Here is a 144,179-nt window from a genome sequence, read left to right as displayed (position 1 = left end):
GTAAACACACAGGTAACGCAGAGATACCTGACTAAGAATCTGAGCTTTATTTCTTCCCCTTTCTTTAAAATACTCCACAGCTTTATGGAAAGCATGAGTTAAAAACACATAACTGACGTCAGGGATTACAGGACTGTTATGTGAGTTGAAAACAGCCAAATCAAATCCTCTCTAAAGGTGTTAAAGGAAGTGTCAAGTTAATTACTATCTTAAATAATGAGTACGTTTTGTGTATGTCTTACACACACACACAGTGTGTTGAAACTCTCCTGTAAGATCCTGTGAGGGATGTGAGGGAGAGTCAGAGGAGGAGGAGGCGGTGACAGTGCCATTTGCCTGCAGGGCGCTCATAAACTCGCAGAGGCAGAGAGAGTGCATCATTCCTCACAGGTGACTGTACCATGTGACTTCAAGAGCTTTAAAAGCAGGCGGACCTGTCCTGCTCAGGTACAAGTAATCACAAGGCAGCAGAGGAGTCAGAGGAGGAGAATACCTGGGCTGTCGGCACAGCAGCAAACACCGACAGCCCCTTGAAACGACTCAAGGAGTGCGTGGCTGGTCACTGAACAAGTCTACAAAAGCTGTGTTCTTCAAAAAGATTCTTCACTACAGCGACAACACGTTTGATGGGCACAGGAAGCTCAGCATTCTTCATCAAGAGTCTTCACTGCAGCAACAAAACAAGTTAAAACTTTCAAATTGGCTCGTTCAGCATCCACTTTATATCCAGGATGAGCTGCAGCAGTGTTACAGGATCAGAGTTCTCAGAGGAGGAGCTAGATCTTGGTGTGCTGGATCAGGGAGACGACGATAGCAGTCCAAAGGCATCTTTTCAGGACAGTGAGAGCTCCAATAGCCCGAGTGACCCAGAGGAAGGCCAGACAAAGAAACGCAACCGGCCCGTCCGCTCAAAAGCCAGAAGAATGGCCGCTAATGTCCGTGAGCGAAAACGCATCCTGGACTACAACCAAGCTTTCAACGCCCTGCGAGTGACTCTGAACCATGACCTGAGTGGCAAACGGCTATCCAAGATCGCCACCCTGCAGAGAGCCATCAACCGGATCTCTGCTCTCTCTGTGTTCCTGAGCACCAACCCCCCAAACAAGCCATGCACCCACCGGGAGTGCAACAGGTCGTCTGTGGGTCCAGCTGGGATGGGAGCCTCTCGACTCGAGCAGAGCAGGGTGACAATCCCTCGCCTTGAGCATCAGAGCTACGTCCCCTGGCATGCTTCCATCTCGCACCAGATGCAGCCACAACAAGGAGCCCACATGCATCGACTACCAGCTGAGACTCACCTCTACATGGACAACCCTGTGTCCTCCTGTCCTCCATCACCTCACTACCCCTGTTACCCCCCTGAGGGACAGATTTATGCCTCACACGGACACTGCAGCAGCCCCCATGACCACCCGCCTAGCCCTCTCAGGTACCCACAGGTGGGTGAGGGATTGGGGTACCAGCCAGGGATGTGGGCCTCCTGCACTCAAAGGTACATGGACACGTTTGTGGAGCCTTCTCAAGCTCTGGGGCTCCCCTGGCAGGTAAACTACCTGCAGGAGCCAGAGCACAACCTCCCCCTGTGTGCAGACATACTGTGACATCTAACACTGTAAGCCTTGAAGACACACAGAGGACTGTTTCAGGATCTCAGGAAGACTACAACTTTTATGTCTCTGCTGTGTCAGTCAACTCAGTATTACACTTTCAGAGCAGAGTCATTGTTGTGTAGTCATCACATATGTATCTAAATGCACCAGCAATCCAGACTACAGAATGTTGTTTATATCAAGAAGTTTATTTTGCATTTCAAAAGAATGTTTCAAATGATTGTGCTCTATTTGTTAATCTGTCAAATGTCTGCAAAAGCTGAATGATCAGGCAAAATGAGACAACATGAATTGTGTGACAATAAGAGATAGACAGGCAATGCTTCAGTTGTTCTTTCATCCTATCTTGAGGAAATGTGAACAAAGATTTGAACCAAAGTGTATCATTTTGTTAATGTATTTATTGTTTATATTTTGTAAGACCTCAGTTGAGTTTGTAAAGTTGTAAAAGTTTGTACATTATTTTCTAAAATACAAAATTAAATGTTAAAATGATGTGAAATCTGTCATGCTTCTTGTGTCATAACACACATGTAGCTGTAATTGGTTCTCAGGGATTGCACAACAACTACAGCACTTAGCTTTACACATGTTTAAGTGTGTTCATGCACATCCAAGTGTGCATACATGTCTTTAGGTGTGCATGTGTATGTTTGTGTGTGTGTGTGTGTGTGTGTGTGTGTGTGTGTGTGTGTGTGTGTGTGCATGCGTTTGATTATAGCCTGAGGTCGTAGCCTCCACTGCTCTGACTCTGAGATGACAGAGGTCCTTCACTTGGTTGAAAAATGTCCTCACAAGTCCATTCTTGTCATTTTTCTGGGAGAGGAGAAGCCAAGGTGCCGTGTTTGACACACTGCATGATAAAAACTGACAAGGAGGACATCATCCAAAGTGTTGTGTGAGCCTAACATTTAATATCAAATGCAAATAAATAAAAAGAGCATTTCCTGAACCTTATGAAAGACGTTTTTCTTGACTTTCACCGTTGGAGTTTTTTGCACAAATAGTGAGGAAAAAATGGAAGCAACACAATAAAACTTTTTTATTCAAGAAATCCTTTTCTGCACAGAAGCACTCCACAGATAAAGCTACCACTCTGCAACAACAGCAGGTGAGATCATCATTAGTAACTATCAGAAGGTCAGTTAGTCGAGAGGAAACTCTGACCCCAGTTTTTCCTCCAGGGCTGCCCCAACTCGTCTCAGTCGACAACAACTTTCCCTCCCCTGCAGAGCAGCATGTCATGGAAAACAAGTTTAATATTAGACTATAGGACGAAGAACACGACAGATTTATGTGGGCTCAGGAAGGAAGACAGCGCCCCGTCATCAGCGCGGTGAAATCCCCTGTCGGGCTGCACGGACCCGCAGGTGGAGGAGGGTGTGTGAGAGTGTTTTGAACATCCTGGAGGTCTTCCAGCCAGGGCCCTGAGACGCTGAGGCCTGAGGAGAAGAACACAGGCTCAAAGGAGGAATAAAGAGTGTGGTAGGACAACAATTAGCAGACAGGAAGGAGAGGAAGAAAGGCATGAATGGCAAGGGGGAGTGGAATAATAGGAAGAGGTGGTGAGAAAAAGGAGAAGAGTGTATCTTCGTTCAGCTTCTGTTCAGACGTGAATCATAGAAAACTTTGAGTCATCAGAGACGAGTGCAGCGCACTGACGGCATGTCTCTCCCTCCTCCCGTTTTGGCACAGACGCAGATCTCTGCTCACTTCAGCGGCAGTTTATTTTCTCACTTGGGTTCTCAAGAGACTCCAGACTGAAACCTGGCAGACAGCAAAAGGCGACTGAGACTTTTTTCTTTTGCTCGTCCCTGGTTTATTTTACTCCACATCTGGTAAAAGAGTGTCAAATCATGCAGCATGTGCTTCTGCAAACAATGGTGGTACACAGTTTGAGAGCATTCAAATGATTGTCATATTTGCACAACACTTTATCTGGATATATAATTCCTAACATGTTAAATGTTATTTTTCCTCATTGGAATTGAGCTTTACACATTTTATTCTCCCATTATTTTTTATGTCTCCAAAATATCTCATACAATCCATTCATTGTTTTTAATGTTGGTATTATCTTTGGTTTTATCAACTGTCTGACTTTATTCAGGGTTCCCACTCTTTTCTAATGATTGTTTTCCATGACTTCCTTAGGAAACTTTCACTGACAACCCAGTCAATATGACAGGGAATTTTGTTCCCTTAATGGAGCAATTTGGGCTCTTTGCCCAAATACCCATGTAAATATATATGTATATATATATATATATATATATATATATATATATATATATATATATATATATATATATATATATATATATATATATATATATATATATATATATATCATTAATTTATAACTCCAATCCCCTTTTTCTCTTGTGAATAATACTTTCAATGTCTGCCTTAAAATCAAAAAGTAGATAGCATTAAAAGTTTAAAACCAACCAACAGGGATGTAACTTGTCAGTCACAGATGCTGAGAGGAAAACCAGTCAGGGCTGCAGCTATCAGTTATTTTACTGATTCAGTTCTGCTGATTAATTCTGTCAATTCATCAGAAATAAATACAGTCTGGTGCCTTGAGCTTCAGAGTAAAAAGCAAAAGCAAAAGTTAGAGTCTAAAGTTAGAGTTGAATTTGCTCAGGGTATTGAGGGCCACTGCATCTTTTCAGTTTATCTCACTTTAACCCCTTTACTAGCACTCTTCAGTGGAGTCTGTAACAATGCTTTGAGAGACAGCTACAACATCCCACATAGCAGATAGGTCTGGGCCAGATCTGGCAACAAGCCTGCACTGTTGGCTGACTGCTGGCATGGCAAGTGGTAAGTCAACCGGATGTGGCCCAGGTCTGTCAATGATGGCATTGTATATAGATGGCATGCCACATCTGGCCTGATTGTGGCTTGGTTTATGTGGCCCAGATCTGTCCATGCCGCATCTTGGCTGATTAAGGTTGAGCTTGTGATTAAGCTGGCCCATGTGTGGGCCGTCTCTGGCAAACTATATCTTGGCCACTTAAGGGCCGTCATTCTTTGTGTTATGTTGGCCGAGTCTAAGGGTATTGTGGGCCAGACCAATTTTGCTATGTGGGATGTCATGACAATCAATCAATCAATCAATCAATCAATCAATCAATCAATCAATCAATCAATCAATCAATCAATCAATCAATCAATCAATCAATCAATCAATCAATCTTTATATATATAGCAATGATCTCAAGACATTTTAAAAATAGAGGTTTTTGTTTACATTCTGGTCCGTTTTGCCAGCACAGAGCAAAAAATAAAAGCTACATTTCACCAGAATTTAGCTTGTGCTTGACTTGCTCAAATTGGGCTGCCATGCATAGTTTTAGCCACGGCCTCCCATACCAAACTCTCTACCATGTTGCTTGTCCTTACACATAAGAAACCAAACCAACCAAACCAAACAGGCTCCTCCTGAAACTCCTCACAGGAGCTTTAGAACCAGAGGAGATGAAGCTTTCAGAATCAGTGAGTTCTTTAAGATCAGGTCTTAAAACACATCTTGTAAACCTGATATTAAGAGATGTCTTCTCTGCCTTTTTATTTATTTTGTCTTTTACTTCACTTGCTTTCAAAGTATCCCAATAAAATGTTTAAATGGAAACAACTAAATCTCAGTTAGATAAGTGCTGGAAGGCAGGCCTGTGGTGATGTGGCAGGTGCTGAGGGCTTTTAGTGATATAGTTTAGGGTTCAAATCCTGGACAGAGACCGATTTGGTGATTAACATGAAATGTTTTCAGCTGTGCTTTTGAAGTACCGTTAAGACATAAATGAAAAGACCTAAAGATACAAGCAGAGGCAAAATTGGACAGGGCTGCTGCCTTTCAATGCAAGGGTTCTGCGTTTGAATTCAGGCAGTGAAATACTTTCCCCGCAGTATAGTTTGAACTATGTTTTTAAATTACAATATCCAAATGGTGGAATGAAAAGACCTACAAAAGAAAGCTCATTGCTGCAGTCCTGTGTGTTGAGGATAGGCCTGCTACCTTTCAATCTGATGGTTCTGGGTTCAAATCCCACTATGGGCTTCCAATGGGAGATGGAAATGCAACACTTTCCTCAAAATGTGATTGAATTGTTCTATTAACCCTCCTGTTATGTTCGTTTCTTAGGGACAGCAATAATGTTTGTGGGTCAACTTGACCCAGGAACCGTTCGGCTCTTTTCAGAGAGCCGGCTCTTTTGACTCGGCTCCCGGAAGACTCCCGAACGGCTCTTAATTTAGGATCTTTTGAAGCCGCATGTTAGCCTTGCAAAAGATAATGGTTTGTCTGTTGAAAACCCTTTTACATAGACTGCTTTTAAGAGAAGCCTTAGAATTGCCAAATGTTGTGAATTTATTCTGTTACAAAACCATTCTTACTTTTGTTTAGTATTTTAATCAAACGTTTTTAATGCACAAAGTAACAAAAAACTGCAAAGCCGTCTCTCTCTCGATGCAAGCCGGCTCTTCTGATTCACTATAAAAACATTGGCTCTCCGCAGAGCCGCAGCTTTTGATCATGGAACATCACTAAGGGTTAGGATTAGGGTTAGGGTTATGATTACGGTTAGGGTTAGGGTTATGATTAGGGTTAGGGTTAGGGTTATTATAAGGGTAAAGGTTATGATTAGGGTTAGGGTCAGGGTTAGGGTTAAGATTAGGATTAGGGTTATGATAAGGGTAAGGTTTAGGGTTATGATTAGGGGTTAGGATTATGATTAGGGTTAAGGTTATGATTAGGGTAAAGGTCATGATTAGGGTTAGGGTCAGGATTCGGGTTAGGATTAGGGTTATGATAATGGTTATGATTAGGGTTAGGGTTATGATTAGGGTTATAATTAGGGTAAGGGTCAGTTGACCAGTTTTCCAGTACTGGAAAACACCTGGAAAATGGGAGAAAAAGTAAAATGTCCTGGAAAAGCACATATAGTCCTGGAAAATTATTCCAACATGGCTGCATGCGACCTGACCCTATTAACAAAACACATCCCCATGCATTGAAAGTTGAGTGCACGCTGTGCTGGAAAAGACAGCAACACTGCACAACTTTTTTCACATCTTTTCTCACATCTTTTGTCCTTCACTTCATAATCATGCATTCACAGAAAATGGGGGTATATTGTTTATGTTTTATGGTACATTAACCTTGTAGAGTGCTCTTTTGATTCAAAGAGTCTTATATTTAAGTTATAGTGTGACCAGTGGAGTCGGGCAGAGAGCTTGGGGGTCTGTGCCTCACAACTTTCTCTGCAGGCTGAGAGCTCAATTACCGTACTGTAGCTCAGTTGTTCTCAAAGTGGGGTCATGGGACCCCTGGGGGTCCGTGAACCATAGCGTGGGGGTCCGTGAAATAATTTGAATACATTTCTAATAAATTATAAAATTGTGCTGTGTCATTACAAAACAGCATATACACCATTGTTATGATACCATTTGGTGGCTCGAAGGGATATGTGAGTCTTGTTACTGTTAATTTTCTGAAAGCGTTTAAGATCAATTACTTGAAAAGTATAAATGCTGTCATGTTGAGTCCACAAGGAATGAAATGACCCTCTGTTTTAAAGTATACAAGTGGTATTTACTTGATTCAAATTGAAGTGTTATCTGTTTATCACTATGGTACAGGTCTGAAGTATTTACATTAATACGTTTTACAATACAAATAGTTCCAAGGGCAACTAAGAGTGCAAATGGTAGTACGCATGTGTTTTAGTGATGGGAACTTCGGCTCTTTTCAGAGAGCCGTCTCTTTTAACTCAGCTCCCAAAGAAGAGCCGGCTCTTTCGACTCCCGAACGGCTCTTAATTTAGGATCTTTTGTTGCCGTATATTTTAGCTTAACTTTGAAAAAACTAATGGTTTGTGTTGAAAACCCTTTTAAGTACAGTGTTTTTATGAGCAGCCTTATAATTGCCCAATTTTGTGCATTTCTGTTACAAAACCATTCTCACCCTGATCCTAGGGTTAGGGTTGTAATTAGGGTTAGGGTTAGGGTTGGGATTAGGGTTAGGGTTGTGATAAGGGTTAGGGTTAGGGTTAGGGTTCAGATTAGGGTTAGGGTTAGGGTTAGGGTTCAGATTAGGGTTAGGGTTAGGGTTAGGATTAGGGTTAGGGTTCAGATTAGGGTTAGGGTTAGGATTAGGGTTAGGGTTCAGATTAGGGTTAGGGTTCAGATTAGGGTTAGGGTTAGGATTAGGGTTAGGATTAGGGTTAGGGTTAGGGTTCAGATTAGGGTTAGGGTTCAGATTAGGGTTAGGGTTAGGATTAGGGTTAGGGTTGTGATTAGGTTTAGGGTTGTGATTAGGGTTAGGGTTGTGATTAGGGTTAGGGTTCAGATTAGGGTTAGGGTTAGGGTTCAGATTAGGGTTAGGGTTAGGGTTAGGGTTCAGATTAGGGTTAGGGTTCAGATTAGGGTTAGGGTTAGGGTTAGGGTTCAGATTAGGGTTAGGATTAGGGTTAGGATTAGGGTTAGGGTTAGGGTTCAGAATAGGGTTAGGGTTAGGGTTCAGAATAGGGTTAGGGTTAGGATTAGGGTTAGGATTAGGGTTTGGATTAGGGTTGGGGTTAGGATTAGGGTTAGGGTTCAGATTAGGGTTAGGGTTCAGATTAGGGTTAGGGTTAGGGTTCAGATTAGGGTTAGGGTTAGGATTAGGGTTAGGGTTCAGATTAGGGTTAGGGTTAGGGTTAGGGTTAGGGTTAGGGTTCAGATTAGGGTTAGGGTTCAGATTAGGGTTAGGGTTAGGATTAGGGTTAGGGTTAGGGTTAGGGTTCAGATTAGGGTTAGGGTTCAGATTAGGGTTAGGGTTCGGATTAGGGTTAGGGTTAGGGTTCAGATTAGGGTTAGGGTTCAGATTAGGGTTAGGGTTAGGATTAGGGTTAGGGTTGTGATTAGGGTTAGGGTTGTGATTAGGGTTAGGGTTAGAATTAGGGTTAGGGTTGTGATTAGGGTTAGGGTTCAGATTAGGGTTAGGGTTAGGGTTCAGATTAGGGTTAGGGTTAGGATTAGGGTTAGGGTTGTGATTAGGGTTAGGGTTGTGATTAGGGTTAGGGTTAGAATTAGGGTTAGGGTTGTGATTAGGGTTAGGGTTCAGATTAGGGTTAGGGTTAGGGTTCAGATTAGGGTTAGGGTTAGGGTTCAGATTAGGGTTAGGGTTAGGGTTAGGGTTAGGGTTCAGATTAGGGTTAGGGTTAGGGTTAGGATTAGGGTTAGGGTTAGGGTTCAGATTAGGGTTAGGGTTAGGGTTCAGATTAGGGTTAGGATTAGGGTTAGGGTTCGGATTAGGGTTGGGGTTAGGATTAGCGTTAGGGTTCAGATTAGGGTTAGGGTTCAGATTAGGGTTAGGGTTAGGGTTAGGGATCAGATTAGGGTTAGGGTTAGGATTAGGGTTAGGGTTCAGATTAGGGTTAGGGTTAGGATTAGGGTTAGGGTTAGGGTTAGGGTTAGGGTTCAGATTAGGGTTAGGGTTCAGATTAGGGTTAGGGTTAGGATTAGGGTTAGGGTTAGGGTTAGGGTTAGGGTTCAGATTAGGTTTAGGGTTAGGGTTCAGATTAGGGTTAGGGTTAGGATTAGGGTTAGGGTTAGGATTAGGGTTAGGGTTCGGATTAGGGTTGGGGTTAGGGTTAGGGTTCGGATTAGGGTTAGGGTTTGGGTTAGGGTTCGGATTAGGGTTAGGGTTAGAACCAGAACTAAACTTAAGTAAACAGAACCAGAACCAAAGTCATGCAAACAGAACCAGAACCAAAGTCAAGCAAACACAACCAGAACCGAACCAGACCGGAGCCAGAACGTACCAGAACTGAACCAGAACCGAAGCGAACCGAACCAGAACCGTGCCAGAACCAAACCAGAACCGAACCAAACTCAGCCAGAACCGAACCAGAACTAAACTAGAACCGAACCTGAACCGAACCGAACCAGAACTGTGCCAGAACCGCACCAGAACCGAACCAGAATCGAACCCGAACTGAACCAGAACTGAACCCGAACCAGAACCGAACCAGAACCGCACCGAACCAGAACCGTGCCAGAACCGTACAAGAACCGAACCAGAACCGAACCAGAACCGAACCAGAACTGAACCAGAACCGAACCAGAACCGTGCCAGAACCGTGCCAGAACCGAACCAAACTCAGCCAGAACCGAACCCGACCTAAACCAGAACCGAACCAGAACCGAACCGAACCAGAACTGTGCCAGAACCGCACAAGAACCGAACCAGAACCGAACCAGAACCGAACCAGAACCGAACCAGAATCGAACCAGAACTGAACCAGAACTGAACCCGAACCAGAACTGAACCAGAACCGCACCGAACCAGAACCGTGCCAGAACCGCACAAGAACCGAACCAGAACCGAACCAGAACCGACCCAGAACTTAACCAGGACTTAACCAGAACCAAACAAGAACCGAACCAGAACCGTGCCAGAACCGTACAAGAACTGAACCAGAACCGAACCAGAACTGAACTAGAACCGAACCAGAACCGAACCAGAACCAGAACCGAACTCAAGCAAACAGAACCAGAACCAAACTCAAGCAAACATTATTAATATCCTCAGGTTGGCATTGAGAAAAATCCGATGCCTCAGCTTGGATGGGCTGATCGGATTTCTCCTCTCAGTGAGTATTTGCCCGGTCTTCAAGAAGACTCTCTCTGAAGGAACAGATGAAGCCACAATACAGAGCCTCCCCTCCATCACCTGTATCCTATATCCTCACATGTGATTGGCCGCATGGCTGCCAAGCTGACCAATCAACACAAAGTTCTGCTGTGAGCAGAGCTGGGGCTGAGCACTGTGAGAAAAAAACGAAAGGAAAAAACTGGGAGCCAGCTCTCTCGATGCGAGCCGGGTCTTCTGATTCACTATAAAGCATCGGCTCTCAGAGCCGCAGCTTTTGATCATGACACATCACTAATGTGCTTAATCTGTGTTACTATTATGAGGGGGTCCATGGACAATTTTCTCACCTGTAAGGGGTCCCTGGCTCCAAAAAGTTTGAGAACCCCTGCTCTAGCTAGTGGAGTGCAAACTCCCGATAGTGAAAACAAACGGAACAAAAAGAGTGACACAGCTGCACAGAAACTCCTAGACTCCTAGACTACATGTCTTTCAATGTAGACTTCCACTGAGAGGAACATATAAGCCTATTTAGGAACTAAATTAGGAACTAAATTTAGACTGTCATACCAGCTTGATCATCAATGAAAATGTCCTGGAAATGTCCTGGAAATGTCCTTGAAAATGATCTCTGGAAAAGAGTGGGAACCCTGATTATTGTGTATGTTGATTAAGCTAATTTAGGCATGTAGAAGAAGTTTCATACCGAAACAACACTATTAACATCTTTTTTTTTTTTGAACTTTGAAAAGGGTCAGTCTGACCTTGAACATAACAGGGTTAAACAACTACAACAAAATAGTGAAATAAAAAGACCTAAAGAGACAAGTACTGACAACCAGCTCCATGGCATGGTGTTCAGGCCTGCTGCCTTTCAATCCAAGATTTCTCAGTTAGAATCCTTTATCTATAACTGTGCTTTTGTACAATATCGAGATGGTATAATGAAAAGACATAAAAAAGAAAGCTCATCAAAGCAGCCCTGTGGTGTTGAGGATAGGTTTGTTACCTTTCAATGGTTATGGGTTAAAATCCCACTAAGGGCTTCCAATGTGAGATAGAAATGAAACACTTTCCCCACAATGTGCACGTTCTTTTAAACTACTACAAAGGAATTCTGAAATGAAAAGACCTAAACAGACTAGCATTGCAAAGTTGCCCTGTGGTGTGGTGGACAGGGCTACTGCCTTTCAATGCAAGGGTCCTTGGTTTGAATCCTGGTGCAGATTGTCTGTGGGTGATGAATATGGAAAGCTTTCCTCACACTGTAGTTTGAACTGTGCTTTTGAAGTACAAAATCTAAATTGTGGAATGAAAACGCCTACAAAAGTTGTTGTTTGTTAAATGTTGTCTTCAGGGCCACCGTAGTTTTCATTGTGAGTATTCACAATATAAACAAATTCTTGCATCAACCTTTTTTCTATTATGTACTATTATGTACATTTATCACCTTCTCGTTGTGTGACTCATTCTCAAAGAGACTCAGTTTTTGACTCATCTGTGGACAGAGGTGTTCGTCGTGTCTCTCTTGAGAGAACTACTCACTGTGAAGCAAAACATGTGAATGAAAGCAGCAGAAACAAACATGACACTTTGATTTATAGAAAACGTATGACTGCTTTTGAAGTTCATATCGAGGGATCAATATTAAGATAAACTTGTCTTATGAGCAGTCAAAAGTCATCACGACTGGTTTCACTCTGAATTTTGTTTTGCTTTCAGCCTCATAGTTTTTTAATATATGTTGTTTCATTGCTGTATGAGTCTCCTACTTATTTCTTTGTCTACCAAAGCACTTTCTTTCAAACTCTGCTACATGAATCCAGTGATTTTGTCATTACTAAAGGAACCTAAATATTGTCTTTGGTCATGAGAGATAATCCAACATGGAGGAGAAAACCACTGCTTTTTGCAGAAAAGTGCTTTCACAGGTCAACTTTCCTCTGTGACTGTGACTCACCTGAGTATTTACCTCACTTCTCCGACATGTGAGCCTGTCCTGTCAGTGATGCATCTTCTTTTCAGACTGCTCCGCCTCCTGGACACCCTCCGCTGCCAAGCTGATGGAAAAGAAAACAAGCAAACAGGGGAGAAATGGTGCCAAGACAGCGGGTGTGTTAGCGTGATCTATGAGGATGAGTCAGACGCAGGAGGGAAGATGTTGATGTGCTTCTTACGGTGCCCACCCCCTTCTGCACACACACATGCATAAACACATACACATACACAAATAAACACTTTGCTGCTCTGACATCATAGGTGAAGGTGAAGGAAGTGAAGGTGCCAGAGGACATGATGGGACACAGTTTTTTCCCATGACATGCACAAACAAACACGTTACATCTAAATTATTGACGTCTGATATTCAACTTTATGATTTCTGATAAAGTTTCCCTGTGCATGTTTAGTTTTAATTTAACTATTTATTTTTTTCTTGTATTTTTATATAAATATTTCTTCTTTTCTACTTGTATGTTTTTTTTCTCTTTTACTTTTACATGTTCAAAATCAAATCAAAATCAAATTTACATAACAATTTTATAACCCAGAAATATTAGTTCAAAAATAGGTATAATGTCTACAAAATTCCCATAATATCATGTGTTGTCCTTGCAGCCATAGCTCACACATGCAACTAGAACAGAGAGTATGCACATGACGTCACGCTTAAAGGAGTCACTGCAGTAATGAGTGGAGGACAGCCAATACGATGTAGTGCTGAAAGCATAGTCAGGTTTTAGCCTGAATTTAGACAAAACACAAAGAATCCTCTAAATAGAAGGCTGGCAGGTTTTAAAGTCAGTTTTCAATGTGACAAAGCTGGCTGGATCACCATGCTCATTCACTATAACCTGCTCAGAGTATGTTCAGTCTGCTTGAAAAGCTCAGTCCTTACACTGATTATGACATGACGATGTTCTCTGTGATCAGATTAGATTCTCAGCTAAATTGAATAGAGGAATATTTTAGATTTTTTGTGCTTGAAAGTATTTATTTCGAACATGTCAAAAAATAAATACAAACAAACAAAAAGACATACCCCCCCCCAAAAAGCATTACAAAACAATGCCAAAAAGAAATCAATACAAAGCTGTTTCATCACTAATATGAATTATGTAACATGTCCTAAAAGTAGTGGGAAGAAGTTACATTTATCAAATCCCACCCGTCCTCCGAAAATTAATTAGTAATTAATAATCAAGTAAGCTTCCCTTTATATACAAACATATCCAATATTAATCTACTTTTAAAGATTGTCTATACTTCTTCTTTTTTTTTTTTTATACCTATACATACATACATACATACATACATACATACATACATACATACATACATACATACATACATACATACATACATACATACATACATACATACATACATACATACATACATACATACATACATACACAATAATAATAATATGAAGTGAGGAGCACACTGAGAGCTGTCAAGACTGTGCAGGCCAGCTCACCAGGACCCATCCCTGTCTCAGTCTGTAATCCTGCCCTGCCTCAAATCTGTTATCCCACTGCTGAAAAATATGACACTAACCAGCCTGAACGATAACTGACAGGTGGCACTGACACCTGCCATCACAAAGTGTCTCAAGAAACTGGTCAGATGTCACATCATGGCCAGACTCCTATCTACTGTTGACCCACACCAGTTTGCATACAGAGAAAATAGATCTACACAGCTCTCCACACAGCACTTGCCAGGCTACTTGTCATAGATTTTAGCCCTGCATTCATATATTGTCTTATATATTGTCTTATATGAGCTTCTCTAGATGCGTGTTACAACATTTCTTGGAGAAAAGTAAGAACTTAAGCATTTTAAATTTGAAACAGTGTGTTTTCCAAAATGGACTCTGCTTCTTCAGATTGAAAGTTGAAAGATTACTGATTTTAAATGCTCTGATTAATCCACGCTAAACATTTAGAAATGAGTCCTATCTTTAGTTAACTTCTATACAAGTTACATCACCTCCATGTCTTTGACTATTACATGAACCTCTCCTTCTTTGTCGGATCTGTATCCTTGTTAGAAAAGAACAGCTCCAACTTCACTCATTCATGAAGGGTTATTCCCGCTCTTTCCACTGACAAACCAGACATGATGCTGCTTGTTTTATGGACCTGATGGATTCACAGAGCAGTTTCACTTCTGAACACTAGATGGAGGCAACACAACGAACCTCTAACTGAGACAGTGAGACATCACAGGCTTTAGATCCACTGAAACTCAGCCGGCACAGGTGACAAGAAGGAACATGTGGCTTTTCAGTTAAGAAGAGTATCAGGGGGAAGAAAATCACATGCCATCAAAACATATGAGTGCTTTTAAGATGATTTTATGGACCTTTAGCCTTTAAGATGGAGAGGACAGCTTGAGAGAAAGACAGGAAGAAAAAGGAGAGTGGGGATCAATCCTACAGCCATTGCAAAAAGGACTCTGCACACTCTCCAGACGGAGGCGTAATTACTCAAAGGAACAGGATGCATGAACATAGCATCAGTTACCTCTTCATGTAGACTTTTAAGGACTGTTTTTAGAATGTATCTGAAGTTACAGGAGCATTTCTGAGCAGGTGACCAAACAGCAGCATTTTATTTGATTTTGTTTCGTTTCTGAAATTCTGAAGGTTTTATTATTCCTGTGGTGACAAGTTATGTCACAATATCGAACAAGTAACATATTGTTCCTAGACCAATCTCTCTCTGTGAAAAAGTGAAAACTCTTTGTTTGAATGTTCTGCTGTGGCTCGACGACAAGAACAAATCATGTCAGATGAGGAGGGACATATTTGCATGCAAAGACAGCAAAATAACACTCTGTAACGCTGACAAATCCATCTGTTTACCAACATAATGCTACAAATAAAATGATTGTTTATTGAACTGGGAGAAGGGACATAGGAAAAAGAGATGTTGGACGTTTCTCTGCAGATCTTCTGATTTTCAGACGGCAGAACAAACAGAAGTGTCACAGAGGCTGAGAGCGGCAACTCAGGTTCAGTCCCCACCCTCACATCATCCCCCACGCTCTCTCCCGTGCTTCTGACTCCATCCACTGACCTGTCCTCTCATGAAGGCATGAAAAGTCCACAAAATAAAGTCAATTTTCTGCTGAAGTAATGCTCAAGGTGGAAGTGTGAAGAGTGTTTATTGAAGTCTTTGTGAAAATGGCCAAAAGAGTGAGAAACCTTTCGATGTACCAGCTCTTTCTTCAAACAAACTGAGAAATGAGCTGATGCATTTACCACAGGCCTCAAAAGGATGTTTTAATAAAAGGACAGAGGGTTAAATCCAGGATCATATTCAGAAAAATAAGACCAGATACTCAATCATAGATGGGTCCTGTTTGTCCTCGACCTACACTTCTGTAAGAGGGACAGACAATGCCATGCAACACTCTAAACCTTTTATATAGCTATCTATCCAGAGCAGGAGAAAACACATGGACGAGTTCTCCCTGCATATTTCTCCTCTGCATTTACCACAATACATCCATCAATCCTGGTTGACAGACTTAAAGAACAGTTGAGACTGGACCCTAAACTAATTACATGGATTATAGATTTTGTTATGGAGAGACATCAAAGTGTGAGGGTGGATTACACCCATCAGATGTGACATTTACTTCTGTTGGCACACCACAGGGCAGTGTGCTGTCACCTCTGCTTTATATATTTCATATTTATTTTCTTAAAAACTCTACTTTGTAACACTGAGAAGAAAACTTTGACTTCATTTTATAAATATTTTTTATCTAGAGTATCCGTGGTTTGTATCGTATGCTGGTATAGATAGTCGGACACCATTCATTAAAATAAATTGGGAAAACCCCAGGCTGGGTGTGAGGGCAGACAAAGTTTGGATGGATACGTCTTATACACCTTCAATGGAGTTTCAGCACTGCTCTCTAATCAGAGGTAAAAAAATAGACTAATTTATTCCCATGGCAATAACTCAATTATACAAGTTATTGGTAGCCACACGGAGTCAGGAGATATAAGTGAACTAAGTACGGTGGCTCTGAAGTGCAAATCACAACGGCAATTCTGAAAACATTATGGCAATTTAGAAAACACTACAGCAAATCAGAAAACACTGCGGCAAATCAGAAAACACTACAGCAAATCAGAAAACACTCAGAATTCATGATACATACTTCTTCTGGTTTGGTTAATGTTGTAGTTTTTTCTGAATTGCCGTAGTGTTTTCTACGGTGGCCCTGAAGGACAAAACAAATTTACAAAAGATTAAACACTTTTACAAAGTTGGAGACAAATTTACATATTGGAAAATATTTTGCTGTAGCTTTGCTGTAGTGTTTTCTGAATTGCCGTTGTGTTTTCTGAATTGCCGTTGTGTTTTCTGAATTGCCGTTGTGTTTTCTGAATTGCCGTTGTGGTTTGCACTTCTTGGCCACCGTAACTAAGGGATGTATGCTGGTACAAGGGGATGTGCAGTACACCCAGTGCTTTTTATTTATATATTAGGCCTGAGAAACATTTGTATTTTTTAAATTGCAACCTATCACAGAAATTCCATAGTTAAGCAAGATTAATGTTATATTTAATTGCATTCTATACATTTTTATATCAGCAACATTTTGTCCATGTTAATAAAGTAGGCACTTCTTACCAGTGTCTTGATCAGGGCATAAAATGATCTTGGTTACAGTGGTGGCTCTAGAAAGCAAATCATCCATGTAGTTGCTGGATATGATTCTAATTATTTCCAGCAGACCCTCCTCATCCTCCACAATGTGCCTGCAAGCTGTAGCCACTCATTTATCTGTCTCTGTTGAAAGTTTTTACTTTTAGAGTTGTCCAGGCGTCTCCATTGCAAACTGTCCAGCATGGCCTGCCTTTGGAGAGGAGGAGGGCTCTCTGCATCAGCTGTGTGCTCGGCTTCAAATGGTATTTGAGACTCAACGTACTCTGATGGTAACTCAGCTCACATCAACTGTGAAAATAAATAACTATGGTCTTGTTGAGAGAACCATCTGGCAGGGCTTTGCAGCTGAACTTGCCGTTCAAAGGACTCGTTTCTTTCTTCATTTCTGCTCACTTAGACTTAGAAAACTTCCTCAGAGGGAATTTGTGGCACAGCACACAAACATTTACAGCACATCAGACACACAACAGAGATCCAAATAATCCAGAGCAGTTGTTCTCAGTATTGCAATAAGACCACATCATCTAACAAGATAAATATGCACAAGGATCAAGGAGGCCTGCTGTCCTATGGGACAGGCTAAGGGTCATAAACGGGACGTGCATGTGTTAAATGCGCTTCAAAAAAACTAGTGGCATTAGAATGAATTGGCTTCAATGCGCTGTTATTGCGTTAACTTGGACAGGTGTATTATTTTTACCAAAGTTGTTGGTATCGTGGAATTTTCATAATCTACACTATACACTATTGACATGCATATCAAATGTTGCCCAGACTGAGAGGATATTGATAACAGCTGCTATTGATTATTTTGTATGCTTGTCCTTTATTTGTTTGATGCGTTTCTAATATGTTTTTTATTTCTTCCCTGCACCACAAATTGCCTCTTTGAGGACATTAAAATTTTTCCAAGTTGAAGTTTTCAGTCCAAGTCTAAGACAACTACTCTTCAGCAAAGGCGTCAGGAAGCACAAAAAAGAAAAGAGATAACCTTTTGACCAATAAAGCCTCAAACACCAGTTATGACTGCTGCAGCTGAGTTTCAGCAGACTGTGTCAGAGAGCACCAAGGTGACACATCTTTCAATCCAGCGAGGATAACTTGCTTTGCTGACACCGAGGTTACAGACACACAGGGATAATCTGAGAATAGAGGGTGGCAGATGGAGCGCTGAGATCAGCGGGGCTGAACCACAGGCTGTATGAATAGACAGATGATACGGCTGCACCCCAAAAGTGAAGTCAAAACATCTCAAACACTCCAGCTGCAGAATAGATCATGAAGCTTGTCTCTTCCATGTTGACAGACAGTACATGGGTTGATCTTTCAAATCAAAATACATGTCAAATCAATGTTTCCCAAACATGTATCCTGTCTTTACAGTAGTTTAATCAGGATAAATCTACTTACATGTGGTGGTGGACAAAGTACAGAGCTTCATTACTTAAGTCAAAGTACAGATACTCCATGTCAAATATTACTCCAATACAAGTGAAAGTTGCTCTGTCAAATTATTACTTAAGTTAAAGTACTGAAGTACTTCCTTTTAAAAATACTTAAGTATTCAAAGTACTGCTTAAAATATCTCAAAACGTTGTATTTTCACAATTCATAAATGCAGTCAAGAATACACAGGAGTACATTCGGTTAGAAACCATTACTTGAAATCTCTAAAAACTATACCATGGAATAACAACAGAAACTAAGTTACTCCAAGCACAGACAACTTAGTTTGAAATGTTCATCTGGAATGAAACAAATGTTATGTAGCTCAACACGCTTTCTCAGGTTGGACTGTGAATGTTTTATGTTTGGGCAGAGTGGGAAACAGGGAGAACATTTCAAACGATACGTATCATTCTTCATTTCAAAAACCTCTAACACGGGCTGAAGATATGGCCATGGGTGCTCAGGTGGAGAATTAAAGCTATCATAACCACCTCTAAATAAACTGCCTGATCTGAGTGAAATTTTCTCTGTGTTTGCTCCACGTTCAACCATCGAGACTCACAATATACAGGTATAACTAAACCACAGAGACAAACAGAACTACACAAACACATTTTACTGTCTTAGGGATCAGATTTCAGAAAAGAGAAGGAAATTCATGAGCTGACTTCAAAGCAAAAGTAGTGAGTAACCAGAGCATTGATATAAATGTAGTGGAGTAAAAGTAATAAGTACCCCCAAAAAATAATTCTGAAGTAAAGTACAGATACTCAAAAAATTTACTTAAGTACTGTACTCAAGTAAATTTACTTTGTTACTGTCCACCACTGCTTACATGTGAACAATAATGTATTTATAAGTGAAAAAAAGACGATGTGCAGTGTCTTTGTGATTAGACCCCACTGAGACATCTTCATGTATTCAAAGGTGTAAATGAGGCCCTCGTCACCAATGGCTGACATCACTGAGACTGAATTTGTGTTATAAATAGTGCACAAGGTGTCAGGGCTGGCAGTATCATGGCATCACTTTTGCTCAAAGCGAGGAGGTTGAGATGTGTCATACACAGTCAACAGGCTGAACTCAGAGCGGGGAGTTGGTTTTTTAATTTGTGAGACAATCCTAACATTGTTTCTAGTCCCAATTTTTGTCTCATTGCCCCAAAAACCTGCATCACCATCTTTTCATCAAACTCAGGCTGACTTCATTAGTTGCAACATGCTGTTTATCTGCTTTGAAATGGAGAAAAAATATTGTGCTTTCCGTTGATATGCAGGAAATAGCAGGAAATAGCCAGGAGCTGTGAAATTTGATGGCATTCAATATTCTAGTTTGTCAACACAGATACACACACACACACACACACAGACACACACACACACACAGACACACACACACAGAGAGAGAGAGAGAGAGAGAGAGAGAGAGAGAGAGAGAGAGAGAGAGAGAGAGAGAGAGAGAGAGAGAGAGAGAGAGAGAGAAGCACTGTGTCATGTTCGCTCAATTTTCTCAGTGCTGGTTTTATATTTTTGATATGGTATGAAAACAACTTTTTTTTTTCATATATTGTCATCCACTCCCTCTTTGTGTCTGTCTGTGCCTTCAGCGTGTCCGTTGATTCCTCTTCAAACTCGGCTCTGAGGACAGCCTGTTCCAATTAAGGCTGAATCACAGTCTGAAAACATCTGTGGTGTCTTTCAAAATGTCTGCCTGCAGACTGGAGCTCCTCAGATCTCTGCGTCGAGGCTCTCAGCAGAAGTGATGACTGCCTGTGCGATATGTTATTCAGAACTGTCAGCAGTAATGGGCACGGTGAAATGTTGGCGTGTGAAATATTCAGTAATCCAACACAATACAACAGCAGCCCTGAGACCCGAATGCAGCGTAAACATGCAAATGAAGAAAACAACTTCACCAATTTGACAACACGTGAGCAGGATAATGGAATAAGGAGCTGAAAATACAGAGACAAGTCTACAAATACTTAAATGTGCTGCAACTCAGGCTACACAACATGTTTTTTTTTTTTTTTACAGTCCCCTGGAAGTTTCAGTCACTCTCTTTGTTTATCCAGACTTTCAGTGTTTGTTTTTGTTTACTTCACCCCCTGAGTTTCTACATTATCAGCATGTTTCTGGGTTTTGTTATGTTGTCTTATCATAAGTTTAGGATACTCTTTTCTGGCTGGTAAGTTACAGCACCCTGCTATTAATCATAATGCATATATATGAGAAGGCTGCTATGGACACATTCTGGAGGATAACATTCATTACCTCCATCTGTGGTCCAGTATCTCCAGTGTCAGCTTGTTTACTAAGGCCAAAGAGGACATGAAAGAAAAGGTGGAGAGAGAGAGAGAGAGAGAGAGAGAGAGAGAGAGAGAGAGAGAGAGAGAGAGAGAGAGAGAGAGAGAGAGAGAGAGAGAGAAAGAGAGAGAGAGAGAGACGAAACTGAAGAAGATTCATGATCCTAAACCTAAATGTAACATGGTGGGTTTTGTTAGAATTTAAGACACCAACGTTCAGAAGTCCCCATTTTTGTTGTTGTGCACTACTACTTGTCGAATATTGCACACTACTTTTTAAAAGACGAAGCAAAATCTTGTTTTTTTGTTGTCAAATTATTAAGATTTGATTTGCTAATTATGTACAACCCTATTTCCAAAATCATTTGCCTGTTGTGTCACAGCTCTGAGGAGGCTTCCATAATTTCCAAACAGGGTTTCAAATTTTGACCTATCAGACCAGAGGACAGTTTTCCACTTTACCTTGGTCAATCTCAAACGGGCCCAGAGAAGGCAGCAGTGATTTTCGATCATGTTTACACATAGACTGTATAAAATATTGACGTAGTATCCGTGACGTCACCCATCTGTTTCTGAAGCGCTGTTTTGAGGCCAATCGTCGTCAGCAGCCATATTGCTGCTGTCGAGCGAGTGTGACGTAAAGAGGCGGGCTTTGAGCCTCCTAGCCAACAGCTACAGTGTTCCCACCTGTCAATCAAGGCAGCTGTGCCTCTCATTGGAAGACATGTTATCTCAATATCTTCAAAATTGCCACGTTAGAAAAAGATTCACCCCCCGTACAGTGTGAGCCGATCGAGACTTGAGCTACCCAGACTACACTAGTCTTTTGTACCAGCCTGTAAACATGTTTATTTCTGCTGTAAAGATCGGCTTTTTTGAATTGGTGTGTATCTGGTTTCCAGTACTTCTGGAGCCAGCCTCAAGCAGATCCTCGATGAACTGCAGTTTTTAGCACTTCCACATTGGACTCATATTTTTAGACTGGAGGTTGCAGCTTGTGATTACACAGGGTTTCCTCTTTGCATGGTACAGTTTAAGCTTGCTTTTGTTGATGCAGAGATGAACTGTGTTCACAGACAGTGGTCTTTAGAAGGGATTTTGAGCCAATGAAGTGATTTCCTCGACAGAGTCATGTCTGTTTTTAATGCAGTGCCTCCTGAGGGTCTGTAGATCACAACCATCCAGTGTTGGGTTTTTGTTCTTGTTCTCTTTGTATAGAGATTCCTCAAGATTTGGTTGTTGGCATCAAATTCAAAATGGGAATAATTTTCAAAATGCATTTTTATTTCTCAGTTGCAACATTAGATAAGTTGTTTTTAAACAGTTTTAGTTAAATATTAGGTTTCAACGTTTTGCAAATCATCACACTATTTAAATAGAAGAAACTTTAATCACAGTCTATGGACTTTTTTTGGGTAACATTTAAGAAGAGAGACCAGTCTAGCAGCAACGACTCGCACTCACAGTTCTACATTGAATGGCATCAAGTCTTAGATTGAAATTTACAGTTTTCTATCAAACAAACAAACAAACAAACAAACAAACAAACAAACAAACAAACAAACAAACAAACAAACAAACAAACAAACAAACAAACAGAGTAAAAAAAAGACTGATGGTGTCACTCTCTCACAGTATACCCAGATAATAACTGGAAAGCCATGACTTGTTCTAACAGTGGAAGCATTTGAGCAAACTTGAACAGAAACACAGTTAGCTGTGGACGAAATACACACTGAGTAAACTTCCCTCAGTTCACAGTAACTAGAGACAAAATTAACCCCCACATGTCTGACCTGGGTTGCTTGGCTCTCGTTGGCATCACGCTGTGGTTTGTCCGTGTTGGCCTGGACTGCGCTCATTAGTCTTTGATTTGTCTGTTTGTCCCGGCTGCTCTGAGCTGGTCTGAGCTCTGATCTCTAGTCGTCCATTGGAGTTAATACAGAGGATCTGCTCGGCTGCTGACTGAGCTTCAGAGACTGTGCCATTGTTGTTTTGACCCACAGTACATATGTGGTGCTCCAATCAACTATTATATTCATTAAATATACATTTTTATTATTATTATTGTATTCCATGTTCATCTGTGTCATGGTGAGGCTGACCTGATTGTACAGTACCTTTACTGAATATTTCAAACAACAAAGGTGCCAGAGTTATCTCAAATAAAGACAAAAATCAAAATGTGTCGAACAATTTTGATGATCAAATAAACAACAAAACTTTCATCTGTCTGCAATACATTTTCCTTACCCTTGGTAGATCATTATTGGTGGTCGAGTCTTGGCTAGATTGTTTAACTTAAGATATAATACAAGAACAACTATTAAAAGAGTGACTGTTTCAGATTTGAAAACTTAGAACAACATTTAATACAATATTTAAGACTAAAATGTGACTAAAATGAACAGGCATTTTCTTCTAAAAGACTAAGTAAATTTAAAAGAGCTGCCAAAATAAACACTGCTGTGGAGCCAAAATATTTAGCTGCCCCTACTGGCTGGCTGCAGCAGTGGTCATAATCCCTGCCTCTTCGCTGCCGAGGAACATATTTTTCAAATATGATTTTGGTTTTCTCATAGTTCATATTATGCTGATTTATTTTCAAGTGATTATTTTTCTGAGAAGTTTAGTTTAGTTTTCAGACAAGAGTCACTAAAGTTTCCACACCTGGGCTTTTGAACCAGCCTCAGGTGAACACTCAAGCTAACTCACTCGGTTAGAACCTTGCCTAGCACTGCATTTATGTAACGTAAGGTAGAAGAATATTTGATCAAGAAAGTCGTAACTTTTACTTTTCCAATTTAAAGTTTAATGATTTATTGCTGAGGGTGAGACATTTTTCCAATATGTCCACTTTACGGTAGATTCATTGGCATGCTGTGAGGCCCTGTGGTCTTAACAAGGCAGGGAGGCTACCGAGGCTTGATCACTTAAAGTTTGTAATTTAGTTAATAGAGTGGGTCTAAATAATTGTGAAAAGTAAATTGGTCTTTTAAAAGGTTATCTGTAGCCTGACGTAGAAGCTGCCTCTGAGGAATATAAAACGACACCTTGTTAAGTGATTGGACAGGCTCATTTCAGCAGCTGCTCTCGCCGCTGCTGCCTTAATTATTTAATTCTCTCTTCTTCTTGGAACCCACCTATAATGGATTGATTTTTTTCCAGGGAAATTAGTTTATAAAACCTGTGTTAGAGTGGAGCGTGGCAGGGAAATGTCAGGAGGAGTCGAGGCTTTGGAGATAAGTGTAAGTGACAACACGAGACACTGAGGAAAACATGGTAAATAACTGACATCATGTTTGTGCTAAGACAAGCTTTCTAACAAAGTGACCATTTGTCAAATATGCATTTTTCCTGCTGAAACAGTGTAAGCTAATGTCTTCGCTAGCCAAAGCAATTACTAGTTTGGAGTTCATTTGCTGTGGTAATGTTGGTTAGGAATGTATTTCCCTGCTGTGCAAAATGCAGTAAATTTGTTGCCTGGCACTTTTCGAAGAATGCTCTGACTCTCCTGGAGCTCATTGGAAAAAGCTAACTTTCTTTTCGGCATGACAGCCATTGGGGATGTTTTTCTAGTAGTGAAAACTAACAGCCTAGGCAACAACATTGATTTACATATTTACAGACAAATCAGTCTTGCTAGCATGGTGCATTTCTTGGGTCATCCTAACTATGGCAGTGACGTGAGGTTCATGGCTGGTGAGGCACTGACATTGGAGTCAGATTTACAAATTTATGAGCCAAACAGCTCGGTTTGAAAGGAGTGGGTTATTTTCTGACCTAAAGTTTGAAGCAGATCTCTAAGCTCCAGCGTCGGTTTTCCTTTATTAATTATATCCCGTTTCGACTTGGATCCAGTTTTGAGAAATTGTTAAGGTTAGATATAATATCTTCCATGTTTGGCTTTCAATTAGAGCAAAAAATGATAGAATGAACGTACTGCAGCTGCACACTTCATTTTTCAAATTGCAGCGCTATGTCTCTGCGTAGAAGAACGGCAGCAACGTGAACCTGTGTGCTCTCATAGGCCACCTTCAGTGAGGCAGAGTACTGTCTGCCTCACCTCGCGCTTTTTTATCTGTGGCTTAATGAGCAGATAAATCAACAAAACAAAAAATGTAACACACAAATATTAAATACATTAGCCTGACTATGAAAAATAGAGTCCATATTAAAAGTGTCCGAAAACATTATATTGGAAATGTGAAGAGAGACAGAAACAGGCACTTGACAATTACAAGCCTCAACCCAGTCAGTGAGGGATTGCGCAATCTGAGGTGAGGCTAGGCTGCTCGGTACCGCACTTCGCGTCTCGCTCATGTATTAGAGCGGGAAATAAGAAAATTCAGCCATTTTGAGTATGAAATCATGGACATTATTGAATTTAAAAAGATGGTTTGCGTCGATTTTGGTGCTCCCTGTGGACAAAGTGAACCTCTAATGACCTCTAATGGCTTTGCTGATTTTGTCCTGTAACTGTCTTTTAACTATCAAACCCATCACAAACACATCAAAATCTTTGCTTTGAAAAAGGCCCGTTTCTGAAGCATGCTGATAATCACTCTGTATGACACATTTGAAAAAATTCACCGTCATGCCAATGGTCTGGTTTGCTTATGTAGGTCACAGAGGGGCATCAGTATATTCAGTCTGTTTTACGGCCAAATGAGAACTCCTCATGGGAAATTTGAGTTTAGAATTTACTGATTTGCTGGGATAATTTTAGCTAGATATTACTTTCCTTACTTATTTTAATGTCTTTTAAATCATTAAATGTAAGCTAGGAATTTATTTATTTGCTATGGTTAAGTTGGCAAAGCTATATTTTCCTCAGGGGCGTATTTGATGTGGGGTACCTGGGGTATGAGTCCCCAGCAGCTGCTGCATCTGTCCTCTATGTCCCCCGCACTTTTCAATATCAAGTTTGGCAGCCGTTCAATTCATGTCAACAAGTCTGAGCTCGTTTTTCCAAGTTGTCCTGAAGGCACCATGAGTGGGCGGAAACTGTGCACACTTAAAGCCTCTTTTTTTATCAGAGCAGAAACGCATGCTCCATCTGTTTGCATTGAGGATGTGCTATAAGTTCACACTAAAATGTGCATCAATCAAGCCACCAAGAGGCAGCAGACCTTGCACTTATTCTTTATATCAAACAACATTAGTTTAGATACGGTTTGGAGTTTTGATCAGTTAGTTTGAGGGTTAAAAGGAATATTATACAAGCAAATTATTATGTGGCTCACTAGATGGCTTCATGCAAGTATTCGACCAGCTCTTGCCAATTTGTCCACAGCTGTCAGGGATCAAGGCAAGGAGCTGGCAGGAGCAGCATCTCTGACAATCAGGTGGCTTCAGGTATAGAGAAATGTCAAGTGGCTAAAGAAATACTGAGAGGATAAGAGTGAATTTTAAATGCATTGCTCTATCAAGGATGACAAAAAAGCTGAGTCTTGTTTCCACTGTGCTCCTCTGATGTCGAAGGAAAGAAGCAAGACAGGGACATAGAAGATGCTGAGAGGGCAGGTTTGGTGTTCAGGCTATACTATACTTACATATTTTATATATTATAAAAGAATAATAATCTGGGGCACTGGCCAAGAAGTTTCAGAACCCTATGGATAGAAGCTATGGTCCTTGCTGCAGTTGGTTCGACTCTCTTGCTGCATGTCTTTCCCCGCTCTCTACTCCTCATGTTACCTGTCCTTCTTCAGCTGTCCGATTAATTGGGGTATAAATGCCTAAAAACACAACTTTAAAAGAAAGAATAATTTAAACAAAAAATAAAAATACAATTTGGTGCTCAAATTTTAACAACCTTAAAAAATGCCCTCCCTCTTCTCTGAAATGATAGCTACCCCACTGATTTTCCTTGCTAGTGCAATGTTGACTTTGAATTTACTTGTCTTTCTTATAATTGCAAGAAATTAATCTTCTGGTAAGTTTAATATTGGCTTGTGATCCGTAAGCTGAACATTTATTAACGTGCATCAATTAGAACTTGATCCATTTTATATTTTTATGCTTGCTAGGAATTTATTTTTGTAATGTCACCATTGGTTTCTTTTTCTAATAAGTGAATATTAGCTCAAAATTGTAATGTTTTCTACGCTAATAGTTTATACCTCGTGCAAAGTAAGCTTTTACTTAAATTTCTTGCTTATCTTGAAGCTCCTGTAAGGAGTTTTTCCAGGTTCACGAAACAGACTGGAAGTAATTCTGTTGACTCTATTTGGCTTTAAAAAATGACATAAATGACATGATCTGTAATTTCCACAAAGTTGTTCTAGCCCTGCCGTGGGGAAGGTGTCAGACAAGGCATGCTACTGAAACAGGTTGTTGGTTTTTTACATTTTCCCCAGAAAAGAATTACAGTGAATGATATGTTTATTTGTGCAGAAAGCAGGATGAGATTCTTCGGTAAAAAAACACTACTTACAACCATCCAGGACAAAACTGGTTAGATATAGGATGAGCTGCTTTGTCATCAGGGATCGCCAAATCAACACAAACCAAAAGTTTCTTGCAGGAGCTTTAAGTTAGCTTTGAATCTATTTATTCATTATGGTAATGTCATCGAGGAACTGTCATTCATTACCAATGTCATGTTAGATAGTAATTGGTTAGATTAAGTCATTTGAATCTCTCACCTTGATTGTGAAGCTAATGTGGTGTGAATATTGGGAATTACAGCCCCTTGTTTACACCAAACTTGTGACAAATGAATATCTCTGATTGAATGGCTCAGTTCTGAATAAATATCAGACCTGAGCTGATGTCTAACATGAAAACACTTTTCTATCCACATGATATGTTCTTCTTAAAATAACCTGTTGGAGCAATAGCAGAGTGATACGCTGCATTGAGAACACTGGAGAGGCCATGTCATTAGTCAGAGATAAAGATACATTATACTCCACGCTTACTTAGCCTCAGGGGCTCTACTGTAGTTTTCTTTAACTGAGGTTTTCTTTTTTCTCTCAATGCCGTTGAGACTCACATTTTAATCAATTCCCTTTTCTGAGCCGAGAAAAATCAAGAAAAGGCAATTTACTGCAGCTGAAAATATGATAAGGGTGAAAAATTGAACCTGGGCTGTCAGAAGAAGATGGATTATTTTTTGTTCGGTGAGGTAAGTCAAACAAGGTCTATTTACTGTGTGGTTAAAGAAAATGAAACCCAAACATCATAACCTGAAGGGTTGACTTACCTTCATAGACCTGTACCAGACAGGAATTTAATCGGTGAAATATTTTAATAGTACTGTTGGGTGATCAGTAAACTTAATAATGTAATGTAAACTTAAACTCAAAGCCACATCTTGATAACAATAGAATTCAGTCCTGATCATAGGTGACAGCAGATTATCAATTTTTATTCAGATAATTGAATTTTGTTTTATTTATTAACCAGAACCCAGTTGTTCAACAAGTTATTAATCCAGATCAAAGTGTTTTTGGAAAGGACGCAGGCTTGATCTGACAGTTAAGTTGTGGACTGCTTAGAAGCTTGGGTTTTTCCTTTGGACTTTGTGTGATTTCCCTCAGTTGGACTTGGTTGATTTTTTAATTGGATTGTGTTAGACATTCACAGTGAGCCTCTTTTTTCCCCCTTGATTTTGTTAAATAAATAGCTTTAGTTGTCTGCATGTGGGTCTTCCTCCTTGTTTTTTTTTATCACGCATGAAAAGATAAGCCTTTAAACTAAAAGGAAAGGTCAACTCTAAAGGGGGTCATAAATCCTGACTGGATGCTAAACATGACATTTTCCAAATTTGCATGGTAAGGATTTAAAGATCACATGTAGCCACTTCCTTAAGTATGCCCTGCGTTATTGTTTAATATAAACAGGACAATTATTTATACAAGGAATACCATGCTGCGCTGAAAAAGACCTGAAACTATGGATGCAGAACATGTTAGAAAACAGTTTCCAGGTTATTAATCCAACAAAGTCCTTAACCATGAGACTTCTATTTGCAACCAGTGAAGAATCTGCATTGGCTTCACTTTCCCCTCCCCGAGGCAACCTCTGCTTCTTATATAATAGAGGGCTCTCATGCGTAATTACAACCTACTCTAATAACTGTGTGAAACTGTTGCTTTAACAAACTCAGATAAGTGGCTCAAAAACATGAAGACTATGCTTTTACAAAGTATAATATAAGTAAAAAAAAAACACACAACAGAGAGAAACAAACTGAGAAACTGTTAAAGATAAGTGGATAACAACCCCAACTTCTCTTTACAAGTGAGTAGATTTTTCAAAAGCACAAATTATTTCAATAAGTGAACTTTTATTCCTGGCTGTAACAGTTTGATTTTATAACAGTCATCAATACTGTCTGAGGATAACAGCTGGAGCTCACAGCAGAGTTATTGATGATGTTGATAGTACTCAGGATTCAGAGTAAGAAAAAATGAAATATTACATCAGGCTTACAAGACAGTGTGCAGCTTTTTCACAGATAAGGCAAAAAGAGAGAGAGAAGAAAAGAAAAGAGAAAATGAAGAAAAATAGACTCAGGATCGTGCACTTAGTCACTGTTTATTTATCACTTAAAACTGTATTTTTTCCTGCTGTGATATGTTTTTTGAAATGTCTACAGGTAAAAAAAAAAAAACAATCGTTAAGCTTATGTTCCCTGATACACTAAATCTAAAGTGTCCGACAACCATGCTGCTGCAGCGTAAACAATTTCCAGTCGAGGGAACAGACTGCAAACTCAGTAACAGTGGGTAATGTTAACACAGCCAGGAGATTTACAGCTGGTCTGTGAGGGTTCTGACACCAGGGATGATGTAGACGTGTGGGGATGGGAGAAGAGAGAGAGCAAAGTCGGCCAGTTTGTTTTTAAGTTAGCTTTTTTTTTTTTTTACAGAGACTGAGAAGCTAACCCAACATCAGTGTGTTTATCATCCAACCTCTCACACCTAGCGCCCCTACAGGTCCGGGGCAATTATGTGGTGATGACAGGACCTACAGCAGTTTTTCTTCTTATGTTTTCTGTAAGTGTCCTTGTGATTTATTTGAATTCATTCATGCATGTTGTTACAGCTTTTTTGCAGCGCACTTTTTCATATGCATCCCATTTTTGTTCTTGCATGTTTTTGGTTAAATTTTTCTTTTGAAAATTGCTTGGGCTGTTGCTGCATTATTGCATTAGTCATCCACTGTAAAAACTAAACCCGCTTAATGTTAGGCAGTCTTTAGCCCAGAACACACAGAAGTGTACGCATCTGTAAGCTTCTTGTTCAATGCATCATTGGTGTCTGTGTGTTAACCTTTTTCACAGCTGCAAACAAACAGACGATTTCCTTTCAGGTGATCCAATTTCATCGAGCAGTAATGTACATGTAAACTGAGCAAAGACATTAGTAATGCTCTTAATGACTTTTGTGTTTTCCTTGCTATAATTGAAAATGTAAGCTGGCAGACAGTCACATGAGATGTTTGTTATTTTCTATTAACGTCTTGAAGTTTGCATTATTATTATTCAATCACAGTCTTTACTTTGTAACAAAGCTCGACTGTCTCATGTCTTTGAACAGTCGAGCTTCACAAACACTAAACGCTCTTCATTTAACATTTTAAAAAGGAAAATAACTCCTGCTTCATCACTTTGCTGTTTCCCTCTGTTGTTCTGTGACTGCCTTTTAAAAAGTACACGTCGCAGAGCTAATGTGCTGTGCCTGCTTGATTCTACTGAAATGTCAAATTGTTTTCTTGAGAAGAGTATGCCTGCTGGTCAATGATCCTAAAAGACAACTCAGATGAATTGTTCAGTGAAAGCTTCAGGCTTTCTCTTTGAAAAGAGGATTTGAGTCAGTGAAAAAATCCTGGGTGCCCCTCCCCCTCAATACAAGGTTAATTTTATTTCAAGCTCCTGTTCTGAGTTTTTATCTGGTTATGAAAAAGAATGAAATGAATGTGGTGTTGGTGTATGTTGACAAATGACAGTTGTGGTCTTGAATGTCACTTGTAGTTGATGCATACTGTGAAGGTATGCTGAATGGTTATGGACCAATGGGATGAGGCCAAGGGGGTCATGTGATGTAGATGGGGAAACCTTACAGTTGTTCAATAAAGGATGTTAACACGTTAGCTCACAGTTTGTCCCGCGCGAATCTTTATTAAAACATAAAGACACGACATGGTGTCAGAAGTGCTGTGCAGCTCCAACGTGACTTAACGCGGGGTCTACCGCTGCGGAGAGAGAAGAGGGACGCTCTGCGGATACGTGTATGGCGAGTGACGGCGAAGACGAGCAGAACGGAGCAGCAGTTAGCATGGCGGCTAGCGCGCCCAGTGCTACGTTTAGCATCCAGCCACCGGAGCCCTTTGATTTCTCCAAGACGCACGAGTGGACGAAATGGATCCGGAGATTTGAGAGATTCCGACAGGCAAGCAATCTATCCACAAGCTCTGAAGAAAATCAAGTGAATACTTTAATTTATTGCATGGGAGACGAAGCAGATGACGTCTTGAGAGGCTTAAAGCTCAGCGATGCAGACCAGCATGAATATGCAAAAGTTAAGGATGGCTTTCAGAACTTTTTCGTTGTCAAAAAGAATGTTGTGTATGAGCGCGCACGGTTTAATATGCGCAAACAGGAAACAACTGAGACTGTTGATGCGTTCGTTACTGCCCTACATGCATTAGCGGAACACTGCAATTATGGACAACTGCAGGATGAGCTGATAAGAGACAGGTTAGTAGTGGGGCTGGCTGACACAAGACTTTCAGAACGCATGCAAATGGAGAAAAATTTAGACCTGGAAAAAGCCATAAACATGGCAAGACAATCAGAGGAGATTAAAAAGCAACAAAACACACTGAGGAATGAAACTAGTGCTGTAATGCAGATGGATGTCAGCTCTGTGGACAGAGTTTTTAAGAGCAGGCAGCAGAAGGAAAGGCCCATTGACAACAAATACACAAACAGTGGAGCTAAGCCTCGCTTTAACAACAGATATAAAAATCCACAGAGCTCCCAGTGCTACAAGTGTGGAGGCCCACCTCACCCCAAACATGAGTGCCCTGCCAACGATGCCAAGTGCCACTCCTGTGGAAAAAAGGGTCACTTTCAGCGTGTTTGTCGTACAGACAAGACTGTTCAAAGTTTTGAGGAAGTGGAGGAGAAAAGTTTCTTCCTGGGCTCTGTGTCTTCTGATAATGCTGCATGGACTGCCGATATAGAAGTTATGGACAAAACAATCGCATTCAAACTTGACACTGGAGCAGATGTGACTGCGGTATCACAGACTTGTTTTAACAGCATGTTTTCTGGTGCACTGCAGCCTGTTCTCCAGAAACCCGAGAGACCTTTGTTCGGTCCAGGACGGATCCCGCTGGACGTGTCGGGTTTCACCAGACTGCAGCTCAAGTATGGAGCCAAAGAGACCATGGATAAGGTGTATGTGGTCAAAAACTTAAGCACGCCTTTGCTTGGGTTGCCAGCCATTATATCCCTTGGCTTAATCAAGCGGGTTGACAGTATGACTATGGACACTCTCAAGGCAGACTACCCCAAACTGTGTAGTGGGCTGGGCAATGTGCAACGGGCTTACCACATAAAGCTTAAACCTGATGCTGTTCCGTTCTCACTGAAAACCCCCAGGAGAATTCCCCTGCCGTTGATGGGGAAAGTGAAAGAGGAGCTCCTACGCATGGAAAAGTTGGGCGTCATCAGTCGTGTAGAGGGACCAACAGAGTGGTGTGCGGGCATGGTGGTCGTACCCAAGAAAAACAGTCCAAAACTGCGTCTATGTGTGGACTTTACTGGACTGAATGAGTATGTGTGCCGGGAAAAGTACATTCTGCCATCTGTGGAACAGAGTCTTGGGATGCTTGCTGGGGCCAAAGTGTTCAGCAAATTGGACGCCAACATGGGGTTCTGGCAGGTTCCCCTAACTGAAGAATCATCCAAGTACACCACATTCATAACACCCTTTGGGCGGTTCCACTTCAACCGTCTTCCCTTCGGCATCAACTCAGCACCTGAGCACTTCCAGTGCACAATGGCCGAAGTCATAGAGGGGCTAGCAGGTGTGGTTTGCCACATCGATGACCTGCTGGTGTGGGGTCAGGACCAAGAGGAGCATGACGCTCGTCTCCTCACCGTGCTTCAGAAAGTGGAAGAGGCAGGCATCACTTTAAATCTGGAAAAGTGTGAACTCTCCAAGAGCAAGGTGGCCTTCTTGGGACACGTCATCTCAGCCTCAGGCATCAGCCCTGACCCAAGCAAGACTGAGGCCATCACAGAGATGAAGGAGCCAACAAATGTGGGTGAGTTGAGGAGTTTTCTTGGCATGGTCAACCAAATGGGGAAATTCATTCCCCAGCTGGCAGAGAAGGATAAAGCGCTCCGTGACCTCCTCTCGAAAAAGAACTGTTGGCTATGGGGCGTGGACCAGGATAAAGCATTCAAAGAGCTAAAGGAAGCTTTGTCCTCTCCTCCAGTGCTGGCCATGTACGATCCGAACAGAGAGACTAAAGTATCAGCCGATGCATCATCATATGGCCTGGGAGGAGTTCTTCTTCAGAGATGGGAGGAGGACTGGCGGCCTGTGATTTATGCATCAAGGTCACTCTCTCCAACTGAACAACGCTACGCTCAAGTTGAAAAGGAGGCTCTGGGCCTCACATGGGCATGCGAGCGGTTCCGGGATTTCCTATTGGGGAAACATTTTTGTTTGGAGACTGACCATAAACCCCTTCTTTCTCTACTTGGAGCACAAGCACTGGATCTTTTGCCACCGAGAATTCAGCGCTTCAGAATGCGGCTAATGCGCTACTCGTATTCAATAGTGCATGTGCCAGGAAAGTTACTCTGGACGGCAGACACACTGTCGCGCTCGCCAGTGAGAGTGCACTCGACTTCGGAGGAACAAGAGTTGATGGAGAGCACTAACATATATGTGGACAGTATTATTGAAAACCTACCAGTCAGTCAGTCATATGTGGAAAACCTCAAAGAGCAGCTGAAGGCTGACAGTGTCTGTTCACGTGTCATGAAACTGTGCACGGAGGGATGGCCAGCACATGCAAAACAGGAACTGCTGCTGAAAAACTATTGGACTGAGAGAGCCACACTCACAGTGCAGGATGGTTTGTTGCTGAAAGGCACACGGCTCGTTATACCTGCAGCAATGCGCAACGACGTGCTAGCCAAACTTCACGAAGGACATCAAGGTGTTGTGAAATGCAAAGCACGTGCTCGCCAGTCTGTGTGGTGGCCAGGACTCAGCCAACAAGTGAATGAAATGGTACTGAATTGCAGAACATGTCTACAAGAGCGTCTCAACCCCATGGAGCCACTCATTCCATCGGACTTTCCAGACCGACCATGGCAGAAGTTGGGTGCGGACCTCTTTCAACTAGGAAGTAAAATGTACCTGCTTGTTGTTGACTATTTCTCCAGGTATGTTGAGATTGCACTCTTATCTCACACCAGGTCTGCTGATGTCATCACACATCTAAAATCGATCTTCGCTCGCCATGGCATCCCAGAGGTCATGATGTCAGATAACGGACCTCAGTTCTCTGGACAAGTTTTTGCTTCCTTTGCGGCCTTATATGGTTTCAAACACGTTACCAGTAGCCCTAGGTTCCCACAGAGTAATGGCGAAGCTGAACGTGCTGTCCAGACGGTGAAAAGTCTTCTGAAGAAAGCAGCTGATCCCTACCTGGCTCTACTCGCTTATAGAGCCACTCCTCTTCAGAATGGCTACAGCCCGGCTCAGCTCCTCATGGGCCGGCGTCTACGCACCACAGTGCCATCTCTTTCCTCTCAGCTGGACCCTGCACTGCCTGACGGCTGCACGCTGGTTCGGCAGGAAAGGGAGAAGAGGATGCTTGATGCTGAAAATTACAATAGGCGTCACCGTACAAAGACTCTCAGGGATCTGACACCAGGAGAACACGTATGGGTCACTGACGTAAAATCATCTGGAACTGTGATCAAGAACCACTCCACTCCGAGATCTTACCTCGTGGACTTACCCCAGGGTGTGGTGAGACGCAACCGCCTACACCTGATACCTGAACAGACACCTACACAGGACAAGTCTGCACCACAGCAACAGGTGCCAGGGCCAGTTCCAGAGCAGGCTCCCATGTCGCCCGCGGTGGCATCTCCAGTCTCCCCTACAGAGACTAACACTCTCAGAACTAGGTCTGGGAGAGCTGTAGTTAAGCCGACTAGGCTTAACCTGTGAAATACAATCCTGTGTTATGATGGTATGGTTACATGAAAGATATGTTGCAGGAGAGGGAGTTTAGTTTGAGCACTTTATAGCAACAAGTTAAAAATTCGGGAACTTTTGGTTGCATAGTTGATGTGTTCGTTTCAGTGTATATATGATTATCACTAAACCGTCTAACCTTGTTAATCCTTGCAGGGTTTGTATGTTTTCTAATGGAAGTGAAACAGTTTACACTTCGTTCCCTTAAAAGGGGAGATGTGGTGTTGGTGTATGTTGACAAATGACAGTTGTGGTCTTGAATGTCACTTGTAGTTGATGCATACTGTGAAGGTATGCTGAATGGTTATGGACCAATGGGATGAGGCCAAGGGGGTCATGTGATGTAGATGGGGAAACCTTACAGTTGTTCAATAAAGGATGTTAACACGTTAGCTCACAGTTTGTCCCGCGCGAATCTTTATTAAAACATAAAGACACGACAATGAATACTGATGTATTTTTATGATCTACAGAAGAAAACTGGACTATGACAGAAATGTATTACTTCTGTGTGTTGTTACATTGTAAATGCTTCGTACCCTCTCAAGGCCGGGCATAAACACCTGGTGTTGTGAGCAGGCCCTGGGAGGCAGCATTCAACAGTATCAGACAGTATCTTATGATGACTCACGTCTCGTGCAAGTAAATATAAAAGAAAGCCTGGCTGCCAATTATTAAGTAGGCCACTTGTTTTGGCTGCTGGATCACCTGGCTGTATTTGGTACCGGGTGTGACTTGGCACATGACCCCTCAGAGTCCTGCCCACCCTGTCAGAATTTGTATCCGCTGTAACCACTATTCATTATCCATTATGTAATGGTATGCTTCTTATGTCGTGTTCACACCAAACGGGAATTAAATCCTTTGCGCAAGTAATTTACATGTAGAGTCAATGAAAAGACGTGAGTTCTTGTCAGGCAACACAAATGACGCAATTTGGGCAATGGGAATGGAGCATCGCGTCGAAAGGAGTCAGCTGAGGTGGTTCGGGCATCTGATAAGGATGCCTCCCGGACGCCTCCCTTTAGAGGTGTTCCGGGCACGTCCAACTGGGAGAAGGCCCCGGGGTAGACCCAGAACGCGGTGGAGGTATTATATCTCCCGCCTGGTCTGGGAACGCCTCGGGATTCCCCAGGAGGAGCTGGAAAGTGTCTAAAGTAGGTAAATTATTTTATTTGCATCTGATGTGAACACGACATAAACGGCGATATCTGTTAGCCGACTATAGTAAGCTGGATGTGCTAATAAATGCTGCTCACAGTAGAGCAGATATAAACAGTATCTTAACATGTTTTTTTTTACTGTTTCCAAGGATATGATTTGAAAATGAAAGTTACATTTTTAAATGTAGTTTGGAATTGAATGAACAGTTTTAAGAGTTCAAATCAACATCTTAAGTAACACAAGAGCGTGTTTTCTGAGGAGAAATGAAATCCAACTAAAGTGGAAAAAGGATGTCTAAGAAAGTTCCTGCATCACCTCTGATTTCAGACTGTTTGTATGTTCAGTCTGAATAATGCTACACAAAGCACAACTCACTAATGAGGATGCTGAAACCGCTCCAGATAATAGATTGTTCATGACAATATAATGCATATCTGGCTCATTAAGACGAGGGTAATTTACTGTGTTATCAGCCTCTGCAAGCTTCATCTGCTTTAAAACAGCACATTAACTCATGTCAGCAGAATGACACACTTTGATTAATGTCTAAAAAGAGAGCAAGCCAACAAATCTGCAAGACGGGAGAGAGAGGGAGTGTCAACAGATTATCAGCTGCATGTATTGAAGAACCTGTCAAACTATAGTACTGCAAACAAGATGTGAGAAGGATTTGTGAACATATTGATCTATAACCCAGATGATTTAGAGCATCAGAGCTGGACAGAGGCCCAGGAGTGTGTCAGATATTATACAGGTCATGTCTGTGGGCTTTAAAGTGCTGTTTGGCTGTTGTCGAGAGACACAAACTTTCATTCAGGTGATAAAAAAATGAGTCAAGTAAGAATTTAATGTAAGGTAACACTATATCTCAGAATGGTGGCAACAAAGCAGAGTGTCAGGATATCTTGTTACACAGCGGCTGCATATCTCTGATGTCAGTCTCAGTGAGTGAATCTCAGAAGCTTTTAAAATGTTGTACTGTTGTTTTATAAGCTGTGGGTCATACATATTTTCGGAGGACACATTTTTATTATTTCACCACTTCCTAAGGTTGTGTGGAATTGAACAAGTCACCCTTCTTTTTAGAGGGGATGATCATGACAAATGGCTGAAACAGCGTGAAGCCTTTTTCATTCATACTATCCAAACACTGGCTCCAAAGGACTGAATGATGAGCTGGTTCTCAATGTTTTTCAACCATTCATGTTAAAATTAGTATTTTTTTTAAGGCAGGGGCGATTCTAGGATCAGATGTTTAGGGGTGCTGAGCCGGGCAAGATAAATTGAACTGTTTGGTACATTTTAATACAATTTCATTCCCACATTTGTGAAAGAAAAGGAGAACACTTGTTGGGAAAGTCTGTGACTAAACCATCAAATCTGATAAAGGTTATTTAAATGTTGAGCCACAGCAAAAGAGAAATGGATTGGAATCATAAAAGAAACATATGGTAACCCTCATTTCTGGGGAAGGCAAATCATTTTGATACAGCAGCTCCTCAACATACACATAAACAGTATGTATGTGTCTGGAGTAAATCAGCGCCCTATAGTGAGTACCAAAAATACCAAAAATTGACATTGGAGTTATTTTTTGGACTTTCATTTAAGTTGCAATGCACAACATGTAAAACGCAGTGAAGCTACTGTATTTTTATTGTTAAAATATTAAGTTTCAACCAAGTACTGTATGGTTTTGAAACTTTTCTAGCTTGTTAAAAAGGACCTACAGTAAAAATATAAATTATAAAATCTCTCAAATTTTAGGGGTGCTGGGATTCAATTTGGAGGTGCTTCAGCACCCCTAAACATGGGCTAGAAACGCCTCTATGTTTCAATGTATCTTTGTTTTTGTTTTTGTTGCTAAACCATAAGTGAGTGTGGACCTTTTTTCCAAACCCAGTGACATATTAAGTCAATGAATTAAAGCTGGGGTCGGTAGTCAGATTTAGATTCACTTTGTTATACTGGTTAAAAATGATCTCTATGTCCCGTGTGGCACCTTTCGCCCGCCATAGCTCCTATTTATAGTGCGGAAATGAAACGCTCTATTTCCTCATTTCAAACAGAAGCGGGCTGCAGTGGAGCGCAGATTTAACGCACCCTAGCAGGTAAGCGAACCCTATCGTGTATACATGTATGCTTAAGACAATAGTAGTGGAATACAAGAGTTGTTACCGGGTGGAATGAGTAACTGAGAGGCAAAGTTTGGTGTGAATGTGTGCGTCGGTGTGTGTATGTGTGTCCTTGCGCGCACTGCCCGCAGTCAGTGACGATGACGATGCCGCTCCGTCTCAAAGGCGTAATGATCCAACAAAGGGGAAGCATATAAACTAAATACACACAGGGTAAGGAGCAACAGGTGTGGTGAAACTGATGAGGTTAATCAATGGGCGCTGATGAGGCTGATTCCTAGGCTTTTGTAGCCCCCCTCATGTAGAACCTTTAATATACTTCATATTGACAAGTACCTTGTACCAGCCCACTTCAAAAAACAACTCTGTAAATCTGGTATGTGTTTGTATGATTGTGAAGTATTTCCTATTGACAGAGACTTAAAAAAAATCTTATAAACATCATGAAAAAAATGAAGAAAGGGATTTTTTTTTTGTCATTATTTGAAGTCATTTAAAAGAGTCTATCTCCCTGTAGTTTATTACTCGTGTGACATACAACTGTGGTCACATAAAGTTCCTGTTACAGCAGGAGTGAGAGAAGTTCATCCCCAAGCTTGTTGCTGTATCTGATTCCTCCTCTTTGATGAAAGGTGCTTCATTCAGCCGTGAGTGACTTCAAACAGAATTCACTCCCTGAGTGTGAGTAAGGAGGGTCTAGTTTGAGACAGGCCCTACCTTACCTCCAACTCTTCAACCACACAAAGAGCTGTACAGACCCGTGAGAAAGTAACCCAGACAGTATTCTGAACAATAGTGAGTAAGCCAATAGAGAAAACTGTCGTCATGAGAGCATTTGTCTTTTTCTCTTCTCTTTTAGCTTTTTGATGTCCTGAATGTACCTCCTCTCATTTTCTGGCTGCGGCAGAACAAAGCTGCCCTGTGCCACTTAGAAGTGATTAACCATGTGGTTAGTCCAATAAATGAAATGTCAGGTATCAAGTACGTGTTGCTGTTAATGAGTGATTATCCTGATGAGAAAGGAGATCACACCAGTGAGAGCTGCTGTGAAGGTACTCAAAGAGAAGGCAATGAGGACTTTCTTTTTGAACAATTAAACGCTCAGTTCAAAACAAATTTCAATAAAAACACGTCTCACAGTAATTTGGTAGGTGTTAGAGTTGATGTCATTGAATGGCAGGGAGGCCTGGGGCCCATTTCTACAACATAATGATGAAATTGGGGGGAAAATTATAAAATAAAGCTTCATGCAAAGTTAAAACATAATCCATAAATCCAACAACAACTCCACTTTTATGGCGGAGCAAGCAGGGCTGAAGCACAAAATGGTGATTTATTGTTGTGTATATGGAGGATAAAGAGTTGGAGGGTTTTCAGGTTTTCATATTTCTTAGGATGAGAAAAACATGTCAATACAGGTTTCAGCTGCTGAAAAGTGAGGATTCAGTGCAAAACACCATCCAGATTTTTGACTGGATGGTTTTTCAAATTAACCACCTAAAGCTTTTATATCAATAAGCCACAGAAATTTGAAAGAAAAACAAGATGTTTTAGTTTATGTAGGTACTGCTCAAGGGTTGATGATTGTATGTACTTTGGACGAACATGGTGAGGTTTTTCATTTGATTTTGTTTGTCGAAGACCTGAACCAAGCTTCACAATCATGGCTGAAAATGAACACAGACAAAAAACGTTTAGTCAGGAGCACTCTCATAAAAATAATTATGTTTGCATGCTAAAAGTTATATTTGGCAGTATGGCTCTGTTCTTGAAGCTCCCTACTCTTCCACATGCTCACATGGAATGTCAAAGCCTGAGGAGGGGAGAGCACACCTCCCCTTTCTTCAGTGTGCATACTTGAAAAACCATGGCAGGGAGAGCAGCAGCAAAGACCATGGGTACAGAACAGAGCGGGCATCAGTGACAATACATATAACATTGGTAAAATCAGACACAGCAGTAAAGGAGGTGCTGGGATGGAGGTGGGTTGCGAAGCAGTTTGCAGGGGAAGTAGCAAGAGCAGACAGGCTATTGAGGTGATGATATTTCCTAATTGGATGCGTAGATGTAATCAGCTGAGCTGTCAGCTTATAGGAGCTGGTGTTAAGAGCATTTGATGTTCTGTGGGAAGCGCTCCCCGCTATGCTCAATTATAGTACAACACAAACAAGGACCTTATGTGGTCCAAAGAAAGAGTATACTGAGGCAGACTATTCACCGCAGTAAGTGTAAGACCCTGAGAAATACAGAGACAGTGAACAGACTGAGTGATCACAGTCGCAGAATAAAGCCAGACTGCGGCTGTGCCGTCTTTGTGATGAGGGAGCTGTGCAGGCAGAATTATACTTCAAACAGAATGTCAAAAATACAGAGACATCAGGGAGGAAATGTTCCCAAAATCTGAAAAATATTACACCCAAATCCTGAGGTTTGACAGAGAGGGAGAAATAATCCCTGAATCTGGAGAACACGGAGACTTGACAGTGTTTGTGTCGTTTTCTGCCACAAAAAAAGAGAGACAACCCGTGGGACAGAAATTTAAAATGATAAACTCTGGTATTTTTTATAAATATTCTACTCACTTACCTCCATCTCCTTTTGCTTGCATCTTCACTAATATTGTAATCATCATTTTAATGGTACATTTTATTCCTCAGTGCTGCTCTATGTTTGGTCAACTTGTGTAAAATGTCATAGAAATAACATTTTTTGTATCAAACTGGAGTTGAATGCAACAGAAAATTAATTAGAACTGCAAGCAATAATAAACAACCAGTCAATATTACAAAGCATCAATTAGTCTCCGCTACAGTTATAATAACAGCAGTATTTAATGTGACCAATTTCATCAGGTGTTTGTTTTGAATCTTATCCTCTGCTGAGTCTATAATTTTAAAGCTCTTACCTAAAATGAGCATGAACAGGACCTGATTCAGGAATTTACTTCTTGTCATCATAGCTGTTTGGCTGTCTTTAAGCAGAATCAAACCATAATGTTTGTAAGTAGTGATTTATATGCAGTACGTTTACAATCCCTATCTTGCACCTTTTGAATTGGCCGAACAAAATGATTAATTTTCACAATACCACAATACTCTCAGTTTGTTACTACAGTTTGTTGTAAGAACTTATTTCTGGCTGTAGAGCTTTTTAAATCAACAGTTTATCCAATGAATGCCTTTGCATGTGTAGTGACAAGTGTTAAAACATTGAGTCACTTTATTTTTTCCTCAGTCTGCTCACTCAGTTGTCTTGTTGTTTTTCAGTATTTAACAGTACTCTGTTTGGCATCTTAACTGTTTGGTTCAGACTGACAGCATCGCTTTCAGCTGCTTCTCAAACAAATACACACACTGGCAAGATCTGGCAACACAAATATCTTTTGTCTCGTATCAGGTAGAACAGATTTCTTTGTTTTGGAGCTGAAACACAGTGCTGCATTCTTTTTTGTTTCCAACCAACTATTTAAATAAAGTTTGTGGTTCTTTTGGGTGTTAAAATGCTATTTTGTTATTTAAAATTTAACTCTAACTGCTTTCATGGGGAAAGGAAAAAAAGCCTAACAAATACCCTGATCAGGACCGGGCTACAGTCATCTGTAAGCCTGGTAAATTAAATGATGATGTATAGTGAGTGGGTGGTCATGGGAGAAATAATCTGGACAGGGCAAGACAAGATCCTAGTGTGAAGTATTATCCTGCTTATTACCAAGCTATTTAAAGATGATTTATTTATGCAGCTGAAACACAGATTCAATGGTTGGTAGCACTTCCATGGCAACAACATTCTTATCAGGCTACTTGTGGGTCTTATAATGATTATTACAACAATACTATTACTACCACTTCTACTACTAATACTACAAGAACAACTACTACTAACACTACGACTAAAAATAACTTAATTCATATAGCACCTTTTAAAAAAGGGTTTACAAAGTGCTTTGACAGAAAAGCAAAAGTATCACATAAAAAAACAAAAAAAATTAAATAATCCAACAACGCAAGAATCCAACAACAGAAAAGACCTCAAACGACACGAACATCCAGCCAACAGGATTAACACAGACAGCATCAGAACCCAATAAATCAAGAGCCTGGCAACACGAATTGAGACCAAGAGGACCAAAAATGTAAAATGCTGTAGAAAATTAAAATAGAGGAAATCAGATATAAGCACTAAGAACAATAGAATAAATAAAGATGGTGAAATAAATTAAAGCCATAGAAGCATGAAATGATATAAGAACAGCGAAGCAGATATAAGCATCAAAACATATAAGAATACATTAAGTTACAACAGCTTATAGGGGCATCTTCCCTCTAACTTTTTTGTTGGTTTTCTCATCACGCAGCCAGTCCTGTAACTCTACAAAAGCTTGTACTATAGTTGTGGTTTGTGGTTGCCTCATGTCAGTCTATTTCAATTTGTGTAGGTCTCTTTCATACAGCTCCTTGTGTGTTTTAATATCCCTTGCAAGCTTCTGCATGGTTTTTCTCCCCTTGTCTTATTTCCTCTGCTCTCAAATTTAAATTAAATTGAGAGTAACATTCAAAAAATTTCCATGTTGTTAGCCAAAGATATCCGATAGCCACATTTTGCCACAGTGTCAGCAGGCAGAGGTGAAATCATAAACTTTATAAATGTGCCAGTTCTCTTATACGATGATTAATTTGATATGACTTGTGTAGTGTGGGGGCGGCAGTAGCTCAGTCCATAGGAACTTGGCTTGGGAACTGAAGGGTCGCTGGTCCGAGTCCCAGTATGGACAAAGTTTGGCAAGTGGACTGGTGGCTGGAGAGGTGCTGGTTCACTTACCTGGGCACTGCTAGGGTGCCCTTGAGCAAGGCACCGAACCCCCAACTGCTTGGGGTGTGCTGGTTGCTGGCAGTATCCTCACTCTGACATCTCTCCCAAAGTGCATGTCCACTGAATGTGTGTGCATTGTATGTATATACCAAAAAACTGTGCGGGTAGCATGACCGAAAAACAACACGAGTGAAAATATTGAATTTCCCCCCTGGGGATTAATAAGGTACGTTTCTTCTTTCTTTCTTCTTCTTCTGGTCAGGTTGTCACTCTTGCTATTCAGAATTAATCAATGACCAATCAGAATCAAGCATTTAACACAGACGGGTGATAAGTAAGAAAACGGGCAATAACTGGGGTAGCTGAACTGATAAACTTGCTGTACAATACACCATTTTAGTATTTTGCCTCTAAAGTCTATTAGGAGAAAAATATATGTATATGTATATATGCTTTGGTGCAAACACTTTAAGCCCTCAGGTAATTTTTGAAGCTATGCACCACACGCATGACAAATTACAGGCTATTAGAGGTCAATATGCCTTTGTTTATCCTATAAAGCATTAGTCTTTACTAAAGTTTGATCAAATTACTTTCTAACTCCTAAAAAATGCACCACAGACTCATAATTCAAGGCCTTAACAGCTCCACAAGCACATTAATATGAGCTAAAGCCAACAATAGCTTTCAGTTCTTTCATTCATAATGCAGAGTCTGAGGTGAAGCAGAAATAATGTGTTTTGATTCAACAATTATGTCCTTTTCCTTCTTTCCCTCAGACGACAATTAACTATTACTATTAATAAATAATTAGACATCTTATTTGTAAAAGGGGCATTAGCTCTGAAAGTCTGAGAGCTGCAGTTCTAGCTTCAGCTCCCCACAGCCCTGTGAGCGTGCTGTCTGCAGACTAAGTGTCCATCCTTCAAGTTGGACCCCCGAGGAGCCGTCCCCTTTTCAAGGATGTTATCCAGAGCGGCACAGACAGCACCCATAGGGGACAAAGGGAGGAAGTTGCTGTCATTTCAGGCAGCTAAGAGTCAGCCTTCCAGCAAAGAAAGTATACAAGTCTGAACAGCAGCCAGAGGGGGAAGCTGGCCTCCATCAGCCCCCCTCCATCGACTCTGCAGCAGTGGAGTCTGTGTGTGACAGCAGAGAAGCTGATCGGAGCAGAATGACAGCAGGGACGAGGATCCGTGCTCCTTCAGAGATGAATGGAGCACCCAAAGGCCTGTCATTACCAGAAGGACTCCTTAGCTCCATACTGCTGCTTGATATGCAGACAGAAAAACTGCAGGCTGATGTGCCACATGGCAATGGGAAAGAAGTCAGACTCAAACATCACTACGGTGAGCGGGGCCTGAGGGGGAAGGTCGGGAAGGGACAATGGCCCCTTCCTGCTTAAATACTTGCTCACTGTGCTCTAAAGGTAAAACAAACAAATCTGGTCTATTGCATTGACATAGCATGCTCCCTAAAGTGATGATTCTATGATTATGATTTTCAATCTACAATTAAACAAGGAAAAAGTAGGATGCTATTGCAAGAAAAGCCTAATTCAACAACAGAAAGTTACAGGGTTCCCACGCGTCCTGGAAAACCTGGAAAACAGTTGATCAGTTTTCCAGTACTGGAAAACACCTGGAAAATGTGAGGAAAAAGTCAAATGTCCTGGAAACTCACATGTAGTCCTGGAAAATGATTCCAACATGGCTGTGTGCGACCTGACCCGATTAACAAAACACATCCCCATTCATTGAAAGTTGAGTGCACGCTGTGCTGGAAAAACAGCGACACTGCAACTTTTTTCACATCTTTTCTCCTTTACTTCATAATCATGCATTCACAGAAAACGGGGGTATATTGTCTAGTTTTATGGTACATTAACCTTGTAGAGTGCTCTTTTGATTCAAAGAGTCTTATATTTATATTTAAGTTATAGTGTGACCAGTGGAGTCGGGCAGAGAGCTTGGGGGTCTGTGCCTCACAACTTTCTCTGCAGGCTGAGAGCTCAATTACCGTACTCTAGCTCAGTTGTTTTCAAAGTGGGGTCCTTGGACCCCTGGCAGTCCGCGAACCATAGCATGGGGGTCCGTGAAATAATTTGAATAAATTTCTAATAAATAATAAAACTGTGCTGTGTCATTACAAAACAGCATATACACCATTGTTATGATACCATTTGGTGGCTCGCAGGGATATGTAAGTCTTGTTACTGTTAATTTTCTGAAAGCGTTTAAGATCAATTACTTGAAAAGTATAAATGCTGTCATGTTGAGTCCACAAGGAATGAAATGACCCTCTGTTTTAAAGTATACAAGTGGTATTTACTTGATTCAAATTGAAGTGTTATCTGTTTATCACTATGGTCTGAAGTATTTACATTGATACGTTTTACAATACAAATAGTTCCAAGGGCATCTAAGAGTGCAAATGGTAGTAAGCATGTGCTTTAGTGATGGGAAGTTCGGCTCTTTTCAGAGAGCCGGCTCTTTTAACTTGGCTCCCAAAGAAGAGCCGGCTCTTTCGACTCCCGAGCGGCTCCTTATTTAGGATCTTTTGTAGCCGTATATTTTACCTTAACTTTGAAAAAACTAATGGTTTGTGTTGAAAACCCTTTTACGTACAGTGTTTTTATGAGAAGGCTTATAATTGACCAATTTGGTGCATTTATTCTGTTACAAAACCATAGGATTAGGGTTAGGGTTAGGGTTGTGATTAGTGTTAGGGTTAGGGTTGTGATTAGGGTTAGGGTTAGGGTTAGGATTAGGGTTAGGGTTAGGGTTAGGGTTTATGAAGTTATGTATTGTGGACATCCCCAAATTCTCTGCAAATGTATGTGATTCCGATCTTCACTTCTTAGAGACTCAGTCTCTGAAATGCCTTTGCCTTTGGAAAACTTTGATTAGCTTTCTAAACAGGATCATTTTGGCTTGTTAACAATATCTTTTTTATGATATCATTCTAGAACATGAATTCTTCAGAGGTGTTTAACCTTAGTTTCAGATTGGCAGTAACCTTTTCTCCACATCAGGTTTTTTTTTCTGCATCGACTCAACGCTTAGTGCAGCAGCTCTGATTGCACTGAGCAGTGTGACAGCGTGTTATCACAGGAGGTCGAGCTACATAATTAGAACAAGTGTGGAGGCTGAGTGAGTCTTAACAAGCTCATGTTGTAAATTATAAAGAAAGTTAGTCACAGACTTGACACTGGAGGTTTTTAAGGGATAGCCTGTTAAATCAGTTAAATACTCATAAATCTTTTCAGCACCAGCATTAATTAATGCGTTTTGTAAATGACTCATCATCTTTACTGTTCAACTTTCATCTCTTTTATTTGTGAGATTTGAAGATGATTTAGGATGTGAAGAGTTTGATTTTGTTACTTTAGAAATGTAAAATGTCAAATGTGTTAGAGCCAATAGCTCACTGAGTGAACTGACTTATATTTAAGATTTGTATTGAGCTCCAGAGTAAATATTTTTCAGATGTAGAAACATTGAAAAGACAAACTTGTTTTCACCAATTATATGTCGATGATTTCAGCAAGTAACCTGTCTGTCACAAGATTAATCACAGATTCACACATATTATTTGTGATTTCAAGTTGCATGTTGTTTTTAGATCGCATAATGTATTACAGGGCATCACAGTCAGAAATTAAGAACTCAGGGAGTATCACGACTGTGCATTGCAGCCATCATTGACCACTGAGCTCTTACAGACAAAACCATCTGTAAGGTATCAATCAGCCATGTCAGCATTCAGGGACCCTTTACCTCTGTTGTCAGAGCTTCACAGATGAAATATCAGCACATGAGCATTCTTCTATTTCTCCTTCTGTGGGGCAGTTTAAATTGCTCCCTTTGAGGGCGTCTCTGAACATTCTTATTAATTCACACAGCATGTGAAGCATGAAGCCTTGCATCTGATTTATGTATGAAAAATAAAGTGCCCTAAAATGATGTCTTTGAGTAGTTGGGATTGTAAAATAACTTTGGAGAAATATTAGCTATCCTGTTCTCCTTTCACCCAAAAATGAAAAGTTATCAAATCATAAAACAAAAATATGTTTTCTGAATGTTGATGTTGTAGTGGTTTTTCAGCCTGTTGAAGAAATGTTTAAATAATGCTTTGGATGTTCAGATTATAGAGTGCATAAATCATGGATGTAGAGAAAATATTCAGACCAAAACTGTATTTTGATCCAGGCTGTAAACCTGTTCATTTTTGCTGAAAATATCGTCTTTTAGATTTGATTAGGTGCAGCCAGCCTCAAGCAGACACTTGAGAAACTCAAGGAAGTTGACACTTCCACAATGGCTTCAAAATTTAAGACTGGTTGTCGCTTGTACCAGACCTGACTTAAAGGTTACATATTATGCAAAATCGACTTTTTAATGCTTCTCTACCTGAAATATGTGTCCCTGGCATGTCTACATACCCTTCGAAAATGAAAAAAATCCATTCTGCCCCTGTTCTGATTTCTACACCTTTCTGTAAATGTGTGTGAAACGAGCCGTTTCAGTTTTCAGTGTTTTTCATACGTCACAACGACATTCAGTCTGTAACAGAAGTCAGAGCTTGGAGCTTGTTCAGTCCATAGACTGTATAAAACACAACTCAACCCCTCCTCCGTTTCTCATTCCCTGCACACGTGTGCTAACAAGGAGCTTATGAGGGAGGCATGCTAGTTGTAGGCTGTCTTAATAAACACAAAGGTCGGTTTTACTCCCCACGTCTGCAGATTTGAAGATTTAGTGGATCCTTTTTATTTTTCATGGAAAAGTGCTAGCGCTAGTTAGCGCAGCCACATAGCTACATGTTCGTAGCTGTGTACCAAGACACACGTCGACATACTGACAAATAAAACAACAAGAAACACAAAATCTGTGACCAATCGTTCAGAAAGGTCCTGCTGCAGGCGCCTCTCCGGTCAGATTCTGGATCAAATTCAGAGGGTTGAAGTGACGCGGGTCTGTGAGCAGCCATGTCTATGCATCCAACATGTAAACATTAGATCAACGTGCTGGACAGCCGAGGCCACATCCACTTCCTGAGGGGGCGTGGTCAGAGAGCTCATTCTCATTTAAAGGCACAGACAGAAAACAGCCTGTTCTGAGCAGGGCTGAAAAGGAGGGGTTTACAGGCATGCCAAAATCTGATTTCAAAGTGTTTTTTGAGCAATTAACTATAAAGACATTTTTTGGGGACCTCTTAGACCAATATATGTTGATGAAAAAGAGCATAATATGTCACCTTTAACCTTGTTTTCAACCTGGTTGACCATTGATCCCACTGCTCCAGCTAGTACTGAAGTTACCTTGTTACACTGTCTTCATTTCCTCTCACTATTGAAATACACAGAGACGTGTTATTCTGCTGATTTTTTTGAGCAAACCTGACAGCCTAATGTCATTGAAGTCCTCTTGCTTTCTCTACACCAACATGTCGATTAGTAAATGTGATGTGTGGCGTTTAGGGGGAGCAAAATGTTGTTTTATATACAGTATATATATATTTTGGGGCATTTTTGCCTTTATTGATAGGACAGCGGAAGAGAGACAGGAAATGTTGGGAGTAGCGAGCAGGGGAAAATACTGTACATGCAGCAAAGGGTTGTGACAGGAGTCGAACCAGCGACTGCTGCTATGAGGACTGCAGTCTCTGTACACTAGGCGTGCTTAAAGCTGGGGTTGGTAGTCACAGAAAACTAGCATGAATTTGAATGTAGCATTTCCTCATGACTCCGTCTAACCCCTCCCCTCCTCACCTCGGAGCTCCTCCAAAACGACGCCCCCCCGCTCACATACACGAGCGCCGCTGATTTGCGACCATATGATTGTGACTGATTATAAAAAACAGTCCTCACCAAAACATTATCATAGTGAAAGTTAAAAACACAAACAAACATGGCTGCTGTTAGTACTCACAACTGTCATGCTAGCATTATCCAGTTGTACCGGTGACACGATATCAGGAGAAAAGTTATAACACATGTAATACTGTAACAGCTCTACTGTTTGTTAAACGTGTTCAGTGTAGATGTTCTTAATTCCTACAGTGTTGACAGTCAGTGAAGGCAACAGGAGAGGTGTAGAGTGTGCGAGCCGGAGAGAGGAGAGACAAGAGGAGAAGTTTTTCATTCATTCAAACATTGTTGCTTTGTTGGTTGGTGTGTTCATGGCCGACAGTGACCAGTTATTAAAGATCAACGTGTTCACGAATCGGCTCGTCATCCCTACAGCGTCCGGACGGATGCTACAGTACATCTACATTTTCTGTAGGACTTACTGAATGTCATTAATTCTTTTGCTTGTCAGAGCCCCGTGGTGAGAGCTTTTTAGACTCTGATCCGGACTACAGTCCTGCGCAAAGTACCTCATCGGGTCAGAGGGGACAGGACCGAGGTTGAGCGAGAGGGGCAGTCAGTAGAGTCAGGGGAAGCAGAGGCAGGGGACGGGGAGTGCACGCTGGGGAAATGTACGCACAGGAGGCGGGCAGAACGGCAGGACAGGATTTGATTGGTTTAAAATTTTTGGACCGAAAAACGGTGATTGGTTGGTGTTTTCCCAGGTTTACTCCGGCTGTAGATAGCAGCTTCTTTTTCACTCTTTTTTTAGGAACACATCATGTATTGATTGCCATCAGGACATAAAGATCATTTTAACCAGTATGATAAAAAGTGTATCTAAATCTGACTACCAACCCCAGCTTTAAACTACCAGCACAAATATAGTAGTTATTTCAATTGGCATTTTTTCCCCACATTTTTGCCATTGATATCTTTCTCTGCTGGACAGCTGAATGTGAAACCAGTGCAAAGCCGATAGATAGATACTGCCTATTGTGTACTCATTGGCTCCCTTTGGGATAAGCAGTTTGTTTTACTGTGATTGCACGGCTCTGGTTGGTGGGTTCACTAACCTAATGTTACACTGCAGTAGTTTTTATACAGAACCTATTCACTCAGCTGAGCATCTGTTTGCTATGCTGGCTTTAGGTTCAACAAATTTTGTCATCCCTGTTAAACTTTGACTGCTCCTCTCCTGTCTGTCGGTGTCTCTGCAAATGCATTAAGATAATGAGCAGCTGGTGGTCTTACTTTGTATGGTGGTAAGGAATTACTGCGGTGCCTGCAAAGAAAGACATTTATCACAAATACAGTACATGTGCTGTTTCCTTGCACCTTTTTCATGTAGACATTCCCTCCAGCAGCATTTCTGTGGGGATTGTTTGACTTTGTGTTTGAATTAAAAGTGACCAATTAGAGCAGCAACATTAACAAGATTAATTTGTTGTTCTCGATCCAGGAACCAAATCAAAATGGCAGAGAAAAAAAGACCAAGCAGCATTCATCCGTATAATTAAAGCCATTGATCACATGGTGCAAAAATATCTGTGATTGATTTCTTGCAGGAAGAAATGGAGGGTGTTGCTTAGAGACAGGACGGTTAATTAACGGCAGGCACAAACACACAAAGGTTGTTTTCTGTGTGCAGAATAATGCAAGAGGAGAAGGAGGGAGATTTTCTGAATGTTTCCTGCATTCTCACTGATGAACAGGAGGGGATTATCCATTGCAGGAGTGTTAGGGGTTATCTTTTTACATCAGTTAAAGTCAAACAAGAAGAACAAAATGGTCAGACTCATTTTCAGAGTCTTTGTTTGCACAGAAATGACTGTTGTGTCTAGAAAACGACAGCTATGAGCATCTCTTTGTGTCTTGTATGAAGCTTGTGTTTCCTATTTTCCGATAAACAGCGGGTAGATATTTAAAAAGTATCAGTGTTTGTCATCCATACAAAGCTAGCTTTTCATTGACTCTCACAAAGCTCTTATTGATTCTTCACAGACGTGTTTTCTCGTCTTTTATCACCATGTGCTTGTCAAATGAATTTACTGTGGAGCTTTATTGGAGGCTTCAGTTTCTCACAACATAGAGAGTGTATCAGACACAATCACCACAGGTTACACTTATTATATAGACGTGGATTTCTTACTTGTCCTCCATTCTTATTGAGAGATGGTGGAGCAACAGCATTTGTGGACCTTTTGAAATTAAGCTATATTTACAGACCAGGGAGGAGAAATGGCAGCTGTCAGACACCCTGGATGAGGTTATATGTCAAATTCACACAGCGCATATATGGAAGAAATACAATATTAATAAACTCTCCATCCAATATAACCAGATGTGTTCTATTAAAAACCTCCTGGGATCTTTGGAGGATATTTACGAGTGAGTGAGGACATTAAAACGAAATAGACTTTGTGTGCAGACATGGCTCTGCTCTGCACTGCCTGCATCTATACTTACCCTGATGAGACGGCTCAGACACACAGATGACTGTGGGCCAATGGAGATTGCTGTCTGAGAGCATATCCATTAGTTGACATTTACTTCAGCCGAACAATAACCCTCATTAGAAGATGGGTTTGCTCTCTTTTGTTACAGGATGTACTGATTCTTATCACATAAAAAGAGCACATGCAGGGAACTTAGCTTGCAGCTAATCTACTTAATTTAATGCTAATGCACGTAATGAGCAATGCACTTATGCTTCCACTGGCACAGAGCAACAGACATGGACAACTTTCATAAGAGTAGTGATAGGGTTTTCTTTAGGGTTTTGCCGACAAAATGTAAGCATGATTCAAAGTCATGAACTGTATATAAAGAGTGTCATGACCAAACCTATTGTTGAATAATAAGCTAATACAGAAGTGCAACTAACTGCAATTCCTCAAGTGTCCACTTGAGGCTTGTCAAAATTAAACATGTTAAACATTATACATTTACAGCCTGGTAGTTGCCTTAAAACCCGGGGGGACTGAGTCTTTGCAGCAGCTGCCCCTGCTGGCCTGCCACTCCAATTAAGATTGGCTCTCACTGTTGAGTGTTTTAAATCTTTGTTGAAGAAACATCTCTTCTCTTTGGCCTTCTCCTCGTGAAGAAGACAGTAATATCCTGATATGTTGTGTTGTTTATTGTTGTCTTCATGTACTTTTTACTTTTTACCATGTAAAGCACTTTGGCCAAAACTGTTTGTTTTTAAATGTGCTATATAAATGAAGTTGACTTGACTTGGTTTAAAGAACGGTTTCAGCCTAAATAGGGTTCTCTCTATTAGTACAAACAGGTCATTTAAAAAAAATAATGCATAGATATTATTAAGGATAAGAGTTATACATAAATTAACACAATAAGAGGCATGGCTGAGTTACTGCCCTGGTGCATTTTTTTTGTTTGCAAGGATGCTTAAGGCTAGCCTAAGCTCCACCTCTTTTCCTGTTTCATAGTTGGTTGAAAGTTAGGAGTCCGCATTTACTGAGACGATTTCTATAACCTTGCTCAAAGGCCATGACAAATACAGAAAAAAACCTGAGAGTTAACTGCCAAATATATTATTTGTTATGAAAATAATAAACAACCAAAGACTTAAATTCAAATATGGAGTGTCAACCAGTAAAGTCAATGATGAAAGTGTGGCATGTGTGACAGAATGAAGTGTGGGGTGTTGTGAAGCAAAGCAAACAGACAAAGATGTGCAGATGATTAGCATAAGGAATCTTAATCATTCAATATCTGCAGATTAAAAAGGGAGATGCAGGGACAGGCTGGTCGAGCTCATCACAAGAGTTGATGTCATTGTGAAGTCATCTTCAAGATGTGCAATGCAGCCAGAGGTGAGGATGTGGTGACAAGTAGAGCTTAGTTATCAGTGAGTACTAGTGTTCACTGTCAAGGTGCATCCTGTCAGGGTGACGATATAACTAAAGGTGGGCTAACTGTATAAGGTGGATGTGTTCACTGTGATGCCATCAGTTGGTTTGGAAAATGGAGCGCCGCCTGCAAGCTGGTTCAGACCATAGACTGTATAAAATATGGACGTAGTATCCGTGACGTCACCCATCTGTTCCCGAGAGCTGTTTTGAAGCAAATCGACGGCGCAGCCATATTGGAAATGTGGAACTCAACCAGGCAGAGTGTGACGTAGTGTGAGCCTCTTAGCCAATGGCTGTGTGTTCCCGACCGGGAGTCACGTCAGTCATGTCCTTATTTGGGCAAAACTCGTAATCTTAATATCTTCTGAACCGCCATGTTAGAAAAAAAATCACCCCCCGTACAGTGTTTGCCATTAGAGAGATTAGCTTCATAGGGCCAAGCCGTTTTTTGAACCAGGCTGTAAACATGTTTATTAATGCTGCAAGTATTGTCTTTTTCCCATTCATATCAATGTGGTTTCCGGTGTTTCTGCAGCCAGCCTCAAGCGGATTTTCGATTTATTGCAGTTTATAACACTTCCACATGGGCTTCATCGTTTGAGACCGGAGGTTGCCGCTTGGTTCATACAGACAACTCGAGCTGCGCTCATTCATACTGACACATCATCATCCTCCCTATCAGCTGATCTCAACATCCTCATTTGGCGATCTATTCAAGCTGCAAGTCTCCCTGTCTCTGCCTCTGCTTTGCAAGTGCTCCTGCTGTCCTGCTCAGTGCTGTGTGCAAACTTCATACCCACCTCCTCCCCGGCATCCACCTGCGGGCTCCGAGGGGGTTAGTCCTATATCATTACTCCTAAATGTCTGCATTTAAATAATCTACGAGGAGTAATGAGGTTCAGAGCCCATACTCAAAACACAATACTGTATGCTGCAATAAACTTTATCTTAATTAAACGTGAGTTGTCTGACTGAACTCAGGTTTTTAAGTCTCTGAAGAGTACAACATTTTAAATAGTGGCCAAGTTTGGACGTGACGAGTTGGAGAGGAGTGAAGAGTTAGTAAATACAAAGTTATAAAGTTTACTGTAGAGATAGCTTGTTTAGAAGGTGCATATGCAATATGATAGCTAGGATATAATTTTGAATGCTTATTTTGATAAGTGATTAGCGTTGCTTTTGTTGTTGATGATTCATCTTTGTGATTATGGAGTTTTGACCAATCAAGATCAAGTATTTTAAAAAGCCTGGAAATAAGGGAGAAGCTGAGTAATAATGCTCCTTAAGCTGGTTGTTACCTGTTGTTAAATGTTGCATTTCAGAAACTTTAAACAAGAAAAATGCCTTTATCTATTTTTAAAGGCTAACTGTGCAGAGTCCATTTTAAGATTCTTTTATTTGTTTTTAAATCTTTAAATGGTCTGGCCCTGCCTTACCTCTCTGGGCTCCTTCACCCCTACGATCCTGCTCAGTGCCTCAGGTCAGCTGATCTGCTGCTCCTGGAGGTACCAAGGTCAAAAAGGAAGCTCAGAGGAGATAGAGCTTTTTCTGTTGCTGCTCCTAAATTATGGAATGAGCTTCCAAACCACATTAGACAAGCCTCCTCACTGTCCATTTTTAAAACTTGTCAAAAAAAAAAAAAATTTATTCCTTGGCTTTCAACCCTGCATGAGACTCTGGTCCTGTTTTAGTGTTTTATGGTTTGTTTTTATTTATTTTTCTATTGTTTTATTATCCTGTGTTTTAATTGTTTTATGCCTGCGTTGTTTGCCTATTTATGTACAGCACTCTGTTCCGGCTGTGGTCGTTTTAAAGTGCTTTATAAATAAAGTTGAGTTGAGTAAGGTAGACACACCTATGCATCCCTATCTTTATCATCTAGTTTACTCTGGTGACCTTAATTAATAAAAAGAATACTATGCTGTATTGAAAAATACTTGAAACAACTAGAAGAGTCACGCTTAGGTGGCCATCAGAAAAAATGTACGCTCAAGGCAGAGCCAAATTTTTTCACTTTTATAGAGGCTATGTGGATGACTTGCATTCAGTGTTGGTCCAAGCTATAAAATTCTGTAACTGAATATGAGTCATGTTTCTATCTCTTTGTTCGATTTTTCAAATAAATGTCATATATCTGTCTCTATCTTGGCCGTTTGACTCGGATCAATTCAATCCATACTATTCACGGAGGCTGTGACACGGACTGATTGTGTTTATTAGTTTAAAAAGCTCTGGTGCACAGGTGTTTGTTAGTTTAATATCCATGATTTCATCTCAATAAATAAGAAAACAGCTGAGCCTGCTGTGCTGTCTCTTAACTAGTCTGGATAAAATTAATGGCTGAAGCACTAGTGCTGCAACTGACAATTACTTTTATCATCAAATCATTGAACATAACTCTACATAACCCTGCTCAGTTCACACTGAAATGTTGTAGAAAGAAGAGGAAAACCTCTTACAGAAAACACTTCCTTCATGTGAAATGCTTAAATCATTTATTCTAAAAACAGACATATATGACTCTGTTGGACACAGATTATTAATGAATCATTAGATGGTTGCAGCTCTGAACATCATTAATACAAAAATTAAGGTTGACAACACATAAATGATTAGCTCATTGTTGTGTCATTAAATTGTAAGAAATGTATTTATACCACAGATTTTATTTGTTATCCATAAACAGCATGATGTTGATTTTTCTCCTTGTGTCTTTGTGACAGAAATCAGAAACACACGACTCAAGGCTGTTTGTCATATTTCTGTAAACACTGCTAACTGACAAATCTGACAACAAATCCATTACAATAATTAACATGTTTTTCTAGCTCACAGAAAATGATCTTGAAATTGTACGACTGCCAGATGCACAGATCCGCTCTGTGAAATTTGTTGGCTGCAGTTGAGAAAAGGTTATGAAGTGTATTGGAAACAAATGCAAATTGTTTCCTGTTTTCTGTGCACGGAAAGTAGAAAATGATCAAGAAACTTAAACCCCTGATGCTCTCTGAGCTTAATCTTTGAAATACCCATCATTAAAAACAAAACAGATGAATCTGTCTCTTTATAAATCAGGCCTGGGGTTGTGAGAACAGTCTGACCTCGCACACAGACAGTTGAATCATCAGAAAACAATAGAAATCATTATTTGATGTGTTTATGGAGCTAATGACTCAGCATGCTGTGTGAGCTATGAGATGAATAGAGATTGCTGGTGAATACTTTCATCTGTCATTGAGACACTTTGGATGTTTTATCTTCATGAAAGCTCTGAAGGGCGGCTGATTTTAAGGACAATGGCGGAACAACACAGTTGATGTTAGAAGTGAAAAACAGACGCCTGTAGCTTCATGCTTTGAAAATACTTCTGGATGTAAGTTTATGATTGCCATGGAGTTATTACATCCTACAAGTCTGTGTAAAGTGAAGAAAATTTGTATACTGAAGTTGTGATACAAAGGACAAATGTATTTTTGACCACCCAGGCAAATTTCAATGATAAAAAATGACCAAGTATATAAAATTTGGTTTCAAAACCATGACAAAAGTAGCAGTGATCTCTGCTCTAGGATGCTGCAGGCGTGTCAGCTGAGTGCGTGAAAGCCACACCCATCAGTGGCTCTCATGTGTCAATCATCTCTCAAGTTTAGCCTGAAAGATGGACGATGGACTGACCCTGGACTGTTTCCCATTCAATCACGAGAAGTGTAGAAACTGTTTCAAATTTAAATCTCTATTGTTATATATGTACTGTATTATCACATCCCTGCACTTTGGCTATTTGTCCACGGCGGTAGCTGCACTCTGCTTGCTTAGTGCCTTACATTTCAAAGCACAAGAAAAGCAGATGTGAAAATAATAGAAACATTTTGATTTCACCTTGAGTGGGACTTTTTTCCATCCATTTAAACATTATCTTTACCACTTATCCCATTCGAGGTCATGCATCCTATCCCAGCTGTCATTGGGCACAGGTCACCAGCCTATCACAGGCTGACTTGTAGAGACAAACAACCATTCACGTACATACTCCCACCTATATATTTGTATTCTGCAAATTCAGAGTCACCAAACAACCTGGTGAGTATGTTTTTGGACTGTGGAATGAAACCGGAGACCCCGAAGAGAACCAATGCATGCAAGCAGTATACATGCAAACTCCACATAGAAAAGCACCTGCCCACATAGGGATTCAAAACACTCGAACAGCTTAACCACTGCACCGACATGCAGCCGGATTAATTTTTTGTTTTCACAAATTGGAAGCACCACCTGTTTTATCTGCATAGCAAGTGCAGGCTAAAGAATGTCAATTTCTATAGTTGCACAATATCCTTTGTCGTGAAACTGGGAACCAGAGGAGAAGCTAGGCGGGTCTGCAGGCTTAGAGCCAAAAATACAACTGAACTTGAATGTGAGTGATTGTGACAGCGACACTGACATGTCGTTTACTGTTGACACAAGAGGACACTTTTATGAACTGGAGTTTACTGAGGAAGAATGAGAAATAAAGGCGAGAGAGGAAAAACTTTAGTGCGAACTGCGGAGCATAAAAGATCCCCACTGGACACTCAGGGTGGATCATAGCTAATGGGTTACTAAATATGTTGTTCTGATTTTAGATCTGGTCAAACATTCCCTTCCTTTTAATAGTTACTCATACATCAATAAAACATTAAATCTATTGTCAGATTTAGGCTAAAATGTCCAACCTTTTAAAAAACTTTACAAAACATTACATCAGAAATTGAAAGGATGTAGAAGAAATGGTCGCTTTGTAAATTGTGTGTGTGGGAAATGAAACACTGTGCATGTACTCTTTCAAATAGAGATCCTTGTACACCTTAAAGTTTGGTTTGATATGACTTACTTTTTCCAGTCTAACAATACAGAGCAGGACTCAAAGCTTTTTTTTTTTCCTGTACAAGAGGAACATCAGTAAATTCATTCTGTCTGATCTCATCTCTTTGTTTTATGGAGAAATGTTCAGCGACAGTCTTTCTTTCCCTTTTGTTCCACGTTGTTGCAGAACGCCATTACAGAAAAAGCTGAGGCCACTTCATAGAAAAAGCTCCAGGAGTGTTTGCATCCCCATGGATTGTAGTCACTTAGCTCACCATTTATCACTTCAGAAATTAGCCTGGCCTGCTGTCATTACATTGAACTCCTGAAAGGTAATCAATCTGTAGACGATGCCTGAGGAGAAGGAGAGCTGAGTGATTGATGCAGAAATGAAACAAGACATTACAGAAAGGTGGAACTGGAGGAAAGCAAATAAACATGTGAGCCAGAGACGGTTTTTGTGTGGGAGGCTGGAAGGCAAGACAAGGGCTGAATGTACTGGTTCATAGTGTGGAAGAAACGTTATATTTCTCATCTACAGATCATACTTAAGAACAAAGAGATTACAGTGCATATAGAGCGTGGCTGTCATGAAGGGCAGAACAGACGGCAGAATGATACTGTGATCTGGCTCAAACATTTGTGCATACGGTCTGGGCGATTCCTTCTCCAAACCGCTCCGCTGAGACCACAGACTCATCTTAGAAGCTGGTAGGAGGAACTGAAGCTTCAGCAGCCTGATGTTGCATTCACTGCCATCTCCACAAGACAGGAATTATCAGTGTTGATGTAGGCGAGCAAGGAAATAAATGTCAAAACAAGTAAGGGTTTTGTATGGAAGCAGTAATGTTTCATAAAGCCTCAGAAGTGGGTGGTCATTGAGTGACGTTTCTATGCTAAAAAACTGTTGAGCAGCCACACTCTCCATTATGCATCACGAGCAGTCAACCTCCAAATTGCCTGCCCCCAGGACCTTCTGTTAGCACAGGCAAGGAGGCTTTGCTTCCCCACATCAAAACATCAATAACTGTACACTGGAAAAATTACATCCTGGAAAGAATGACCCTGAAAATGAAAAGAAAACGACACATATATGTTCATTGAACCAGTGTTTTTGTGTGGCCTCTGTTTATTCGTTCTGCTCATACAATGCTCTTTTTTTTGTAATGGTAGGATTTAACCAGAGATTTGCATGATTCAAAGTTAAAAAGCTAAAATAAAAATCCTTTCATACGTATGCAGCCACTCAGGTCAGTCAGTCTAAATTGCTGCAATAAATCCTCTCTCTATGAAAGACCACCTCCACAAATGCTAACTCACTCTGATTCAATAGAATCTCAGTCATGTCAGCATATGGTCATGAAACGTGATCGCTAGAAGCGCGATCGCTAGAAGCATGATCTTTTAATAACCTATACCTCACCATAATGTGATGGATTCAGAATTCAAAACTCCTGAAAACTTTCTTACATTTTCAGGATGGTCAGGAATGGTGATGTTGTTTATATCATTTATATCACTGGTGCAAACCCTGTAGAATGATGAGCAACAGGATGAATAAAAACATCTAATTTGAAAGATGAGAATTATTTTCAAGGAGTGATCTGTGAAAGAGGTTAAAGTGTGTCTTTGTACATCACTGATCTGATGCGGATGTGGACTTAGAATTGAGCATTGACTGCATTCAGTCTCAGAGGTTGGAGAGGGGGAGGACTCATTCATTCATTCATAAAGAGTGTTTTATTGTGTTATTATTTTTTTTTTGTATAAGCCCCTGATAATGAATTCAGTTGCAGCTGCCACATGCTTGCATGCTTGTTCATGTGCCATCTTGTTCATTAACAGTTCCTGCCTAGATGCTTAAGGAGACGCCACAGTTTGAGAGTTTTGTTGTCAAAAGATTTTAAAGTAAATATAAACAAGAGTAGAGAAACATATTCAATATGTAAAAGTACCGTTGAGGAGAAGGCCTGGAACAGAATTTAACTTTAAAAGACATCTGTCTGGGATGCACCCAGAAAAGTGAGATGTTAAGTTTGCCTACTTTGACCATTGATTCAGTTTCTGTTAACAAGTTAACCTTATTGTTAGCAACTACAGCGACTCAACCACTGAGTCCAATATGTTTGGTTTTCTAAAATCCTGATTAATGGCGGTTGGGCTGCAGGTATTTTTGAGTTAATTACACGCCTGCAGTGAATCCTACTTTGAATCAATGAGTGTGCCTCCAAATTTAGACAGCTGCTGTGTGCATTTAGACCCGACACACAGCACAGGTACTTCATTGATAATTTAAATCTCCAGACACGCAGACACAACTTTGAAATACTAAAATCATGTGGTAAAACTCTACCAATAAACTTTAAGGGTAATAAGGAAGACTCTACTCAGTCCACTTCGCTAATGGGAACTCAACCCAGATTCAACAAGTATTCTTCTTTAGTGACTTGGACTTGTCACCAGTTCTCACCAGTTTGAAATCACGGAAATGAGGTCTCCTGTTTGTTTAATGTGGTTTTGACAAAGATGGAGTTCATCCTGTTAGATGCATCAGACACACAACACTTATGTTGATGTGTGACACTGTGCTTACGGGCAGGGGCTCCGCCAGGGATTTGGGGCCCCATGAAAAAGTATCACATTGGGCCCCATCACCAAAGGCCACAAGAACCCTGTGCAACTGCTGTAACCACATCTCCAGGATCCAATCGACCCAGTCAAAGCTTTACATAACTCTACCTTTTCAGCTGTCTTGCCTCTTGGAGTCAAATATTTACTGTATGACTGGCAAAAATGAAGGATTCCTTGCACACAAGGTGACTGATTTGCCCCTTCTTTTATAATGTTTTCATGGCTTAGCTATAGCTTTGTTTTTAGAGGCTTTTGTAATAGTACAGATATAGAGAGAAAAAACAGATTCCCACAGACCCCCTTCAATAATGCTAATTGACATGATACGTTGCTCACCTTCTTGTTCATTGGGTTGGGGGGAGACAGTGCACATGCTGACATATCAGCTGCTGAGTCTGGTAGGGAGGGCGGGGAAACCCATTTAGTATAATTAGCTAAAACGTAGTTCATGTCATTGTGGACATCAAACTAGCAAACAGGTTGACTTTAACCACTCAAAGACTATACCAACCTTTCCTGGAGAAAAACTGGGTGACATACTGTCGCCCTTTCTTCTCTCGCTCCTCTCTCTCCTTTCTTTCCCTCCTTTTCTGGGACCCAGACTTTGTCTTTCCAGACCTTTTAGCTGCCTTTAGCGCACTCTGTGCACTGTGCAACTTTTGTTGGACTGCAAGGCACAGCTGATTGGGCTGGGCTGTACCATTTCATGCCAATAGGAGGGGGCGGATTAATATGAATTTGCCCAAATAAAGTAGAGATCTCTGTCCTATTGTCTTCATAAAATGTATATCAATTTTTTATTACCTTATTCTGAATAAAATATTAATTATGTTTATTTTTTATTATTATTATTATTTTCGGGCCCCCTGTCAGTCATGGGCCCTTAGAATCATCCTAACTTTTCCCCCCTATACGGCGCCACTGCTTAAGGGCAGTCTGGACAGGTAACGGTGGCAGCACACACATCGGCTTGAAACTTTGAACCTGAAGTTGGAAACAAATTGGTATCTAACTTCCTCACAGAGTAAGAAGCATTTTGTAACTGCTGTGCCTGGAGCAGATGACAGTGAAGAAATTCTTAAATGAAAAACCTCATAATCAAGGCAGTCTAAAGCCTGAGCTTGTGAAGCCTAAGGATTATATTTACTTATGTTCACATTATTGTTTGAAGCATGTTTAATGTGAGCACCTGACACTCATTTTTTCTACTGAGGCTGGACATGGATATTTGGAGCTTTTTTTGGATTGTCATTTGTGGTTATTTTTTCCTGAATAGCGGCACACGGTAGGCAGAAGCAGTAAGTGACAAAATGTTCCTGCCCAGTGAAATATCTGTTTAAAATACACCTAAGAGAGTAGATGAGATAAGCTTTCCTGCAGTCTTTGTGCTTTGATGAGAGTATGACGGCGGTGAAGGGATGACCTTTGATGATGCCAGGAGGAGCACTGGATGGTGAGTCATTAAACCTGTGAATAACAAGTAATGCACAGCGTTAGCATGGGATGATTAAGCCCAAGGTTGAAGAAAAAGCTGCATGTGAAGATGAAAAGACTGAGAAATACAGTGAGGCCTTTCTGAAGGTTGAGCCTATAGTATGTATCAGAGTGTCTCCAGAGTGATTTCAAATTCAATTCTTCAGCCTCCATTTTGACTCTAAATGAATGGTGCATCTGCTCTAATGTAATCATTGTCTGTAACAGCACAACAAACCTGCAGCAGGTGGCTCTTCAGTAACACACAGTTTGTCTTGTATACTCTGAAACTGGGATGGAGAAAGTGCTTAAATAGCGAGCACCTCCCTCTGCTGGAGCGCCAGAGCCTGACTGATTAATTGAAATGTCTATTGGAGTAAAAAGCTGCTGTAGCCAGAGATCATAGGCTGATTTAGCAACAGCTATAAAATCCAGCCTGAGCCATAAAAATAGACGGGAGAAAAATAGACTTTTGTGTTCTCTGCTCCTACTCATTGCCTTCCCTCCTCCTCATAGTAGTTTCTGTTCCTCTCCCTCCTTGGTGTATCATTTCTTTTGGTTCTTCAAAGAAGAAAACCTGAAAAGAGCATTTTAAGGGTCCTTTGGTGTGAAAATGAAAGAAGAGAAACATGCTGTGAGGCAACCCGCTCTCTGAGGTGGTGATGAAAAGATTTCACTTCATTTAAAGGAAGCCTCTTTCACACATGCACTGCACTCTTCAATATTTCCCAACATTGTCTAGGTGGGCTGCATGTGACAGAAGAAGTAGAAGAAGCAGTAAAATGGGTGATGTCGAGTACACTGGGCAGGCTTCTCTGCTTTATGCACTTTAGTGCTCTAAGTTGGGCCCGTACACTCCGGTATGCAGTACTGCCACTTCTTAATTTCACCCCTCGGCATACTGGGTATTTTCCAGTGTACAGTGACTTCTTACCCGCTGCAGGTATCCTTTCCTGTATTCTCAATTAACTGTTTCATAATAGTACCTAAAATTAAAGGTGACATATTACGCTTTTTTCATCGATATATATTGGTCAAAGAGGTCCCCAAAACATGTCTTTAAAGTTTGTGCTCAATAAAACACTTTGAAATCAGATTTTGGCATGCCTGAAAAACACTCTTCTTCAGCCCTGTTCAGAACGGTCTGTTTTCCCTCTGACCACGCCCCCTCAGGAAGTGGATGTGGCCTCGGCTCTCCAGCACATTGATCTAATGTTTACATGCTTACAGACCGCGTTACTTCAACGCTCTGAATTTGATCCAGAATCTGATCCTGACGGAGAGGCGCCTGCAGCAGGACCTTTCTGAAGGATTGGTCACAGATTTAGTGTTTCTTGTTTTATTTGTCAGTATGTCGATGTGTGTCTTGGTACACAGCTACCAACATGTAGCTATGTGGCTATGCTAACTTGCACTAGCACTTATCCATGATAAATAAAAAGCATCCACTAGATCTTCAAATCTGCAGACGTGGGGAGTAAAACCGACCTCTGCCAGAGAGGCAGCAGGACCTTTCTGAAGGATTGGTCACAGATTTAGTGTTTCTTGTTGTTTTATTTGTCAGTATGTAGACGTGTGTCTTGGTACACAGCTACGAACATGTAGCTATGTGGCTATGCTAACTAGCACTAGCACTTTTCCATGAAATCATCCACTAGATCTTCAACTCTGCAGACATGGGGGGTAAAACCGACCTTTGTGTTTATTAAGACAGCCTACAACTAGCATGCCTCCCTCCTAAGCTCCTTGTTAGCACACATGTGTGCAGGGAATGAAAAAAGGAGGAGTTGAGTTTTATTTTATTCAGCCTATGGGCTGAACAAGCTCCGAGCTCTGACTCCGTGACAGACTGGATGTCGTTGTGACGTAACAAAAACACGGAAGTCTGAAACGGCTCGTTTCACACACATTTACAGAAAGGTGGAGAAATCAGAACAGGGGCAGAATGGATTTTTTTCAATCTCGGGGGGGTTGTAGACATGCCAGGGAAACATATTTCAGGTAGAGAACCATTAAAAAGTCGATTTTGCATGATATGTCATCTTTAAATACTCATGATACCTTAGATCAGGTGGTCCCAAATGTTTCAGCCTGCAACCCCCAAAATAAAGGTGCCATAGACTCACAACCCCCACGGTCTCTTGTGTAGATTAAATGTTTCTTCATTACTTATTTGGCTGGTCTGCAGAAAATTAATCGCCTACATGCACATGTGGCTGTGAATTGAGCTGCTGCTGCTGATGCTTTTGTTAGTTAATTGCTAGAGTCGTCTGGCAACAAAGGAAAAGAAAACAAATGAAACATATTGTGTTAATATTTTTTACAATAATTGGTAAAATATGAAACTTTAGATGACTTGGGGAAAAAAAAGCATTCTGGAAGCCATCACATGACCCCCCATCAGTGTCTTGCTACCCCCCAAGGCAACCCAACCTCCACTTTAGGAACAACTGTGCTAGGTGATATTCACATTGTTTTGTGGGCAGTACATGGTTATACACACATTTAACCAGGCACAGCCTACACACAACTTTATCTCCATTTTCGGGATCAAAATACTCACATTCTGTGCAGCGCTACAAGATGTCATCTGTCATTTGTGCTTGTTTACATCAGACCTTTACAGCGTCATAGAATGATGACAGAAGCCATTAGCTACAGTTTAGACCCAATATGACCAGCATTTCAGGCCTACATTTATAGAAATATTAATAACTTGTGTAGCCGACTAGTAATTCTGTTGACAGTGTTACGACATTTGAGTACACAAACACAATAGAGGGGGTTGAGGCCCAGTTATATAGGACCCAAACATTTTGCAGATCAAAGGCAGAATTGCAGAATTAACTTCATTGTGTGTTTGGATGTATGAGCAGAAATAAGACTTTCACCAATCTGCAATTTTCCTCTGATGATTCATTCAATCTGCTTTGTATCATCACAGTGTTTTGACCCGAGGCATGATTCAGACCTCTTATTTAAAAGACCTCAATAAACCTCCCCCATGCAGGCAGCAGCTCCATCAGGTAAATCATCTGGTATTCATGACAGGAAACAGTGCGGATAAAAATAGCCATGCTCATATCACACATGAGCACCACGCACAGGTGTGAAAGTGCTCTGCGTGAGGCAAATAATGACAAACTGATGAAAGCAACCAAAAATGGAACACGTTTGGAGCCCAGCGTCTTAAAACACGTCGAGGGAATTCAGTGTGTGGTTTTTATAGGTGCTATATTACAAGACTATCATCAGATTCAGTACAGAGGGGATAAAATGACTACATGTGCAGGAAATGAGACACAAGTACATGTCTCCAGATTTGTGCATACACTGCTTGACACCACTTCTCTAGTTTCAAATTATTAAGTTCAAACCCAGTCTTTGCTGCTTTTAGGATGAAACTCAGAGCAGACAATGCACCTATCAGGTGTTGGTCAGGCACATTTTGAACCTTTGATTATGTCGGCTGTCTTTGTTTGACCATTAGCCTATTAGAGCAGGTTAATAACGTGTTGGGGAGGAGGAGGTCAACTTAGCTTTCATTTGTTACTCACTGTGATGACACTGTCAGCTACTTTGATGCCTGTCTAATTAGCTGACACTGATGATGTATATCAGGATCTGTACTTCCTCATTAGCTCAATAACAGCATCCCTGACCTCAGTATCACTCAAACTGAGCCTCATTTGTATTTCTCTTTGAGAGAAAAATTGTCCCAAAAGAGATTTACAACAACACAATAAGCCTCCAACAATGGACACTTGATGCATTTGGTTTATCAATGTGAACCTCAAATTCAGCCTGCATGCTGAAACCATCTCTGTAATAAAAACATGTTTTGGCTCTGTGCTTCTCATCCAAACCACTTATCATGATAATTATTAAATAACACAACATTTGGGAGTTGAAGAATGATGCTTCCTGCAGAGCATCACTAATTTTTCCATCAGAAGTCTCATTAAGCTCTCAGCGAGAGAGATTGTGATTAATCACTGGGTTTCTGTGACAAACAAACATGTTGGATGGAACACATATGGTTCAAATATACAGCGTGACAGGAAGGATGAAAGGAAGGAAGGATGAAAGGAAGGATGGATGGATGGAAGGAAGGATGGATGGATGAATGGGTGGGTGGGTGGATGGTTAGTTTCCATCAAGCTGCCTGGTTCAGTATGGTATGTAATTATTTGAGTTTACATTGTTTCATCCGTCAGAGCAAGGATGTTGCACAGGCTCAATAAAGGAGACCATAACATACAAAGAGAACAGAAGGGACGCCACACAAAGATGCCAATCAAAACCAAAGCTTTATTTTTCAGCCAAATCCCCTCCCAAATTAAAGAACCAGTGAAATCAAAATAAATCAGGGAAATGATTAGGGGCTGGAGACCCCGGCCAAAAGGAACAAAAGATGGGGAGGTGCTGGGCCAGCCGCGCAATGGATCGTCACTCCCAGCACCTAACCCTAAACTAACCTGGAAATTACAAGACACTAAACCCTAAAGAAAAAGAAAACCGATAACTAAACTACTGAAAATCTGCAGCCCAAATTAACAGAACAAACAAACATAAACTCCCTCAAAACTACCCATATTTGTAACCACCAAAAACAACCCGCTTCGTACAACAAACAAACGAAGGACAAAGGAAAAAACAACCCAAACCTTTCCTTGTTCACGAGCCCTCCGCTGTGAGCAGCAGCCTCTTCCACTTTTTTCATACCTCTCCCCCTACCTGCGCGCTATTTGCACCCAGGTGCACAGTCGGCAGAGAGAGAGAGGCGTGGCCAGAGAGTCAGAAGCCGTACATAACAATTTTCAAAACTAGTAAAGGGTACCAAAATAAGCAATCCGAGCATTCCTACTTGTGGCACCTCTCTGTTGGGGTACCAAGCATACTCATCTGATCCTTAAAGGCTGTAGCTGGACACACTAAAATCTGTTCATTGAGAGAGAGCAAGAGGAAGGAGAGATCATGCTGGTTTACGTTTCTCCCAACCTGATGTTATTTTATTCATATCAGGAGATGTATTCGGTTACTATGCAGATGTTGAGGTTGGTCTGATCAGGAAATAATCTTGTTATAAATTGGGGGCTTAGCATAGACACTAGCTGAGCAGAGAGAGAGTCACAGAGCTGGATGCCAAGGGAGAGGAAGATTGCACAAGAACACATTTTCCCTGTAACCTGATGTTATTTAATAATTAACAGTGCTTACATTCATGACAACTTTTGTTGTTTGTTTTTCTGTCAATGAAAGTTCACAGTAAAGCAAATAAAGCACTCTGTAAGTGACTTCTTATACCAAATGAATGTCCTGTACACATCTCCAAATAAAAGCAAAATGTGAAAACAAGAGGAGTCTCTCCAAAAAAAAAATAAAAAGAATCAGGCTTTTGCTTTGAAAAGCATTCCTGAAGTGCTTTCATTCGTGCTTTTGACATACATCAAAACAAGAGTATATGCACAGACGTCTTCAGGAAAGAGCTTCAACTGTCGGATCCCTGACATCAAGCTGAACCAGAGGCAATGTTGGAAGTTTCTTACCTGGGCTAAGGAGAAAAAGATCTGGACTATTCCTGAGTGAACAAAAGCCCTCTTCTGCATTTCATTTGGAAATCAAGGTCCTAGAGTCTGGAGGAAGACTGGACCAGCTGACCAGTATCCATCTTGCTAGTAACTAATGACATGTAACTCATATACCCCACTTAGACAATACAGAAATATCCCTTTAATGCATATTTTGCTGGGGCCTTTTTCGTACAAAACCAGAGCAGTTCATCGTTTTCAGTGCTCTGTCTTAAGTGTAAAAACACCCTCGGTTTTGCTCTTCTGTTTTTTTGTCTACGCTCACAGCGCTCTCTGTTGAAAATGGTTCAACCTCTGGAACACCATCTTGTAAATGTACATGATAGAAAATCCAGCATTTTAGCTTTATTTTTCATTTTTGGTGTAGGTAACTTGTCTTCGCCTTGATGTACAAAGACTCTGTTTATAATCTGAACATAATGAACAAAGCTGAATGCAGTATTTTTGCCTAAAGCAATTTTCCTCTTGAGGAATATAAAATATACTTTATCTTATTTTTCCATTTCCTCACACATACAACTGAATCAGAATGGTTTATCTGAACATAATGGACTACAGATCTACTGGCCTTGTTGGGTATTTATCAGCAGTAAAGTCTAAAAAAAGAAAGAAAGTTGTCCTTGAGTCAGCAGATTCAAGCTGATGTGTGGGCCTAACGTGGCTGTGTAGTACATCTGAATCCCACTGGACGTGTTTATTTGAAACGTGCTTCATTTTACATCAAACTCACACTTATAGTGTACTTTCAGTGCGACTACATTTGACACAGTGTCTCTGGCAAGAATCATACCGAGTGTTACAGTATGATTTTCTTTTTTACATTTTGGAGCTTCAATGAGCCAAATCTCCCAAAGAGGGGTCACAGTGAGATATATCTTTGTAAAAACACGTGAAACAAGCTTTCACAGCTGAAAGTAGCAACATGAATCAGAGATAAATATATGCTAATTGTGGCTGTAAGTAAGGCAAGACTTTCCTTCCAGTTGTTGAAACAATTTCAATCCATTACACCAGCAAGATCCCCAAAGATATGCCCACTCACAGAGGAATAATCCAACACTTTCCTTTCCATATCTCACTAAATGGATCACTGTGAACTGAAATCACATGAGGGATGGGGAAAAGCTACTATTTTTTATTTAAGTTTGCCCAGAAAGATCAGAAAGAAAACACTATTATGAGTTATTGATAAGAGAGAGGATCTTTATCACCCTTATGGAGAAAGAATTCTGCACTGCTCAGAAGTCTAAACAAAATGCTGACAGGTTTGTGACAATACCCTCTGCTTATATCCTAACATGTTTTTATCATTTAAGGAAGTATAGATGGCTTAATTTGCCTGAGGGAAAGTAAAATGTATGAGTATAAACAGCTTCAATAATATTAGCTGGATGATAAATTATAAGAAGGAACACAACAGAGTCAGACTGTACCTCCTCTTCATGATACTTGGAGCTAAATGCAACATCCACATGCTAATATGTTCATAATGACATTACACCCACTAAATGTTTGGTATCAGCTGTGTTAACCATCATAGTTTTAGAAAATCATCATTCCAACATGCAGGGGTGTGTCCAGAACGTTTTGACCGGGGTGGCCCAACTGAGGCTCTCACATAGGCAGGGGTGGCCAGTGCATTTAAAATTAAAAAAACATTTACCCTTTCTTTCTTCACAACCTACTTTCATTAAAGTATTAAACAGTTGTTATATTTTTTTTGATTTAAAAAAAAAAAGAAACATGACAAAGTGGCATAAATTAGTGATGTGTCGGTCGCGAACGATCCGGCTTTAAGAGCCGGCTCTTTGAAGTGAACGACGGGAGCCGGCTCCTGACTGGGAGCCGTTTTTCTTTTTTTTTCCTCGTCTTTTTCTGTTAAAGCCTCACGTGATTGGTCAAGACCATAGACTGTAAGGTCAAGACATGGTGGCGTCTTGACCAATCACGTGTCTACATTGAGCAGAACGGGGAGGGGAGGGGTTACAGACACACACAGCACAGTGAGCAGCAACAGGAGGGAGACGAGAGGGAGAACGTGCGCGACAGAGAGAGAACACTGGAAAGGTGAGAAAACGAGTGACTGCAGAAAACTTTAGACACATTTAAAAGGCATAGACTGTTCAATGGTAGAGGGAAGACTGTGCAAGGTGAAAGTGTCATCAATCAGGCTCCACAAAAAACCTGCAAAGGCACATTAGAAGTGTCTGTGAAGGTTCTCAGTCCTCCAGGTCATGGACATTAGAACTGTTTATCCATCAGTGCAATAAGTGAAGAATAAAGACAGTCAAGGTAACCTGCTGATAATGAAAGTGTTTAAAAGTTTATAAATAATATACAGACAATCAGAGATTGGACCTTTTTGCCTAATTGAGATGAGTCTTGTTTTTGCACTTTATAATTTAATTTCTGTAGAAATTTGCTCCATGTTGAGTATGTAAATAAAGACTTTTAAATGATGCACATTTCATATAATGTATGTTTTTTACATTAGTTTTATATTTTACAATTCATTTTACATATAATTTAACATTATTTTAGGTAATACAGTCATTCAAACAAGAAAAAATCTGAAGAGCCACTTGGGAGCCGAAAGAGCCGGCTCTTTGTAGTGAGCTGAGCCAAAAGAACCGGCTCTCTAAAAAGAGCCGAAATTCCCATCACTAGCATAAATCTTCTAATTCTTTAAGGACTTACAAAATATGTTTTTTCAAAGTCACATTTGAGGGCACTAATAAAGAAATCTACTGTCAGCCTTTTAACTCATCCCAAATTATAGCTTTTAATAGAAACCCCACCTCTGACAAGGCAAACAGCCAATCATAGTTCAGGATTTTGGGGTGGCCCCGGGGGTGGCCAATTGGATTTTAAGGCTTGCTAGTGCCACCCTTGGCCACCCCTCTGGACACACCACTGCCAACATGGACTTGAAGCACATCTGATGCTAAATTTCAGAAGTGAAAAGCCATAAATCTAATTGTTGGGCTAACTAGAGTTTTGATTTCTATGATGTTGTTGCTTAAAATGTCTCATCGGCATTGGCATCCACTGTTGTACAAACACTACACGATCTCCCAACTTCCTTCTGCAAAAATAATCTGCACATCATGTATCTTGTTCTGTTCATTTGTAGTTGTATACTGTTAGACCACTGATGTGCTAAAAGAAGATTATTACCTCTTGTTAAAAACACTCTTTGATATAAGTGCTGACTCACTTCCGTAACAGAGTTCCTGATTTGTGTAAAGTTCAGCACACAGCCTCTGACTGGTCAAAAGACTACGGAGGGCGTCAGGAAGAGGCTAAGTGGACAGCTACATCCCATAAACATAAACATCCCCACAATGTAAAAAACGTCTGAGCTGCCTTCACATTGATCACATTGTGCCAACTGTGCTGCATAATCTTGTGTCTCACTCTTATTTTTGGCAGCTAAGAAACATCGCTAAACTTAGGCTCAGATGGAAACGATCATTTGTGTATTCATTACCTCATAGTTGGACTACTTTGATTCACTTTCCACTTGTCTTTGTAAAACATCCCTCAATCCATCACAAATACAACACAACACTGCAGCCAGACTTCAAACCAAATCCTCCAAAAAGTCTAATACATCACCTGTTAATTTTATCTCTACACTGGCTTTCCATAAACATCAGTGTTGAATACATATTTAATGATGCTACATACTTCAGTCATGACTGCATGACTGTCGCTTTCGGCCAGGAGAAGATGTCTTCAGGTGGTGTCCAACCTTCACTGGGCGTTTCGACCCTAAACCACAACGCCCTCCAGTTGGCTGGTCAGGTAGTGATGGCAAGTCACTGCCCATTGTCTCCTGGCCCCCAGCTCAACTCCTATTCCAGAGCCAACAAGATGCTCTTTCCGCTGCCTCCCCCAACCTACGGACAGCAGCCTTCCTCTCCCTTCCTGCCACTCCCAGCGCTATGAGTGTCTTCCACACAGACAGTGCCGGGAAACCCCTGCACCCGACCTCAACTGGAAATAGCCAGGCCTGCCATCCCTTGTCATCCCTTCCTCTCATACGCCTCCTCGCAACCATCTTCCCAAGGGACCATCAGACCCCTCTGACCATAAGACCAAGTCGGGCCTCAGCGATGTTTGCACAAACTGGGGGAAGACTAGTCTCCTTCCCAGGTCCACTCTCATCTTCCATGATTGTGCTGCTTGGAAAAGGCCCTTCTTGGTCTTCTTGGGGGCTGGTGGTTTCTGTTCTTCCCTGATGAACTGCATGGATGGAATAGGTCTCTCGTTGGTCTGCCGCTTTTTCAGTCTCTCCCGCTCCAAGGTGTCGGCCAGTGCACAGAGGACCTTGTCGTGACGCCATCTGTATCTTCCCTGGCAAAGAGCAGTTTTGCATCCTGCCAGTATGTGCGCCATGGTTTCTCTCCCTCCACATAGCCTGCACAGTGGGTTCTCTCTCATTCCCCATCTGTGGAGGTTTGTTGGTGATGGAAGGGTGTCATACACTGCACAGAGCAGGAATGAGATGCGAAAGGGCTCCAGCCTCCAGAGTTCAGGCCAGGTGATCTTCCGTTTTGGCAGGTCCCACTTTGAGGCTCCTTGTGATAAGAAGAAGAAAAGAAGAATTAAATCCAATATTTTTTCGCTGTACTCCAAAGGCAAGGGGCTTCTTTCAGCCGACTTTAATTTTCATTAAACCTAATATTTTAATTCTCAGTAAAGTCTAAACATATGGTTTTCTTTTTGTTGGTAGATGCGCAAAATAAAAGCAGCACCTGTATAAGGTTCTCTTCTCCATAACCCCTCCTGGCATTTTCTTTTCACTCAACCAGTCTTTGTTGTAGCAGATGCATGGACAAAAACAACACAGAGGCTGAATGTGTGTCTCTAGGTCCTGTTTATTGACAGAAGACAGAAACTGCTTGAGAGAATAGTATTGCTCAACATATCCTCTCATGCACACAATCTCTTGAGAACATCATCTGGACTTTTTTTTTCACAGCTGCGTGATTAGTAAGAAAGCTGGGTAATAAAGTCACAGTGAACCATATTTTCACGTTTTGTAATTTTAGACCTATAAGGGAATAAATGTTTTGAACATTTAAGAAGTGAGTTTGGTCATGCACATGATTCACCTGTGGGGTAAGTAGGTGAATGGTCAAATAAACGGACAAGATGTGGAAGTGAACTACAATCATGTGCAGGGATACGTTACATTTGTGACATTTCGTGATTACAAAAAAGCTACTCCCTAGACTGAGCTTTGGCGAAAGTATGGCTAATGAGTAGGGCAGTCAAATTATTGTTATCTTATGGTATGTGTTTTTTTTTATAGTATTCTCATATCTGTAGTTTAATGTTACCGCTGCATCCCCCGGGGGAACAATAAAGTAATATCTTATCTTATCATTTACGCTTCATATGTAAAAGCTCAACCAGGGAGAAGAGTTGAAAGTAAGCAAAATATATAGCAGCATATCCCTGCCAAATCTTGTGAGAACAAATGAGACTGATGTGCAAGCCTTTGAGATTTACGCCAGAGGATGTTGAAGAGCTGTGCACGTGAATCAAGCAGCCATGAACAGGTTATCTTTGTGAGTGCTTTCACAGTAGTCACGTGAAACATTTCTCTGCTCTTGTGTGAAACTTTGCAGCCTGTAAGCTGCAAACTACATTTGAGTGCATGCAGAAACCAACTGAGCTTGTGCTTGTTTTACTCTGTTCTCAATGCTCTCCTGCATGTGAGACTCTGACCTGCTCTTTCGTGAGTAGTTTCTCTGTTTTGTCAGTCAGTGGGCGCGCACCAGTTGCAGTGGTATCCCTGAATATGGCTGGCTACAGTGTTGCTGTCCTTCTGTTTTATCTCTTGTACTTTCTTGCTCTCCAAGATGACCACACCCCCACTCCCAAACTTGTGATGTCATTGCTCACCATCAAGCATGAAGATAATGCAGCCTTTAGGCTCTCACTCTTCCATAAATAAGCCATTATTTTTAAGAATACAAAATAAAAGCATTAAAAATAAATAAACATTTATGCAGTTTAGAGAAGATAAACCTTCAAAATCAAGTGCTGCAGCGTATTTAATAGCCGTATCCAAACTCTGTCTGACGATGAAGTTTATCTATTTTCTCCCATCATAAAAGAGCACACAAACAAATGTATATACGACAATAAAGGGCAGAGTGTTATGTGGCTACCCAGAGGGTCTTTCCATCCTTCTCACTCCCGGAGGCTCCCAGGTTTGACTGAACGCAGTGTGAACGTGTGTGCGTGCTGAAGATGAAAAGGTTAGAGAAGACACAGCAGCTGAAGTGATACAGACGGCAGAGAGCTCGGCTCACGCAGTGGGAGTCCCACAGATGAATAAAGAGCAGACTCTTCATGTATAAGTCATGCAGTATGACGAGTAAACACTGGAGGCTACCGCTGCAGCTCTGGAGAGCAGCGAGAGATGGGCTGAGGAGCTGAGAGAGGAGGGGATGAAAGAGCAAAGGCCTCACAGAGAGAAATGTAACCTCATGCTTCAAAACATGTCCTTCAGCATTCATCCGGAGAGGTCAACGCATGACTCTGAAAACCAAACAGGTCGCACTGCCATCACTCTGAGAGACCGAGCCTCTCTGATGGTCTCTGTGGAATAATATGTGCCTTAAAGAAATGTATCCTATATTAGATTAATATTATATTATTTCAGTTTTACTTATAAACTCAAATCTCCTGGTAGTTAAATAAATCCACATACCCGAATATCTGTATGACTTTTCCATGCGTATCTTCCTTACAGTATAACTATTTAACTAAAATAAAACTGCTGTGCTTCACTGAGGCGCACACACTCACTGGTTATTTTCACCCTGGGATTGTTTAATGGATTGTGGGAAGATTAAAAACCTGAGATTAGTTTGGTGTCTCCCATAATAATATCAATATTGCACTTTGAGCCTGTGATACATCAGACCCTTGTTACATTTTTTTCCCTGAAATGAAAACTTATTACTTTTTTTATTTGAGTTAATGGATCTGGAAACCAGCACAGCAACAACAAAAAAGATAAGGATGGACGGACATACTAAATCTTTAAGTCATACATTAATATCCTCTCTTGCATCTTTCTACCTTAAACAAGTACTTTTTCTTTCAGTAACTGTTCTTTGTTAAGGTGAAAAAGTAAAACTGCAAGGTTTAGTTCAGGTGAAGTCGTAAATAATTTTGTGCTGGTTTTGGCGCCCCCTGCGGACAAAGCAGTACTACCTCTTTGCTTATTCTTTCCTGTACATGTGTGTGGTAATCTCATAAGAACAATCCTTTTCTTCACACTGTGTATCCTAATGCTTATTGATATATCTGCACTAAATGATGAGAAATAAGACGTCTTTTGCAAATTCAAACTGTGTTTTTGTCTGATCTCTCAGTTCTTCTTTTATGTTTCAAACACAGCTGTGTTGATGTTAGTCTGGATGATGTGTTTAACTTCTTCATATTTTTCTAATATCAGTGCAGTATTTGAAAAATATGTCGATGTGCTGACGCCAGACTGTCTGTGTATGTATTGGGTCATGTTGCATTCTCCACCCTGTTCATGTGAACACGCTCAGGGTACCTCCAGATCGACTCAACTTGTTGAAAATCAAATTCGTGGGACAGATTAGCGTGATCTCTTTTGTTAGATTCAGCAAAGCCGGATAAGATAATTTTATTGATTTAAAATTGATTTGCTTATAGAGGTGAAAAAAAAATGGTCCTCCAAATTACATGGTTTGTAACGCTTCTATGGCAACAAAGTCCTAGCTTCCTCCGTGTTAGATTAATCAACATTAAAGGTGACATATCACGCTTTTTTCATCAATATATATTGGTCTAAGAGGTCCCCAAAACATGTCTTTAAAGTTTATGCTCAAAAAAACACTTTGAAATCAGATTTTGGTCTGCCTGAAAATCCCTCTTCTTCAGTCCTCCTCAGAACACTCTGTTTTCTCTCTGACCACGCCCCCACAGGAAGTGGATGTACCTTGGCTCTCCAGCACGTTGATCTAATGTTTACATGTTGGCTGAATATGCACGGCTGCACATAGATCGCGTTTCTTCAACCCTCTGAATCTGATCCAGAATCTGATCCTGATGGAGAGGCGCCTGTAGCAGTCGAGGTGTGTCTTGGTACACAGCTACGAGCATGTAGCTATGTGGCTATGCTAACTAGCGCTAGCACTTATCCATGACAAATAAAAATCATCCACTATATCTTCAAATCTGCAGACGTGGGGAGTAAAACCGACCTTTGTGTTTATTAAGACAGCCTACAACTAGCATGCCTCCCTCCTAAGCTCCTTGTTAGCACACATTTGTGCAGGGAATGAAAAACGGAGAAGTTGAGTTTTATTTTATACAGTCTATGGGCTGAACAAGCTCCGAGCTCTGACTCCGTGACAGACCTGACATATTTCAGGTAGAGAACCATTAAAAAGTCAATTTTGCATGATATGTCACCTTTAAGCTGAACGTTTAAATTCATGGTCAAATAAAAACATTGGCTTGCTTATTTGTTCTAATTCACATTAAACTGAACATTTCCATTGAAGGTGACATTAGACAAGGTGAACTAGACTTCATCAGGAATATTCATGTTGACATGTCCTCATTCAGCTCTTCTTCTTCTCAGGGCTTTGCAAATGACACACATTTAAACATAATTAAGCACAACATTTAACACTGTTGCTATCATCACTACTGCTAAGGTTTAAGTTACTTTCTAATAATGGACTGGACGTGATTTGTCCCTGATCTTGCAGGAAGAGGATCTGGGATCTCCCAGACTTGGACCAGCACCTATTTGATTGTCACCTCAGTTCACTATCAAAATCATTACTTTTACTTTTCAACATTGGATGGGACTCTAACTTGGTTATGCAATGGCTGTAGAGGCGATGCTGTCTTAACAGGTAGAAGTAATGGAGACAGTTTAACCAATGTATATTAAGAGTCTGGGTTTAAGGGGTTTTCATGTTTGGTAACACAAGAGGGCTCTAATGCATAACTTTTGTTTGTTAGTAACGCAGGAATGTAACACTGTACTATTTAATGGCAGTAATATTGTTACTTAATGAGTAACCTAGATATACTTTGAATGTCATGAAAATGTGACAGTTATGTTCTGATTATTTTAATTTTGCATACAGTTTGAATATACGTGAATATAGCTGTTAATCATAACCACAAGTTGAACACTACTATTTCTCAAGGAACAAAAATGTTATTAAGGACACATCAAGTTCTCCAGGGACCCAATCAAATAACCCCCCCAGGGTCCGGAGAACTCACTACTTTGACAAGCTAGCAACATCACAGAGTGACATATTGTTTTGGTTATCTTGGTACAACTAAGAAATGTAACTGTGGTCAGGATGTTTGGAGTGTTTTAACAAAGGTTTGGATGTTATAAAAACATTGGTACTGAGACCAGTGACTTTCCGGTCTTATTCTGCATCCAGAGCTTTATGGTAGCCATGTGTCTGTTTGTCTGCATACTAGTGCAGGTGGTCTCCGCTGTGAGTCTAAACGTGTTTGACATGAACAGTGCCAGTTTAACAGTTGTAAGCAACAGAGGGAAAAAAATGAGTCATCACTGAGCAGAAATGTTTCTGCAGCACACACACATACACATACACACATGCAGACTCACACACACAAGGACAGATGAATGAGCCACAGGGGCGTCCTGAGGTTCTCTGAGTGTGCCTCTGCAGATTTATTTTTTTTACGACTGGTTTATTCTTGGTGGGAAAACCAAGTGGGTTGACCCTCGGGAATCTTTCGAGCTAATTACATTTGGACTACTTTGTCGAGCTTCAGTCATATCAGGCCATGAAAGATGCTCTACATGTCAAACAGAATGGACGTACACATTGAAACAGCATGCAGACTGAAGATTGAATTCTTTACAGGCTCAACATGTCAAGATGTATCATTGTGACCCTTTTTTTAGATAGAAGGGCTGCACTTCAGAGGTAGCTAGTTTGAGGCTGAGTTTTTTTAAGTAGTGAGAAGAATAGATGGAGATGTCCAACACTGTGCAATAATTAGATTTTAATACTGGTTTCCTGTTATTGGGATTTACTGACCTTCTAGGTTTGTGGGGTATGAAGCAGTTGAAGATACTCTAGAAACAGACTTCAAAATAAACAAAAATACAGATGCATACACTGGTGGACCACTTTGCAGAGTTCAAAGGAGCCACTGGAGAGTCAGATGTGCTTTATCCTTCATGCAACATTTACAGAGCGCAGAGAAAACAAGGCTTTGAGCGTAATGGTAACTTAGAAAGTAGCACCTTTAATATTGATGCCTTCTGACTGTCACATCTGGGGTGTTGCTTTTCTTGCTATTAAGATTTAATGTTCATATCTACTGAGAATCATTATGAAGACTGAGCAGAAGAGATGTGAATCCTCACACATGCAGCTTATAAGAGAGATATCACAGGGATCATATCTCATGCTGTCGTCTCTCTGTCTGATTTGCAAAACGTACGGGGAATTCCATTCGTCCATGATCACTCCTGGATGATTGAAAGAGGCAGGGCATGTAGAGACATGCTGATTGTGTTTGCCATCTCTAAAGCTTTAACTGCTCGGCCCTACAAGTACCTTAATCCAGTTTATCCCTCTGAGGCAGAAACAGCGAGCCCGCTCATAGTCAATCTCCTGATTGTTCACTGACCTTGAGCAAGCAAATAACAAGAGTGCTCGGTTAGCACAGGCCATCGTTTGGCAGGGCTATGTCACAGAGATGGACACCTGAGGGAAAAACGAGCCCTTCATTAAAACTAAAACCTGCAGATTAAATCAAAAGAGAGGCGGAGAGGAGAGGGAGCCTACGTCTGTGCACCATCTGAAAGCAGGACGGAAGAAAACACATGAAACTGAGACACATGAGACTCTAAATTGGAACATCATTTACAAAATAGACATTATGCGTTACTGAAGACAACTTCATACAAGAGACTGACGCTCAAAACTCATCAGGAAAGGAGGCAATATTTCTTCAGTCCGCTATGTAACATTTGAACCAAAATCATTCAGATTAAAGATATCGGTTCAAATGTTTACATGGCATATGAGTTATTCAGGTCTGGTGTTTAAAAAGCACCTACAAATTTAGTCAGAACAGCTGGGTAACGTGCAAAAGAGTTGTTTTTCCGCCTCACACCCCTGTCCTCTGCTAGTTCCAAGAGCAATGAGTAGATGCTATTTTGCTGCTCTCACTCTTTCTGTCTTAAGAGCTTACTGTTTGCATGCTAGCATGATGTGAAAAACATGCTTCATATCATTAAACATTAACTCAAAGAATAGCAAAACCTTTATGATGCACAGTAATTGATTGATGCACATAAAACCACAGTCATGACGTTGTACTTCAGTAGCAATGTTTTACATTTTTATATTCAAATAATAATGTTTCACACGTTTTTGTTCAGAGTGGGACACCAAGCAGAACTTATGGGCAAGTCTGGTCTTCTGGTCACCAGAGTTCATGGTCCCTAGAGGATGACCCTTGTGTCTTTTGATCACTTGAGCTTACCTCTAGCACTACTATGAGGCTGAAATTTGGTTTTGAAGGAAACAATCAGCTATCGCATGGATTGCCTTTACCGCGGGTCATTTTTAAATTTTTAGTGCCATCATAGAGTCAAACTTTCAATCCGTGCAAAACTTTTTGTAAACCTAGCGTAGCACAAGCATTCTCAGTATTAAAATGTAAGCATGGCCAATGTAATGATTTTAAAGGTACTGCTAAAAGCCTCACGGTTTTCTTGCAAGGTAGTAGTCTCTTAGTTTCCTTGACAATATAGAACACTCAGGACCTTAAGACAAAAGTATTGTGTAGCTTTGTGCTTGTTAACCTGTGCAAATGAATCAAAAGGACAATTGTCGCGCATGGATTTACTTGATGGTTTAATTGCGCGCCCATATAGCAGCTTTATCAATTGTCCTCTCCTCTCTAATAAAGGTGTAAAAGCCCCAAAAATATAACTTTTACAAAAAGACATTTGTCTTATTTACAAAGCCTGCACAAAGGGTTAAATGTGCCACAGACTGTGCTACACAGCCAACATTTTCACTGTTTGCCCGAGTTGTTTGAATACATTTATGAGCCATCATTCAACCATTTAGGCCCAAAGAAATTAGGCTCACTGCAAAAAACACCTAATTCAGAAACACTGGAGGTAACATACCGCACAGAGTGGGTGGCAAATGCACTGCAGTATCTATAAGCGTTGTCATACTCAAGCATCTCAATGATAAGACCTTCAAAATGATATGACTATAACTTCAGTCTGTTTGTATTACTTTGACATTTCTACAGTGATAATAATCAGGAGTTAAATCCGTCTGAGGCTGTGTGAACTGTCTTGTGTTTTACATGATTTTAAAATGACATCTGCCAGTAGCTGTCCAGATCTCCTCTTTGTTGGCAGAATGGTAACCACCGATGTCCAGCACTCAGCATTCAACGTTTTTACCCTCTTGAAGACACCATCTGGTTACTGAGAGCTTACTGTGTTCTTCCAATATTATCAATAATATGCATGCACATATTCACTGCTGAAATCAGAATAAGTACAGAATAATGGACAAAATCATATAGTCAAACTTTGTTAATGCATTTGAGACCGATTTTGAACATGGAGCCACCTCCGATAATGAGACATCAAATAATATATTGACTCAAAGTAAGCTTTCAACACTTTATGAGAAAGCCACCTGTAATGTTTGTTTGTGTCCATTGAGACAATGTTTGCCAGTTTTTTAAAGTAAATGGTGAGAAAAACAAAAAGCATCCTTTCTTCAATGACTCACTCTCAGTTGCAGAAAAGAAAGAGCTCTTGGCAGAATTAATAACACAGTGAACAGTGGAAAGATGGAGGAACCATCTGCAGAAAGAACTTGCCAAAGCTGGTTTAGCTCTGCAGAGTCTCATTCTGCACATAAACAGGAATGCCAAAGCGAGTTGTAGCGAGGAGGCTGAAACGAGCTCCTGGCACAGTAAATAGGAGGGAACATAAATGCAGTGTTACTGCAAAGTGTTTCATCTCTTCTGTTTATTGTTCTGCTCTCTGATAGGAGCTGTGTGCTTGTCTTTTCTGTTAAGCAAATACTGCATACTGTGAGAGTATTGATTTGATGTAAAGTACCATCTAGACACAAGCTAACAGAGGCTAGCTTTATGATGAGTTTATGAAAAGATGCAGCCTGAGTCAATTTTTATAATTTGATATTTTTCTTCAGATCTATTTTACCTCAGCTAAGAGAGCTTATTCACCAGCTTAAGTGCTGCTGAGGGATGATTATTCTCAAATTAGTCTTGAGCTATAAAAACAAGCCTGTTAACGTTTCATTCTCTGTTGTGGTTTCAAGTTTCACTGCCCCTCTGGGTCCTCTGTAGTCTGATGCCTCCTAATGGGGGGAGGGGGGATCATGGGGGGCAGGATTCCTCTCCATCCAACCACAACCCCATGGAGACCCTGCCACACAATATATTCAATCAGTAAACACTCCGGCTTCAGCATACAGTGAGTTTGCCACCACTGAATTATTCCCTAAGCAAGTTTTAATATGTTGGGAGCTGAAAGGGAGGGGGATTTGCTTCTGTAAATAATACAACCCCAATTCTAGAAAAGGTGGGACACTGTAAATGTTGATAAAATAAATTGTAATGTTTTGCAAATCGTTTAAACCCTGTATTTAATAGGAAATAGTGCACAGACAAAATATCACACCTTGAAACTGGGAAACTTTATTGTTATATGAAATATATATGCTCATCTTAAATTTGATACCAGTGACGCATTCAAGAAAAGTATGGACAGGGGCACATCTACCATTGTGATGCATCAACTCTTCTTTTAGGAACACCTAGTATTTTGTCATATTTTTTGTTTCATATTGCACCAATTTGTCCAATGGGTGCTTCAGTGGGTTTGCAGGCAGATTTTCTGCAACTGGACAATTTGACTACAGAGTCATGTTGTTGTAATATGTGCAGAATGTGGTTTTTCATTGTCTTGCTGAAATATGTAAGGTCATCCCTGAAAAAGGCATTGTCTGGATAGAAGCAAGTGTTGCTTTAACGCCTGTACACATTGTTCAGTATTAATACCTGGCTGTCTTACTGATCTTCCGGTTGTGGAAGATGCTTGATTCTGATTGGTTAAAACCCCTTGACAACCTCTTGCCAAAGGTGATTAACTTTCACTAACATGAGCAACTCCAGAGGCAAACTGATCACACGTCATGTCAAATCAATCCGCAGAAAAGAGTTCCGGCACATTTAGCTGCTGCTTGTTGACACCATAGACCTCGAGGTGAGGTAAAACCGTTGGCTTCCGTTAGCATCATATTGGTAAACAATGTGGCTAAAAGGTTAGCTTCGGTTAGCATGCTAAATCGGCAGCCAATAGACGTTTACATATTGGATCCTGTCCAGCAATATTAGCAACGGCAGCGGAGCAGGTGAGAGCCACTTACATTACCGGTTCCTACAAAGAAACTTAAACCATGAGCAGCGGTGATGATAGCAGCAGGGTTCAAAGTTGTGACATTTGCCTCGTTTATTTTTAAAGGTGTGTGAACCGCAGAGCTCAGAGAAGGAGAGCTGGATGAGGACAGTTTCATGTTAAATCGACAGAAACCCACATAGCAAAATTGGTCTGATAGATTTGGGCCAGATCTGACAACAAGCCAGCACTGCTGGCATGGCAAGTGGTATGTCAACCGGCTGTGGACCAGGTCTGGCAATGATAGCATTGTATATATGATGGCATGCCACATCTGGCAAGATTGTGGGTTGGTTTATGTGGTCCAGATCTGTCCATGCCACTTCTGGGCCGATTAAGGTTGAGCTTGTGATTAAGCTGGCCCATGTGTGGGCCGTCTCTGGCAAACTAAATCTGGGCCACTTAAGGGCCGTCATTCTTTGCGGTATGTTGGCCGAGTCTAAGGGCCCGATCTACTAAAGGTTTGCATGTATAAAAACACGTGCAAACTTGATAGCATGCGCAAAGCTGACGTACTAACCGGGTGCACCGAGGATTGCGTCTTTCAAATGAGCAAAATAGCACTCGCAAATCATTTAGCGTCTTCAGTATACTTTTAATGTAGTCAAATTTTTACTCAGTAATGTACTACAGTACATTCAGTAATGTACTACAGTATATTACTTTTTAGAATGTAAAGTACTCCTATTGTTGTTATATTTGGAGGATCGGTCACACCTCATCATAACAACATTAAAAAATAATAATAACAACATTAAAAAATAATAATAATATCTTTAGGGAATTTGATCCTTAAATCACCCACCTTTACCCTCATCCTTGTGATTCCTGTACAAGGTCGAACATCGGTTATGTCCCCCCTCCCTCGACTGTGGTACTGTGCAGTCTCTTTGCTGGACGACTGCACCTGTCTTCTTCTGTGCCCATTGCTCCTGCACCTTTTTTATGCTCAAATCAAAGAATGAAGAAAAGGAGATGTGCTAGAAAATGTGAACAATTTTTTCAATTACAGACTGAAGTTAAGAGCACATTCAAAACTAATTTATCCATCAGATGAGCATCCACCTAACTGTCAGGTGAGAAAAAAAAGAGCCATGCATAAATCTTAACTGTGTTGGCTTACAAATCACTGAACACAGTTATATTCTGTGCCATAATCCATGCCTTCTGATCTGCAATCTTTGTGCACGATTTCATAATCCATTGGGACTGATTTGCAAACCTTGGTCTCGGTTTACCATGGGAACAGATCTGTAAACCGTAACCACATTTCTCCAACGTAAAACCAAGGCTGCATGAGATAGCGTCAGATAAAGTTATGTTCCTGAACCACAAAGGTAAATGTACACACTGCCTCTTTCTCGTTGGAAGATACTACTGAGCGTTTCTCATGTTTTGGGAGTGCTTCGGCAGCTAAAGCCAGGGTGCATTTTTCAGTTTAAAAGACGTTGAAACTGTTAACAAAGAGAACGTTTCTCACTGACTGGTAAAGAACTTTGCTTATATGTTAATGTTTAGACCAGATTTCACCAGGAAATCTGATTTTGCTTCCTAAAACAACCATTTTCAAGATGCAGTTTACTTTTATGACTGGAAGTAAGCTGCACATTACGGTTACTAACAAAAACGTCACTCCATCATGAGTGGAATTGGGATTGATCTCTGAAAAAATGTGTCTAAGTCTGGCAATCATCAATATTTTTCTGAGCTAGTTACGAGATCAGGATCTTGTAATTCTGCATGGTTGACAAATGCGTGCCCACAGTTTACAGATCCAGTGTTTCTGTGTTTGAGCTGACGGATGGTTTCATTTACTCTGCAGCTTCCCTTGATACACACAGACACATATAAAACCTTGTATTTTCCCTCTATAGTTTAACAGAAAGACGTCTATATTGTGAGTCATTTATGAATCATTTTAGATTTCATCAGATCAAATTTTAATTATTATGGATCACTTGACCTGACAAAATATGTCTAAATGAATAATGTGTACAGCCTCTGACTTAGCCTTGGTGTTTATGTTGCAACTATTTCCCCCACATACTTCATCTTGCCGTTGGCTGGAGTCTGATTCAGCATAACAGTTGTCTTGTAGGGTTTGCTGCTGACTGTATTGGCAGGTCAATAATTGATTCGATATCCAGCCAAGCAGTTAAAACTTGAACTGCTGCTGTGTTTTCTGCTGAGCTCGTTGCTGTCTGGATCTTTTGAAAAGTTAAAACCCACTAAACTGGGATCAGTGGAATTAAACATGAGGGATATTTAGACTGTTCGTTCTGATTAAGAAATGTAAGACCGCAAGCAATTAGAGAAAATCAGGATTTAACTCTGTCTTTGTTTCCTATTAGCACGCCCCCAGGTAATTATTACATACTCAGACCTCACCTACTGTTGTTGCCTCACTGGAATCCATGAGAAACAAGATAGCTGTTTTGATCAGTGTGACCGACATCTTTGTATGACAGAGATAGTTTACAGTTCTCCTGTTACTCCTCGGGTTTGACAGTTCTGACAGGATGCTGTTAATGTCTTTATCTAACACCTACCCAGCAGTGTCTACAGCTGGGGTGATCTTAGGATCAGGTCTCTGGGGAGGCTAGGACCCTAAAGAGATTCTGTTACGATTATATTGGCTGGGTGGAGGCCAAATTAAAACCGCGTCTCCTGTCATTTATACAAACTGTTATATGGAATAACACACCACAGTTCTTTTGTGATATACTCAAATATTCTAGTTTTAATCACAGGTATACAACACGTCATGTGAGCACTGGTTATCTGCTACCACCAAGTCCTAGAACTAACTGCATGATGAGATCTGTTCTTTTCAGAGGTTCTTCTGCATGGAATCAACTCCCCACCAACATGAGAATGATCAAAAATAGATTTTCTTTTAAAAAGTCACTTAAACAAATGCTGATGATTCCTCATATACATTCTAATCACTGTTTTGAAAGTCTTACTTTTATAAATTTTTGGTGCCATGTGTTTGTGACAATTTTGTTTTTGTTTCCATTATTTCTTAGTTTAATATTACTCATCGTTTATTTGCTCAGATACTTAGATTATTTTTCATTTTCATTCTCGATTTTTATAATTGGCTGCTATTGCATCTTTGTTTTATGGATAATGTGTGATTTTTAATAGTTTTTATTTTGTTTTCTTGTGTGGACCCCAGGAAGACTAGCAACCACAATATGGAAGCTAATGGGATCCTAATAAATAAAGACATAAAGAAATAAAGAAATACGGAGAGTTGATGCAAGTGTTCATTCCCACCACAATTTTTTTTTATTTCAATGAACAACAAAAGTGTTTTCCTACCTATGAAATTTTTATTCTTAACTGTAATACTCAATAACTAATAATTTTTGCAATAACAACATATTTTTTTAAGAAAATTAAATATGGATTAAGCTGTTTTTGCAGGATTATTAAATTCAAACAGGTATTATTGATATTACAGGTAGGTTACTATTTTACAGGTAAGATGAGGAGCGGGAGAGTCCACATTTTAAATCATTGATTTACAATCTAATAAATCAATGATGTTAATAAAATAATATGATACATATCATTCACTTAATTAGAAGTCCTACTTTTTCTTATTTAACTGACCAAGGTCCTTTCCTCACCACTTAAACAACACCTCTGTTCAGTAAAAGAGCCGACATCTCAATATTATCTCACTAAAAATAATCTATCTCTTACAGTTTTAACCTCTGTTTCTTCTGAAGGCAGAGACTTTCCTCTGCATTCTGACATCTCATTTAGATTTTAGCGATTAGCTTCCTGTTGCCTGTGGTATTTTTGTCATTAGTTTTCAGCCCACTCACTCTGTTGTGAGATTCGTGCAGCTCTGAGCTGTGTTCATTAATATCAGGATGCTACATTATAACGAATCCTAACTAATGTTAGCAAGCCAGAGGATTAAATCACCTGAATGAGTGGAGGCTAATATCCTCTCTTTGAGCTGAAGAATGTATAACATTTATCTTTTCAACCCACTGTCCCATCACTTCCATGTATCTGACAGACTTTTGGATGAAACTAACTGTAAGAGGCAGTGTTGTAGTGATACATCAAGTCAAAGTCCTCAGTGTTGAAGTCCGAGTCAAGTCCCATAGTTCTGAGTAGAGTTGCTTAATAAGAATCAAAGTGGAGTACAAGTTAAGACCCCATTACCCGAGTCCAAGTCTGAATCAAATCTACATTGTAATTATTGTTTTTACAAAGCCATCCACTTTTTGACTGCAAACTGCTGACTGTATGAACCTGCACTGACTGTGTGAGACCTCTTGGATGTGTGTTTTTAGCTAGATTCTGATCCTGTGAGTGTGTTCGGGAATTTAGATGATAAAAACAGTCACTGTGCTGTGTCGTGTTATTCCATCCATTGATTCTGTTGCAGTGAGGTGTCTAATAAACAAAAAAGTATCTGCAACCCACCTGCCATTAACGAGCATTTTAACTCACTAAACATTTTGGACCCAGTGGTACTGTAAAATGTTGAGAAGCAAATACATGACTCACAACACTTCCTTAGGCATCCTTGCAGGAACTGTTGCTGAACAAGACAGCACATAAATGCACGCGCAGGTGTACTGTACATGTCAGCCCAAAGTGGGCACTAAAGGAACTGCAGGTTTTTGCACTTCCTGTATTTCACTTGTTTCAAACTCTGCATTAATCATCTAAGAATAAAAATGTGTATGTTAGACATTTTGAAGTGTGTCTAAAATGTCTGCAGGCTAATTTAAAACCAGATCAGAAATGTTCAAAGCTTGAGATCAACCAATGCATTGATCTCCATGTGTGTAGCATATTACAAAGAAGTAGATCTGCAAAGACGTGTAGCTATAAAAAAAGATGGTTTTAAAGTAAAAAGAGCAAGATAAGATACAAGTGCATAAGACAGAAGCAGACAAAGGTGGACGTGACATGTTTTCACTGGAGAGGTTTTTTAGCTCAGGCTTGGAGGAAGCGGCTGTGTAGTCCTGTCAGGGGCTGGGAGGTCATCGTACCACTGGGAACACAGGGAGAGGAGAGCTGTGGTTCTGAATTTAATACGAGGAGCTGAAGAGCGAGTAAGAGGGGGATGAAATGGGAGAATTTAGTGTGGATGAAAATGGGACAGGCTGCAGTCTTCTGTGAGGGTTGTAGAGGGTTGAGAGAGGTCTGCTGGGAGCTCAGCCAGGAGGGAGGTGTAGTCATACCAACAAGTGATGACTAAAATTTGGACAAGAGAAGATGAAGAGGAGGGGGAGGTGGTGGCTGTGGCTGCATTGTGTGAGATTTCACACTGAGATCTTGGGCAGAAGATGGTGCGGGGCTGTCAGTGATGGTTCCTACTAAAGTAAAGGATTTGCTGAAAGGGAGGAGAGTGTTGAGATTGATGCTTTTGGCAGGAATCCAACTGGAGATGTCAGCTCAGCATGCAGAGGTTCAAGCCTCAGTATGTGTTGATGGGAGAAGAGAGGAGTTTAGTGTTGTCAGCACTAACAATGTTTGGGGGAGTTGTTCTCGGTGGTAACAGAGAGGAGGAGAAGAGAAGGAGCAGCAGCCCAGGGGATGTCAGTGACAGCAGAGATCCTGGTGAGGGCAGAGAGACTGAGGGGGGAATTCACTAAGAATGGATTACAGCTGCTGATAGCACCATGAACTCTGCATTATTTGCAATTTATTGCCAAATTGTGCTAATGAAATTCAAGTTATAAAACTCACACAAAGTTGTGCAGCTCTGTGCAGTTTGCTCTGGTTTTGCTATTTATTATTTGCACTGGTGTTACATTTAGTAATCTTTCTGCTCATGAAATAAAAAATTGCCTGGAAATGTGTGAAGGAAAAATAAACATTTACTATTATTTACAGAAAGCATTGTTTAAGCAAATAAGTTGTTTACCCACTTCCATCACATAATGGAGCATCCTGTTTAGTGAATTCTTTGAGGTTAACAGAATCGCTACATTGTGACTGTGTATATAGTAGCAATACATGGTCAGGCTCCAGCATATGTAGGAGAACTGCTGAAGCCGTATAACTCCAGCAGGACTCTGAGGTCCTCTAATCAGGGTTTGCTGGCTACCCCTCCCACCAGATTAAAAGCTAAGGGTGACTGTGCTTTTGAGGTTGTTGCTCCACAAACTTTGCAACAGTATTCCACCAGAACTGAAAGCTGTAGACACTGTGGTCATTTTTTAAAAAGCAGTTGAAAACCTATTTGTTTAGACAAGCCTTTGATTGACCTGTCTGTTTTTATGTATTTTGTCTACTTCTATGTAATTCTTGCTATGTCTTGCTTGTTACTTTCTATTCTGTTATTGTAAAGCACTTTGTGATGCCTGTTCTAGAAAGGTGCTATATAAATAAACTTTTATTATATTCATATTATGATTATATTATTATTATTATTGTAGCTCGGTGCTGTAATACAAAGCTGTGCAGAACAGTTAAGCATACAGAAAAATATCAGGAGTTGTCATCGTCACAGGTTGAGTGGGAAAGCTGGGAAACACTTCATGATGAGTGAATGACGTTTGACTGAGACAGCAGATGAGATATTTCTAGACAAACATGACTCATAGCTCAGAGCTAATGTTCTGTCCACAGGGGACACTAAAATCAACACAAAACAATAGTTTGGAGCTTTAAATTAGCATGAACCATCATAAAATCCTAATTAGTATTTTGTCAGATCCACTTTTGTTTTGGGGCTGGCTACAGAATGACCTTGCAGAGATGGCTACCATTTTGTTTTTACACTGAAATGACAGATATAATTTCTGTGTTCTTGCTACTACATTGATGCATAAAAAGGGTCAACAGCTGAGGATGAGAAGCCTAAATAAAGGCAGTACAAAGTACAAAGATGTTTTAAAGGTGACATATCATGCAAAATCAACTTTTTAATGGTTCTCTACCTGAAATATGTGTCCCTGGCATGTCTACAAACCCCCCGAAAATGAAAAAAATCCATTCTGCCCCTGTTCTGATTTCTCCACCTTTCTGTAAATGTGTGCTGAAACGAGCCGTTTCAGTTTTCCGTGTTTTTGTTACGTCACAAGGACATCCGGTCTTTAACGGAAGCCAGAGCTCGGAGCTTGTTCAGCCCATAGACTGTATAAAATACAACTCAACCCCTCCTCCTTTTTTCATTACCTGCACACATGTGTGCTAACAAGGAGCTTAGGAGGGAGGTACGCTAGTTGTAGGCTGTCTTAATAAACACAAAGGTCGGTTTTACTCCCCACATCTGCAGATTTGAAGATCTAGTGGATGCTTTTATTTTTCATGAAAAAGTGCTAGCGCTAGTTAGCATAGCCACATAGCTACATGTTCGTAGCTGTGTACCAAGACACACGTCGACATACTGACAAATAAAACAACAAGAAACACTAAATCTGTGACCAATCGTTCAGAAAGGTCCTGCTGCAGGTGCCTCTCCGTCAGGATCAGATTCTGGATCAGATTTAGAGGGTTGAAGTAACACGGGTCTGTGAGCAGCCGTGTATTTTCAGCCAACATGTAAACATTAGATCAACGTGCTGGAGAGCCGAGGCCACATCCACTTCCTGAGGGGGCGTGGTCAGAGAGAAAACAGAGTGTTCTGAGCAAGGCTGAAAAAGAGGGGTTTTCAGGCATGCCAAAATCTGATTTCAAAGTGTTTTTTTGAGCATAAACTTAAAAGACATGTTTTGGGGACCTCTTAGACCAATATATATTGATGAAAAAGAGCGTAATATGTCACCTTTAATGTAAGGACACGGTGTCAGGAGAGGTGAAGGAAATGTTTACAAAGAAGAAGAAGAGGTGCTCCAGTTGACTTTGTGTCCCCTCATCTGAGAGGGAGCTGGTCATGAGAGTTGAGGGAAGGGATCTGATGAGCAATGGTAGCGTGTGATGAGGTCAGGAGAGCATTGTCGCCGCTGATGGTGGAAAAAAGATTCTTCAGCTGAGGATTGTAGGACTAGAGGAAAAAAAACTGTCACTTCTAATTACATCAGAGGGGTCAAAGAAAAATTCAAGGAGGGAGAAGAAGACCCTCAGATAAGAGTTAGGCAGAATGCATGGAGGGGGAGGGAGACACTCAAAGATGTAAGAGTCAAATGTGTGCAGAAAAGATGTGATTTCAGAGGGTTGGTTTTGCTGAATTTCCAGCAGACAGGTGTTAAACATAGAGAGAGGAGACATTAAAAGGGCTGTTGCTTTTGTCAGCAGAAGGGAGAATATATCAATACATTTTTCAAGGATTTCAGACATCCAAGCTTTAGGAGGAAATGATGACAGTGAAGGTCAGAAGAATAACAGAGGACGGCCGCTAAAGAGGAGGAGTAGTCTGAGGAGTTACAGAGGAATAGTGCTGACTGCAGATTCTGCTCTGCACTGATAGTGTGAAGTGAAACCAGATTAAAAAGGGGAGCGGAAACATGAATGCAGAGGACAAACAGAGATGGAAAATGAAAGAATTCAACACTTTGTCGAAATGTTGAGGTCAGCAGAGATGCACCATGTTCGTTAGAGACCACTAAGTGGAACTGAGGGGCAACAGAGGACAACACCTCAGGAAGAAGAAGGGTGTACTGCAGTCTGTTGTAATATTCATTGTGTCATGCTCATCACTGACCCCAGTACATAGACTTATGATGACAAACCAAAAATCTGTTGAAAAGGTGAACCATGGACATAACTTTTAACATTTCACATCAAACAAAGGGATTTGTCTTTTTCTAGAAATCCAATCTGCCAGACAACATCTCTCATATCTTACGAAAGCATGTCATTTTCTAAAACAACTCAGTCCAAATCCGGATCATAGTTCATACAAATGATGCATTCTGATATCAGTACTTCTCTACTATTAAGTGTGCCAAAGAAAGATTAAGTAAGTCAATTTCAATATGCCAAAAATGCCAGGCTGTCCACCTAAAACCTGATCCACTTCAAACTAATCTACAAGGCATCAGTTTCATAACATTGACTGACCCACAAAGAAAGCAGACTGATGAGCAAGATTAAGGCCTGTGTCAGAATTTTGACTATATTCTAAGAATTTTGAGATTAAATTAAATACAAATTTGAGATTGAAGTCAGAATGAAAAAAAACATCTGAAAAAAAAAAGTTTATTTTCAATGGCTTAAGTTAAATTTTCTGTGGCCCCAATCCTCTTTGTTATGCAGGCCCAAAAACAGACGACTAAAGGTTCATTATGTTCTAGCACAATGGCCAAATTGTATAAATACTGCACACACAGAATATACTGTGAAAAAGAAGCTGCAGTACTGTATTTGATTTGATGCCAAACAAAATTATTTTCTTTGTAGTGAGAGAAGTAAACCAGCCTGTTTCCAATGGTAACAGTTATGTACTTGAACGCAGCACACAAAGACATTTGACTCTCAGTCGAACTCTGCTTTACATAACTTTGCTTCATTAAAGTCACATTACATTGCCTATACCTAAGATCTTTCCTTTCACATTGGGAAAACATTTGCTTGGAGCATCATGAATATTTCAGAGTGACACAAAAGCAAAAAGTGTAAATAAATGGGTCGTACAAATTAAAGAGTTCATCTCACTAATTAAGATTTATTTCTAAATACGACCCAGTTACAGTTCATTCCTGCTACCTGTTCATTTGAGTTTATTTCCTGGCACTGTAAAAATGCATTCATATGTTTGTTCTAGAGTAAAATCAACCATTGTTTGCTGAAGCCAAAACTATCTTTCCCAGAAATTCACAGAAATGAAATACACACTGAAACTGGGAATACAGTCAGCCTGGGCAATTTTTTACTGACCATTCGATTCCATCTGTCTTTTCATTTCATTATAATTATTCAATTCTTGACCTCTTACATGGACAGATGGGCCATTGTTAGGGGATGGAGGAGTCACTCCTCCTGCGTTACAAACAGTACAATAAATATAGTAAAGGAAGCAAACTGAAGCTTTGGGTTGATGTAGTCCCCACAAAGATGAACTGTTCCAACATTAGGTTGGCTGCATTCAGCAAAACTATAAATTATTCTTTTGCCAACATTTTCTCCCCACACATTGCTGGTGTTTGTCTTCCCTCCAGGTGAGCAACTCTTTGCCATAAGTTCCTCAGTGTCCCTGTGTGCATACCTCTGCAATGCAAACCTCATTTGATTCCCACACTGGGAAGAACTGCTTTAAACTGTCAATATGGACTTAAAACTATTTTGAAATACAAACTAATGGAATTTTAAACATGAGATTAAACATGCAATTAATGGGGTGCCATTGGCCTAGCAGTTTAAGCATGCACCCCATGTGCAGAAGCTAGAAGTCCTCATTGCAGCGATCACTGGTTCCACCAGAGTACTGTATATGTATTCTTTTGTACTTTCATATCTTTATTTTCATGTTGTTTTATGTTACTAATACATATATATATATATGTACTTACTTACTTACTTTATATTTTCTGTATGCAGAAACCTCGGAAAGGAGTTGAAAATCTCTGTGCAACATGAGTCTCTGTAGTCGAACGATGTTAAACTGCATCACCCCAATCAAATGAAGTACATTTAATTTAGTATTTAAATAAAGGACACATATTCGATATCACACATTGATTTCTTTACATAGTGAGTATACCAATCCCCACACTCTACCTGCTAAATGAACCAAAACACTAATCCTCTCCTCTTCCCTCTTCATCCAGCACAAAGCATCAATATTTAGTGGATAAGAGTAAGTGATTTAACTGAAAAATGCATGCACTGCTTCTGTATTAGCTGTCCAAAGTGTAAGAAACTGAAGCATGGAATGAGACTTTCTCCGCTCTCTATTAGAGGGATGCAAATAGAAAGTAGCAGACATGTGGGATGGAGGTGAGACTCAAGCGTCTTGCTGCAGAGAGACAGCAGCAAGTGTTCTGTCTCGTCTTAGGTGATCAGTGTCTGTGAGCAGTACAGAGAGGCACAGACAGGAGAGACGAGCTGCTGTGGGACTGACTGACAGCTCGGCATCTTGTCTCTACAGCGGCCTGAGCACAGGCTGACCCACAGGGCTGAATGAGGTTAAATTGACTGCACTGTTGGGGACAGATGGCTCTGTCCTCTCAAAAAAGAAGCAGGGGGTTGGAGGGGGGTAGATGAGGATACAGAAAGGGGGAAAGTAATAAAAACAATAAGCAGACTGGCATGGATTTACTCAGTCCTTCTCTAGTGGATAAGCTCTCTTGTTTCTCTGCAGCTGTCCGTGCACGGAGGGGGAGTTACAGACTGAAGTCTAGCCACAGGAGGAGGAAGTGAGGCCACGCAGTATTAATACTGATTGTAATAATAACAGGAGCGTTAAACCCGGCGGGGGAGGCTGTGTCACTCTTTATAACCTGGATAAGAAACAAGCCCACAGCGAGGCACCTGTCAGCTGAGGGTAACAGCAAGGTAACAGCTTACTCCCACCAGGCAACATACCAAACACACACACACAAACGCACACGCGCATGCGCATGCGCATGCACACAAACACACAAACTCACAAAAAGACAGGCTTTGTCTGCTTCCCAATTCTACAACTTAGTCCCACTTGGCCCTTTCCCTCTGTTTTGCACGCTACAGTCTGTCCCAGTTCTTTTGAGAATCAAGGAATAGCCCTACTCTAACCCTCCAAATAGCAGTGAAAGAAAATTCCCTGAATGCTTTGTTAACTGAGGCAGCATGACATGACACATGGTTACCTCTGTGGTGAATGAAGCCATACAATAATCATACAAAATGTCAGAATCTTACTGAAATGTCTAATCTTATGTTAGATTTGTGAAAATAAAACTCTGGGAGTGACGGTGAAATTATTTCCATATGTTGATTTTTATGGGTTGAGATTTCCAGCCCCTCCCTCCTTCTAAAGGTCCTGTCAAGGACACTTCAAAATAAGGCGGAAGTGCCAAAAGGGAGAGATGGGGATTAGACCTTTGACTATGGCTTAGATTTAAGCAACACTGAGGCTTTGTATTGATGTTTCAATGTCATCTAAAAGATTTGTTTACCCTGAATTCTGTGTGATTTAAGACTCATTCTAACCCCCCCCCCCCCCCCCCCCCCCCCCAAAAAAAAAAATGAATGGTTAAGTGTAAAATCTCAGTTCAGTTCAGACTGGTATCAAAGCTGGGCTGCTCAACAATAAATGTGTGTATGTTTCTAATCTCTCAGTCAGCACGAGGATGGTTCTGGTGTTGAAATGATAACATGATCTGACTGCTGTGTAATTCAATCCAGAGGTTATCTGTCCCTCCGCAGCGTAGTTAGCACACCACTGAAGATGAGCCATGTTCTGATCTTTTTTTGTTACTCTGTGCCACTGATCAGCAGATGTCACAGCTTTGTTACCATGGAAACCAGGAATTTAGTTCTCAGATAGCCAACATGTCCTCCAAATTAAAAAGACAAAATTAGTCATTTATTGGTGCTTTTCAGGATTACATTGTCCTCGCATCACGGTCAGAAAAACAAATCCACTCAGCAGTGTGTCACTAGGATTATGGAAAGATCATGATTCAGATAGAATAAGTTCTTTGCTAAGGATTTTGTAGATAATTTGTATTTCACAATTTTCCACTGACAACACACTCGGGAAGCAAACTCCAAATCCTGTTATAGCTACATTTATCGTAAGAACACCAGAAAACTGATCAATTTGTATAATTTTAATGCTTCTTGACTGATCAACGGATGGCCAAAAAGACAATCCTATAAACTTAAAGAAATCAAAGTACTTCATCAGCTAACATAAACATTCAAGCACTTATCAGCTTACATTACTGCATAAAAAGTGTGACCAAAGAAGTATGGATGGCTTAACAGCTCCCCAAAAAGACACCAATACATTGAGAGCTCCCCCCATGGACTGACTCAAGCAGAGGATTTCAAACTCTGCCTCCTCAATGCTAACAGATGGTACATGGGTCAAACCATGGACAATTAAAATACACATCAGATAAATCATTTTCAAACATGTTAGTTTGACTTTAAAAAGTTATTTATAACACCATGATTGACAGCTCTGTCAATAATAATAATACTTTACTCTGATAATCTGCAGCGCTGTGTGCACCAGATTATCATAGCAGAGGAGGAATGGAGGAAGAAAAAGTAGCAAACATTAAACACAAGACTCATTGAACTTTCCATAAATGTGAGTGGATGCTCCAAACTGATACAGGAATCTGTTCTGCTGTGGACTGGACCCACCTGAAGAAAATTTGCTTGTGTTGCTGTTTGCTAAAAGGAGCTTTAGTCAGACCCATGGCTCTATCAAACAGAATACTTCTGCCCATGCCTTGTCTCTAAGTTAAGCGGTAATGACCATACGTCAGTGCCTGATCGAGGTGGTGTTTCAGCTGTACTCTTTAGAACAGGAGGAGATGGAGGTGTGCTGTCCATTTCAATATGCAGTCAATGATCTGCTGTTGAGTAATGGAGGTGCACTACTGTATTGGAGCAGTTTTTCCCAAAGTGGGGGTCACAAGACACTTATGGGGGGTCGCGAGATGCCTTCCAAAAAAAAGAAAATAATTATTTTAAATTGCATAGTTTATCCATTGTTGCAAGAATATCTAGAACATGTGTATAGCTTAATTCTAGATAAATGATGCCAATGAAAAATGTCGTCAATTTTCTTCTTTTCTTTGTTGCCACATGACCCTTGAGGACATTTTGCTGCTTCTTGTCTTTTAAAAGTACGATAAAATATGTAGGTTTTTGGGTTAATTCTTGCATGCGGCTGAGAGCAAAATTTAACCAACTCAGGACAATGGGGGTCACTGGTCTCTGGCACTGTTATTTTTGGGGGTTGGAGACTTAAAGCTTTGGGAACTCCTGTATTAGAGGCTGTGAATTGTGAGACGCTGATATCTGGAAATCTGTGGTAATTTCTTCTTCTTCACGTGAACAAACCAGGACCAATTCATCTGAGTTTCTCCTACTTTTCAGCTGCCTAATCCTTTATAAGTGTTTCACATCAACAGAGCACAAAAGTATGGTACCAGAATTTCAGAAATTAGACCTTTCTGCCTTGCAGCAAAATCAAACAGTTAGTTTAATAACTAACCATTTGTACTTTTCTGTAGTAGATGTTGTTCTTCGTAGAAGTGTGGAAATCCAACAAATGAAGATAATTTCCCTGCTTCCTGACTGATCGAAAAGTGAATAGACAATGGCATATTTCAAATGGAAACTATGTAAACACCTGGTTAATGTTCAGCCACAGCTGAAGTTAGTTCAGTCGGGAGGGACAACCAATGAATTAAGATAAATGATTGATTTTACAGAGTTGATGTGATGTTGAATTGTTCTCAGAGTGTCTTTGGTGCTTGAACTCTACAGGGAGACAGAATGATCGAAGGGTGTCTGCCCTGAGCCGCAGCAAAATCTATTCCCCCATGGAGTCCAGACACAGGTGATGAAGGTGTTGGACAACGATGATGTCTGAGGCTGAAGAGATTATGAGGTGATCAAAGACTGGGTGACAATAGGGAGATTGCTGAAGATGTCGTCTACAGCTGCTAAAAACTGTTGCAGAGATTAGGGAATGATGAGGAGGTGGAGGGTTGCACCCTACAATGCATGAGTGAACTTTTCTCATCTTCTAATGTTACATTCAAACAGTCATTTTTACAAGGTAAAGGCGGAAAAATATTGTGAGCTCTCGTCTACTGTAAGCTGATTGTTCTAACAACCCAGCTGTGTTAAATTCTTGATTCTTAGAGGCCAAAACCCCAAAATAGCAGTAATAAAACCTGAACAGCAAAAGCAATGCATAGGACACCCGACCACTCACGTTATATTGAACAATCAGCGGAAAGAGTCATGCACATTTCACCTCTACCTGTTGACACTGTGAAAAAAACGCAAGGGTCTGTCTCAGGCTGGTCTTGAGAGGCACAGATATGAGAGCAGCCTGAGGAGCTTCTGGACCCTAACCAGGTAATGATAATAGCAACAGTGTTCAAAGTTGTGACATTTGCCTAATTCATTTTTAAAGGTGTGTCAACGTGAAAGCTCTGAGAAGAAGGAGAGCTGAATGAGGACAGAAATGTCAGCATACATATTCCTGCAGAAGTCTTGTTCACCTTGTCTAAAATTACCTCCTGTGGAAATGTTCAATTTAATTTGAATTATTACAAATAAGCAAGCTAATGTTTTAACTTGACCTGGAGTTGAAATGTTCGGTTTCATGTTAGTTCATCCCGGAAGGAAGCTGACAAGAATTCATTGCCCTGGAGGTCTTAGCGACAATGGAATCAGATAAACTATCTCTCAGCTCTACAAACAAATATTTTTGAATCATTAAAATAATCACTGAATCAATCCTATGTGTCAGCTAGTTTATAGCTATGGTTGGTAGCTGTGTAATAATTTCGACAATTTTCAGTGATTGGGTGATTATGTACATTAGAATCCTGACAGGATAACTAGGGCCACAACTCAAAGCTGATGTGTATTGCTCATCCTGTTAGGATTGTAATTTGCATAACAAATGTGCTGTATTACTTTGAAATTGGTCCTTGTGTCCCTCCAGATTTTTTGCTATATATTTGGTCATGTTCAGTTGCTGATCAATTAGGAAGATGGTGAATTGAAAAGAGTTTGCAGATAGCTGAGATTTCATGGAACAATAAGATTATCCCTTTGATTTTCCATGAAAGTTTGATATCACTGGAAAATAGCCATCGTGTATATGTTTTTTATTAGATTGGGCAAGCATCATTGTCTTGATTTCAACGATAATACTGCTAAATTATTCTTGACTAATCTTAGAGGAGAATGAGACATGAGCGATCTCTTCCAAGCAGTCCTGTAGATATTCCTTGACTGACCCTGGATCTTGCTCTAGGCTCAGTTAACTACCACTTCCCGGCCTGAGAGATGTGGCAGGACTGTAGTCTGTAAGTGAGTAATTTACCTAGTAGCCAAACCATGAGTTGCTCTGAAGACTATAAATAGAATTTTTGAAGCTGATTCTGTATTGCACTGGGAGCCAATTAAGTGATGAAGTGCTTGTGAGGAGTCTGGCTGCTATGTTCTGGAGGCTTCCTGTTGTTTTTCAGGGAGAGAGTTACACTTACCTAACCTGGTGGAGAGGAAGAATGCATGATACTTTAAAGAGTCTTGATACTAAACTTTATATGCTTTGCAAGCGACAAATACCAGCTCTGGTCATTAGTGACGTTTTCGTCAGCTTGTTTACATGAGATGACAGAAATGTACAGCTAGGAGTATGTCACCTTAAATTTTCAGCATTCCTTTGTTACATTTCTGCTCTCCTTGCTAACAAATCAAATATAATTGGCCTCCTGTCTGCCATCAAATAATTGGAGCCAGAGGATGTCAAGGAGGCAGAACACTTTCACTATGAGATAAGTGGTTTACTCGTTCTGTAGATGCAGAGAAGAATAAGTGATCCATGAAATAAACAACCTGCTGTCACAAGTGGTGAAAAATAACAAGTGTTACTGTCCTTGAATGTCTCTATGGAAAGAATAAAACACAAGATAACAACCAAAAACTGACAAAAAATAAGCAGAAAACATCATGAACGGGTCCCTCCAGGGATTTCTCACAGCAGACTAAACAAAACTATGCAGGTGACAATTTTAAAGATAACCTTTACTCAGCTTAATTCGTCATTTTTGATCTGTAAGGACTGCTGAAACGTGTTCATGATTAAAGCACAAGACATAAAGGGCCCCCTTTCAGATGTCATCTCCTCCTTAGTGAGTGGAATTGAGCAAAATACTCTTTAACAATGCATGCAAACAAATACATAATTACCTTTTGTACCAGCTGTGTTTATGCTGTATTATAACCAGGTTTTGGTTCAAACCACAGCGCCAAAAAATAATAGAAACATTTCAATCAAATACTTTTAAACTAGCAGTTATTTAGGTAGAGCACCCTTACATCTCATATGAATGCTGTATTCTTTTTACAGACTCCACCTCTCATTGCTCTGCCTGTATTTGTGTCTTGTTTTCCACCCTGGAAGTAGACTTGATGCACCTCTTAAATCCACTTTAAAGAAAGATTTTCTCAGGGGTTCCTCAAGGGTCACTTCTTAGACCTTAGTTGTTTTAATTCGCACTTACTCCCAAGTGAGCAAGATGAGAGTGACACTGTATGTTTGATAATTTTGTGGATGATAAACCGCCTATGCCAACACATCCCATCCTCTCTTCGTTAGATGACTCTTCAAACCTCTTAATTTGCAGTTGAGAAGTGTGAAGTTGTTTCAAAGATCTCTTAGATTTCCTCTGATGTATTTTTAAGATATAAAACATCAGAGCAGATTAATTTTTACTCCACACTCTAGTAAAAGTCTGGAAATATGCAGATTTTTGTACCCCTTTCTGGGCCATTCCCTGTATATGTGAGTCTTTGCAGTTGAAGGTCAATCATGCATGGCAGAGCGCTTTGTTACGCGCTGTTAATTTCTCTTGTTCATGCTGCAGCGCGCGGACGAGGCGCTGTTCATGGTGCTGAAGCTCGTGCAGGGACGTCGACACGGTGAAGCACGGATGACTGATGCGTCATACATGACTCATGGCAAAGTCCATTGATTCAGGGCTTCAAGCGCACTGTAACAACAGGGGTGAATCCAAGCGCGCACGTTTAAATGAAGACAATACATTATTGTCACTGTGAACTGGTAATGGTTTTAAATCTCCAAACTAACATCATCTAACAGACCTTTAGAAAAACCTCAACGGAATGAGTGTTTCATGATTTGTTGCTTGTACCAGTTGTCCCCTAAAAGGTAACCTGGCATCAGAAGAACAAGTGCAACACAGGCTTTTTATTGAAATTATTACAAAGGGAATGTCCTTCAAATGGCTGATTGAGGATTTACAGTGATGCAGTTTTTTTCCCACATCAAAACCAAGAGTCAGTGAGCTGCAGCGTGCTTGCTGCTCGGACATTTTTCTCTTAATTTACGACAAAATCAAGGTCCGTTTGTGCAGGGAGAATGTTGATTATGAGCACGGTGTGAATGCTGCTCAGTGTTAGTGGATAGGTGTGAGACGGCACACGGCTCCTTAGATGCAGTGTGAGCTTAGGACTGCTGGACAGCGCACAGTGAAGGAGCTGTGACGCGTTCGGATCACCAATGCAAATGAGACTGACTACCCCTTCTCCCCTCCTCCTCCTTCGCCACCTCCCCATCACCTCTCTCTCTCTCTCTCTCTCTCCTCTCTCTCTCTCTCTCTCTCTCTCTCTCTCTCTCTCTCTCTATCTCTCTCTCTCCCTCTCTCTCTCTCTCTCAAACACACACACACTCACACTGATGCTGCCTGTGCTTTCTCTCGCCGTGCCAGCCTTCAAGAGACCGACGGAGAGCAGCACAGGCAGGGCTGAAAGAGACACACAGAGAGAGCGAGCTTATATAACAGCAGCTCTGGGAGATGCCGGAGCCCCAGCCGAGCCGAGGAGACCTTCGCTGGACAGTCAAAGCGGGTGAAACAGCGAAGGAAACGGCCTCAAACGGATCGCACGGTGCAGAGATGCAGCGCGCGACAGTCCTCTGCTGAAGGTAAGCCGCGTGCTCAAACATCCTGTACTGTAAATGGTGGAGGGGCTTTTTAAGATGGAAGACCTCTGGGTTCTTAAATAGATGCTCCATGTTTACTCTCGCTGTTTATTCATGTACTTTTGGTCTCATTCATCCTGCTGCATGACAAGACACAGGCGTGAATGTTTCTGCATCATTTTGCGTGATTTTATGCTTAAAAATGTGGAGTTGAGCATAACTTGGGCACACGGACTTGATCAGAGAGAGTGTTCATTGTGCAAACTGTTGCTTCTATCCTCGGGAGCACCACCGCACCCCTACTTTTTTATTGAGGAGGGGGTGCATAGTGTAGCTTCAGAGGAGAGGCCTGAGATGAAAAGTAGAGCTGAAGGGCATGACGGTGTGTGACGGCCACCGAGACAACCGGGCTTTTAATTGATATCAATGAATGTGCAGAGTCTGAGGGGTGCAAACAGAGCTGGTGTTGCATGGAAACCTCTTCAGGCTTAAAGTGAAATCAGCTGAAGCAAAAGAGGCATTCATGACAGAACAAACAGACAGCAGAGGGTCACTCCACTGCTCCTCTCTTCAAAGTGAAACACAGCCAATACTTCTACAACCTCATCAATCAGACATTTCCAATGTCCTATTTTAGCTTCTCCCTAAACTCATCACTAATTCATCAGAGGTCAAAGATTGCTTTCATTCTGCTTTGATAATCCTCATTTCATAAACATCCCCAGTGCGCCTCTCAGACAGTTTTTTTTAAGCACATGATGTGGTTTGCTGAAAAAATTCAGATTAAGATATTGAATGGGGAGATATCGCTGGTGTAAAAATAAATATAATCCGACAGTGCAGGAATTTAATGCATTGAGAGAGAATCCAATTTAAAGCAGAGAGGTTTGGTGTCATCGAGTCGTTTCTCCCCCTTTTTTATAAACTGGATTAATGTGACAGGAGAGCACACAGAGGAAACAGGAGCAGCAGAACAGAACTTGAGGCAGGGTTTTGAATTAAAAACAAACGGCAGGAGTGAAAGCAACAGAGCTGCAGACACCGGAGGGATGTGTTGCAAGACGCTGCAAGAAAGAAACACAAGCCCATATGTCAACATGAGCTGTGCATCTAATCCTCCAGGCATATACTTCCCTTCCCTTTGATCATGCACACACACACACACACACACACACACACACACACACACACACACACACACACACACACACACACACACACACACACACACACACACACACACACACACACACACACAGAAATACACACATGCTTTAAATCCAGCTGCTTGTGTTTTCTCTCTGTTCCCAGCTTTTCCCTGAGGGTCATCCTGGATTCAGAGCCCACAGCCTTGGATATTAAACCCTCTCTGTGGTGACACATCCATTGTTCCTCTGCTGCTTCTGGACTCTGTGCTGATGAAGAACTGAGGCACAATGTCAACACTGCTGCCAGATGCTGCGGGTCTCTCCCAGATTATGAAGTCATAAATAGGTTACAGAAGTCCTCCCTTCTGATCCATGAGATGGCTTCCTTCTGAGGTGAGAGACCGGAAGCAGGATGGCGGCGCCCTTCTGCAGACTGCACTGCATCCTGAAGCGGGCTCACATGCTGCTGCTCTGCCTGGGCATTGCCTACCTGATGGCGGGCAGCATCCTGCTCCTGCAGCGCTCCAGCATCAGAGTCACCCAGCAGAACCTCGTCAGTCTGCCGCCGTTGTTCTCCCTCGCAGCCCCTCCAACTGCCTTCAGGGTTGCAGGTCTGGGCGTGAGGGCACGCTCCAGATGGGCCACTCAGCCTGTTTACGGAGGGGGAGCCAAGGCAGGGAGACACTGGCCCTCATCCCAAAGCCTGGGGGTCCAACACTTGCATCGCCGCTGGTTTCACAATCTGCTGCCAGAGAGTCCAGAGCAGAGAGTCTCTCTCCACAGGAACAGCAGACATAAAGGTAAACACCAAGACAGACTCCACATCTATTTATGAGAACACATTCGGTAAATAAAACCTAAAAGTCAGGTGAAAGACTTAGATTTGTCTACACTTGAGTCCTCAGTCAGCTGCAGGGGTGCAGTTGCTGATTGTGTGATTCAGGGAAAAAGGAATGTGGCTAGCTGTTCACAACGAGGGATCAGCTCATGGTCAGTGAGTCGACAGTAGAGACAGAGTCACTCAGGGCAATTCAATCCTTCTTTCTATGCAAACTATGATTTATCCAACTAAACAGGGAGCCATGTTTCCATCCAGTGAGGGCAAAGTTGGAAAGCTGTTGAGATCTGAACACTAATATTTTAGACACGTCTTATCAAGGAGTGGGTGTCAATGATTCAGTCTACTGACCTGTTGCACCCATCACAACGTCCAGTTTCAAACAAAGCCAAAGCTTCTGCTCCTTACATGATTGTCTGCTGACTCACTGGACAAGTTAATGAGAGAGCATATAAAGTGTTCACTAACTGCATCCAAATACCTCTTGGGAGCAAGTTTTAGCTCTCTGAAGACTCTGCTTATGCTCAGAGTGCATAGATTGGTGCCTGCAGAATGCAGTTAGGAAAGGTAAACCATCCAATCACGTCATTCAGGCTTGGTTAGAAAATTCTGACCTGTTACAGGCTGGCAGCTGCAGCAAATAATGGATTCTTATTTCCTGATGTTCATGCATTTCAGCAACTCTGAAAAAATGCATCTACCTAAGCTTCAGATATTAATAGTTGTAACTCTTTAATTAACATTGCTCTCTGCCCAGCAGGCAAAAGAAGCAAACACCCAGTGTTTATGTTAACATGTGACCATCGGCCACTGCTTGCCCCATTTACATTAATGAGTGTTTCAGTGAAACTTTAATGGCACAGAAGTGAAAGTCAGCTGAACACTATTTTAATCCCACTGACAAGCACTATGCAAATGCAGAAATATTAATTTTCTTCACAAGAGACTGAGAAAATTTTTTTTGCAAATTCTTTTAAGATCAACCTCTGGGACTACAAAACTATCAGTGCAATCTGCCAAAACTGTAGTTACTTTCATGGGTTGGTCCAAAAGGAGGTCAGTCCCTATCAGAACCCAATAAGAAACACCTGATTCACAGCACAATCAAACATGTTCATAACCTGGTATAAAAAAATGTTTCATTTACACTATCCATGACAACTTTAAAGCAGTCTATTTTTCTCTATTTAATATGCTGGTGCATTATCATATAAAGCAAGTGTTCTACACATTGAGTAGCCCATGGCAGAGATGATGGTAGGTGGAGCTCTCTTTGCTTCTTCAGTTTTATAAACACAGAGGTTTGGTCAGCTACAGCCTCAAATCGAATCACAATCTGTTAGACACACAACTATTAACTTGCTACTTAATAAATGAACCACAGGCACAGATTGTAACCTTATAACCTGTCATTTACCAATCCCTTGTTCCTCTCCAGCTTCATTCCCCTTCCTGACATAATCCCATGGTAGCCAAAGGTAAAAACTTTTGACTTCTAAGAGGCATTAGACAACAGGTGGAGGATGTGACGTAGCAAAACATCCTTTGTTCAAACAGTCCATGTGGTCGACTGTAAAGTTGTGCTTTAAAGTTATATGAGTTGTAAACTTGCTTTTCAAAAACCCTGTGAAAATGTATGTATATGATGGTCTGATCATAATATCTCTTGCATCTGAACCAATCATTAACTGAGCCTGCACATCTGCAGCCAACCTCTGAACCTCCTGGCTATTGTCTAACAATAGAAAAGCCTCTGGGCTATATGGGAGCTTTGGGTAACTTTTAGGTCTTCTTGCAGATCCAGAGTCTGGGGATGAAAGATTTCTGCTTAAGACTCCCCTTGTGTTGCTTTGCCTGTGTGTGCAGTCAGTAGCAGCAGCTTGAGAAGCTTGAATGGAGTTAGAGTTGAGAGACAACGTCTAAAAGCAGTTTGGTAGCTACCCTTGCATGCTGCTCTCTGTTATAAATCACTCATTGTGAATAACATTTTAGAAATGTCTGTTTCTCCAGCGTCCTGTAGAAATGTAATAACAGGCATTTCAAATTTGTATATAAAAATCAGCAAGCTTGCCCTTGATGGTGTGGTTTGCTCTTGTAGGTAATAAAGGGGCATCAGTGTTAATTTCAATCTGTTTCATAACCAGTGAAAAACTCCTCACAGGGGCTTTAAAACTGAACTGTTGTTTGACGACCACCAGTAGGTTGCAGGATTGCATTATGTGTTCTGCCTCTTTAAGTCTTCACCACAGATTGTTAAAAATCGTGGATTTAGTCTCAGAGGTGTCACCCATAAGTTTGTGAAGAGTTATCATGAAGGCCAAAGACAGCTAGTGCCATGGTGGAAATGCTGACTCCACCTACTTTTGATCAATCTAGAAACCAGGAAAGAGGTGGAGCTGTGGCAGGTCTTTGGCCTTCTGGTGAACAGCTACAACACAACCACCTGTGTGTCAACTCAACCACACCCTAAATGGGGAAAACTTATGCATGACTCTTAAGTTACAACAATCAAAACAGATGAGTTCGGAAAAAAAATCCTCGTAATACAGTTTTTACAAATGGACATTTTAATATGGGGACCTGATGAGGATCATTGACTTTAGGGGTGAGCACTTGAAGGACTGCATTTTTTTTGCACTTCCACATTGGCTTCACTTTTCAGCACCAGTGGTTGCTGCTTGTCTCATCGACTGTTATATTGTAGAGAGCCAATGAAACACCAGCAGGTGATGATATCTGGACTCAATATCTGGATCCTGAAGCCAAAATCCTGCCTGGTGCCTCCAGGTTCTCCTTATTTTCAGAGTCTGTTAATAGAGATGAGCAGATATCATAACATTGAGTTATAAAGTTTCACCTCTGACACTGTGATGCTGTCTGAAATAGAGCCGTGAAAGTGAGAACATGGGGGAGTACAATGTATTGGTGGACATGTGTAAGCAAAGGTGAGGATTTTTCAAGTGAATATAATATAAAGGTGCAAATTTATACGTTTATTTTCTATTTTATGTTTTTTTTTTAGCTTGGAGGTGCTGTAGCCGAGGTCATACAGTCTCTGTTTCCATAGTGATCCACAACAGGCTTCACCGTAGATTTAAGATCAGATAATTATCCTAAGAACATTTGAAGGAGCTTCATTATACATTTATATGACATTTTGCGCTTGGATGTGTCACATCTTACAGACGAGGGACAGAGCTCACTGCTCCTCTAAAAAACAGACAGAAGAGGCAGGCTCCAGTAGTTCAGGAAAATAAGTTATGAAGATAAAAAGGATGTCCCTGGAGATTTAGTCGAATGTTGGAGGGTTCCTGTCAGAGCCTGTGCCATTATGTTGAAATGATAAATACAATAGAATTACCTCCAGTGGAACGATTGTTCTTCCAGCTCGTTCCTGAAAAGCATCCTACAAGAGCTCTTAATCCTTTTTTTAAACAGACACTACAGAGCCGCTCAGTCACTAAGTAGGGTAATACTGATGAAAAATGTTGGAGGCAGGAATGAGATCAGTTTCAGCAGCAGCCATCTGGCTAAAGTTCCTGTTAAAAAGTACAACACAGGACACAGAAATAAATTGGCAGTGTCTGTTTGACCACATGGCCAAGAAAAGTAAGCCATGGAAAGTTTGGAGAAAAAGCAGGACCCAGATTTGTATATGATTCATTAATCTCCCCAGAACACACAAATAACAACACACACATTCATCAATTAAGAATTGTGCTAAAAAGATCAGTGCACTCAAATTTTTTGGGAGACTTTCCTGGAAATAGATTTTGTTTAAATACACTTTTGCTTCCCTGCTCAGAGTCAGTCGACAGCACTAGGCTCCGAGTTTCTTAGATTTGTTCTGAAGAAAAGTCAAAAAAGAAAACTCTGAGTCAGATTAATGAACCCATCCTTCCACTGCAGACTTTCTGTTCTTAAACTCTTTCAGACCATTCCTCCTAACTTTGAAGCTTGCACCAGTCAATCCATAATAAGCATGGGAATATGCCCCAAGTGCCTGAATAAAGGCATGAGACTGCAGAGCACAAACTGTATACATCACACACGATGTAGCGCGGACAGGATTATGCACTAGACTCCTACTGTATGAAAACCTTGGGTAGCTCTAAAACAGAGGTATTGCTGCTGGAAGTGAACAACAAACAGGCTGGTTATTATTCTCTGTCAAAGCAACAGTGATCAATGTGGGGGCTTGATCCATTATCAGCTTTGGCCGATTGTCGGGGACGATTTATTCAGCATTTAGCCGACTCTCTGTATTGGCATTCTATTTTATAGATCAGTTAAAATGAATTGATCAAAAGATGTGCTACTGTGGCTCAGCTGGTTGTGTGTCTTTACCTCTGGCTCTGTTTTCACTCAACGCTATGTTTCACCTAACGTCCCGCCAATAACATGATGCTTGACTTGACGTCACATAAGGAGTTCCAGTTTTGATTAAACATTACATAAATCCATTTCTACAAAGTCTTGAGTTGGAGTTTATAAGTTCAAAAAATCTAACTTCTGACATAAAGTTTTTCATTTATTCTGGAAATGCATATCGGCTTCAACTTTCAGTTATCAGTCCCATTAACTAATAGTAAATGGTATCCTAATCGGCCTTGGAAAACAGAAAAGGATGCATGAGGTGATATAAAGATTAGGGGGAAATACCACTGGAAACAGGAGACAGTATCCTTTTTACATAATAAAAACCTTACTACACTAAAAATAAGCTGAAACTTAGTTTTACACATGATTTAATACTTGAAATAAATACACCATCTTGTTTCAAGCTCATTTTGACATGTTTTGTTTGCTGCAATGGTCGCCATTTTTACTCGCTACAATCATTGAAGTACTTCTCTGGCCAATGTGGCTACTAATAGGTGTGATGACTAGGTGTGATGACATGCTGTACCAGGACACGTTGTTTTACAAAACAATATACTTGTCAGTGCCCTCTCGTGGACACAATAGGTAATAGCAAAAGCTATCGCTGCATGATTAAAAAATATCTTTAGCTAGTCTTTATTTTCTTTAATTATTTTACTGGCTGATCCATACTGCATGTTGATATTGATGCCATGCTGATGTGTCTTCTCTGGTCTTACAAGGATTTCAAAAAATACATGTATAAAAAAAGAAGCCACGATATCACCATATGCTAAATTAGGGGCCTGATGGTCTGATCCCAAGCCAGCTCCATCCTTCTAACACATGAAGTTTGTTGTTTTTCATTCATTGTCAACTAGCAGCACCATATCAGTGACATCATGACACAGCAGGATGCAACACTTTGCTTCTTCAGTTTCAGGTTTTTATACCAAAAGAAACTCTGCCTAGTCAAACATTTTACACTTAGAGAGTGAGCTGCGTAACACTTTGAGTCTGCTGCTGAAAACTTTTGTGCCTCCCAGGGATGAGTCACAAATTCCTTGATATGTAAAGTTCACATCAGAAGTATTAAACTCTCGGAGAGGGATCAGAAGTGAGAACATTTTTCAGAGGCTGCACCTACAGAATCACTCTGTTGATAGTATAAAATATTTGGTTCTCATGAAGTATGTGTTGATTCAGATTAATAGAACTGAAGCTGATGCTGAAGTGTTGTCGATTATAGTGTATACATAAACTGATACATTTATAAACTTATTAATGTTGGTATGTGAGACTTTTCATTTATTTTCCCTAGATGTGGCCTTCCAGGTTCAATCATTGTTGCCTTACCTTATTTTAAGGTGCTCTCCGTCCTGTAGATTGTTTGCTTCATTCTGATAAAGTTGGTAAAATGAGTCATTGTTGTATTTTTGTGTTCTCCCTGCATTATCGCAAAGCAGGCAGAAGAACATGCCATCACAGGGCTGTCTTCACGTTGTTACGTCCCAGTCTCCATTTTTTACCTGCATAGGTAAGAGAGGAGGTCAATGCCTCATATACATTTCTGGCCCATGAGCACATTAGTAAAATGCTGGACACCACTCACAAGATAACAGTCCCATCGAGTCTGTAGTTCTTCTGCTGATGTTTAATTGGATGGAGACGGTGAGTAACGTGAGCCTACGTCTATTTTCAGCCAACCATTGGCTGTTATTAAAATTGCCTTGTAGCTGTGTTACTGCATCTAGCACTACTAGCCCACTACTAGTGTGATCATGGCCCTAACCTTCTACGAAGTCATGACCCAATCTACACTGCCTCTGATTGGGTTGTGCTTAGGGAGTCAAGTTGATGCATGGCTCATGAGGAATGGTGATTGGATAAAGCAGGTCATAAGGCGGGGCGTTGACGATCCAGGGAGTGGTTTGCTCTCTCTGTTGATGCGCGATGACCGACATCAACAGGCTTAGGTTGTTGTTGATCCAGACCTCTGGTGCAGGGAGGTCTTCATGCTGCTCAGGTTTTCCTGACAAGAGTGCCTTCAGGGCAGACACCTCTCCTGGGCAGTGCCCCTGCCTGTATTTCTGTTCGCTCTACACTTGCTCATGACCACATCCAGCCTAACCCAGAAAATGAAGTGATGAGACATTTTTTTAGTACTGTTCCTCATGTTGTTTTTGTTGATATCCTAAATGGAAATTGAAAATCAAATTAGTTTTGAAACGTTGCTGATCCACTTTTGACCATGAACAAGAAAAAGGCCTTGTATTTCAAGTTTAAATATTGTATTTTAAAATGAAAATCAAATTACCTCCAATTTTTATTTATAATTCCTGTTTCTGAGAAGAAAATCCAAAACATTCACAGAATGAAAATGCACCCATAGTTGAAGCAGCTGCCAGATTACCTGGGTTTTACAATTGTAAATGTTAATTTATGTATTCCAGAGCCAATGGTGGATGCTTCATGTGACACCAAACAAATGATGTATGTTACTGCTTGTAGGCCCGTTTTTCAATGGCTTGAACAGCAATAACTACTATAGCATTCTTCTGTGATATAAAGTGAGTTTGTGTCAGGTGCATAGCCTGGGTTGAATTTGAAGGTATCATTTTGGCATGAACTGTGCCCTGAGAAGCCTTAAGTATGACGCATTAAGAGAAAATTCTGGATCTCATTATTCGTGGTCGATCAATATCAGTCTTTGAGTGACTGATGCCTAAAATGAGACAGCGGGTTGGCCGATAGAGGTGTATAAAACAATGTATATAATGCATACATTGGGCTTGCTTTAGATTTCAGAACATGACTGATATTTAAGTCAGGAGCAATATAAAATGCATGATTCCATACATCAATACATAATTTATATGTAACACCAGTCAGTCATTTTAGATTTGATCTGCTGTCTTTCAAAACCCTGTTATCATTTAGGGGGACTTTTGCTCCAAAGCAGCCAAAGTGACGGGGGCTGCCTGCAGTGTCTGCAGACATCTTTAATGGGCCTAAAGTATTGGCCGATGCAGATTATGTCAAAATGCCATTAATTGGTTGGGGTGAAACAACCTCTTTTTCAGAACCACAGCATTTTCTGTTCGTGGTTCAAAAAGAAAATATGCTTTTAAATGTGACATAGGTTGGAGATATTTAACATGTTTCTTTTTGAAGATCAGGTTTTGCTGTTTGCTGTTTTTTATGTCTTAACAATTAGAATCTGAACCAGGCTTATGGTTTGGTGGGTTCACACAGAAAATTCATTTCTCTGTGGGACTTTGGTACAACAATTACAAACACAGCAATACATAATAAAAAAGTAGAAGGTGAGTAACCAGCAGTACACCTACTGTAAAAGAACTTGAGTTAAAAGAAATATATACAAAAGGTGTAAATCAAGACAACAAGGCACCATGCATCTTAGATTGTGATTGGGTGTTTGTGTGAGCTAGTGATTGCCACCACCAAGACAAGTCAAATTTATTCTTATTTTTTATTTCACAATAAAAACAGCACAAGCTCACCAACAGGCACAGAGGCAGAATAAAACAGTGCACTAAGACATTAAAGATTGTGATGATCACATAAATATAAAAAACATATTGAAAGCGCTTTAATTACTTCCAAAGGCCAAAAGATTAAAAAAAGTGTGCTTTGAGCTGTGCCTGAGGAACACAACTGGAAAGACGATGTCACTCCTGATTTATGCTGAGCTTGAGGGACTTCCAGGAGAGAGTGCTCAGAGGACCTGAGTGATCGTGTTGGGTATAAGGGATTAAAAGGTCTGATAAATAAGAAGCAATCTATGGAGTGTCTTGAAAACAAGTCATACAATTATAGAATGAATCCCAGTGAACTGGGTGCCAAAAGTGGAACGTATAAGTACAGGTGTGATGTGCTCCTGTTCACCTTTGCAGGTTGTAAATCTGGTGGCATGCAACTAAAGCTAAGAACCTGTGGCCAGTTTCTCTAACTTTTGTAAATGACAACATGGAAATCTTTCCTGTCTATCTCTAGTCAAACATAAAACGGTGAGGAAGAATTATTTTAAGTAGAGATTTTAATTCAATCTAATGTATCTGAAGAATCAGAAACTAACAATAGTGAGCTGTGTGAAAGTATTGAGAGGTTTCTCATTTTTTTGTACACCATAGTTAAAATTCTGCCCATTTTTTTAATATTTTGCTGGATTTATTTATATTCTAAAAGCAACTCAAGTCCATCTAACAACCTTCATATACTAATAAATATGCACTATCGTCTTTTAGTACTATCTTACATTTATAGCCATGATTAAAAGAGTCAGCCCTCCATGTGTTGACCCCTGTGCTGGGGTTTGGATGACTCACATCTGTGAGGATATTACAGACCCTGCAGTGAAACTGTGAACTCTCCTCAGCACAGTTTAATGGACACACACACTCTGCACATGCTTCCCGTGGCTACTGCACATGTCCTCGTCCTCGGCCGTCATGTCATTAGCTTCTCCATCTCGTCCTGCGGGGAGGGATTGGCTCAGCGCAGCCATCTGTCTTAGTGTTTGAGAAAGCGACACAATGTCAGGCCTAAGTGCACTACTTTCCATCATGTCTGGGAATTCAAGCTGCTTCCCTCCATTAACCCTGAGCTGCAGCTGCCTGGGGCCTCTCCTTCACTTTGATTAAAGAAATGACCCACCCCACTGGGTGGGTGAGGGGGCCATACCTTGATGATGCCTCTTGAGATGTTCCCTGCTGCAAACTCATGCAGGTCGTGGTCGATGTCTTCATGTTTCCAGCTGCTGGTGTTCTGCTGCTTGTTCCTCCTGAAGCACAGGCGGCCGGTGACTCAGCTCCGCCTGACACAACCAGTTGGACGAGCTTCAGAGGACGACGAACACTGATTGAATCATGAATTCGATATGCTGATGCTCGGCCTGCCAGAGATTTTATGCTCCATTGCTCGCTTCCATCTTGTCAGTGCACCTTGCTGCCGCTTCTCTTCAATCCTTGTCACATGTACCCCTCCAACTCCTTTTTAATCTTCTCTGACCAGCTGGCATCAGTCTTTATATTTAATGCGGGTAGTAAATATTAAAAAGCAGAAGCTGAGTCCTAAGTGTCCTTGAAACTTCCACGAGTACCATAGTGCTTGTGAAATAGACCTAAAAGGCAACATTGTCGAGTTACCAGCAAAGAGTGAAGCAAACCTGTCAAAGGTGTAGAGGTTTCTTTCTAACATTGAAGGGGACTAAACTTAAAATACACGAAGGGAAATTGTTATCGGTTCATTTCAATGAATCTATGAATGTCACTTCCTACACAGTGTTGACATTCTGCAAGATTTAACCTGCTATCGTTCATTTGCTGCACCCCTCTTCATCCTGAAGTGTCCCCAAGGAAGGAATCATAAATTTCCATTACAAATTAACACACTTAAGACTGAAGTGAAAAAATGATTCCCCTAATTCTAGACCTAATTTACGAACCATCTCTTACAGCCTGAAGAAACTCTCTTATCTTAGCTTTTACTACTGCAGCAATCTCAGAGCCCACTTCTTATCCTCTGATGATGCTTCTGGGAGTGACAGACCTTTTTTTTTGCAGATGTAGCCAGGGGTTAGAGATGAATAAAGACCTTTGGGGGAAAAAAAGACCTCCTTTTGTTTTGTTGCCTTTGTTTTCAGTCCTGGAAAATTAAGAAGCAAGAACAGTCAGCCTTGAAAAATAAAGCCTTCACTGAGAAACAGGAGGACTAGTAGCATTTGCATGCAGGTGCCCGTCTGTAGAGAATTAAAGCTAAGTCTTTGTAAATGACAGACAGAGTCTTTGATTCTGTCGGTGCTGCAGCTGAAACATTATATCTAAAACTGTCATACACGCCACAAGATAAAAAAAAAGGAGCACAAAATCAGTTACAGGGAATAACCACATTGCACATTCACTCAGCATTTTTTTCTCTTTATCTGTAAGTTTGTCTTTCATTTTGCAAACAGCTGTGTTTATTTAAGTCTAAATTATTCTAATAACTTAGATTACTGCCTATAAAATATGAACATCTGACAGCATACTTGTATGGGACAGCTTCACAGGGTTTGAGAAGCCAGGTGACAGGCAAGGTGCCCTGGGTGTGATGAACTCACTTCATAATGTAGGTCTCTGGTGTTGCGAACATTTGTTTTTTACGTCAAACTCTTTTTGTGATGCTGTGAATCCAGACTCCAGTTTACTAACATTTACCCCTTATTCTTTTGAGAGTTGTAGGTAAGTTATGCGATCGTTGACACACGTTCCCACATGTAGAGCTATGTGTCTGCGTGTATGTGAGTGAGAAGCCTTGGAGCCACACTCAGTGTCAAATAGCAGAGCCTCTGAAACAGAAGCTGAAGTCATTATGTCGGAGTCTGGTGGTATTCAACGATGAAGCTGCTGTTGTTGAATTAAAGCTAGGGTTGGTAGTCACAGAAAACTAGCTTTGAATGTAGCATTTCCTCAGGACTCGGTCTAACCCCTACCCCCCTCCCCTCGGAGCTCCTCCAAAACGACGCCCCCGCTCACATGCACGAGCGCCGCTGATTCGCGACCATATGATCGTGTGTGATTCAAAACCGGTCCTCAGCACATTGTCATGGCAGGGATTGGTTGGTGTTTTCCCAGGTTTACTCCGGCCGGTGATAGCGGCTTTTTTCGCTCTTTCAATCATGTATTGATTGCCATCGGGATATAAAGATCATTTTAACCAGTATAACAAAAAATGTATCTAAATCTGACTACCAACCCGCGCACTTTGCACAAGTGGACTATAGTTGGGCATTATTATTAGTTATTAGTATGCTATGTATACACCCAAAATTGAAAAAAACATTGATAATTCAGCGTATGTCAGAGTTTTAGAGGCATTTTAATACGTCAGGAAAACGCTGGCTAAATCATCAAGGTGTGACAGGGCCATAAAGCCTGGTTTATACTTCTGCGTTGACTACATACAGTACTTGTGTGTTGTGTCCGTGTTGCTCTGCAATACACTGCTGAAACGCTTGTAGGCAGAGTGGTTTCTATGCTGGTCAGATCACCTGCATCCAGTCCAGCTATGTTTTCTGTTTGCTTATTCACAGGGAACTATGGCGACTCCGAGCCTATTATTGGAGCTGATAAATGTTGCTGTTGATCATACAGCAATTATTACAAAGAGAAATAGAGGGGAGACGTAGGGGAGATGGAAAGTATCGCCAATTCACAGCGATTCTGGAAATAATGTAAACGCAGGAAATAGACTCTGCCCAGTGGACCAATCCCAGGTCCTGTGATCATTTCAACGCATAGTTACATTTTGCAGGAGTTGCACAGACCTACGGCGTAGAGTACGGCATAGAGTACGGTGTTGATTGACGCAGAAGTTTAAATCAGGCTTAAGATATTTAGTGTAATTTTGAGGGCACCATTGTAACCAACGATATCAGAGCAAAAGTGATAAGTGATGTTTAGATGTTTAGATGTACAGCAATCCACTGGCCCATTGGAGAGAAATGAGAGAGGAAGAGAACAACAAGGTAAAAGAGAGAGATGGGGCTTAGCACATGGACAGAGTAAACCAAGACATACACTGACATTTGTCATGAAGCCTGTTGATAGTTTAAGTCTCAGGTTTATCACTGATGTGTTGTAGCTAACCTGCAGATGAGTGTCAGATTGACAGTTTTCTTATATGATGGAACCCTCTAAAGTTGAATGTGCATTAGTAGATTTGCACAGTGTCATTTAAGATTGGTAGGGACCGTTCAGTTTTAACGTATAGATAGAAGCAGTTCACTACCAGCCTCACTTCTCCTCCCTCGCCTGAATGCTTGGAAACATACAGCATATGAAAACTAAAAATATAGCAGTCTCAGACCTGAGGGGTGAATGTAAATGAAGCCTGCACACAAAAGACATGCATATGCTTCTTTCCTCACACTGACTGATATTTAAAAAAAGAAGACTTTAATGTGTCATCTGAGCAGAGTTTGATGCTTCAATGTGCCAAAGACGGGGATAACATCAAAGACTAAATTTGGGTGACATTTTATGTGGAGCCTTAATCTGGGCTGCACATCATTATAGACTGTCGAGGCCCATTATGTGTTACATCCATCTTTAGACAGGGCTGATCTTTCCTCAGAATAGGCTCACTTTACTGCAGAGAAAAGAATAATCTGTGCTGGATGATAAATTAGGCGTCATCATGTTATAAATTAGTTGGAAATAATGGCTCACAATGCATGCTTCTGTGTATAATTACTGTGAGTAAGTGATGACGCAAAGGCTGCCCTGGCACACAGAGAGGACTTTAATAGTGCCAGAGCTCAGACTGAATGAAGTCTGGTGTATGTCCAAATCAGGTTAAATAGGGGAGAGGCAACAGTCATCGACAGCTGGCTGTAGGTGTGAGCATTGTGTGCCTCATTTTTGATAACAAAGAGCAATCAGAACTTTATAATTACAGTAAGAGATGTTTCTTTGACAGCTGAAAGGAAGCACTTAATACACTAAGCATCCATTAAAAGGGGGAAAGAGTCAACTGTTTACCTGTGCCGGCAGGAGGTGTATGGAGCTGTCAAATTTACCAGTCAGAAGGCTGAGGCACTACCTGCACTAGTACAACCTGACCTCTGATAATTTGTGATTAACCTCTGACGTTATAGTTTGATGTGGCGCATTCAGACTTCAAATGTGAAGTCTGTAATTTACTCAAATTTAACATCAGCCTTGTCTCTGAGGGCAACGACACACTGCAGCGTACAGCCTGCTGGACATTCATAAAAAGAAGAAGCCGTCCGCATCTGGTAAACTTCCTCAAAGTGTGTCATTCATAAGCTACCCCTTTGTATTGAGCCCAGCACCATTTTCTACCCCATTATTTTCAATAGTTGAAGGTAGTGATTTGAACGTGTCTGCAGAGATGTTTGAGTGCTTGCAAAGAAATAGTGAATACCCTCTTTTTTAATAGTACATAAAAGGCACCTTAAGTTGCATATTGCAAGCAACACACTGTTAGCAATACACGTGTTCTCTGGGTAATCTGTTTAAAAGATAGGAAATGCCCCTCACTGCATGCTGCAAAGCATGTGATCCGTCTCATCCCTGTTCCACATCTGGATCTTTTGATGGATTGTAGTTTGCTCTTTCCACAAACAGGTCTCCACAGTGAAAATGATCCAGCTGAATTTTCACCCAGAATGCTGTCAAAACCTTTGTGTACAACGTTCAGTGTTATTGAGTAAGGTATAGTGAACAGGTGGTTATGCATGTTAGAATCCTGACAGGGTGAGCAGGACCTTGACCTGTATTCAGTGTCAAACTCAAACATTTGCCTGCTTATTTGTTATAACTCACATTCAAGTGAACATTTCCTTTGAAGGTATCGTTAGACAAGGTGAACTGGACTTCTGCAAGAATATTGATGTTAACATTCTGACCTCATTCAGCTCTCCTCCTTCTCAGAGCTATGATGTTGACACACCTTTAAAACTAAATGAGGCAAGTGTCTCAGCTTTGATCATTGTTGCTGTTATCAATGCCTCTTCTGGTTTAAGTGACTTTGTAGAGATCAGCCACTTGGCGATGCTCTCACCAGCTCTGCTGCAGTTGCCTGGATTGCAGGACAGGATGTTGATCCACTTTTCCCTATCAGAGATGGTTGAGGTCCAGTAGCTCCTCAGACTGCTCTCACATCTGTGCCCACTTACTGTCATTATTTCCCCCCTCTCAAGACTAGAGGCAGAAACTTACCACAGTGCCAATAAGTAAGTCAGACAGCCAGTTTTTAGTTGTATATACTATAATCACAACACATCCACCTTCAGTTTCAATAACTTGAATAAATATAACGTCATGAGAACCAAATATCTTGTAATATCAACAGAGTTCTGTCGGTTCAGCCTCTGAAAAATGTTCTCACTTCTGATCCCTCTCTGAGAGTTTAATACTTCTGATGTGAACTTTACATATCAAGGAATTTGTAACTCATCCCTGGGAGGCACAAAAGTTTTCAGCAGCAGACTCAAAGTGTCACGCAGCTAACGCTCTTATTGTAAAACGTTTCACTAGGCAAGGTTTCTTTTTTGAGAAATATCTGAAACTGAAGAAGCAAAGTGTTGCACCCTGCTGTGTAATGATATCACTGATGTGGTGCTTTGAGTAGACAATGACTGAAAAACAACAGAGCGTGAGATACACTTCATGTGTTATAAATACAGAGGGATGGAGCTGGCTTCAGATCAGACGTGCAGGTTTTTTTCATGTTATTTACGTCCTCATTTCTAAGTATTCAACTTTGTCCAGAGTGGACACGGAAGCATGGCGCTGATATAAGCATGAATCAGCCAATAAAAATTGGGAACACATATAATTAGCTAAAGGCATGTTTGTAATAGTAAATCACTGTTTTTGCTTTGACATATAGTCTACAAGAGTGTGAGACAGGTATATTTTTCTCTCTCCTCCACATACCCTGAAACAGCAGTTTATATAGTTGGTTGTCAACAAACATTAACTTTAGCAGAGTCTGAGTGGCGTATGTTTGAGGTACCCTGAAGTGCCTATTTTAGAAACAGTTTCTGTAAAACTAACATGCAGAGGTCTGTTTTAAGGTACCCTTTCCTCTCTGTCTGGTCATCCTAGCCTCTAGTTGGTTCGTTCTGCAACATGTGATTGCGTGACAAGGAATTGCTGATGTTATGAAGATTGCGAGTGGCTACAGTAAAGTGCCTTTGGGACAGTTCTCCATCTCCATGCTGCTTTTTATTATTAATAGTTATCCAACCTCCACACAGCTAACCCTCACTGTATTTATATATCTAACACATGCACATGATTTAGTCTGTTTAAAGGTACCATGTATCCTCAATTATTAGATACTCCTTATTTAGCAAATAAATGGTGAGGTCTCTTTTAAGTACCCCCTTTGCTTCATTTGCTAATGTGCTTCTTAAATACATGGTTGGGTCTGTTTAATGGTACTCATTTGTCAAATTTTTAATTATGTGTCTCCATATGAAACACTTGGATAGGCCTGTTTTAAGATACCCTTTCCCCCACGTATCAAGTGTTTGAGAATCAGTTACTTTTGTGGGCTGTTGATCAGAATCAAGCATTAAACACCAGGTAATACGTATAAATACTGTTAATACCTCTAAAATAAGAATAATTAACATTCAGATGAATTAAGAAACAAGGATTCTTGCAGCAGGAAGTATGAAGTCATTTGTTTTAGTTATATTATGACTTGTTATGACTGACATCCAACACTCCTGATCTAACAGAAACATACTACACTGTAACTGACTCTCTGTGCTATCTAATACCTCATGCACCCAAAACTTCTTCAAAAAAAATGTAGACTACCCTTTAAATATAACTGTGTACACAAACACATTTTTATTTACTATTTCTAAACCGGCAATGAAGACACTGGCCTCCTCTCCAGAGAGCTTTTTAATCTGAATTGTTTTCTCCTCTGATTTTTATAACAGGTACCTACATGGGCTGCTTCCTGCACAACGCCACCGATCGAGCCCTGGGGGGAACGATGCTTTATGACCTGCGCAAAATGACCAGCTCTCTGTGTCAGGACACCTGCTCAGAAAGGTAATGTGTGCTGCAGGCTCCTGTGAAGGGACCACAGAGGCCCCGCTGTTTGAGTAAATGCTTTGGAGCTCGGTCTCTTCCATGAATGGCCTCCTGTGTTTGGAGCCACAGAGAGCCAGGTGGCTGGATGACAGTAAAAGATGAGGGTGTGGGGGGGTGATGAGCAGGACAGAAGGCTTGATGTGTCGCAGGAGTAGGAGGAAGGAGAAGTGTGTGTGTGTGTGTGTGTGTGTGTGTGTGTGTGTGTGTGTGTGTGTGTGTGTGTGTGTGTGTGTGTGTGTGTGTGTGTGTGTGTGTCTGTGTGTGTGTGTGTGTGTGTGTGTTAGAAAGCTTAATGAGCTCCAGAAAGCTGTTGGCGAGTTAGTCAGAGGAGTGATCTGAGCTTCCTTATGGCCATGTAGCAGTGACACCAGGAAATTGTGATGGTAGGAGATATGGCGGGGTTGAATATTTTATAGCAGGTGCTGATAACTCAACAGATAAAAACAGACAATAACAAATAATAAAACTACAAAAGAAAAAAAACAACCATTCCAGGTATTAAAAAACATGCTTTGTGTCTCCAAACCATCAGCTCTCATTTTATGACAATATCAACTTTGGTAGAGCCAACAGTTCTTCATGGCTTGCAATGTTGCCATTAGCGAAGATGTTTTTTTAAGAATTTCCTGTTAACAGTTCAACAAGCACCTTGAAATTTGAGTCTAGAGATGACTTCTACATCTAGATTGTTTGCTGCACTTACAGTACATGCATTTACCTTGTCATCACAGTCATATAAAGCTAAATCATTGTCAGAAATTAGCTGAATGGATCCAGATACGGCATATAGTTACTACCAACAGAGGCGCTCTTAGTTCATACTACTCTGGAACAGCAATAATGGTCCTGGGTCAATTTGAACCGGGGCATATTCAATTATCCAGTGTCAGAACCCTGAAAAATCCCAATACACATTTTTTTAAATCTAATTTTTAACTCCACTACTAACCATTTAATTCAAGATTTGGTCCATTGGTTTTCTTTAATTCTCACAGATCATGGTTCCACGAGGATAACTCACTCGTTTTTCATTGAAATTAATGTTAAAACTTTTTTAATGTACATTTGAAAGCCCTAAATATGAATAAAATAGTTTTACATGACATAGATCTTTGTTTATTTTATTTTGCATTTTGATTTTTTTAGATTTTTTACGAAGGGACATTGATAAATTAACATGACACCTCTTCTGTCACATGCTGCCCAGATTTTTATGCTGTATTTAGCTGGTTTGGAAGGCATATATTGCCTAAAATAGACTTTAAAAAGGGTCAATTTGACCCACAACATAACAGGAGGGTTAACTGTGCTTCAAAATGTCTCCTTTATTTAACTGTAAAGGCTCTGCGACACAGTGTGTTTCTGTTCTTGGTGCATTTTGTTTGTTGCAACCTGCATGGAACGGAAACAAAGTGACACCAGTGGGGCACCAGCTTAATTTGGCCTGCTTATCAAGTGACTATGCTGAAGTCAGTGTGAGGAGCATCTCAGGTATAAATGACCAATGAGCAAAAAAGTTTTGGCTAAAGTTGATGCAGCATCTGCAGGATCAACGACAAGCACTTCATGCCCAAGTAAAGATACTACGTAATAACTGAGTGATACAACTTTAGTGGTAAGTAAAGTAGTGACACATTGAGCTGGCAGGGATTTGAATAGAAAGTTGCAATCAGTGGCTTAGCCTCGAAGGTCAGGCTTTAGTGCAAATTAAACAAATGTAACACAGAAGCAAAGCAGCATGAAGTCTGTGGAAGAGAAAATGCTAACATTGGATCAGATGGCTGAGAACCCCTCTCCAAGATGGCGGCTCAGATGCATTTGACAAGCCTGAATGTGGTATCTACAAATATCTACGTCTACATCTATAATGACAAAAGTAGCTTGACTTAACTTTTGCCTATTGTTCTTACTGACAATATTCAACTTCCTTCACTTCCTCACACTGAATTAGGAAACATCAAACCAGCAGATTAAGCATCACACGTATCAGAGTACTTGAGCATCATTACATGAATAAACAACATGATTTTAGCTTAGATTTTTTTAAATATTATACAAAAGTTTGATTTATGGCATTATTTAATACCATGAATGTTTTAATACTAAAATTTCTGAAACGTGGGGGTCTCAGCCTTCTTCAGGGGAAGTTGAGTATCTCTGATTAGGAGAGTGCACGCCACATTTGCGAGAAAGCATGTAGAGGCAGGTGAAACCAGTTTCAAGAAGTGACTGGTTTGAATAATTCCTTCTCATATTCTCATGAAGTGTCGCCTCACAGAAACAGAGGAGCTGAGGACAGATGGATGAAGCCAGAGAGAGACAGAGAGAGTCAGTGCTCTCATCTTAAGCCCACTGAGCCCCCCCCCCCCCCTTCTTTTTCTTCCTTTCCCCATCCACACAGAGAGCAGCCGTGCTCGTTACCTGAGCAAGCCAATTACTGCGATGAGTACAAGTAAAAAGTCAAGGCAATTTATGAGGAAGCTTCAAAGGACATATATGAAAAGGTCAATTTTGATGAGGTCTGTGTCCGTCCAGAGGAGGGGGGATAAAGAGGGAGGATGAGTCACAACAGCCTTGATATGTAAAGTACAGATCAGAGGTGACTGCAGTTCAGCTGAGAGAGTATAACGCAGTCAATCGAGCGCAGGAGAAGAACGACCAACACCACAGCAGACAGAGTGTACTGTAGGTTTAAAGCTGCAACTTTGAGTTCAATGAAAAGTTTGAAATGTTAACTTTGGTCCTGTGGGAGGGCTCAGCCTGAGGGTGATGGTTTCAGGGTATTGAACGCCCTCAGCGGGGGCATTAACTGTGAGCCTATCTGTGTGTGTGTGTGTGTGTGTGTGCGTGTGTGTCCTTCTCTGTGTATGTTCAGTGGGTACCAGTTTGCAGGTCTAGAGTATGGAGCTGAATGCCACTGCGGGAACCGGATCAGCAGCCCTCGGGCACCTGAGGAGGACTGTAGTCTGGTGTGTCGAGGGGAGAGGGGGTCTCCCTGTGGCGGTGTGGGCCGCCTCTCGGTTTATAAAGTGGAGGAGCAGCTGCCCGGGCACAGAAAATGTGAGTCAACTCCCCCCTCAGGGAGGACACAGGACTGAGTGCTATTTATTCTCTGCATGAGCCGCTCTGTGGGGGGGCTGCACATGAGAGTGACGATATGACTGAACTTTTAAACTGAAATCCTCAAAAGAAAATATAAATAAATAAACATCAGTCACAGAGTGTAGTTCAGTAAAACGAGTTACTCTTGAATCAGCAGCAATCACAATCATTTAGGTTTGTTTTCCATGGAAGCTGCAAAAGAAAATTTGTTTGGAGAATATGAAACCAGCTGCACAAAAAGCACATAATAAATAAAAATAAATATAAAATGCACAAAATGAAATGATTATGAATTGGCTATCAGGCAGAAATAGTCAAATATGTAATGTTATAACATCATGTTAAATGGCGAGACCCTGAAAAGTCAATGTTGCTCCTCAGATGAGATAAATACAGATCTGCCCTTGTGAGGAGTTTATAGAAACAAACTGAAATGAACAACAATGCCTCGTTATAAAAGCAGACCATCAGCAACGAGATGTACTGAAAACAAAATGCCTTATTTTTTTATTTTTTTATGCCTCCTCTAAAGCAAATATTCACAGTGAGTAATGCAATTTACTGTTGCACACAGGTTAAGATTTGGGGTTAGCGACCACTACTCATTCATGTACAAGACAAAATTAGTAAAGAGATAAGAGGTGTTACTATTTCCACAGGGGCGCCAAAATCAACACAAACAGTTAGTTATTCATAGGAGCTTAAAAAACAGAACTTAAAATGTCCCTCAGTGCAAACCATCATAAGTTTTATAATTTAAAGATGTTTATAGAGCCATCCTCCAGGATTGAGAAAAGGTTAAGGCATCAAAGTACACTAAAAATACCCCAAAGAAATCACTCATCATGACTTTAATGACGCAGCTAGTGTAAATTGAAAATATTAACTATTTTGAATAGGACTACTGTACGGTAAGAGGTGTTGCTTTATCCACAGGGGGCGCCAAAGTTGACACAAACAGAAAGCTTCTCTCAGGAGCTTTAAAACAAACAACATGTCAACCAAATATACCCAGGGTGGATACAGAGGGTGCCCCCAAGCTAAAATCCTTATTTGAGTTATAAGAGCTGGGACTTTTAAATACATTATTATCATTTTCCTTTAACTCCTTAAAGAATTGAGCTTAGAAGATTTATATCTTGCCACTATAGTTAATTAAACTATATATAGACAGCAAAACAACATGTTTCCACACTTTGATGTAAAAGTAGATATTGTTAGTGGAGACCGAAAAGGTCAAGGAATGTGATTCATTCGATACTTCATAGAACCCCTGCAAATGTCAGTGGTCTGTGAAAAGAGCTCTTGTACTATAATTGCTCCAACCTATATGTCCACTGTTCATCTGAAAAAGTAATTTGCCTATTTACTACCTTAACCTGGCAACCATGAGCTGTTCGTATGAGTGTGGGTCACCACTGCTGATGTAAAAGTGAATCCCTGTATTTTCAAACATGAGTCCTATGAGTATGTATTTTTAAAAAACCTTAATGACTAACTGTCTGTACTTCTGCGTTGACCCTATGGCGTAGTGTCACTGCATACTTGTGCGTCAGATTATCCGAGTCACTCTAGATAGATGTTGTCGATCATACATCAATTATTACAAAGAGAGGAGATGTGGAAGGAGATGGAATATACAGTCGATGTATGGGGGATACCAGAAATGTTACAAATGCAGGAAATACCATGCTGCCTTGTGGACCAATCACAGAGCTTGCATTCAGCTTTGTTTCAACGTTTAGTAACGTTTTAGACATAAATGTCTAAAACGTCATGAATAGGACTGTGAAGTGTGAGATAGGATCACATCACTCTCTGAAAAGCCACAGATGACACTGATGAAAACAGTTATTCCTTGAAGAGCACATACAGCTGCTCTTTCCCTGCCCCCTGAACTTTGTTTCATCATGTGACTTTGATGTTTTTAAGTGTTAACTTTAACCCAACTTCACAGATCGCCACCAATTCCGGCAGGACCTCAGTCTCCTGTGTTCTGTGAGGAGAAAGAACAGTTCCTGTCTGGTGCCCTTAAAGAGCGTGATGTAGCTAATGGCTGTTTCTGGCCAAAAATGGATCTCATAATTAACAGAAAGGTCAGCCTCTGCAGGGATCCTTTCTTTAATGTTGACAGACAGTTTTAATAACCAGCAAGACAAGACACCCAGAGGCTCCACAGCAGCCTCTGCATAGGAGCATCAAATGTTTACAAATCCACAGCAGGAATGAGTACCAAACAAATGGACTTCTACAGTGCCAACTTCTCTACAGCCTTTATTTTTATACTACAGCTTTTTTAAGTTTCTGTTTTTAATAACAAATGAGCTAATGGCCTAATACAGAGTAAATCACCACCAGCACTACTCCTCATCAATCATGGATGTGTTCAGAGCTTTGTTGGATTTCACTTCATCACCTGTTTGTGCCAGGAAGACTAATGAAACATAAATGATGATGATGTAAAATGAATATGTCAAAGCATCAGGTCACATTGTCCTCTTGATTAAGCTTTTCTTCTTGTAGTCTCACATTATGATCTGTGCTGATTAAAATGGTGTAATTTTTGAATTGCACACACTTAAGAGCCCATTGATGCTCCACTTACATTTGAAAATAGATACCTACCTTTAAACAGAATAACTGTCACAGCCTCCATGTGACCCTCGCATTGGAATGGATATTAAGCTAGATCTGGTCGAGGGTGTTGCCCATCAAAAGTAACCTAAAAAAACAAGAGCCTAACGTTTATGAAAACAACAAACTTGGTGGTTAGAGGACATGTTCATAATGTGTATGTTAAGAAAGATGCTAAATTGGAGGCAGTGTTGCAGAGGGTGGGGGACTGAGGCCATTAAATACTCCACGACATGTTGGTGGATCTGTTTTGTGATTTATACAGTCTACGGTTTAAACTATTGGCTTTACTGCCCCCAAGATTTTTGGTGCTACTGTAGCATTTAGTCCATATTTGCAAGCTTGCAGAAAACATGCAGAAATACGGACAAAATGAATACAGAATGTATGCATATCAAGAGTAAAGCATAAATCATCCTTAAACCACCTGAATGTATTTAAAGGAGGAAGAGGCATCTTCCCCACCTCCTCTTTTACAGACATTAAGCCAAAATACCCCCACGTAGTCATTTGGCACCTGAGTCTGTGGAGCCTTTATAGTGTCGGCCTGCTCCTTTAGCTAAGCAAAACATCCAACTTACAGATGAAATGTCAAAGATTCTGTCAAAGGTTGGCACAGTCCAGAGGAGACAGACTCATGTGTCAGTTTGGTGCAGACACTCATTGTTAAAGAAAGTTCAGGGACTTCTGTGTTATGTTGGTTACGTTCCCTCTCAGCATTCCCAATATACTCTGCTCATCTGGTGCACACAGGCCTACAGGGTTGTGTTGTCAAACATGGCGTCACAGCCCTTCTAATAGCATCAAATAACTGATTCAAACTAAACTGATCAGAAAAATAAACATCTGCACATAAATCAGTGTGATAAGAATTAGATATAATAAACACCATGTTTTAACAAAAATAGTCAATGTGTTTTCTCAATTTCTAGTTCAACCACTGTACCATCTGTTAACATGGAGAATGCAGACTTTAGTTTCATTTATTTATTTATTTTTTGTCTGCAAACTTCTATACATGGAAAAAAGTGACAAAATGTGTTGCAGTATCAGAACTGCAAGAAATGTAAGGACAACAGCAACATTTAGGGGAAACAAACAAACAAAGAAGTCATACAAGAAACATCAATCAATCTTTATTTTTACAGCGTCAAATCCCAACAAACGTTATCTCCAGATGCTTTTAGAAATACCAGTGTGCCAGTTCCCCCAAGCAGTCTAAGCCTGTAGCATCATAACTAAGAGCTGGTCCAAGCCTGAGCCAGCTCTAACTATAAGCTTGGTGCTAATAAGCTAAGTAAGCAAACAAAACGAAACAAAACAACACGGACAAGAAAAAACCATTGACTTCATGATTAACATTTGTATATTTCAAAGGAGTAAGGGGAAGAGAGGTATGTTACAGTATGTCACAAGTCATGGTTGATTACCGATGTTAAGTAAAATGGGATGAAAAATCTATGTACACATAAACAAAATCACAGAAAAAAAGGGAAAAATAAAAGGTTAAAAGAAAAAGGAAGGAACATATACATAAATAAATAAGTAAGGAAAAAGTAAATACATGGGGGTGATGGAGAGTTTGGTGGGGAGTGGGGGAGACAAAGAAGGCCTTAAGACCTATACTGTAGCCAGTCAGCAGGAGTGATCGAGGTGTTTGGTCTTCACTTTTGGGTGAGCTGTCATGTCGTCTGGTTTTCACCTGATGACACATCAAAGTCTTCTCTGAGGCAGTAATTGTGGAGTCCCAGAGTGAATTCTTTTATCAAAGGAAACACGTTTTCTGCTTTAGTCCTTTCCTCTGCTCTGTGTATGTCACAAACAGCTTGTAACGCACTTTAATCAAAACCACTGTTTCATTTAGAAAAACATTTAGGGAAAGTCTGAATGTGTATGTTGTTATTCCACAGAAAGATCTGTTCTGGCCTTTAGAGTAAAAAAAGACTTCATTAAACAGCAGCACAATGCAAACTTCAACAAAGCCCCTTATACATAAACATTTTTCTGTTTTCTGTGCTTTAAAGAAATGCATCTCATCACTGCTGGCAAGGTCACATATATTATATAAGGAGTTTATATCATATACAGCATTAATATTCATGATCAGTCGCCTCAGTGTCTCTGGAGATTTGCAGCTGAGTGGTGAATATATTAAGCACCAGGATACGGTTTGGTATAAGAATACATTTAGAACAGAGAGACTTTGAACAGGTGAGGTATTTAAATGAAACCCTGATCTACATCTAGTGTTTTCTTTATAGATCTGATCACTTAAATCATTATTATACACTCTAATGTGCTATACCTCCTCCGCAGTGCACATACTTGAGAGCAAATTGTTTCCTTTGAAGAGGGATGGGATTTCTCTCGATATTTTAGGTTTGCCAACTTGACAAGGTGACACATATGAATCATTGAAATCCAGAAAAAAAATGTTAAGGGGTTACTGAGGTGTGGAGTGAAATAAAGACAGATAGATGTTTTTTTAGTACTGATGTGATTCAGTACTTTCAAATATGTTTTTATTTGTCTTTATGACAAAGTAGGGACAATAGCTTTAATAATTCGACACAATTATGATGCTTTTCCATGCCATTTTAATGATACTTATATTTCCTTTTTTTAAGAGTACTTCCAGGCTGTTATGCCTTTTACTAGAGACAGAACAATGGATAGTAAATGCAGTAAAGGGTTGCAGGTCAGCATCAAACCTAGCCTGTTCACTTTGACCCCCTGTTTGATGGGAGCCATTTAATCACTAAGGAAAACTGGCACAGGAATAAAATCTTAACAATGATCCCCATTTAAAACTATGTGCACACTACAAAACGACTCAAATAACCCAAACAGAGACAATGAAATGTCATTTTAAATGTGTTGTTATTAGTGATGGACTGTTGTTGAGTATGGATTGTTTTATATTCTAGTATGTTTTTATCATTTGTGTTGTACATTATTTTACATCTTCCTAACCAGGGACCACAGATGAAAATTAGTTTATATCTAACTCTGGCTGTGCAGTTTTTGTTTTGCATGGCCCCTGTCAAATAAACGAATAAATAAATACATAGGATAATACATGTTCTTAACAAGTAAGTGGAATTAAATTAAAATGTTAAGTAGGAGTGATAAATCATTAATACATAAAGGTAAAGGAATTGAATTAACATACCATCAACATAAGACACACCCCTTTCCACGTTAAATCAGTTAAAATTGAAGGATTAAAGTCACAAAGTGTAGCTACATAGTTTTATATTTTCATATTTGAATGTCATCATGTTACAACAGAACATAAAGTGAGATCATGGAGATAATATCAGGAACAAAAAAACATCACGGCCTGTCAGAGAAAGTATTGGGACACTTTACTTTCAAAAGTAAACCAAACTGAAAAAACTATATCCTGTAAAAGTCTTGTTTTGAAAGTATTTATAAGACAGTGATGATTAGTTAAATTAGTTCTCATGTCTGATTGGTCCCCATGGTTATGTGACACAGGCGAGCAAAACCCGAGTTGTCCCGGCACAATTCTGACAGAAATTACCCGAAATAGCCCAAAGAGAAACAGAGATAGATGTTTAGTTTAAGTTTCATTAAAGAAGAGTGGAATCAATATTTTTAAAGAGTAATCAATACCAGATGAGAACTCTGTGAGGGAACGCCCATCCCTGTCACAGACGCTGTAACCAGCGCTGATGTTAATGAGGTTAGAACTTCATTTGTTATTAAAAACAACAAAAAATCAATTGTCATTTATTAAATCAAAATCAGAATGCTAATTAATTAATATTTTCACTTTTATTTTTAGACACATGGTGCATGAAAAATACAGTAGGCTGCTGTGGCTCAGTGGTAGAGTTGGTTGTTTCTCAATCTGAAGATCGGTGTTTGATCCCAAGTGTCCTTGGGCAAAACACCAGACACCAAACCACCCCAGGTGCATGTGCCAGCGGTATGTGAATGGGATTAGTTAATTCTGAAGTTCTCTTTACATAGCAGCCTCTCCCATCAGTGTATGAATATGGATGAATATGACATGTAATGTGACAGTAATATCCCATTAAGTGTTTTATTTTGAAAGGGTTCACTCACTCTCTACACTTTTCCTGCATGTTTTTTTTTTCAGTCAGAAACGTTCACTATCGAGGTTGCTTCAAGCTGCCGAAGAACACCCTTAGCACCTTCCCCATCTTCTCCTCCCAGCCCAACCTGACCACTCAGGCCTGCATCGAGACCTGCACTGACAAGGTTTGATCAGTTCTCTTTTCTAAGTCACCGACCTGATTATCAATTTACTGCACACACCTCTCTGTAGAGAATCATGGGACACCTTAAAGCTCAGAAAGCTGCAGTCTCCACCCTCAGGAGATCACATGTAGGAGCACAGAGCTGCTCAGATTCTCTGAATATTCAAGGTTTAATGTGCCGCTAATGAGGGGGAGATAATATGAATCCTACACTGACATCTTACTGCTGCAGCTGTGTCTCATTGAAAAACAGAAATGGAAATATTGCACACCATTTGGCAGTGTCTGCATTGTGATTAATTTTTAGAGTGTCCATGTGTGTGATTATGCATAGTATTTCTGAGAAAAATCCCTGCAGTCTCTGTCCTTCTGCTCTGACTTTGAGGAGTCTGACTTTGAAACATGAGAAAAGAAAAGGACAAAAATGGACCAAAGTGAGCATGAAGTGGGAGTGTGATACTGGCTATACTGCTGAACTGATCTGACACATCGCCCTTGGGTGAAATGTGTCTCTGGAGAGTAAAGGATAAGATTGAAGAGTCAGAGGAAAACATGGAGAACGTTTGTATTTGTGGTTTTCAGGAGCTCCCGCTGGCCGTGTTCAAGAAGCCCCGCTGTTTCTGCACGTGGACGTCGACTCTGTTCAGCCTCAACCAGCAGTCTGACAGCCAGCAGTGTGCGGGGAACACTGCTGAGAACTACACCGGGATCTCCACACCATCAGCTCCCACTGAGCAAGAGCACTACCAGGTGTACCACACACCTGTGCTGGGTGAGATATCAATTATACATGTACAGCTCTGTCAGCTATCTGTGTGTGACAGTATTTGATTTACTCAAATCATGTAAAGACAGACTGTTTTTAAAAAAGATGGATGTAGGCTCTTGATTTCTGAAGTGAAGAGGGCCTTACATCTGCGTTCTTTCAGTTTACCAGCAGAGGGAGACTCCACTTGTTGCAGAAGACTTCTGATAGTATGAAAAGTCATTAAAAATAACCATTCCTCTCTTTTTATCAGACTAAATACTATGGTAGACATTTTCTTAATCTCTATTAACATTACTCTACATCAAAAGGTAGAATCTGTTCTCAGGGGTTTGGATTTTCAGCATGAGAGTATCTGGATTATCTGAGTAGTACTTGTTGGATCAGAAGGCTTTGGGGTACACAGGAGAGCAGAGGCGTGTCCAGAAAAGTGACCTCCCTGGAGTTCTGATTGGCCACCCCAAAACCCTAAACTATGATTCCTTTAAGCCCCGCCTCCTTACCAGAAGCAGGATTTATGTTAGAATAAACTGTGTTGTAACAGGCTGCTAGTGTTTTTCTCTTTCATAGTTAAATAATTACACAGAGGACCAATACATCTATATGTTTCTCTAATGTTTGAAGTTAAAGAAAATGTTATTCATGAGGACTGAAAGGGTATAATGCTATTCTGCTGTTCAATGCATATTTAATGTCATCCCTGCTTGAGTCATGGCCCCCAGTCAACTAAGTAAGGGCACGACCCTACTGGAGAGCAACAGCAGGCGTGATACAACCCACCATAATGAGCTCCCAGCTCTCATTAACGGTACTCTAACAACAATTTATCTATCCGTATTAACAGATATCCACATGCAAGCTCAGCTAATGATCTGTTCTAGATCAAACATTTCAACTTCAGCTAAAAAATGGCTCAATGCTGTGTCCTGAGCGCCAGTCAGTATTTCTACATCCTCACTTCTGGGATGCATCAGAAATGATGGATTCGACCTCACATTTTAGGAGTTGTTTTCTTCTCCTCTTGAGGACAGACCTGACAAAGCTTTCATTTTGACTTTTAAAAAATCTGCAAACTGAAACTGAGACTCACCAACAACAGATCATCAGCCCTACGCCAGCTCTATGGCTGTGATTTTGCAGACATGTCTGGAGGAGTCGATTTCTCTTCAGTGTTGATCTGAACATACGATCTCTTCTCATGTTGCTAACTAGACTGCAGACGATGGGGTGACTGAAAAAGAGCCTTTGCTGATGGTCATATCAGCACTGGATACAGGAAAATTTAAAAGTTCACCATCACTCCTGTCAGCTCAATAGCTGGTGGTTTATCTCTCACTTCTATCTGCCTCTCCATGTGATAACAAGTCATGAAACATTCCTCTGGCACACAATAATCTCAATGCTCCTCTTTAGTTTGTGATGCACCATTAATCTTGTAGTGTGCTCATGTTTGAGATGAGAGAGAAGAACATTTGTTAGATTTATCTTTATGTTCCTGATGCAACCTGCTTTAAACTGGTTTGGATTCAGAGAAACTTCTCTAGTCTGATTCCCGGCCTTAGTGCATGATGAAGGAGAAAATTGCTCCCAAAAGCATCTTGTTATTCCCAAACTTAGATCCGACCCAAATATGGTCCTTTGTCACTTTTGCAACCATAGTGCAATTTTTGTCTCATTACTCTGAGTCTCTTTTGTTCTGAGAGTGAATTTCTGATGCTCTGCTTCCACATTTTTGTGGTTTATTAAATCTAAATCTGGTGCAGTTTCCTCTCATTCATTACTGACATTAAATTCTCTGTGCGTTCAGACTCCAGGTGCAAAGAGCGGATGTTTCTGCCTCAGAGATCCAGCTCCCTCGTGGCTCTGTCTAGTTTTCCTGGTGCAGGGAACACCTGGGTTCGGCACCTGATTGAGCTCGTGACCGGCTACTACACTGGCAGCTTCTATTTCGACGGCACACTGTACAACAGAGGTGAGTGTGAGCGTGTGTGAGAGAGTGTGTGTGTGTGTGTGTGTGTGTGTGTGTGTGTGTGTGTGTGTGTGTGTGTGTGTGTGTATGGGCGGCACCTCACAGCTCGTTTAATGAATGTTTGAGTGAGTGCTTGTTGAGATGCCGCCTCACAGATGACCATTACTGATTCATGTATTCATTGTCACAGGTTTCAAAGGAGAGAAAGATTACTGGAAGAGCGGCCGCAGCGTCTGTGTGAAAACACACGAGAGCGGTCAGAAAGAGATTGAGATGTTCGACTCTGCCATCCTGCTTATCCGCAACCCATACCGCTCCCTCATGGCCGAATTCAACCGCAAGTGTGCTGGACATTTAGGCCATGCTACAGACGCACAGTGGAAGAGCAAAGGTAGAGCAAACATTTAATGGCCCAGTGGTTTGTTGCTTAGCAGAAGGATGCTGTAGTTAGTGCTGCATGATGTCCGAATGACCAGAGGGCATGCTGTCATTGTGACTGTGAGTGCATCAGGAAGCAATTAGAGTCTCATGTTTACAGTGAGAACTGCACTTAGCAGTATCACAGCTTTTATTTAGAGATCAAAAACATACAACAAGTGTGCTTTCTGGGAGCTTTTCTAATGAGCAGCTCACAAGCAGAATGATGCCCCCATGAGAGTGAGAGATGGGAAGTCTTGTTTTTAATCCAATTTTGCTTCGTTTTTATGGTCAGTTCTGCTGAACTGCAGAAAAAGCACCTTCTCTAACACTGAAGCTGTAGTTGTATTTCAGCAGGGAGGTAGTTTAGGTACTATTTGTGCAGGTTATGAGATGGACTGCTCCTTACAAAACAAGTAAGGAGCCAATGAGTAACAGTAAAGGGAGCTGAATTCGTGAAGCTTTAAGTCTTGCAAAAACCTCCTTGAGGTTGATAAAATATTACCTGGGGATTGACATCAATTAATATGGAGGTTATATTGTTGCAAAATAGTTTGCAATTCTGTACGTATATTCACAGAACTATGTAAATATATTCACAAATGCATAAAAAGATCCACAAATGGGTTAACAGATCAAGGAATTCATAAATATGCGCACAAATATGTACTCAGAAATGTGCACAGGTCCAGATCTGCAAGTATCTAGGCCAATTTGTATATGCATACATAGTTATTAACAGCTGAGTGGTCAAAGTGTTTTTGCTCCAGGAGCTGGAAATACACACAAAACATCAGTTACAACTGAGGCATGCCTGTCAACAGGCCGTCTGTTTACTCGTGACTTTTGAGTTCTGCAGTTCAAGATCCACAAATCTGTGAATATATAACACAGTCATCGCATCCAGAACAAGGGTTTGTTTGAGCTCAGGCTCACAAGCTCACCGTGTCTTACTTTAGGTGTTTGTGGATCTATTGACACATTTGCAGAATCAGGGCCATTGTAGAAAAAGAAATGGAGCAGGAGCAGAAGAGTAACATTCAGAGATTAAAGTCAAAATTTTGTAAAAATGAACTTGCAAAATTTGCCTGAAAAAAGCAGCAGATTTGTGAGAAACACAAACACCATGTTGCTTCACTTTGGAACATCCTGGTTAAGCAACAGCCAGTGAAGTGAGGTGTAATAGTAGGAAACATGGTGGGTAAGTTTGCTTAAAGTGAAATTAATGAAGCAGTTAATAATTTAAGATTTTTGATCAAATGCTTAATCTGATTGAAAAGAACAGTGTAACGAGGTTGAGCACAGCAGCAGCGTCTAATGTGCATGAGTGAGAGGGGATGAGGTTCTCTCACCAACTTTTCCGAGATTTTTCACATAAATTTGTGAGGAAATGTCACTCCTTCCTCTGGCCCCGTTTTTTGTTAGTTAGTTAGTTAGTTAGTTAGTTAGTTAGTTAGTTAGTTAGTTAGTTAGTTAGTTAGTTAGTTAGTTAGTTAGTTAGTTATATCACTTAAATTGATCTAGAATTAAAATCATCAAAGGTAGTTTGTCTTGTTTTGTTTTCAACTCTTGCATCACCTTTTCATACTTTTTGTTGCTGATGTCATTAAGTGTTGCATGCATCAATGTAAAATGTGCCAAGAGATGGGGAAGTGGGCAAATGCACTCTTGAGACAGAAGACAGTTATTTGCATTAGTCAGCCAATACAGTAAGAGCTTAACCTAAAATAACCTTTACCTAAACCTACTCAACATCTATACAGATTTGATGAATCTGAAGAAAGCCCACATTACTATCAAGCAGGAAAAAGGCACAAAATACCAATGAAGCATGCATTCATCTTACAGATGATACTATTGAAGCAGCTTTTCATTCTTCTCATAAAAATGTAGTTATTTGAAAGCCTGAAAAATATAATAATAGTTCATTTAACTTCTGAAGTGTGAAGAAATATATTAACTTCCAGGATTGTTTTGGGTTACCGCACCTGGATATTTTATAAAATCAGATCCAAGAAGTCAGAATTTTGTGCTTATTCTGACACAATGTTGGTACTTTTATGAATTATTGTGGGTTATAATTTGCATGGAGTGAGACCTGGGATCTAGTTCAGGCAGGCAACCTAAGCTTCACTGCTTTAACATTTGACACACAATTCTCTACAATCACCTGACAAACATATTCTCTTTATTTGGTGGTCTATTTAAGCCGCAACATTTAGGATCCATCACTCTGCTCTGTCATCGCCCTTGCTGCCCTAGAGCTGTGCTGGTATCTTCAGCCCCACCACCACCCCAGCATCCACCTGCAGGCTCCAACAATGAGGTCTAAGATGTTAGCTCATCACTCCTCAAACTCCTGCATGTAAAATAAATCTGCAGGGAATGATGAGGACAGAGTCTACACTGGATGCATAAAACAAGCTATTTTCTGCTGCTTTTAAAATATAAACCAATACCAGTCAACTGAAATGGCCTTTTAGCAGTTCTCATACAGCTTCTAGAGATACAAATTGAAAATACTTAAAGTAATAACACCACAAAAAGCAAAAATATCACTGTAGGCACTGACAGACCATTTTTGAAAGATTTTTTAGGGTTATGAATTCAAACAAGAGCTTGTCTCTTCAGAAACAGTGTCCCACTTACTTTGGATCAGAGGATTTCAAAGTGATGCTGTGCCCCCTCAGACAAAATCAAAACAGCCCTCGATTCCTTTAATTCATGATGACAAGGGTTCTTTAATATTCACAGCTTTTTACTTAAATGTGAAGTTTTGAAAATGTTATTCAAACTAAACTTGTCTCAGAGTAAAAACACCTCAAAGGAAGGTAATGTTTTTCATTTCTTTGTCTGAGGAAACTGAGACAGAATATTTAGACAGCGGCGTCTGAGAGTCAGAGATCAAGGCTGCAGTCAGGACTTTGACTTTTGTTAAAGCACCAAAAAGAAGGATTTCATATGGAGTTGAATAAATGCTTCAAAGATGTGCTGATAACCTTCCTCAGTGTTCTTTGAGTCAGTCAGTGCTGCGCAGTGTGAGCTCTGCTGTGATCTCTCTGTTACAAAACCACTCAAAGACCATTTGCAGATGAATAATTTCCATCCAGAGAGTCTGTGGAATAATGATTATAAAGTGTTTGCAGAGATGCTTGCAGTGCGTCTTCAGAGCCTGTTTTGATCTTTAATTCATACAGATCAAGTGGGTTTCACTGCCGGACACCTCACATCCAATAACATGAGGAGACTTTTCAAATAAATGTCAAGAGGCATCAATGGAGCAACCAGAGGAGGCAATATCACTGCAGTATCTGACAGGATGAGAATTACTGCATTTATTCTCTCTGAAATTAAATATGGCGTTGGCACAATGTGTGCACAGCAGATTAAGGCTTTTAGTTGCTGTTACTGCAACATTATGTCCTTACTTTCTTTTCAGCTTCTTAGATCGTCTGCACAATGTTGTCCTTCATCTCTTTTTAGTTTTATGTTGGTACCATTAGACAGGGCTGTTAAAACACTCAGATGACACCAACATCAGTCTTTATTTACATTAGTCTAAAATCAGTCTGTGTACTGATGACATGTTGTCTTTACTATAAGACTCATTTCTTTATTTTGGAAAGAAAACATTAAAGCATCAGTAATTTATAAAAATCTGCAACTGACAAACTCTTCAACATAGATGCTCCAAACTCAAAAAGAAGACGCCAAGGGATGAATAGGTTACCTTCTATCATTACATGTGTGCATAAAATGACTTCACCACATTCCATTTTCTAGAAGTTGCGTTTGTAGGAAACTTACATATTGTAAAACTTATTTTAAGAAAGCGAAAAACTAAAAGCACAAGCCTCTAAAACTAACCATCTCAAGAAATCTTGTTTGGCTAATCTGGATATTTGTGCATTTTATTGAGCTACATCTTATTCAATGTATATTTCCATTAAGGCAAGGCAGCTTTATTTGTATAGCGCTTCTCATACACAAGGGCAACTCAATGTGCTTTACATTAAAAGATTAAAACCATTGGTAATATTCAGACAAGCATAAAATAACACAATTAAAATTTCAAATATAATGAAACAGAAAAGAAAAGGAAAATTAGAATATATTAAAAATTACATTCAAATTTGCATTTAAAGCGAGCTGAAATAAGCTAAGACACAAATATGTTAATCACAAAGATGTTTATCATATTGAGTCCCTCCTTTCACCTAGTTATATATTTCATATCTATGAGGACCAACCCCCACAGGGTAGTTGACATGGATATTTCTGTATAGAGATGGTTGAGTTGTTTTTTTTTTAAGTGGGGTTAAATGAGGTATCGGTCAGTTGTGAGTATATGTTACCCACAGACAACGGCATTGACAAGTACCTTATAAACATCCCCCATTTCCACTTGGTAGCAGATGTGTGAGCTGAAGACAGGAGACTGCAGCATGTAATCCATGAACCTTTACTCCACCCAAGAGGTAGGAGGGGATGCTTGATGGCAAAGAGCTGTTAGGGCTCTGAGGATCTAAGACAAATGGCGACATGACAAAAGAAACAGTCCAGGCCTTTAGGGGCGCTTAGTGGAACAGTATAAAGAAATAAACTGTATAGAAACCTGACCAGACACTGGATTCTCTGTTGAGATGAGAAAGTGCAACAATATAACAACAGGGAGTGAAGTGTTATGGTAGCTGCAGCTTTTTGTTTCTTTTGCATGTATTGTCTGTGTTTGTGCCCCTTTGGATTTGCATCTTTGTGTTTTTACAGCATGTTTGCTGTTTAATTATTGTTTTGTCTTTTTGTCTTTTTTTTTAATTTGCAGAGCGCTTTGCTTTTGTTTGGACTCTTGAATGCGTTCATAAATCTGCATTGTCTCTTGATTTTCAACATGTTACTCTTACAGGAGCTCTTTTGGCATTTGCAAATAAGTTAGCCTTGCCAGCCACCGTAAACTCCTGAATGGAGAGACAGAATCCCCCAGTATTGATGTTTTGAAGCCACACAGATCATTTACTGTACATCCTGCTTTAATCTCTCCATGTATCCTAACAGTTGTATTTACAAACTACAGAATTCTTTCTGAAACTAGCCGGTCTAAATGACTCTCTTTCCCCTGCAGAGTGGCCAGAGTTTGTCTCCAGTTACGCCCCCTGGTGGGCGTCTCACGCTCTGAGCTGGCTGCAGTATGGACGCCACCTGCTGGTGGTGCACTATGAGGAGCTGCAGCGTTCTCTCCTCCCTCAGCTCCACCTCATCACTGCCTTTCTGAATGTGTCCGTAACAGAAGAGAGGCTGCTGTGTGCTCAGACCAACCAGGATGGACACTTTAAACGCTCAGGAGGACAGAGACCCTCTTTTGACCCTTTCACTGCGGACATGAAGGACATGATTGACCCCCTAATTCGTTCTGTGGACCAGGCGCTGCAGGGCAGGAACTTGAGCAGACTACCACAGGACTACTTCCCCAGATGATGAGGAGAACAGGTCAAACAGGTTTAAATAACTGGTCCTGCAGAGAGAGGTTCTTCATGGGAACCTTTACAGACTCTGTCTGATGTGAGTGGACCACCTGACTCTTTGATAACACACACACTGTGAATGGCTGCAGAGTCATGGAAACACTCTGGAGGTCATAGGAAGAAACATGATTCAGTGTGAGTCTTGTGAGCAGGGAGGAAGACCTCGAGCAGGGCTGCTTCTCTGAGAGCCGGAACATGACGAAGACTCAGAGAGGATTTGACATGATTTGTTGGCCTGCAGAGTCGGGATTATCCAGCAAAGTGCCGACTGCACAAATATAAGTGTGTTAATCCCTGATGGACTCAATCTGGATGAAGAGGGTTTTCTCTGGCTCTTTATAATTTCACTTTAGGACATTTAATGTGTTTTTATCATACAGTATACCCATGTTACTCAAAGTTCAACTTCATACTAACACAGATGACAACCACAGCATCAGCATTACCCGGATTAGACTGAATTTGTGGGAATCTGCCGGCTGCTACAGGTCTGCAATCTTGTCGGATTAAAGCGTCAAAGCTGTTACATGAGGCTGAGAGGAAGCTCCATACAAATAGTTCATGAACTCAGAAATATGATTTGTGCTTTATGCTTTAAAATGTAAAAGAAAGGCTGTTTCTTTGAGTGGATTATTTCATTAAATTCCTTCAGTTGTTTACAATGGCCTTACTTGAAATGTCTTGTTTCAAATTTTATTACAACCCTTTCTCAGGAGGATGTATCATCAAAAAAGATGAATGAAGCAAGATTAAATTTAGAGTCATGTTTCCAAAAAGGTATATATTAGAGTTTCAAGAAAGCCAGAAGAAACACATGAATGTTTTCTCTTTAATGCAGAGGCTCCCAAACGTATCAGCCTGTGACCTCAAAGTAATGTTTCCAATCAAAAAAACAAATACATACGAATAACACAAACAATTATTTGTTGGTAATTTATGAAAGGCTTGAAGCAGAATAAAAGTCATCTTGATTTTTAAACAGTGGCACTAAATGGATAGAGTTGTGCTCATAAGTTTACATACCCTGTCAGAATTTATGGTTTCTTGGGTAGTTTCTGTTGTCTTCATGATATAAAAAGAGTAAACACAGTTGTTAGATAAAAAGTTTGCTTTACCTAACCACTAACCATGAGTGAAAAAAAAAATTTTTTATCATTCATATTCTCTGAAAAATGGCCAAAAATCACAAATTCTGCCAGGGTATGTAAACGTATGAGCACAACTGTATATATTTAATAAGCACACGCACAGGAGAGAGAGGTGTGTGTGTGTGTGTGTGTGTGTGTGTGTGTGTGTGTGTGTGTGTATTGTGTGCGCGCGCACGGTTAATTCTGACTAAAAGCTCACAGTACTTAATTAAACCTGGTTTGCAGAGCCTATTTACACATTCGTGCTTTGCTTGGTTTTATTTAAGATTTAAAAGCTATTCATCTATTAATTTGTACAAAAATTGATCAAATATGCAGTTTTAAATGATAGGGAAAAGGGTGTTTTTGGAAGACATCTAATGATCCCCCCTTGCGCTGCTTTCATGAACCATTGATACACTTAATACAACACACACAGATCTGCCCTCAGGCTCAGCATGTTTGCTGTTCTCTTGTTTTTTTGTGTAAACTGACTGTTTTTATTATTAAGATGATTATGAGGCACCGGTTTAGTTTATCTGGTACAGCAGGCGCCCCATGTACAGAAGCTACAGTCCTTGTCACACAGATCCCAGGTCATTCCTTTCCTTCTTGTGGTGTCCAATCAAACACAGTCATAAAGTCAAACAAACAAATAAATTATTAAATACATGACATGTAATGCATAGTGGGGTATTTTGCACCTCTCTGCTGCTGAGGTGGAAAAATAGGAATCAACATCACGCCTCATGTAAAGAGACTTTACAAGTGTACAAGTGGGCGACCTGCAGCTCTTTGCCATGTCATTCCCCTGTCTCTCTCGCCCAGTCACCTACTATATCCACTGTCAAATTTTATGAATTAAGACATAAAAGCTCAAAAATGAACGTCAAACAAATTGTATTTAAGGATTCCAGTTTAGCTCAGCAGTGGCATGTGCATGCCATATGCTGAGGCTACAGTCCTCGAGGCCATTCGGGGTTTGATTTCAACCCATGACATTTAATGCATGTCATCCCTAGCTTTCTCCTCCAAATGTTTACCGTCTCTCTTCAGCTGTCTTACCAATAAAGGCAAATATGGACCAAAATATGCTAGAATGGAAAAAAAACAGGTAGTCAAATTGATGAGATTAATGATCCACAAAGCAAAGGTTCACTTCCAGCCATATGATCCATCTACCTCTATGGCCTAAAGTGTTACTTTTATCTCCTGAAAATGAGTTTTTAATTTGCCTTAAAAAAGGTAAATATAAGTAAAACAGGTTTTTGTACACATTAGACATCTATTTGGATCCTCTTGACACTGCTCCATACTGATCCAAAGTGACTGATCAATTAAAGAATAACATTGAAAAAACAACAAAGATTCTAAAAGTTTAACTCATCGTTGTAAATGGCACTGCGGCAACATCAACAACACAGGGATGGGGATAGGGTTGGTTTGAGTGTCTTTTGTTCTGCTTGAGCTCCTGTCACTTTGATCCTTTGTCAGAACAACTTAAAGAACATGTTCTGATAGCTAATGTGCTGCAGACTGATTTCACAAATAGGAGCTAGTGCAATAATAATAATAATCACATTTGCTGGAAAAATGTTTTTTTTTCATTAACATGTTCAGCTTTATCGCTTTACAACCTGGAAGAAAACTGCCACCTGGTGGTCAAACTGAACAGTGCTACAAAACAACTTCAAGCTTACCAAACTGAATTAGAAACACTCTATAGCACTCAGTCATTTACTTTAATAAAAAAGACAGATAAAACCCATTATGGTATTGTTAATAGAATTTGAAAGGTCTCATTTAAAAGCCTTGTGATAACCTTAAAAGCTCAGGTGTGTATATTAAAGTGTTATTACAAAAACAGAGAACACAGCGACTGCAGCACAGAGAGCTCTGTCACTGTGAGCTAACACACAGCCAAGGATATAAACACAATTCACAGAAACATACTCTAATACTGCCTTTTTTAATATATAAGAGTTTAAAATCTTGGTTGAGATTGCTTAACTGTGAAGATACTATTGAACGACTCGTTAAAAAAGTCACACACAAATTCAGCAAGATCAACACGAGATTGGCTCAAATCATGACATCACCTGAGGGATCTTTGACCTTGTTAGTATTAGTAAATTGAATGTGTTTTTTGAGTCTGTTGAAAGTGGCATGATGTCAATTCCACAGCTCTACCATCTAGATCTCTTCTCCACATGCCTTGGCGCTAACATGTTATGAGAGCAATATGTGAGAGCCCATTGCGATAGTATATTGGGGGGAGATAAGAGGCATGTCGTCGAACATACACCGTCTCAGGTCTATAAGCAAGCAACATTGTTAAAAGTCGGATATTGTTCTTGCATTCCCCTTCAAATCAAAGAAAAGACAATATATAAAAGATGTGGATCTTTCATTTCGTGCTACAGTCACAAGCAACAATATTAAAGTATATTTAACCTGGGATTACACTGCAAATTTGATGTCATGATTGGCTGATGCTCAAACAAGATGATTGAGTTTCTCTATTTGTTGCCCCAGAAGATTTCATTTAGGTAGAGCAGTTTTGACGTCAAAATGTTGGACATGCACTGATACCATGTGGGGCCATGGAGAGACCCTCGTTTGAAAACATCAGTGAAAATTATTTATCATTTTCTTATTCAGCATACAAATTCAGTGTGGCTTTTCCGGGATAAACAACAGTCTGTTTTATCCTGGTCTATTTGTAAAAAATGTCAACATCAGGCGCTGACTTTTTTTTTATATTATATAAAAAACGTGCAGTATCATCATCACCATGAAAACATCATAAACTCTTGTATGAACATTAATTGTACCGATAAAGTGAAACCTCTGTGACATTATGTGAACAAAAATAACTTTGAGGTTTATGCACGTTTCAGGAAATCCCACCCACCCTCTGTCACAAGAGGTGAGCCTCAAACTGTGAGTCCTACCTAAGCTACAGGCATAATAACCCAAACTCTAATCCCTCAAAGCAGACTCAATCCCTGGATTTATGAGCAGGTTCATGTCCCTGCTGTGAACCACATCCTTATGGCTCACATCTTAACAGCTGCTGTGATGTGCAGAGGGCTGCAGGTACGCATGCGTCCTTGCTGTAACAAACTGTAAGGTCAGCAACAGGATGAGCAGGGTTGGTTTTAACAGCGAGGTTGGGTCATGAAAGTCACATTGAAACTAGTCTGTCTCGACAAACTAATGTAACTGAGGACTGCAGAGCTGGACGCATCCATTGATCCATTTATCAATATTTATAGGCGTACATTTTTTAAATTAACTTTTAACGTAGATGTTAATTTAAAAAAAGGATTATCATAACTTTTAGCTTCTGTCAAGTTCAGTTTCCTTAAACCTTATCATTTTCACGTTACCTGACTTCACAGCAGGAACCTATAGCACCATGGCAGCAGAAAACAACTATGCTAGCGGCTAACCTCCTCCAGAAACAGGAGTCAACAGCTATGATGTTTTCAGAGGCCAATGACGACAACGTTGACGAGGGGAAGCTCATCATTGAGGTGGGAAACCTTTTCCCGGAGCCGAACCTCAGTGGATTGAAGGCGACATACACGGTTCTGGTGGAAATCAGGCGTAAGATGGAGGGCATCAAATTATATGTTGGTCGCTATCGACTCGGCTGAGAGGTATATGAGCCGCTGCTGTGAAGAGCCTAACGGAGCCAAAAGAGCTGAATCTTGCTGAACTTAAATATCTGGATCTCTCAAAAGAGCCTGAATTCCCATCACCAAGAGCATCTATGCTGAGGTAATTTTGCTCAGAAGGGTCCATATGCTGCTCTTCCATGGTAAGATTTATCACTGACAGTTTGAGCAAGAGCATACGTCCTTTGCATATTTTAATAAATCTGTGGATCTTTATGGATATATTGTGTTGGGATACATTTTTTACTGGACTTGAATTGTGGGGACCCTTTCGTATACTGTCCATTGGACCAAAGACGTTGCAGGCTCCAATGGACCAACTTTTAACGTCTTTGTTAACACATTAGCAGTTACATCGTGCAGATTTTGATATACGCTGCTCACCTCTGGGTGACATGTCTTCTTCATTACCAGCTGTATATCACTGATTTCTAAAAACTGTCAACATTCATGACTCTTTAGTGTCTTTTAGTGCTAAAATCAGCCCACTACACTCATGCCCTCAAGTAAAACTCTTCTCCAAGACACAGCAACCATCTTTGTCATTTATGACGGTACAGTGACTTGGGTTGGGTATGATTTCACTTCAAGATTATAAATCTGATTCTGGCAGGCTCAATTAGTAATTAGTAGAGTAAAAGGATAACTTATATTTCAAGAACAAAAATGTACCTGCCTCCGTGGTTGGGACATTTAGGCTCTCAAAAGTGAACTGCTACTGTGAGATTTTTCTTTCTTCCTTCATTTACAAAAATAAACATTACCCTGTTTTAAAAGAGTAGATCAACAAGACAAATGACAAATCTTGCCCCACAAGGCTCACTCTCAAGAATCAGAGTGGAGTGGAGCTCTCTGAACATGCATGTAACAAAGTATATTTGAAATACTTGTAGACATGGTTTGTTTAACTCAATGTAAATGGGAACACTAGTTCAACTGTGTTTGGTACCCGGCTGTGACGAGATGTTGCTATAGCTGTTCCTGCCTGCTGAGGCAGGGTGTTTTGTGAACAGGAGACTGCAGCACATCAAATACAGTCAATTCCCTTAAATTCCTGTTGCGTTGAGATAAATGCTTAGTCATATTAGACATGCTTTCTCCCTTGCATGAGATGTCTCTGCCATATGTGTTGCACTTTGCTGAGTCAGTATCTTTGACCAGACTTGTTGATACACGCTGCATTCCACCACATTTGTATTGTGTCACAAGTTACGTAATGTTACGTCAATGCAGCAGGTCCTGGCAGGCAAGTAGAACTTCTGCGGACTTTAAAATCCTCCCTGAGGTTAAAACCATTAAGATTTATTTTGCTAGGACCCAAAAAGCGTAACCTAGCTCCTTAGCTTATCCACAAATCTCAGAAAGTCTCGCACAAATTAAGTGAGTAAACAAAACATTCTCACATTTGTATTTTTGCGCGAATAGTGCAAACATTCACCTTGCCTACTAACATCCATCTGATTAGTTTGAAGATATATCAACTCTGTTTGACAAAAAGTACATTTTACTTTTGACCTGTCAACTGAAACATTTCAGAGTTGTTTTTTAAAGTAAAACGAACCATTCAAAAGCCCATTGGTGTCGTTATTTTCTATCATGGCGGCAGCAGTAAGTGGGTGCTTCTTAACTTCAGTGTGCAATAATGAAGGATTTAAAAATCAGTGCACGATTTAAAAAATTTATACTGCGATTTTTAAAATGTGTTATTGCATCGTGATTAACCTGTTGATGCTGACAGCCTAAATAAAGTGATTAAAACAGAAGTTCTGTGATCAGACTGATTGATCATTTTAAGTTGTTTAAATATTTAATTGCATGCTGGTTGTCAAGCATGCATGCTCACCATGTAGACTGTCTGTTACAGCTGTGTTGATCCCAAGGATGGGGCGAGTGTGAGACGAGTTTAATTAAAGAAGCAGCAGCAGACGGCCTCACAGTCAGGTGTCTGTCATCAGCTCTGAGCGGACTGATAGACGGGCTCGGTTATATTAAGACACCACTCACCATCTGCTTCAGATACTGATGTCTTCACTGTCTACCCCTCCTGCTGATTTACTACATGAAGTGATCAAACATGAATTTCAGAACACATATAGACACTGAGGACGAGGAGGAGGAGGATGTGGTCAGACTACTAATGATGGTCAGACTGATCCTCCTCTTCCTCCTCTCATGGACAGAAGTGGAGCTTTTTAGCCTGAGCAGCACAGTGATGAGATGAGTCCTGACAGCTCAGGAGGAATCTCAAAGGACAAACACAATGTCAATAAGAGTGATGCTTCAGACTAATCACAAGGTGTGAGTATG

General features: G+C 40.5%; 3 protein-coding genes and 1 long non-coding RNA gene across 5 annotated transcripts; 3 read left to right on the top strand and 1 right to left on the bottom strand.

Moving 5' to 3' along the window:
* The first annotated feature begins 705 nt into the window (after positions 1-705).
* Positions 706-1,601, top strand: bhlha9 (basic helix-loop-helix family, member a9). Its single transcript, XM_034684541.1, has one exon. The coding sequence runs from the start codon at positions 732-734 to the stop codon at positions 1,599-1,601; it is 870 nt and encodes a 289-aa protein (XP_034540432.1). The 5' UTR covers positions 706-731.
* A 1,039-nt stretch (positions 1,602-2,640) lies between these two features.
* On the bottom strand, positions 2,641-12,335 carry LOC117813409. Its single transcript, XR_004631410.1, has 2 exons — positions 12,212-12,335; positions 2,641-3,052 (listed from the first exon to the last, which is right to left on the bottom strand). It is a non-coding gene; the product is annotated as an uncharacterized LOC117813409 (long non-coding RNA).
* Positions 12,336-34,040: 21,705 nt separating this feature from the next.
* LOC117813187 lies at positions 34,041-35,335 on the top strand. Its single transcript, XM_034684310.1, has 2 exons — positions 34,041-34,059; positions 34,154-35,335. Exons 1-2 carry the CDS (start codon positions 34,046-34,048, stop codon positions 34,914-34,916), a joined length of 777 nt encoding a protein of 258 aa, XP_034540201.1. The 5' UTR covers positions 34,041-34,045; the 3' UTR covers positions 34,917-35,335.
* Positions 35,336-38,123: 2,788 nt separating this feature from the next.
* Positions 38,124-137,739, top strand: wscd1b (WSC domain containing 1b). Of its 2 annotated transcripts, XM_034682892.1 has the most exons (11): positions 38,169-38,218; positions 93,081-93,274; positions 100,201-100,415; positions 101,724-102,360; positions 118,249-118,363; positions 121,281-121,465; positions 128,271-128,392; positions 128,974-129,163; positions 130,965-131,129; positions 131,317-131,517; positions 136,663-137,739. In XM_034682892.1, the coding sequence occupies exons 4-11, from the start codon at positions 101,973-101,975 to the stop codon at positions 137,013-137,015; spliced, it is 1,719 nt and encodes a 572-aa protein (XP_034538783.1). In that variant the 5' UTR covers positions 38,169-38,218; positions 93,081-93,274; positions 100,201-100,415; positions 101,724-101,972; the 3' UTR covers positions 137,016-137,739. The 2 variants fall into 2 exon arrangements, with proteins under 2 accessions (XP_034538782.1, XP_034538783.1); XM_034682891.1 differs by lacking the exon at positions 93,081-93,274 and having other exon boundaries at positions 38,124-38,218.
* Positions 137,740-144,179: the final 6,440 nt, after the last annotated feature.

The sequence above is a fragment of the Notolabrus celidotus genome, chromosome 5, assembly GCF_009762535.1.
Source record: "Notolabrus celidotus isolate fNotCel1 chromosome 5, fNotCel1.pri, whole genome shotgun sequence".
In the NCBI taxonomy this organism is placed as follows: Eukaryota; Metazoa; Chordata; class Actinopteri; order Labriformes; family Labridae; genus Notolabrus; species Notolabrus celidotus.
Note: the sequence above shows the minus strand (reverse complement) of the source record. Positions and strands in the feature narration are given on the sequence as shown.

Excerpts from the sequence above, each read along its gene's own strand:
- wscd1b (XM_034682891.1), top strand. The coding sequence starts at position 101,973 with ATGGCGGCGCCCTTCTGCAGACTGCACTGCATCCTGAAGCGGGCTCAC. Across the intron at positions 121,466-128,270 it reads GCTGCCCGGGCACAGAAAAT|TCAGAAACGTTCACTATCGA; the intron begins GTGAGTCAACTC and ends TTTTTTTTTCAG. Across the intron at positions 129,164-130,964 it reads GTACCACACACCTGTGCTGG|ACTCCAGGTGCAAAGAGCGG; the intron begins GTGAGATATCAA and ends CTGTGCGTTCAG.
- bhlha9 (XM_034684541.1), top strand. The coding sequence starts at position 732 with ATGAGCTGCAGCAGTGTTACAGGATCAGAGTTCTCAGAGGAGGAGCTA.